Source organism: Buteo buteo, chromosome 3 (genome assembly GCF_964188355.1).
Source record: "Buteo buteo chromosome 3, bButBut1.hap1.1, whole genome shotgun sequence".
NCBI lineage: Eukaryota > Metazoa > Chordata > Aves > Accipitriformes > Accipitridae > Buteo > Buteo buteo.
Window position 1 is genome coordinate 69312621 of NC_134173.1, and position 105193 is coordinate 69417813.

At 37.8% G+C, this 105193-nt stretch overlaps 1 protein-coding gene across 7 annotated transcripts; it reads left to right on the plus strand.

The window, feature by feature from the left end:
- Nucleotides 1–12745: 12745 nt before the first annotated feature.
- EFR3A (EFR3 homolog A) lies at nucleotides 12746–100804 on the plus strand. 7 transcript variants are annotated; one of them, XM_075023974.1, is made up of 27 exons: nucleotides 12775–12840; nucleotides 15272–15345; nucleotides 17935–17988; nucleotides 23691–23780; nucleotides 34372–34448; nucleotides 36267–36394; nucleotides 38076–38226; nucleotides 49158–49279; nucleotides 52771–52920; nucleotides 58913–59050; nucleotides 64019–64097; nucleotides 65008–65143; nucleotides 66756–66920; nucleotides 72181–72295; nucleotides 74137–74188; nucleotides 77238–77410; nucleotides 77639–77714; nucleotides 80586–80747; nucleotides 81232–81363; nucleotides 81886–81953; nucleotides 83148–83275; nucleotides 90830–90918; nucleotides 94648–94696; nucleotides 95801–95904; nucleotides 96528–96577; nucleotides 97803–97897; nucleotides 99633–99768. In XM_075023974.1, the coding sequence occupies exons 4-27, from the start codon at nucleotides 23768–23770 to the stop codon at nucleotides 99635–99637; spliced, it is 2457 nt and encodes an 818-aa protein (XP_074880075.1). In that variant the 5' UTR covers nucleotides 12775–12840; nucleotides 15272–15345; nucleotides 17935–17988; nucleotides 23691–23767; the 3' UTR covers nucleotides 99638–99768. The 7 variants fall into 7 exon arrangements, with proteins under 7 accessions (XP_074880073.1, XP_074880072.1, XP_074880075.1 ...); XM_075023968.1 differs by having other exon boundaries at nucleotides 12776–12840; nucleotides 97803–100804; XM_075023973.1 differs by having other exon boundaries at nucleotides 12776–12840; nucleotides 58916–59050; nucleotides 97803–100804.
- Nucleotides 100805–105193: the final 4389 nt, after the last annotated feature.

The following is a 105193-nucleotide window of genomic DNA, read 5'->3' on the forward strand; positions in this document are numbered from 1 at the left end:
AGGGTTGAGAGGTTTATGCAAGTATGTTCCTCTAAAAAGGTCAAATAAGGTGACAAAGTCTTTCCTTCAAGATGGCTTTGATTATGTGACAGCAATGCTTTCTACCTACCCTTTGAAAGAGCATACAAGAATACAGAGAATATTGAAGTACCTCCTGGGCCAATAATAAGTAGATACAACATGAAAGTGACTGAGTAATCACATCAGAAGTTTGTAATCAATGACAAACATCTGTCTAAAGGTAGTAGGAGAAGATGCAGGACAGGTTAATCTTTCACATTTTATACAATACCGAAAAAAAAAAAAAAAGTATATCGTTTGCCTTTAATCTTGCCATTAAATGTTCAATTGTTAATACAATAAAATGTTTCACACTGTTGCCTTTCACTTAACAATCATGTACACAAGTACCAGTTGTAAACCAAGGACTGTTTTCTCTGCAAAAGAAAGCAACACCAAGGCCATAGAAGGATGATGCCTGAGACCACAGTCTACTTGCGTGGGATTGGAACACGTTTAGATTCCCTGACAGAAGTCAGATCAGACATTCAAAGCAGTGAATTCTTTGGACACTATCCAAAATAAGCTCCTGCATTTGGAGATAATAGTATTGCCAATGTAAATCATACTGAAGATGGCGTAAACTGTAAATGCTGTGTTAATAAATCTGGTGGGTTATACACATCAACTAGGAGCAGTAATGACCAACCACTTGATCCTACGCCTGTGGAGGCTAAACTTGGACTGATTTAATTGCAAGTGTATCTACAGTTGCAAGACATCTGAAGACAGCCAGAAAATGATCAAAACACATCTGAATTACATCACGGCACAGTATTTTTTGGTTGTAGCCATGGGTTTCTCTCCAGTACACATGTTGATAGTTGTGGTTTGTTCCAAATGACTGATTTTTTTTTTAATTATTATTTGCATATTATAACCAAAGCAAATTTTAGTATTAGGCCTAAGTGAGAAACATTCCCTATTAGCAATTTTCTCCCAGAATATAGATAACAAGACTGATAACCATAACATGAAAGGCCAGATAAGTGCAAGACAGAACTTCCATTCTGTCAAGCCTTATTCCTTGTGAAATCAGCTTTTCTGTTTTCAAAAAACATAAGGAGATAGCACTGTCATCCACGATTAGTCACACTGATGCAACATATGATGGACATATTTTCCAATTGCAGAGCGAATGTCATCACAGCTTCTGGAGAAGCTATCCTGATACACAGAAAAGAGAAGGAGGGAAGGAGTGAGGGAGGGAGGGAAAGAGGTGAATCTGACAGATCTGTCTACAGAACGGATTTGAAGTTCTGAAGATTTGATTAACATTTGTAAAAGGAAAACAAATGAAAAATCAGATGCATCTCACTTTGGCTTTATTATGCACAATCACCAAGGGAGTGATTATGTGGTAAATTAGAATCCTGCTCCTGTATCTTGATACCACAGAAGCATTTTAAACAGGCCATTTTGTAACATTACAAAAGTTTTTTATAAGGTCCTGAAGAAAAACCCTTAGCTCCAGATGACCTGCATTTTCTTCACAGACTTTTGCCACATCATATCTTTGTTATTAAAATCTATTTTGTCTTGAAACCACGCATTTTAATGATGCATACAAAACATTGCACACCTGTAGTAAAAATACAGCACACAGTAAAAGATTTCCCAGTTAGACACCATTTTCATCAGCCAGTTCTATCCAATTATCTGAACAATAAAACCATTTAAGTGGGAGAAAATAGATGACTGCTATTAGAATAACCCAGTTACCCTTCCATGAATTAGAAGTAAGAAAGCTACATATTGCAATCGTTACGACAGGATATAGTACTTCCAGGAGTCCTTTGAGATAAAAGTAGAGATGTTCACTTACTTGGTTCCATTCTTCTGAAGATTCAAAACATTACATGTAGATTAAAGTCTGTACTTAAAAAAAAAAAACAACAAACCTGCATTGAAAACCCATGCATGTGACAAACAAGGAATGGTGCTTCCAATTGCCACCTATTTGCTTTCCTCTCCATCTACCAGCACGTTGTAAACAATACTCTGTAAAGGAAGCAATGAATTCATCTTTTTCTGTTCTCCATGCAAAAACACCATGGTAACTTCTAAACCAGGCAACAAAAGATTCAGATACTTTAAGAGCATGATGCAACTACCTTTTACTCATAGACCCATTTACAATTTAAATAACTACATAACCATGTGCGAGGCACCCTAGGAATGATTGGAAGGCAAGTAGCTGGGAGAGATTCTTGCAGAGTCTATATTTGTAAAATCTGTCCAGCTACTTTGGATAAAAGGCATTAAATAAGGTACTCACAATTTACGCATGAATACAACCAATACTGTGTAGCATTTTTGCATCTTTTTTTGTGGTTCGTGAATGAAAGGCCATGAAGAAAATGCATGATTTCCTCTTGGAAAACTCAACAAGAAACAGAAATTAGCAAATGTAAGGACTGTGCTTAGTCCTATTCATATTTGTGCTGCAAATACTTGTGAATTAAATCATTGTTCTCCTAAATTCAAAGGAGTATCTTTCAGAAGGATCATGATTTCTTCCTATTTACAGTCTTAGATTATGGGAATAGCATCTCCAACACTGTGATATCAAGGATTAAAAAGATTAACTGCTGTTATTACTGCAGGAGCTGGGAATGAGGTTTGAGGATCAGGCACAGCAATTCCTTTCATCAATCACTTTTTGCTGGGAGAAAGGAGTCATATTATTATTTTAATTCAGATAGAATTTTTTGTTTGTTTGTTTTATTTTCTTCAATACTATCAGGATTTGAATTTAGAAGATTAAAAATACATGCAAGCTCTCTTGCTTCAAAAACTTTGAAGTGGAAACCAGTTCAAATATTGCCAAATAAATTTTTTATTCCTCAGAAACAACAACTTGTTGTTATTCCTGAAATGAAAGTAATTTCTTCTGCAGGCTATTTCAAAAAAATAAAGCAAATATCTCTTTCATGCTTTCTTTAGAAGGACATTCATAAAGCCAGCAGAAAATAGAAGCAATTGGAATACATAAGCAATTTAGAGACGCTTGTTTAATCTCAGTAATTACCTATTCAGTAGAGGCAGGACTGGTTAGAAAGGGCTATAGATATTTTTCTATTTAAAACTTTAAAGAGTTTCCCCAGATGTGCTAAACACAGTATAAATGTCATATCTGTTCTTGCGTCAAAATCATACCAAGATAAAGGACAGAATATGGTCAAGCAACAGATAATATTTTCTACATAGCGGTCACAGCAGATGAACAACTCTGAGCTATATTTTGTTCATTCATATGTATACAATCTTGCTTACTTCAGTGAACTTCCATAAGGCAAGGTGATGTCAGAAATCGACCCTGTCAGTGATTTTCTGAATAGCATTTCTTGAAGTGGTTTTAGGAGTCAGCAATGTCGAAAAGCTGCATTTGAACACTGTGTTCTCTTTCCATTTTCTGTGTGTTTTGGGTTCTTTTTTTAGTCAGATTACATACTATTTAAATACATGCTCACTCCTTCAGTGTCTCATTGGGCATCCCAATTAGCTTGAAAAATCCCACCTGCTCCCAGAGAGTAGAGAGAAGGTTCAGGGGATTAAAAAGTACGTGGCAGGACATGGCACTTTGGTGTGCGAGTCCTAGATAATTTGGGGCAAAATTAATAAATTCCAGTGCCCAAACAAAAATATTATGAATGAGGACAGCATCAGGCTACTTTACTGACAGCAGTAACCTAGCTTTGGAAATGCTGGAGTTACTGGCTGCCACCTTTTTGATCAGTTTTGGCCCTAAAGTACTTTGTCTTCAGTGTGACACCTCATGTGAATCCTTAATGAAGGACATGCGGCTCACAGAATCAGGCTTACAGCACGCAGGACCAGCTGGCATACTTGAGAGCAAATCTGAAACTAGTTTCAGGTTTTGGTAGTCACAGATGTCACATCAGAGCATGACCTCTTCCCAGGCTGCTGGATCCAACACAAACTGGATAAAGCAACACCTTTATCACGTTTTTCTGTTTATGAACTTGGCATATTGGTGTAACTAAATGCAGGAAAAAGGGAAAAAGGGAAAAAGGGAAAAAGGGAAAAAGGGAAGGGAAGGGAAGGGAAGGGAAGGGAAGGGAAGGGAAGGGAAGGGAAGGGAAGGGAAGGGAAGGGAAGGGAAGGGAAGGGAAGGGAAGGGAAGGGAAGGGAAAAAATAATGATGCTAAAATTGGGAAATACTGTCTACTGTATGTCATTGGGGATGGCAGTTTTTATTCAGCTTTTCGGCTCTGTAGGCAAAATTCAGCGTGGTGGCAGTGGCAATGTGGGCGGCAAATGGGTAAAAGGAAAGCTGGCAGGAGATGACTGAAGAAAAACATGAGAAATACATGCAGAGGCTGGGAAGACCAAGGGGCTGTGAGGCAAGCAGGTGAATTTGGGTGGGCATTTGGTGAGGGATACTGAGTGATGCCAGCATGGCTCTGGAAGACTCTGAGACAGAGAAGGGCACAGGGTCTTTGCTTCCACCTACCCTTCTTCTCTCCCACCATCTCCCATACTTAGTCTCCCTCCTCTTGCTCTAGTTCCCCTGAACTATGGGACTCCCCTCGTCTCCCATAACCCACAACCCTATCTTGCCCTTAGCCACTACTTACATTTCTTCACATTTTTCCAGGAAGAAGAAACAACATCCACTCCTCTGCACACATATTGCTGCAGAGGGATTAAGAAAGGAAAAGATGGACTTTAGACCTAGGAGACAGGACTTGAGCGGGAAGCCACTGGAGATACTGGAAGTGAATGGGCAATTATTGGCAGTGACTGCTTCTGCAAGGGGCCATTTTATATAGCAGAAGCAATTGCCCTTCAAGACAAATACTCCAGAAAAAAAACCCCAAGTTTTCTACATTGCAAACTCTATATCCCAACCCTTAATCTCTCTGTGCTTCAGTTCAAATGAGGTAAAAGTGTCTTATCTATTCATCTCAGAAAGGTGCTGTGTAAAGCAAATTAACACCTTACATTTTGTGAGGAACTCAGATAAGTATCGATGAGCACTAAGGCAAAAGTCCACAAGGAAATTAAGTTTCAAAAGCAAAATCTGAAGAGGTAACAAACGCTCCACTGGGACACGCATCGACCAGTGATGAGCAAACAAATTAGAGAATAGTTTCTCACTTGGTAAACACTAATTGGTATGTACCTAAAACGTGGCAGAAGTCCAAGTAGAAGCAAATGCATATGATCAGGCACCTGCAGTGCAAAAGTCTGTGCTTGAATCTGAGGAAGCAAATTAAGTAGGCACACGCCATCTCCTGGCATTTCTTAAATAGAGCATGGCGACTTATTTATGTGTTTCCCACATTGTAAATTTGCAGAAAAATGCAAATCTGACATATGTGTCAAATAATTATGACTGGGAAAAAAATAGGAAAAAATGTTGCATCTATATTGTTATTTTCAAAATGAAATCTATCTGGGGGTTTTGCTCCATATAGCATTATTTCAAAACTGACCTAAAAAAGACAGAAAGGGTTAAAACATTATAAACCAGCTGAACAAAAAGTTCTGGATTACCTACCATTGCGGAAGGGGGCGGGATTTATTTTGAAAAGAAATGAAATTATGTGAGTTGATCCAAGTAATTTCTTACCTGCCTCTAACCCAGTATTTCCAGTGAACCAGTACTTCTTACAAAGATCAGCTAAGAGCAGAGGGGCGCTGGCAATCCTGTGCCTTAGAGTCTGTTCCGAGCACAGGAGAGGGGATGCTGTAGTGAGCATTGATGACCCTGTGCATTTCAGCCAAGAGTGATTTCTAGGCTCCCGTCTCCTAATGCCACTCCGTGTTTCACCATGCCACTGACTCCTTCTCACAGTCCCGGTCTCCTCCTTTTACCCATTCTTCAGGCTTTTATCCCAGCCCAGGTCTTCTTGCCAAACTGATACTACTCACTGTAACAGGGTAAAGAAAACTGAGAAATGTTTTGGGATAGAAAGGGATGAATCTCCTACTTAGTTTTGATACTAGATCTTAAAATAGTTAGTATTTTACCTCCCTACCATTTCCTATTACAACGTAACAGCTTTTCATTTTCCCTAAACATATTTCTGCCTAACTTTTTTATTTTCTGTATTTGCTTGGAAGTATTTTTAACACCCTAAAACAGTAGGCCAATTGGCATTAAGTCAGCACAACTCAATTCATTTCAGATTAATCCTGCCAGTTCACACAAGCTGAGAATCTGGCCCACTGTGATAGGAAATTAAGTCTTTTTTTTTTCCTCAGCAGAGGCTTTCACCCACAGGCCTTTTAGAAACTTATTTAGTTATTTTAATGGATGTGACATGTCTTTCTCCAAAAGGTATTAACAGGAAAAACATAAATATTTTTTTTCTGTGATCAGTGGAACTGGTGAAACCTGATTTCCCATGGGTTTGCGTCCCACATACCTGTACCTCTATTGTAATAATCCCAATTCCTCACTGATTTTCATCATGACCTCATTCACCCCCTAATACTTTTAGTAGCCCCCCCCATTCCCTCACTGCCATCTGGGAAGAAAGAAGCACACATCAGGCCTGGCTTGGTGTTTTATCTGTGCTGTCTGCTGTTGATTGTGTTTGTAGCTCGTATGCACAGCATGCCTGAGCAGACCAGGCATAAAAAAGTTGAGTTCATGTGATGCTTTTTTCTCTCAGTGAGGTCACTAACTCAGTTCGCTTTTGCCTAACCTTTTACGGATTTTCATAAAACCCCCAGAACCGTTTTACCTGTGAGACTTCTATTTGTGTCTATCTGTGGCTGAAATTGGCCTGTTGGTTCCCAAGTTATTACGGACTGACCAGTGTGACTGCAAAAGCCCTAGAAACCAAGGAAAAAGAAACAAAAATAAATTGCATGGAACATAATGTGCATTATTTGTTATCAGTACTTTAAATGACAGACTAAATATTCTTTGCAGCAAAACTGGAGCACATTCATTCTTTTCTAGAGGGTTTTAATCAATTCTCAAAAAAAAATCTAGCTGAGACTGAAAATGGAAGAGAGTAATTAGATTCTATTTTTGGATGTTATGGTAATCAAAAATTTTGACATTACTCTCTTATTGTTTAGCAGAGGAAAGAGAACACTTCAAGTGAAGATAAACAGAACATGCTGAGGTACCTTAGCAGCTCAGTGGAATGGATTGGGAACTTGGCTAATACATAATGTCACTGATTTGGAGTATGGAAAATCTGTGGCATGACCAGTTGGGAACCTTACACATAGCCAGCTCTCTTTACAGATAACACTTCAGGAAATCTGAGTTTCACAAACAGCATTGGAGGCATCACATTGTCACCCATTCTGTACTGATGTAAGATCTGTACTTCATTCCCCTTCTGCCCCCAGTTTGACAAGTGAGTGAAATTTTAATAACACAGACCTCATTTAAATATGGTATTATAAACTCATTTACTTTATAGAAACACTACAAATCTTAAAAATAAAATCTATCAAAATTGCTCCAATCTGCTAGAAGAATTATAACTGTAGACATTCCTTATGCCAGAAGAAAGGATGAAAAGTATATAATCCAATAAAATAAGACTGTCTCTTTCTCTGAATAAACTTGTTGTAAAGTCTCTTTGGCTTTAGGACAATTAATGACTTAAAACCCAAGCATCTGTGAATAATTTATATTATAAACTATTATTTGTCTTCAAATACATACATGTATGTGTGTGTAGAAATATATCATACGAGAACTTTTCTTACACATGAGGATTCTGTAATATTGATACCTTTAATTTGCATATGGATTTTATTCTCCAAGTATATATGGCCATAGTTTTGAAAAGTACTTGGGGATTTTGGATGCAGTTTTAAGATTCTTGCTCTGAGACATCTGGAAGACACTAACGTTTCTGACAGTGGCTGCTCAGCACTTTCTGAGAATTTCTAAAAAAATGTAATCACTCCAATCTATTTTTGCTGTCCCCCTGACAGCTGTCTTCCTAGTGAGCATAGCTGTCACTGAGAACTCGCGCTTGAGAAGAGACTGGGGGAAAATATCTACCAGGAACTACTGGATGGTTTGAGGGGCTGCATTGGCATGAGCTCTCTTCTCTCCTTTCAGGGCTGGTTAATATTGTCAGTTTGCATCCACTATGCCTCCTGCCAAAATGAACAATGATAGAGTAAATGTCTTAACACAGGCCCTGAGGATCTGATCTCTGCAGTCTAACTGCACTAGGTACAAACATCTTCTATCATCAACTATGTCTGGATGGTCATAAAATATTGTAATTACCACCCATCTATAGAATCAACCATAAAAACAAGACGTTGGAAAAATACCACACCAAATAAGTATTAACAAAATGATTATTTATTGGCAACTGATTATATAGATAAAACATATTTAAATGAAATGCCTGTGAATGGTTTTCTTTACCAGTGGCTGAGCAAGCCATGGAGTCATTGCTATGAAAACTACTGTTTTCTCACTCTTGAAAGCTAAAATTAATTGCTATAGTGGATTTTTACAATGCAGTGGTGAGCAGCTGTAAATCACTCACTAGTCCAGCCTTTACTCATTTCTGTTGATGAGTGCTGTACATTTCCTTATCTATCTTTCTCTATCTACAATGTTTTAAACTTAACTGTATCTTTCCTACATAGGTATAAAAGTAACATTAACTTTCTGCCATTCCTGCATTATACTGTTGTTGGGGTACACTAATTCCTTTGGGATTTTTTACTTTTTTTTTTTTCTTTTTCTTTAAAACTCCTTGAAAAGAACTCATACTATACTCTTAGACCATCTAAGGCTAACTAATCATTCCTGTTACCCTTTTGAACCTCCACTAGCATTTCAAGCTAAGGTACTTTTTGCTGTTTGCTGCAGACAGTGAACCTTTGATTGCACTTTTATGTGAATTAGTAATCCAATTAGAAAACATAGAACTGCTACTGCCAAATTACTAATGCAATTCACATTTCATTATTGGCCACAGAACAGCACGTTTCTGTCTCACGCCTTAGATATTTCTAGAGTGAAAGCTCTAAAAGCTGTGCCTATGTTATGATTATCACTTAAAAAAATGTAAAGGAAGGTCACACGGGACACAGATTTTGTGCATGTGTGGATCAACACAGGTATGAACTATTGCTCCAGAAGATTTAGGAGATGTTCAAGCAAAACTGGCCAGTCTACTTAGATGGGCTTGGGATGAGGGGAAGTAAAACCAGACAGTTTGACTGCAAATTAGCCATGCAGCAATTTTGTATGTGTGTAATTAAACTTCTTCTTAATCTTACTGGGTAGTTTGATTGTCACCCTAGATGTGGTCAAAGGATCAGGTCCATCCTTCATTTACAGTAAATGAAAAATTGGTGTTCAACAGAAAGACAGCTGGATACTTTTCTGATGTCCTCACTAAAATGAAAAATTCTTGTACTCTACAACAGAATTTCTCACCCATTACATAACACATAAGGAAGCTCAAAGAGATCAACACATACATAATTCATAGACTACATCTGTTTGCTCTGGTTTGAAATTGAATTAGGAAAACAGTTGTTTTAAACAACAGCACTACAATTATGCTAAGGGCTTTACTGATTTTTATTGAATATTAGATACCACATGGTTTATGTAATAATGTCATACAAGAGGCCCCTAACAGCTCTCTTCAAACAAACCTCAATCCCCAAACTGTATTTAATCTATGATTTGAGCTTTGTTAAGTCTATTCCATATTCACATACATTTGTAAGACAATAAAAATGGAGGAAAACATTTAAAAAACCCTCAGAGAATGACAGGGATTCATCAGACACAGGAGCTGTAATGTTGGACAACTGAAACTTTGGTCTTAAACTGTTCTAGTGCTTCTTAAACCAAAAGAAAAATAGAGTAATCAGGACGTGTTATTCACAGTGTTACATTTAAATCTGTGAGTAGTGGCTGAATGAACACCAACCTGGCTTGCTGCTTGTCTCATTCAGACAACTAGTACGAACTAGTGACTGCACTATTTGCCAGCATTTTCCTAAAACCATATGGCACGACAAGCACGCTGGAGCCCGCGCTCCCTTATGCTCAGCTAATAGAAAAAGAGACAAATAGCTTGAATGAAACACTTCAATAAAGAGAGCAGACCGTCTTTAGCTGATTGTCAGAAGAATGATCTTTGAACTTGAATCTGCATCTGACACGATGAGCTGAGACCATGAAAATTCATTTGTATTTTTGGCTGATAAAAAATTTAAAACTTTCTTTTCATTTCAGAGAAGAACTATCAGCTATACTTAAAGGACAAAGGACAAATGTAGCTATACAGAATTTCTCAGTGCTGATCATTGTTGGCTGAAACATTAATAAAGTGCACTCTAATCCCAACAGGTTATGCTTTATAGGCAGTGACTCAATATGCGTATCTATGGAAGGCAGGCTGTTCACTTTTTGTTATCACTTTCATTATGTTTGGCCCCAAAAGTTCAAAAACATAAGCTGTATTTCAGAAATTATATAAACAAATAAGGACTTTAGTTTACTTTTTTAACTCCCTCAGTTGCACCCACATGTGATAGTCTTGCCAATTTTCCCAAATTAACATATGTTTTGGATACTGCTGAAAACTGCAAGACATGGAGACATCTCACTTCCCCACTTTCACATTTTTAGGGATTATCTTCAAAGTAACACGAGTCAGAAACACTGATCCTGCTTATCCTATTGTGAAAGTAAGGAAAATAGATTCAAACAGTGAAGAAGATGAAATGCTAGTTTTCCACCAGACATTACATAAGCAGGCCTGAAGTCAGCAAAATATGTAAACTCTTAATAAGGTTTTAGCTGATAACTAAACGTGGAGAATAACTTGGCCTCATGTGCCTATTTACAAACATATATATATAAATTATACATGCTTCTTTTCCGAGCTAAGTAAAGGTGGCCCGTCCACCTCAGTCAAAACCAGTAATTAATGTCCAATTTGGAGAAATAAATGACACATCATGACTCCCGAGTCCCATATTGTCCCTATGTACTATCATCCATACTCAAAAAAATCCTTCCAATTAATTACCCCACGGGACTAGCTCTAACCCTAAATCATTGTGAAACAGTTAGTTTTGCCCTAGATGATTTAAGATAGAGAAGAAAAATAGAAAAGACCATTTTATTGAAAAGTTCATTAATCAAAACAATTACAAGCACCATACAATTATACATTACGATCTTGCAATAGTTCACGTATGACTCGCAAATATATGCACAATATCTACTGAAGTAAATAATGCCTGATTTGATAAATGACGCACAACATTTTTTTGTCAGGAACTAAAGTCCTAAGTCAGTTAGTACTTTGTAATTGCCTTGATAGCATTTTCCATGTGCTCCCAAAGGAAATCCCTTAGATTTAATAATAGTGGAGTTCATCAGTTTTTTTATTTGATCCTTAAGATGCTGATATTTTTTTTACTTTCTCTGACGCTGCATCTGCCAGTGACGTTGTTTTACTCTCCTGTCCATGTTATAATATCTACGACTAAGACTTGTTCTCCCTTAACAAATACCAAATCTGGGTTTATATAATTCATTTTGTTTGTCTTTTAGCAATGGCTCTTGAAATACCATCCAATCTTTCTTTCTGGCCTCCCCTGCCAACGTTTCATGTAGTGGATTATGTCTCTTTGTCCTGGCATCTTGCACCTTCACAGTTGGACTGGCACTTCTTCCTTCATGAAGCAACTATGTACAACAAAAACCAAACTTTTCAGATTTCCCCTTGCCCGTCTAGAATATCAGGCATCGAATACATCAGATTTTGAAGCTGGTAGTATTATTTCAAGGGGAAGGGATTAAGAGCTTATGCTGCCTTAGATCAGTAGCTGTTTCACATGATTTCCATTTGGGTTATTCGTCACCATCTGCGTAGAAGCATTTGCACACTAGTCTCAGTTGAGCCACCAAGCACAGCTCGTCCGGCCTGGCCCCTTCCTTCAGTCCCTGGGTAACTGGAGCCGAGCACAACAGCAGCTCCCGCCTGCTGTCCGGTTCTGACTAAAAGCAGAAACAGCCAGGCCAAGGATCTTCCACCAACACTGTTTTGGGGCCCCACTTTGACTTCGCAACGTTTAAAGAAAGAAACGCCTTCTCCCCCTCGGGCACGCTACTCTCCTTCACAGAGGGCACCGCCTTTCCTCACACACACCACCCCTCAGGGCCGCCACCCCGAAGGTTTTAGGGGCAGCACAGCCGAACCTCCCTCCGGCAGAGCCTCCCCATCAAGGCTTCAGCTCATCCGGGCAAATCAGAGCAGGTGCACGGGCCTCCCGGACCGCCGTCGCCGAGAGACCGCCGTCGCCGAGAGGCCACCGCCATCGCGGCCGCCCGCGGGTCCCTCACGACCGCCCCGAGGCGGAGGGGCGCCGGGCACGTGACCCCGCGAGAGCGGGAAGGCGCCCGCCAGGCGGGGGCGGGGCTCGGGGGCGGGGCAGGGCGAGCCGCCCCGCCCCCGCCGCCGCCGGGGGGTGGGAGTCTGCGCCGCAAAGGATGCTGGGAGTTGTGTCCGCCCGCCGAGCCCTTCGCCCTCCCCGGCGGCGCTCCGCCCTGCCCAGGCGGCCCCTTGCCCCCCGGGCCGCCGCGCCGTGTCACGGGAGCTCCTTCTGCCGCCGTGGGCCCTCGTCGTGGCTCGTGTGTGGGGAGGGATGGGCGGAGAAAGGACGCGGCGCCGCTCCTCGCAGAACTACAGCTCCCGGCGTGCGTCGCGCCCCGGGCAACTTAAAGGGGGGTTGGGGGGAAGATGGCGGCCGCTAAAGCGAGTCGGAGAGGTGGCTGAGGTGAGTCTGGGGCAGGCAGGGAGCCCTCCCTTTGCTTGTCTTCACCTTCGCAGCCGTCTCCTTTCCCCGTCCTTCCGCTCCCTTCCCCGCTCTCCGCGTTTGGGGGCGAGGAGGACGCGCCAGATGGGCGGGCGCTGAGGGGGGAGCGGGCGGGCAGCGGGAGGCTCGGGCCGACCCGCCGCGGCGGGACCCCCTCAGGGCGGCGGGGGCGGCAGGCGGAGGCCGGCAGGAGAAGAAGCCGGAGGCCCATCGCCTCGCAACCCGGCGCCCCGCACGCTGTCAGCGGGGCAGCCGGCTGGAGGTGCCTCTGTGGGCGCTGCTGAGGGCTGCTCCCCGCGGGCGGGCTGTCCGTCCGTCCGTCCGTCCGGGCGGGCTGCTCACCGCAAAAGCTGTCCCGAGCGGGGATCCCCCCCTTGCCTTTCCCAGGAGGGGGCTTGAGGTCCTGCCACCGTTGAGGGGTGCCGGCGGGACGCTCCTCCGGAGGTGGAGGCCTTCCGTGAGGCAGTCATAAATCAAAACCTCGCTGTCAGTCGTGTCTGACGGGGTCAGACGTCCCCGTGGCATCAGTCTGAAAACAGCGAAGCAGTGGAGGACTGCGGCTTTGGGATTTCCCTAAGCTGGTTTGCCTCAAATGGACCATAACGCAGCGAGGTATTGCTAAGCATTAAGCGAACACAATGCAAACTTACAAAAGGACTACACTGCGAGCTTTCTTGAATAGCTTCATCTTTTACTTTAAAGTTAATTGTGCAGCAGGAGCCATACTTTAGGTAATTGAGGTGGAGGTTCACAAATCCTGTTACTGAGAACTAATTATAGTACAACTTCTTTTTCGTTAAGCTGAATACATCTAGGGAGGTATCCCGTGGTACTTTGAGCTGAGATACTAGGAAGAAAAAAGATCCTGGCGTCGATTGAGATCTCTGTGCTCTGTTGGAGAACTTGTGGAAGAGCCTGTAACTTAGAACCAGAGATTTAATTCCTATATCAAAATCAAGTTTATTAGCCCAAGTGTTAAACTTTGTAAAGCTACATCAGATGTTTGCTGTGCAAATCGAGTAGGTAAGCTAAAATCGAAGTAACAGCCAAGGCTTTGGGAAGATATAGGTAATCTTCCACTTCCTGAAGCCTTTGTAACACATTCAAAATAATTTGAAATGTTTTCTTGGGTAACTTTAGTATTCAGGGCATCTTGCTGGAAGACTCGGTATATGGATGCTCTTGAACATGTGCTAAAATTTCCCTGAGAAATTGGTGGTTTGGGGCTGAAATCTTGGTTGTAATGCCCTGATATGTGTAAAGGCTTATGCATAAGTTTTATTTAAGCCTTTTAATATTTGTCTAAAAAAAATGCTGCTAGAATGGGATTTATTTCTGATTCAGGGGAAAAAAAATCACAAAAATGAGTATTAGAATATAATTTGTAAACAAACAACTTTTAAATTTAAATATTTAAGTTTGGCATCGTGTTATGAAAATGTTTGCAGTTAATGATGAACGTTAACTTCTCTCTACTTCTGATCCAAACTTGTTCAGGAGAAAAGAATAAACAGATTTTATATTACATGCAAGTGGAAGGAGACATTAGAAAACTAATCAGACTTGGCAGCTGAACTTAAAGTATAATGAAAAGGGATTACACTTCTAATCATGAAATCTAAATTGTCAGATGTACAGGTTAGAAACAGCTTTGGTTGATATTAGTGGCTTTTAACTGCCCAACCTAATTGCAGTGAAGTAATTCTTGTAAAATTACTGTGTGATTTTAAAAAAAAAAAATTGAAGATTTTATTTTTTTCTTTTTAATACATAAAGTTTTCTGTAGTTGGAATAGAGCAAAAAGTATCTATCTGGATTTTTAACCCACCATTGGCCACATATATATCTAGGCATAGGAAAGTTGCTTTTAATTTTGCCAATGAAATGGATATTGGGTTAAACTAGCCTTTGAGATTGTAGGAAGGGTTGCTAAGGAACACTTATTTAATGTGCAGATTTTTTCTTGTCCTAAAACCATCTGCTCAGGACTGAATTCTCTAAGGTGAGGCAGGACAAATGTCCTTTTAGATGTGCCTGTTTACATGAACTCTTGGGTGAGAGAACAGGGTAGCCACATTAATATAGCCAGGCTTATGTGTGGCATTGCTTCTCTACCTGAGAAAGCTAATTCAAAATAAAATCAGGTACTTTCACAGAATTGCACTGTGTTATGTAAATCCATCTTGTATTGCATTTTTTGATTCTGGAAATTGTAGTTGGAGACTAACTGTCTATATTTAGGAGTGAGCCTGTGACTTATTAATCTTGCATTGCATTAGCCATTTGCCTACTTTCAAAACGAAAGGCATTGATTAATTTTTCAAATAGGATATATGAGTGGGGAACCAAGTGATGTAAAAAATTAATGTGCAGTGTGTTTTTAATTTTTCAGCTCTTGCCTGGCTGGCTGGGTTGCCTGGATTGTCTTAAACCTGTACTCTTCTTTGGCTTAGTTTGGAGGAATGGGTAGGTGCCCAGCTGGCAATTTCATTTTCCATACTCAAAATCAAGTTAATAATTTATAGTGTTGCATAATAGGATAACATAAAGATGGACTTATTAAAAGAAAATACAAGACCTCAGTTATGCTGACTTTCTGTTTCTTTACCTGTAGCACAAGGATATATACACTTTTCCATTTTAGATCTTTTGCAGAAATCTGTTGGTTTAGAGCAGACAGGAAAAAGATATCTACTCTTCTGTTTGGCTTTCAGTCCCATTTATAGAATCTTGTGATAATAAGAAATAGTTTCTGCTTATAAACTATCCATTAATTTCAGATCCCAGGTTATTTAAAGTAATGACAAAAAAGTCACACGTAAGCATATAACTGGAGGAAGATGATCAGAACCAATAACTAGAACAAAGTATATTTTTATTCCTGTATAGTGCTGCTTGAATCTGATAGAACAATAAATTGATCTTGGATTTCCTTATCCTAGCCAAATTGTGTAGAATCTCCTTAAAATTAAACTGAATTTTTTTGTTAAGAAAAAGGACCCTTATGTGTCATACAAGTGCTGATCTGCCTTTTCAGGTGCATACACTAGCATTGTCCTTTGCTTATACCTGTGTTTAGAATTACTGTTATATCCTTAGGAAAACAAAATTACTTTCAGTCCTCCACAGAAAAGTAGGCATGACTCTTACTTACCTCTTCAATATCCAGGAGTCAGTTGCTTTGGTGCAGGAGACATTGTACAGATACATAACATCCTTAACTTGCTTCTGGTGATCTGCCAAATATCTCAGAATGACAAGGAATATGTTAAATAGTAACTATTGGACTATTTACGAAAACTAAATTATATCTCATGGTTTGCCATGTCTCTTTTTTTAACTGTACCCAAGTTCTACTTCATCAAATTCTGGATTTTTTTTTTTCCCCCTCTTGATATGTAAAATTTAATTCAGTGACAAACAGCAGAGCAGACTCATGGTGGGAAGTTTCTTAGTTTAGTTTACTTCTGCTTTACCGTAACAGCATCTGTGGACTAAACTTTACCCTAGGCCTAATGAGCCAGTGATTGAACCTTTATGAAGTAGAAATTGTGTAGTTTGTTCTGCATATAGAAGCCAGGCCACCTTCATATTGAATTTTTGGTCCTGTTACAGGTCATAAAATGATTAGAAATCCAGTGAACTACTTAAAAACAAACCCAAGAATCTTCACTTTGAACACCTTAGTTGCTTATACAACTTTTCTAGTAATTTCTGCATTAATATCTTGTAAAGTTAGTTGATTTTGCTAGCAGCAACAGTGATAATGTTCTAATAAAATTTATTGATTTCCTGATTGCTAGTGTTGGTCAGTAAAACACTCTGAGTCTCTGGCACTTGACTCTCTTGAACCTCTCATCAGGCTCTTTTTATGTTCTAATATGTCAGTAAATCTGTCTTCTGTAATCTCTCAGCTAAATTCTTAACTACGCTCCGAATTAGATATTTCACTTTTCCATGTGTCTGTTGAACATCGCAATCCACAGCACATGGTTCCTTTTATAAAATTATGCTGCTTCTAACCCTGTCCTTGGAGAGGGACATAGAGCTTTCTGATAGGATAGGGTATTTTAAATAAATTACTTTGAAGCACTGTTTTTAATCACGGTTGCCTATTAGCAAATTGGAACCTTTGACTGAAATACGTACACAATGAGAATAAAGTTTATTTTTAGCAACTATGAACATATTTTGTGACCAAATAAAATATTTATTCTCACATTATTGCTGTCTGGAATTATAGGGTTTTGGTGTACATATATAAACAACTATTATCTGATTTTTTTTAAATTTTTTTATTTTATCATTGAAAACAGTAACACTCAATCTCTTTAACTGAGATTTTTTTCGTATTAGTGAAAAGGTACGTTTGCAGGGAGTTTGCATTTGGCAGTTAATAAAATCCCAATGTGCTGGTTTAGTATAGAAAAATCTTCAGATGATTTGCATTTTAATACTAATTAATTAGATGGTAGATTAGGCTATTTTTATCCCAGAATAGGTTGTTGTAACTTCAGTTGAGTTCATTGTATGAAAATACCTAATTGCATCAAAAATCCTTTGAGTAGCTATTGTTTGTAGTAGTTTGCTCTCTGATCTAAAATCTATATTTTTTGATACTGGGATAAAAATGTCCTAGAAAGTGCCACAGACAGATTTTTCAACATCGTTTTTCTTTTTATAGGACAGAAACCTTTCACGGGCATTTTCACAGAGAAGGGCTGTGATTTACGTTTGAAGTAGAAGTATCATGTAGGGCTATACGCCATTTAGCATTGTAAACAGTGGCAGTTTGAAAGGTCATACTAATAAAGACAGAGAAAAATGTTTACTCGGGCATCAAATGCAAGAACAGAATGACTAAATTTCAAGAACTGGAAAAACCTACATATAGTCTGGTCAGATAAAACGATATCTGGGTTTCTGTGGTAACAGCCTCTGTTATTGGAGCTGACGAATGTGACTTTGGCTCATTCTGCATAAGTTTCTATGTATATTTGGACATAAATTGCCTAAAACTATTGTCTTGACTTAATTTTTTTGTTTTCTTTATAGCTTACTGTATTTTTGCAAAATAGAAGACAGATTCCTGATTAACAATGCCTGGCAGTAAGTATTGTTATCTTAAGTACGTTAAGATGGTATGTAGGGGTGTTTACTATTACAGTATTTTCTTTGGAGGTTAAAAATTCTACCAAAATTAAAATGGAAAAAAACCCCAGATTATGATACTTGCTGTCATTTTTAAGATACTTAAGATCTCAGTATTATCCAGCCTCTGCCTTTGTAAATCTCTATATATTTTTCAAAGGAACCTAGTATGGGCTCTGCATTTTTCATTTCAGTAAGAAGTTCACAGTTTAACGTTGATAATTTAGTGATTTAAAGTATGTTCTGAAATAGTTGTATTTGGAAAATAAAAAGATTGTCTGATATAGCTGTAATCTTAGCTTTGGAAAATTACAAATACCGTTTATAGAAGATAGAATTACTATTTAGGATATAAAGTGATAAGACTTAAAATTTTTCACATTCAAAGTTAAATGAGATTTTTGAGGCAGATGTTTCCAAGAATCAAATTATTATTTACCTTTCAGAGTAGCAAACTTCTCTAACATAAAGGCTCAAGTTATGAAATGTGTTATAATAATATTAATTCCAACTAAATTTTTTTTTATTTTTCTATTTAGAAAGATCATGCATGGTGTCTAGTAAAATTACTAACATCAGTCTTTGGATAAAGCCATCTGCTTTATCCAGAGGATAAAGAAGTCTTCGTAAAGTTACAGTACCAATCATATTGGGTGCACTTTAATTATAGGTTTGTAATGAATTTCACAAATATTTAATTTCACGAGGAAATGTTTGAGTGGTTTTTTTTTTTTTTTTTTTTTTTTTTTTGGTGACTTAAGATTTGTAATAAGCTGTGACTACCGGGTACTTAAAAACGTCTTACAGTAATTCTGTGTTGTGTTGTTTGAACCACTGTTGTGTGAAATACCTTACTGTAAGTATTTGGGTGTTTTCTGCTTTTGTGGTAAATAGTTGAAATTATTCCCCTATATAGACATGAGTTTTTGTAACAAAATGGTGGCAAATATATATATGTATTATGTTTACATTAGAAGCAGCTGGCATAAATTGTTCCAGCTGCACTATGGTTCAACTTTTGTAATACAGTGAACTGCTGCTGTGTTTCAATTGCAGTGTTTTGTACTATTAAGGCCTGTATCATGATGCTCACTTTTGCTGTGGTGGAACGTGTGGGTTTTTTAAACAATTAAACTGGAAAAGTAAGATTTTTTTTCTTTTCGAAACCAAGTATGCTTATATTCAGAGTCATTATTAACACTATTTACCCTAATGCATGTAGAGTCTGCATTACTACAGAGTCAGATGGAACTTAAAGGAGACCAAAACAATGATTGCAGTATTTATCTGTAGTGAGACATTCAGAACTATGCAGACATTTATTTCTCTTCTGTGTATATTAATGAGTTTAAGTGTATGGGTGAAAAGAAGGTAACCTAGCATATGTGTGTGTATTGCAATTCTTAGAAAATAACAGTACTGTCTTAATATTTTTCTTCCAAAAATTGTGGTGATGAAGAAGTATGATTAGATTTTAATGCAAGCAAGCATCACATGGTGGCTAGTTGTGCTTTTTATCAACGTGCACGGAGATAGCCTTCAAGACTTCAACTTTGTTGCGTGTGAAAGGGAAAGCTTCTGCCTGCTAATTTAAGATTCTCTAGAGATTCCTCAGGATTCTTTTCAGAGCATATTGACGAAACAGGTTTCTACTATTTAGTATTACTTTGAAATCTTAAAAGTATTTGTCCTTGGAAAAACTCAGCTGTTTGTAAAGGCTGGGGTTTTTTGTTTGGTTGGTTGTTTTGTTTTGTTTTTTTTTACACGGAGTTCTTTCATCCCACACATCAAGAAGTATGTTGAGCACCTTTTGGAATAAAATGTGGAAAAGGCTGTTAGAGTAAATATTTTCCAAAAAACCCCCGATTTCTGTCATGCTAGAACAAGTTCTTTATAAATGAAGTAGAATAATAATATCTGGCATAAAGGAAAATTTGATGGAGTTTTTGGGTCATACTGACCACCTCCCTTTTACAGCGTTGTCCTGCTTGCTTTCTTGAGTCTCTGTATCAGTTTCTGGTAATATTTTTACCCCTTTTTTGCAGTACAGTAGCTACGGAATATCTAGGTCCAAAAGTGGTGGTTTGTAAGGTCAGGAGAGGCCAAGATACTGGTATTATGGAAAGACTAGACAAGGAGACTTAATTAGTCTCTCTGGGGACATTAGCTGTTTCTAGAGACATTTTAGAAATCAGTCTTTAAGTTATTGTACATGAAATGTTCACAGGACAATATACTTTTTGTCTCCCTCAATATTAACTGTCCAAAAAGTAGGCATGTAGTCAGAACTGGGGTGTGGTATTGAGAGGGAGAAAGATGAACACTGGCAGTTAACCAAAGGTAATGTTCTCATTTAACCTCATCTCAGTCATGGGTGCTGGTCTCTGCAGTAGTTGTTCGTTACATGTTGGATTATCAAATTTTCTATTGATGTTGCTGTTCAGTGATCCCATTTAAGAATATGGGGGTATAGCGTTGCATTGAGTCCTTAATGAAATAATGTTAAGGTTTTAGTTTCAATACAGTAATAGCCCATAAACAGAAAATTTTCAGTCTCCTCTCTTAAGATGTAAAAGTGCTTGGTTTTGCCTAGCCATGACATGGCATCTGTATTGACATCTAGTCTGTAGTGGAAGTGTAATGCTGTATAATTGTAGCAGCACTTGTAGCAACCTTGCCAAAGCATGGCTTTTCCCTATGTTCTTTGTAGCTATAACTTTGTATGTAAATCCTCTTGTGCAAATAACATGAGCATCGATGCAAGATTTGCTTACAAACATGGTGTCTTCATCTGAAGCTGAAATTCAAGTTCTGAAATGTTGAGAAAGCAAATGTATTTTCTCACTGCCTTTACAACATGAGTAGATTGATTTAAGCCACAGCTATTTTACTAACCAATTTAGCTATGCCTTATCACAAAGAAACCATGGATTAAAAGATTAATTAGTCCCTTTATTTAAAAACAAAACCAAAGAACTTGTAACCAGATAGCCTTTGCAGTACAGGCAGTATGTGTTTTTCATTTGTCACAAGTTTGGTATCAATTTCCCTATTCAATAATTTGTGCAGATACTTCAAGGAAAAAAGCATAGCTAAATCATATATCAAAACATTTGTTTAAGACTCTCTTCTTTTTGGACATTGTGTTCCAGATATTCACACAATCAGATGCTTGAAACACAGTTTGGTAGATAATGATTTTTTTAAGAAACAGCCAACATACTTACAGGCTGTATTCCCTGACTTCAATTAAATATTTTACTTAAAGGCAGATTTTATACTAAAATGAAATTGCTTGGATTAGAAAAATGATATGTGATACAGGTGAGAACACATGCTGACTATAAGAATGTATTTTACCTGTGGTAGCTATGTGTGTGATTCTTTTTTCTTTCCTTATTCTTTTCTCTTGTTGTTACTTATGCCATTACCATGCTTAATTATATCTCTGCTTTTCAAGGTTTTGTTAATAATGATTGTTACGTTAATCTGATTTTAGCTGCTGATTAGCAGTTCCTTGTATGGCTGACTATAACATGTAAATTAAGAGACCAAATAAATAAGAATAAGGATTTTGACAAATGTAATTTCCCCACATTCTTCCCTTGAATTACTGCTGTGAAATTTAGTAATATGAACATCTCCTATGGTATTCTGTCAAATACTTGCCAGTTAGAAAGAGACCACTCTGATTTAAGAGAGACATGCACCAGTTATGTGGAAGATCTTCCATGATTTGGCCTGTTCTTGGTTACAGTGAAGTGACTGTTCCAGTAACTTCAGAATGCTTCTCCAAGTGCCTTCAATGGGTTGATTGCTTCTCATTAAACTACCTAACATTTTGTTTCCTCAGCTTTCCAAACACCATGTGGCTTTTTGCCAGTTGTCTTTGCAGAGACTGCTAGTCTTCAGTTAGTGTGTACTGGTGGTTTCCCTAGTTTGTGTGAGATGAAAGTGAATAGAACAATTGAATAGTCTTTTTTATTTGTTCTTGGATGTTACTGCTTTCAGTTAAGTTGCTTCCTGTTAAACCGACAAACAAACCGCACCCCTCCCCCCCAAAAAAAAAAAACCCAACCCAAACCCAACAAACTTTAAAAATTATAATTTTCTTTTTGAATAGTGCTTCCTTGCCAAGTGTAGGAAGGAAACCAGCACTTGAAATGGAATTTGAAATGAGTGAATTCTTAACTTTTATTTAATGTTCTTAACTCATTTTAAGAGGCAGATAGTCTCCTCATTGGGTTTCTTCCCTCAAAACAGTTTTGGGAAATTGATTTATCTTTTGCTATTCTAGTTTTTATTCTGTATATAAGTAAGTAATAACAAGATTGTTAATGAGAAGGGAAGATTTCTTTCCCTATGAAATACATTTCTAAAATACCCATGGTAGCTGGAGATGTATTCCTAAATCTGTCTATATAAATATTTCATGGCTTATGGATTCTAGTGTTTTTAGTGAAAATTAAGGCATAGTTCCAATTAATAACTTTCTCTACTCTATCTAATGTACTTTTTTCCTTATCTGGAGTATGTTTCTCATGTACCCTTGATACTTTAAAACCCTAAATGGGACCTTCCACTTAATGAAGCATTTTTCATAATTGCTTTAATTTATTTTATATGCAGTAGAAACTCTATTAGTTTTCTGACAGTATTGTTGACTACTTAGAATACTGTTAAAATAAATACGCCATAATCCTATAAAATTTTCATATTTAGGCTATTACAGAACAGTTACATGGGGGTGTATCTCAAATCATTGTCGTCTGCTTGATTCTAGTACCTTAGCGGATGAGAAACACAAGCAGCCCTGTATCAAGCCCATCTTTCAACTGTGTTTCAGATTATCTGTAACTACTATAATACTATGGTCACAAAATATGTAATGGATTCTTTACATAATAATATACAATAAATGCTTTCAGTTTATAAACAATTCGATACAGATTTTTTTCAGCTGATTTTAGGTGATTGTCTTTTCTACACTGAACAGAAAAAGTAGTAACTTCTCTAAATGTATCCTTTGATTAAGCTAAGAAGAAACCCCAGGAACTTGTAGCTGGAAAACTGTAGCTCTTTATACATCTATTCATTTCATTCATGATACCCTAAGCAACTTTGTGTGCCAACAGGTTGGTTGCTTCCATATTCTTTAACGAATCTGCAGGGATTTCTTTAAGACTTGTTAATTTTGAATAAGTCTTCATTCTGTTCTTTTTTGTTAGCTGTTAATTCTCTCTTCATATGCATCATCCTAACTCCAGTTGGGAAGGTTAATGTTTAGGAGCAATTCCATAGAAAGTGAAAATCACTCATATTAACACATTGCAAATAATGTCTATTAGCATCATTAACATTGTTTCTCCTTTCATTCTTTCCATTTGTTTTGGAACACACTTTGGTATAGCCAAGAAATCAAGAACTTTGTTTCATCCATTCCTTGTCAAAACCTGAAGACTTTATTGCACACATTTATGTGTGGACAATCCAGGCATATAACATAGGAAATCAAATGCTTTAGAGATGAACTTAATTCTGCCCCCATCAAAGCCTTTATGTGCTTTTAAACTACACATGGACAGTTCACCAAATGTTAAAGTGTAGCTTAATAGTTTTTTCAGGTTTTATTAAAATATGGCTGTCGTTGTTATTTACAGAAATCACTTTGCAGCTGGTTTTCCTATCAGTCGATTAACCTTCATGTGCAGCATTGTTTGCTATTGATTTCTCAATCATGGGACGAAAGGGTAAGAAGGCTCATGCTGATTATGCATGCAAGTGCCCTATTTTTTTATGCATGAAAACAAAGAAAAATTGATTTTTGGGAGGGGGATAAGTTTTCTACTCTGTGATTAAATGCATGTCTCTGTGGAAAGACCAGGGTAAACTGCTTTTAAAAATATTTTGGCTTTCCTTTTACATTGTATATGGACTTTCTTTCCCATCATCAACCACTAGGATCCCCAGTGGCTCTCTAGAGAATCAGGCACCTTGTGAATTGATGAAGATGGAAGTTAGCTGTATACATGACTCTTGGCTTTCAAAGAGTGCTATTTCATTTCTAGAAAGTTACATCATTCAAGATTAATTCATGCAGGAATTAGACAGGAATGAGTAGAAAGTTGGGGTAGGTAGATGAATGAGACTCTTCCTCATCTATTAACTTGTAGATTTCAGCTAATGATCATGTTCAAAGGTGACAGTTCCAGATTTTGCTGTTTTGAAGGTGCTTAGCTGAACAGCCAAAGTTCTGCTTGATTCCATATTCTGGAGCTTGTGTCTATGAAAAATACTAGTAAATTCTGTTTGTAGCTGATGTGTTCAAGGGAATGACCTGTAACTTACTGCTAACCAGCTTGCTCAAAGAATACAAGTCTTTTGGTACCCACGTAGAGGTCAGTATGAAATTTTCTAACATAAGGGACATGCCATAATTGTTCACATTTGAAAAGTTAAAACAATTTTAGAATTCTTGTCTTGCACAGGAATATTTAAGAATCTTAAGACTAGCAAGTAATTTGTAAACTAGGAAACTTCTTAATTTGCCTAAGTGCAAAATACAAAACCCAAATTAGTTAAATCTATTTATGGAGTACTTGCGGTTTCCTTGAACAGAAGTTTAAATCAGTAAATGTATTTGTGTAGAGTGAATATTGCAGTAGTCTGACTTGCATTTAATTCAGAGCAAAAAAGATTTCATTGTATCTAAAGAACTGCCTAGCTTTTGATAATTTACATGTGCAAATAACTGAGCCCATGAAATTAACGCTACTGAAGTACTGGTATTTTGAGTTTGAGAACTTTGGCTTCTTTCAAATACTGTTTTTCTAAACTGGAAACATGGCAATAAGAATTAATCTTTTGTAAAGATGTGCAAAATCCCCAACGATTATGTGAGAAATGGTAAATATTTGATTTCAAAATAAATGTATTTTTAGTTTTTTAAATTCAGTGGCTTTTTAAAAAAGATTTATACCATGTAAAGTCTGAGTAGAATTCTAGACCCCAAGATTTTAAAAAATAGTTGGTTCCTGTGTAAGTCAGCTTTCCTTTTCATGTCCAAGTTGATATCTGTTAAAAGTCTCAGTCCTATCACTTGTCAAGAAGAGCAAAATTGTGATTCTAAATTGTACTTGGACACGTTACAGTATTTTGCTGATTAAGGGCTGTACTTTGGCTTGAAATGGGCACCCCGAGTCTTTAATTGTGGCTTGAGAATGCTTATTCATTCCTTAGTAAGAGAATGAGTAAGGAGTTTCAACCTAGCACTTAGCTATATCATTACACTAAATCAGTACTCCTTCCTTTTTTAAAGCTGTTAATATTAAGGAAATATGTGAAGAAAAATCTTCACAGATATTTCGTTGGTACACTTCTGTAGTTCTAACAAGTACAGAATAATTTATGCAATTAAAACAGATTTTTGCATTTTCATTAAACTAGAACGTAACTGTTTAATGATTAGAAAAGGACTTTAAGATGCTGGTACCCTACTTTTGAACTTCACAGTTTCTTTCGTTATTCTGACCTTAGAATCAAGACATTTGCTGAAAGTCAGAAGTGTTCATGGTGTTTTGGTGATCATTTTTGTTCTGAGATGTTAAGTAATCCATATGTGCTACTGCCCTAAGTCTGAGATTTTAAATGTACCATTAATTGTAACTTTACTGTATTTACAATGGGAGCTTGTATAATTTACAATATCTCTGCTAGATGGTTGGCTTTGCTTTAGCCCTTACTGAATAGACTATCAACATACCATGTCCTAATGCTCTGCCTAGAGTTGTGTCCAGACCCATGCTCTTGTCCTGGCTTTCTGTTGATGCCCTTTTCTTCCCCTCCTCTCTCATCCTCAAAATGCACACATACACAAGGGGTGTTGTTTTAAAGGCAATGACTTAATTCACATGAATTCCTGTAGCAAAAGAGAAGGGAGCAGCAAGTGTTCAAACAACAAAATAACTATTCCTTGCTGGGAATGAGGGCTGTGTCCAGTGATCTATGAAGAGATGCAATGGGAAAGGGAGTGTGGAAAATCTAGTTTAGAACTTCTAAAACTCAAACTGGGTGCGGGGGGAGTGGCATGGAGAAAGTCCCTGTCAGCTGTCTGCCTTGCTCTCTGAAGCTGGGACTGGGAAGAAAAGGTATGACCAGCTTGAGCATCTGGGAGGGATTCTGATAGCCTGGGCTTAAGTAGCAGTCACCAAAGCTTACTGAGGCATTTAACCAAGTAAATATATATTTTTACCTGTAGTTGGCCAACCTGCTGACCAGAAGTATGGTTTGAAGGCTCCAGAGGGAGACAGTGGCTGTTTTCAAATAGTTTTGCCCCTGGCACCTCTCAAGAACTGCTTGTTCTCAACCTCTGGAGATAGGCTAAGTGTTGCTGCTTGTCCTGTTAGCTTTCAACCATGCCTTCCGTAGTGTCTTTCCTCTCCTTCAAGCCCAACGTCCATCTCAATCCTGAGGTTGCTGCAGCATGTCTTGTAGAATGGTCTTCGGTGCTAGATGATGCTCCTTACCTGCAACAATGTGGGAACAAGGTGGTAGGGGAGGTGCAGGTGTTGCAGCCCCCGGTGGAGGAGTGTAAAGCAAGTCTGTTGGCCTTTGAGTGCCTACAGTGGTTACAGCATGCTTATCTGTCACCTGGAGCTATCCGCTGCAGCTCTGTAGCGTTCAAGGATGCAGTATTCTGAAAATTGCTCATCTGGGTTAGAGAATAGGTTAGGACCAAGGTGAAGTCAGGCTTTGAACAAGATTGACTGGTACTGGGAGTTTACTTCTATGCCAGGATCGTCACTGTGCCATTTTCCTGTACCCATTGATTTTGGGAGGAGCCAGGCATTTGGACAGGGAGAGACAGATCCAAGTATTCGTGTTAAGTAGTGAGAGTAGAAGTAGGCTGCTGTGATAGTGTCGATCCTTCATACTTTTTTATTCTGCATTAAATAGTAGGTAAAGGATATCCTCCTGGCTCTGTGTGTTACTGGATTAGGCCTTCAAGTACAGTGGATATTTTGTCATTGTTTATTATGAATCTGCTCCATGCTCTACTACTTGCCTGGATGGAGGAATAATGCCAGTTCATGTGCTTTGGAGATTACACAAAGCACTACGAATCTTCTTTTCCCTCCCCTTCTCCTTTAGTCCAGTAGTTTGTTTATGTCCCCATTTTTCACTGATTTATGAAACACCTTGCTATGAAATCAGTATTTATTTAGAAATAGGACCATCATGACACAAAAGCCCTTTTTTTTTTTTTCCTCCTCTAGGTTTATCACCTAGAACTCCTTTCCTGACTGCAAACCCAATATTGAAAGCAGGAATGAAAGTTGGACTTTACCTAATTTTTTACTGTGAACAGGTTATCAGTGCCAGCCATGATGGAGAGGGGTCAAGGAGATTTATGTAGATGTGTCTTTCCAGGTGTCTTCCAAAGTCAGAGTGACAAAATTTTCTTTTTGTATTACTTTAGTGATTAGAAGTAAATGACCTTGTTATGGCCAGCCTAATAGGAAGAGAAGTAAGGACAAGAACCAAGAAGCAAAATTCATAATAAACCATAGAACTTCTTTCACTGGAACTGGATTAAATTTAGATATTCTTAATGCTGTATTAAAAATAGAGAGTGCTCATACTATCTCAGAGTACGAAAGGAGGAGGCGGTGTTGAAGAGAACAGAAATGAGCAAGTAAAACAAAGTTACTGTGTGAAAACAACAAAGGTGGGAGAAAGAAGAGACAGTATGGAAACACGGCAGGCTGTGGAACTTGTGAAAGAGAATGCAACCTGAGAACTTGATGTAATGGAAAACTTCCTTTTAATGGTTTAGAAGTCTTTAAAAGGCACCAGCCCAAAGATAATACCTTCCCTGGGGATTTGTTTAAATTGCTAATGGTTCTGAAAAGAATACTTCATTGAAGAAGCTTAGTGGTAAGCCTTATTTGACTAGGTTGTTTTTGTTTGGGTTTTTTTTTCCCCTCTACTTCCTTCTTGTAGCTTCACATGCAGTCATTTCTTGTTTTCAGAAAAATCTTATATTCAAATTACTTTTGCATGCTTTTCACTGCAGCATGCTGTCCATCTCTTGATGTTGATTCAAGTATAGAAGAACATACCTTGAAGTCATATCGCATCAGAATTAGCTTTATAATTAGCTTTACAGCTCTACTTACTGTAAGAATAAATTCTTGTGAGAAAGTGGTTTTTTTGGTTTTTTTTCATTTGTTTCAAATTATCTGAGCACCAACATATTTTTAAAAATAAATGTAAAATTGCCAAACCTAGGTAGTGGATGGAATTTTCCACATTGGCTGTTACTGAAATTTTGCTGTCATAGCGGTCAGAAGTTGACATAAAGATGAATATTGTGTTCTCAAGACAGAAATTTAATCTGCACATTAGACATTTTCTTTGCTGTGTTTTGGTGGAGAGAGGCTAGAAACCAGCTGTTTAGAAGTCAAATAGCACTAGAGTGGGAGGTAGAGAAGAGGCTTATCTGGGGGATGGGACTTCATGCTGTCTAAATGATGAGTCCTCCGCTCTGGGAGTGTGTTACAGGGACATTGCAATGGCTGATGAGTGTGTCCTTATAGCAGTTGTTATTTTTATAGCAGGTTGAAGAATATTTTTAATTAACTCCCTTATATGGCCAGAATAATTTCCTTGTTCTAAAATATTTGATCTGTTTTTAATAGTGGAAAGAGAATGCCCTTGAAAATAATTTTAGTTCTGAATTAAATGCATCAACTGATATTAACAGTTGAAAACTAACCAGGTATAGTTAGCGTAGTGGTTGAAGTGTTATTTTATGTGCTTTCCTCTGGATATTTGAAACAAATTTCTTTTTGTTTATATTTCTCAGATATAGAAAAATAAATAAAATGAAAGTTTAATGTATAGAAGTGAAGTACTCAATTTTTACGTAGTTATATTTAAGTACATTGAGCAACCAAATGTAATTTCAATATTGCTCAGTTTCTTGATATTAGCAAAACATGCATTTATCTCTAGATTCAAACTTTTATGTTAATTGTACTGGTTTTTTATAGAAAAAGATACTGTGGGGTTGTTGGTTTGATTTTTTTTTTTTTAATGTTGGAAGGTAGACAATAAAGATACGGATGACCACATCCAAGATGGACATAAAAAAATATTCAGTGAGTGAACAGGAAAACTTGGTTCAGATTGTTAATGTTCTGCAAGCAGATGACAACAATATTAGCATTGTGAAATTTTGCAAGAAATTCTAGCATTAGATAAATAATACAATCCATTTGTTTTCTCTTTTGTGGGGTTTTGATAAAGAGGAAAATAATCTGTCAGTTTTAAACTTGATGGGCAGAACTTGGCGATTTATGTTTAAAGCCAGCTTGAAGGTTTTGTCTTTCTGTAGTTTTGTATGAGTAAGATGTAGTAGTGAATATTCAGACAAACTCATTTGAAGTAAAACTTTCTTGTAATGTGTATTTTTCTAATTTACACCGTAGGGTTTCTTTAGTAAAACATATTGTGGTGGCAGTTTCTGTGCAGCTCAGTGTTTTCTCTGAATTTATTTGCAGTAAACACTAGTTTTTTAGCACTAGTCTCTTAAACCTAGAATTGGTATGGAATTGTTATTTAGTGGAAATTATTAGTTGTGATTTTATTAAAAACAATACCTTATAACTTTCAGGGTTATAAAAATACCTATATGAAAATCCTGTTTTTGTGTTACCCAAGTGTATGTAATGTAGGAAGTAAAACGATAAAATGATGAGAAGTAATGGGAAGCCAGAAAGTATCTTCAGAATTGCTTAACTCAAAATTGATTTTCTACCTGATGTATCGTAATGTTTGTGAGTAAGCATGTTAAGGAATTAAATTCTGTAATCCTTGCTGCTTAAATTCTGAGGTATTATTAGAGATAATGTTAATTTCATTAACCTATTAATTTTTAAAGTGCTTCTCTAATCTTGAAGATAAACCCTTCTGTTTAAAAAGCCTTTTTGGTCAGCAGTCTGCCTTAAATAATTTTTCTCTGACCATTTTTCAGCAAGATCGAGGAAATATGTTTTGCTAAAATATTTATCACTCCACAGTGATATGTGGCTGCTGATTGAAAACAGTTTTTTTCTGAAACTATACTGATTTTTTCCTTCTAGTTACAGAAATAATGAACTGCATGTTCTGGGGAAGTTGAAATAATGAAAGTGGCTCTATCTGGTTTAATTTGATGAGCTGTGAATCACACATTGATGATCTATCTTTACTTTTATTCTTTTCTCTTTTCTTGTGCCCGGCCTTGTTAACAGAATTTGATACTGAAGTTTTTCACGTGTTTGGTGGCTTTATGTAGATGTCACAGGGCTAATCAGATAAGCTTACAGTATTGCAGAGCCCTCGTGTGAAGTAACTGCTTCTATGCTAGTGTGAGAGAGCAAATTTCTAGAAAAGGAGAGAGTACACAGGGAGTGAAATCACATCCAGGATGAGGCAGTATGTTCAAGTTCCAACTGTTGAGCAAGAAAAAGCCTATGATTATAATTCTGCTTTTGAACCAAGACCATGTATGTGTTTGGGTAGGTGAAATTATCATTTTCTGATAAGATAGACTGTTTCTTCTTACTGCTATTCTGTAGAATAAATGTGTTTAAAAAGAAGTACCTGTACAGCTGGGAAATATGTACAGTCTTAACACGTAAAATGCAGATTACAGGATTCCTTTAGCAGAAGAGAACATGCATGTTTAAACTTGGAAAATCCCACTATTGCAGAAGTAAATAATAAGTATTACTTAAACCTTTTACATTGACTATCATGTAACAGTGTGAACTTCTCTGTAGATATCACTTTAACCTTCATATTTAGTTGTATAAAATGACGTAAAGATGTCTTCAACAGGGAGACTATTAAAATGCAAATTTTGCTTGACACTGAAAGGGAATTGTCATAGGATTTTTTCAGCGATAAACCTGCATATAATGGAATGCGTTCTTTTTACTTGGCTTAGTGACTGTGTTCTGTAGACCTACAAAACAGCTTATTTGTGTGAAATGAATCTGTTTATTTGGATCAACGTTTATCCGGGTTAAATTTCTATCCAAGAAGTAGAGAATCTGTTTTCAATTGCTAAGCTTCTCTCCATCTTTGAAAACACTCGTCTTTTCTGGTCTACATAGTGAAATGTTCCTAGATTTTACTTTATTTTTTTAAGTTCAGTGTATTTTTAATGAACATTGTTAAGACTTGATTTTTGTGGTTTTTTTTATGGTCATGCTTCTTTTTTTAAACCTATTTCTAGTTTTTTATTAATCTTTCCTGGTTATATCAAAACACTGAGCAATGATAAATAATTTTCTCACAAAGTGTGTCTCATGACTGTTGTTTTGGTTTTTGCTTTTGGTTTTCTTTTTTCCTGTGTTCTTTGGAGAGCCTAGCACTTAATTTTTTTTCTGATGGTGTTCAGCTTAAATTTCTTTACTCAAAATATCTTTGAAGGCTGAAAGCTTTCATAGATAAGCTTTCTAATACTTGAATGTTCTATTTAATTTAGAAAATTCTTTTAATGACATTACCATTCATATTAATTTTAGTTTTATATTTTGATGATAGGTGGCTTTTTATGTAAACTATGCTATAATTAAATATATAGCAATGTAAATATACTACTGAAAATCCAAGATGTGGAGAAGAGAAAGTTTTCAAGTCTTATGTAATATACTTCTTGTTAGACCTTTTTTATGTCAAAATTCACTGTATGCCATAAATTTAAAGAGCAGTATTTGAACACTATTGAGTTACCATTAACTGAAACCATTTGGTAAGGCTGTCAGAATGGGTTGGTACTGTTATCTGATATTCATCCTTCTCAAAGGAGTGACTGTATCCAGGTTTTATGTGCAATTTATGTAATTACCACAGTTCTAAAACATCATTTGAAGACTTAAACTGTGCTTCTTTGCAAGGATTTTCTCTCCTGTCACTTAAAGAGGGAGAAACTAACCTAGCAGAATTTTTAATTGCCTCTGTCTTGCATGCAATATTTTACATTATTTTCCGTCCTTACTATGTTGTAGATAGCTACAGCAAAATATTTTACTACAGTTGTAAGAATATTTTGTTATAGTTAGGAGTAATCAAACATACTGTTTACTCTGGCCTGATGTTAGTGGTCCATAAGGTAGAAAATCAAGTAGGAAAACACAAATACAAAGAGTGTTGAGCCAGGTGCAGAGCTGCATACCTAACTAAAGAAATGTTTAACAGTATTAGGTAGATTTTAACAATATTCAGTGGATTTTGATGGTGTTACTTGGATTTCCAAATACTGAGTGATATACTAGACACTAATGAGGTACTGTTTTCTTATGATTGTATTTACTTTTAAAATGTAACTCAACATTGCTTTCAATAGAATCTAGTTGTCAACTATGAATTATTTCTGGTTTAAGTCAAGTAGGTTTTTAACCTCTCTTGATACTTACGTTTTCCAGTAGCATATGAAATAGCTTTGATTTTAGCTACTTAACACCTGCAGCTTTTATGTAAATGCAGATTTTTACATTGATTAGATTGTTAGATTGGTTTACATTCTGTGAGTAGGAGATGTCAACAGGAGTCATACGAAAAACTTAACAGTAGTCACAAAGTACTGTTTCACACAAAAAATCTTAATATTCCAGCTGTTTATTCTTGCATGTTTTTTTGTTTTCATAATTAAGTATTGAAGTTGTAAGTCTGTGTTCATCCTCCTGGTGATGTATGACTCTATAATTAATGAATTGAATTAAAAGACCACTGAGGAGAACTTTAAAGTGTGCTTTTAAAATCATAGCTCTCTCTTTAATAATTGTTTCTGATTAAATAAATTGCAAGAATTAAGTTGAAGGACTATGAGCACAATTCAGTTTTTTGTCCAAAAGACAAGTAGTATCAGAAAACAGGTGGAATAGAGGGACAATATCTACTTATGCAGAGTCTTGTAATAAAAACAAGTACAGCAAGGGAAGTCTTTGTCATGAATCTTCCAGATGTTCTGATAAATATGGTTATAAACAACTAAGGTTACTTGGATATCATAAGTAAAGAAATACAAATACTCATGTATTTGTCTAATGCTTCTTCACATACTGAAAAATTTGCAGATAAATTATAATCATCAAAGTTACTGCCGACGTATCCTTTATTCTTTTCCCTATTTTGACTTTCAGTAAAAGCTTTTGCTGCTTTAACTGTTTTTAGCAAAGTGTTTTATGATTTTTTGGAGTGCATATATTGATACCTTCAATAAGGTATTTGTAAGACATTTAGCTACTCTGAATGCTCTAGGTACTGAGATTTGAAAGACCAGACAGCCATGGATCTGTGTGCATACTTGCTATAGTATTATTCAGTACATTATTTCCAATTTAGTGACTCTTATGCCACTAATGCTGCTGCTTTATGTTAATCTGAGACCTGACCAGTGAGTTAATTGATAAGTCCACTAAAACATTTAAAACCTGATTTGTCAAAACATTTAAATTCCTTGGGAATAAATCTGCACTGATAAAACAATTGGACAGATATCTAGAAACATTTTTCAGGTTTTTTTTTTGTACTTAGTTTTTACTTCAAGTAAACTGGAATTATTCCAAAGTTCTAGTAGTCCTGAATGCTAGAAAAAACAAACCGTAGTTTGTAGGTTTCTATCTTGTTAGAGCAGGCATTATGACTCTTTTTAAATTAATAAAATTAAAAATTACATCTATTGTTCTGATTATCTTTATATGAGTACAGTATTAGTAGGAGAGTAGAAATGAGGTAAGAAAAATACCTTTCTTCACTTCAAGTGACTGTCTCTTGTTTGATGCCTAGTAAAATAGTGGGATAATGAAGGGAGAGCTTGTTTTGTATATTGTGCTTTCTATTGCTTTATATGGTTGCCTGAAAACAGAAGATTTTGTAGTTGACTTTTTTTTGTAGAAGAGTGAACATAATGCATGTTTAGATATGTTTTGAAATTATCATTCAGAATTAAGATAAAACAGCAAATGAAGTAGCCTTGGTTTTAACATTACTAAATTTTGAAATGTCTTGATTTTTCTGCATGTTTTTAAGTATGGCTGGATGACAGGTGCATTTCTAGTACCCAGGTTGCTTGCATATTTTCTCATGTGTTACATTATAATAGTAGTTTTGCTTATTTGACTTCTCAGTCATTTTCAATTACCTTAATTTGGCTTTATTGCTGATAGTAACAAGCAGCTGAGTTCACTGTATCTTCTTCCTCCTTGCCTGTCAGCTAGTCTCTTCAAATGAAAATACCGGAGTTCCTAAAACTTAATTCTAAATTCTGTTGGGTGAATCTCTCTGCAGGAGTGTGCTGTTGCTGTGCTGCTTTGAGACCTCGCTACAAGCGTCTGGTAGATAACATATTTCCTGAAGATCCAAAAGTGAGTGTTGACTTTAAAACTTTAAGGAATTGGCATTTGAAAAATTGTGGTTAGTAACTAATTTTAGCAATTTAGCAATTTTTTTTCTTTTCTGTTTTAACATTTTACAGTAAATTCTGCTTTAGCACTTCATAGCTTTAATAGAGGTTAGCAGAATAATTTAGCTGGAAAAGAACCTCTGCAGATCATCTGAGCTAATTCCCTTTTCAAAGCAGGGCTGTGCATATTGAAGAGTGAAGTTAGTGTGTTTTGTGCAGAGAAATAGAGATTTAATTAAACAGAGTATTCTGCAGCAGAGGTAGCACTTAACTTCATAACTGCTTAGAACCACAAATACGTGTTTTGTTATGGTTGCAGGTGTGAACATTTTCTATTTTTCTACAAGATTTTAATTTTCTTGACATACTCTTGACATATTGACTGTGTAAGTTTTTATAGTTCTGGTAGACTGTGATCCAAAATGTTTTTTTGTTGTTGTTTTTTAATTTCTCCAGTTATTCATACACAGTCTTTTCATTTCACTGGAACAGTCTTGGAGCTATATTAAGGCCTAGCTCTTAGTCTCTGTGAAAATAAATAACTTCTGTGTTATCATTTAGTAATGCCTATATCTATACATAATCATGTGATGGTTCAGACAGATCAGGAGCTTATGTTTCTGCTGCTGTATTTTTTTTCAATGTGTTGCCAGATTTTGTTATCTTCTTTATAGTAGAAGTAAGCAGAACAGTCGGCACAGCATTTGTATAATATTTGGTTTATTCTTAGAAAGTACGTGGGCTTTTCTTTAAAATGTGTTGTTACTGAGTGCTAGTTACTATGTAAATGTATGTTTCTGGCTTCAGAGGAAATGTTTTCTGTGTATACAGTATGTTGAAAGCATGGAACAGTATGGTTTTATAGATTCATTTGTTTTAATCTACTTGTGTGATGCAGGTGTAGAAACACCTGGGATTGCTACAGTTGTTGTTTTATAGCTTTAATCTCACTCAGTAGCTCTGAGCTGGCACTCCTTAGTTTCTGCTTTGTGAATATACATTGGCTCAGTGCAGGACACAAGCCAGTCCATGATGTTTCACTGAATTACAGGCCTTTTCTAAAGTTTGAGAAGACTTTCTTGATAAAATACATTAATTAATAATGAGTGTGTTAAAAGCTTCGAAGTTATTTATTTGAAAAAGATAATGTTTTTGTGAACAAGCAAAAAAAGACAAAAAGCCTTATCCTTCTTACCTAATAGTTCTAATTATAACCTCATCTGAGGAGATCCATATCACAGTTCATGTTGGAACTAATAAGTTAATCTTGTTCTAACAATTAGCCTTCAGGTATCCTGTATGTCAGCCTTGTCCAAGATGTGACACTGAAGAAATAAAATATTTAAACTACAATCTAAAACATTTAACCTACAAACTTGTTTGTATACAGTGTCAAAGTTATGCATCTAATATACTTTGGGGGGGAGGATGGGAAAAGAAAAAAAAAATTACATTGTACTGGTAGGGAAAAGGTGTCTTAGAACTGGTGACATATATCACTAAATACCCTCTTTTGAAATACCTGTTCCCCACCAAAAAAAAGATGGGGGAAGGTAGTTGCTTCCTTTCTTTAAAAAATATTTTACTTAGTTTTTTATGTTGCTGATTTTTGCAGCTAAGCTATGGAGTTTTGCTCAAAAGCTTGGTTTTTTTTTTTTTCCCAGTACCTTGTTCCCATCTTAATGGCTCAGATCTTTAAACGTTGAGGAGACAAAAGGAAAAACACCTCAAAAGCTTTATACCTTCAGTGAACTTTTATATTTTGTATGTCTGTTTTTAGGATGGTCTTGTTAAGGCTGATATGGAGAAGCTGACTTTCTATGCGGTTTCTGCACCAGAAAAGCTCGATCGAATTGGTGCTTACCTAGCAGAGAGACTGAGCAGAGATGTTGTCAGACATCGCTATGGGTAAGGAAATAAGTCACAGCATTAAAAATAGATGCTGACATGTAGCTGCATTTCGTCATGTTTGTTCTGATCACATTTTGGAGGCAAGACAGACCCGGTCTCTTTGTAGTGAGTTAACCTTGTCTGGCTGCCAGGTGCTCACGCAGCCACTCTTCTTGCTCCTCCTCCTCAGCCTGATGGAGGAGAAAATGAGATGAAAAGCTCATGGGTTGAGATGACAGGGTCATCGCTCAGCAATTACCATCATGGGCAAAAAAGACTCAACTTGGGAAAGATTAAATTTATTGCCAATTAATAACAGAGTGGGATAGTGAGAAATAAAAATAAAGCTAAAACCATCTTCCCTTCAGCCCCCCTTCTGCCCAGGCTCAACTTCACTCCTGACTCCCTTACCTCCTCCCCCTGGCAAAGCACAGGGGGATGGGGAATGGGGGTTGCAGTCAGCTCGTAACATCTTGTCTCTGCTGCTCGTTCCTCCTCATGCTCTTCCCCTGCTCCGGTGTTGGGTCCCTCCCACGGCAGACAGTCCTTCAAGAACTGCTCCAGGATGGGCCCTTTTTATGGGATGCAGTCCTTCAGGAATGGACTGCTGCAGCATGGATCCCTCACAGGTCCTGCCAGAAAAGCTGCTCCTGCATGGTGTCCTCTCCATACGGCTGCAGCTCCTGCCAGGAGCCTGCTCCAGCGGGGCCCTTCCAGCTTCCTTCAGGGCATATCCACCTGCTCCAGCGTGAGGTCCTCCTCGGTCTGCAGCGTGGATATCTGCTCCCCCGTGGTCCTCCATGGGCGCTACCAGTGTCGATGAGGGCTCGGCTTTGGGAAGCGGTGGGTCTGTCTTGGAGATGGCTGTGTCTGACGTGGGGACAGCTCCTGGTATCTTCTCACAGAAGCCACCCCTGCAGCCCCCCTTGCTACCAAAACCTTGCCATGTAAACCCAATACACCTTTGAATGTCATTCAGCATAGTGGGAATTGGGGATATCTTTCTTTTTAGCCCTTTTGGCTAAATTGTATTTAAATGGGAACTTTAAAACTGTCATACTCTAAGTCCTTTATGAGCTATAAATTTTAAAGAACGTAGAGTCAGAAGAGGGAGAAGATTTTAAAGAATGTGCAAGTGGAGTAGGAAAATACTGAGTCTAAGAAGTGGCAGGAGTTGGAAAGAAAGGCAGCATCCATCATTTTTGGCCTTCATGTTGTCAAAAGCTATTTTTATAACTTTATGGAATGTGTAAATGGCTGGTTTTTTGGGTAATTAATTTTGTTGACTGCTTTTCTTTACTCTTTTTCGTTTACTTCGCATGTTGCCTGACTGTGCAGGAGCATGGATAAGTTGCTGACTTTCCATGCTGAGGTTTGGATAGACAGAGATCTGTAGACTAGAAAGCTGGGATTTATAATTGAAAATAAAATGTGCTGGGAAAGATAATTGAACCATATTTACTCTTGTTACCAAGTATTATGACACCCCTTCTAAAAACACTCATTCCCCTCCCCCCCCGCAAAAAAAAAACAACCCAAAACAGGAAATACCAATAACTTCAATTTTTATACAGTGGGAAATACGTGCCTTCCATTCTTTCTTTTCTAACTTTTTTAGTAATAAGGACCTAAATTGAGCTAACTCAGGTAATGATAAATGTAGCACATCTTTATGTGAGTCTCTCTAATTAATTTTCAGGTATGTTTTAATTGCCATGGAGGCATTGGACCAACTTCTAATGGCTTGCCATTCTCAAAGCATAAAACCGTTTGTCGAAAGTTTCCTTCATATGGTGGCCAAGCTTCTGGAATCAGGCGAACCAAAGCTGCAAGTTCTTGGAACTAATTCTGTGAGTAAAGATACTAAATGAAATCAGAATAAAGTTCTGCTTATTTGCTATGGGAAAGTAGTTTCAGAAGTCGCAAAGTATCTGCCAGTTAACATGAATTGAGAAGATTCTGTATGTGGCAGGGTATACAGTTTGGGCCTAAACACAGACCAGATACCATCTGGAGGCAGAAAAGCTGTTGCCTTTCAGTCTCTAAAATTCCTTTGATGGCTGGGCTCATCTCCTGTAGAAATAACTCCTTTTAGAAGGAACAGGAAAGTTGTTCTGTGAGTTCATATTTTTGAATCTTTAAACACACCTCCTGGAGCCATTGTATAGGTAAGATGGTGTTTTCCTTGCTCTCCAGCAATGAGAGCCATGGTGTGAGAAGGAGGAAATCCCATCCTTCTCCACAGCACTGACACTACACAGAAAGATTCCTCTTAGCTGAAAAGTAGTCAGGAGGCGAAAGCCTTCAGTATTATAACCTCACCATCTTACTAGCTTAAATATTTCAGGATTCAGATCCAGGCTTAAAGGGCATAACTAAAAGTGTCAAAATGAAGACCTGGAGATCTAGTTTTCCAAATAGTGATGGGTGCAATCAGTATTATAGTTCTGTCATACTTCCTTTCTAAACATTGTATTTCCCAGCTAGTACAATAGGAATCTCATAAATTCCAGGATTGTGATGTAGACTGTTTTCACTTAGAGTGATTGCTTTTACATGGGTAAAGAAGTAATGCTTGCATTTCGTGTATGTTGCCATTGTTAGCAGTGGGAGGGTTCTTTGTGTATTCTGTAAAACTGTTGGGCTTTCCTTTCTTTGAGCATGATTTCCGGTTGATGGAATTAAATGGAGTTGCAGTTCAGAGAAACATGAAGGTGTAGTACAGTGGCACTACTCTGGAGTAGAATTTCTTATTATGGTGCAATGCAGAGAGTTCTTGCTCTGATGTAGGGGGTGAGTGTCCCCTTGTGCCCCAAACTAGCAGGGCAGCTTCACTGAGGGTAATAAGTTATTTATTTATTTTTAGATATCTTTGAGCCAGCCTACCCTGCTTCTTTTGATTTCTTTGTATAATAATGCCTGGGCAAGACCTTTTAGGGAAATAGTGTTGGAATTTATTTCCTGGGCTGCCAAATGGCAAGATGCACATCACTTTCCAGTTGTTTAAAATCCATGGTGGCAAACAGTTACTGCCAACCTCCACTTTGATTTACAAGGCACATGTCACTTCCAAACGAATGTTATTGAGCACAATTCCACCTTATGGTAATCTGTTTGATATCCCTGTCAGTTCCTAATGAAGTCTTTTATGAGCAAAGCAGATTAATGGACTTCCTAAATTAGGAGATAATTCGTGTTTGTCTGTTGTAAAACTCACTAACCAAAAATAATTACGTTTTCCTAAATAAGATGTCAAATTCTGTGAGGAGAGTGAATCTATACGGCTCTTCAACAGTATTCCAAAAGCTAATTTTAGCCTAATTATGCTAATTTCCCTAGGTGCCTTCTATAGTCAGTGGAGAGAAAAGACAGAGTCTTTTTGTGTCAAGAGGAGCAAGGTGTATTGGTACTGACAGCTTGTCTGTTACCAAGGACACTGACCTACTGTGTTCTTAAATAAATTTTGTTGGACATGGAGAAAGTTTATCATCACATTTAGCCTTTTTTAGTTTTTCCTCTCCTCCCGAGAGAAATAAATAAGTAAACAAACAAAAAAAAACCAAAAAGAGTAGAGATGGTAGAGTGACTGAATAATCTTTCATGTGCTTTAGTTATTCTAGTGTACCGCTTTGGAGTGGAAACTGGTATTGTCTGGAAGAGAATAATAAATTGCATGTGAAGTAAACATCTTTAAACTGGTGAAAAGTGAAGCAACCTTTGGAAAAGTTTCCATAATATTTTTAGGTTAAACTCAGTTTCAGGCCAGTACAAATTCATCGTCTGCTTACACTTAAAAAGATATGGGGTATGATTGTGGCTATAAGTAGATCTTGATTATTTTCCATCCCAAAACTGACTTTCAGAGCTTCACTGGGACACAAAGGCAGTGATATCTTTCAAGTAAGGTTCAACTGTCTTGAGTTGTAGGGGTGTTTTTCAGCCTCACAAGCAGATTTTGTTTCAGCTGTGGGGACTCTTGTGATTGCTCAGAAGTTAGGGTTTCAAAGGAAACATCTGTGTACTGAGTGACTCCGAGTAGTTTAAAGTCTCGGAAAGATCTGGAAGCTCCCACTGTCTTCCAAGGTTTTTTCCTTGAATTCCAAATATCTGGGTTTGGATGCAGAACTTACTCTACTTGGCGGTCTGTCTTACAAAAAAACCAAAGGTTTCATTCAGCTGTTTGACTTCTTAAATTCTTCTTGAAGTTAAACTTCATTTTTAAGTTGATTTACTTCTAAAAAGCAAATCTGAAGATTACTGTATTAGAAAAACAACTGTTTGTTTTTCATTTATGTACTTTTATGCTTGATCTTCAGGTTACATGTAATTATGTACATAATTATGACTTTTACATGTTACATTTGTAAATTATGTTAACTTATTTCCTACAGCAGCAATGATTTTTTTATAACATAATTGTAAATCTACTTATATAGGCAGATACTTGAAAACAGGTGAAATTTGATAGTGGATATGTTGAATCGTTTTCTGGGTTTTTTTTTTTAAGTAGACCAGATTTCAAATTGGCAGTGTCTATGAAGTTCAAAATGTCTTCTTCTATCATGGAAGATATTTTTATTAACCATGTGCTAGGATAGCATATGCTGGTGAGGAAACTGAAAAACTGTGGTGGGAAAGTGAGATTTCCCTGGCTTAAGTATTGCAGAATCTGGAGGCTGATTGCAGTAAGCTTTTACTTAGAAGCTTACGGCAATACTAAATTTCTCACCCTAACCATTTTGCAGAATTTCAGTAGCTGAATATCATGTAAAACATCTTTATCTCTTATGTACAAATGATTAAATGTTTTGCTTAGATCCATAGTAGTTATATTACTAGGATAGAATGAATTAATTATACTTGTTTTTCCTGTCATGGTGTGAACACCTTTAAAATCTTTGAACTTGTAAAAATTTTGGGGGATGGGATAATTTTTTAAAATATTTTTAATTTTCTGTCAATTTTTTTTAGAGAGGGTCCAGAAAAATTATTTAGTGAGCAGTTGATCAAAACCAATGAGATGCATAATTTAGTAAAACTTTCATCTTAAACTGTGATGACAAAACTCAGTTGAATACAACACGTTTTAAGGTAATACGGAATGTTGATGGGGTGAATTCTTCTTTGTATTTTGATCGTAAAACATTGGTTTTCCATCTGAAAAGAGCAGATACATGTAGAACCCAGTATTACCACGTTTTAAATTATTTGCCACAAATGCTTTCTTTAGTTGATAGGGTGCTTCATTTTAGAAGGGCAGTTTCTTCTTAGGAGCAGTGAAATAATGATACCATCATTGACAGTGTTGAGCTTCCCGTGCATGAGGGGGTGACTGTTATTGCTAGTTGTCCTCATTTGTTATTTAAAAGAAGACAAGCAGTATCCCAAGTGGAAAAGTGACCAGTCAGTGCTTGATATAACAAGATTTTTGCATCTGTTAGAGTTGGCTTATAAAAGCAGTTGTTATTGGCAGACTTGAAGTGCATGTATATGTAAAAATAGTATAAAATGTCAACACTGTCAAATTAAGGAATGTCAGAATTGATATTCCCAGTAGAGTACTCAATTTGTTTGTCTTGCTTGTTTGTAGCATGCTAATCTGGAAGTATGGGATGCAAACTTATCTTTATTACAAGATGCTTCTTTCATTCCATGTACCAATACAGAATTATGTACTAGTAGTGATTTAATATACAATGAAGTATTTAATCTCTAGGATCCCTGCTCTATCTTTTTTTATAGGAGTTAAATATACAAAGAGACAGAATTACACAAAACATTCTTTCTCATCCTGTAGGTTGTTAAATTATCTTCTACATTCTATGTCTGCCCTTACTAGAATTTGAGTGATCCTAGATAAATCTCTTTAGGCAGTCATTTTAGGGTCATTCTCAGTTAAATATTGCTTCCCCCACCTCATGCTCGTTATCTCTGGTCTTGCAGTTTCATAGCCACACTAATAAGGCCCTGTAAGCCAACATATCATTACTGACTTTATTACACAACTGCACATGTGGTATTCAGGATAATTTTCATCCAAGTGGCATGAAGTAAAATAGATTGTGAAGCTATCCATCCTACTCCAATAAAACTCAAAATGAGAAGTGCAAGATGACCTTAACTATTAATAACTGAACTAAATGATCAATTCCTATTGCTGAGAACCTTACCTTGTTATTATTTATTGTGATCATTTTAATACTGTGTTTGTGACATTAATGCATGAATCCAGTGTTTGAAACGTTTCTATTTAGAAAAGTTGAAGCGTTTGTCCTTTTTGCATTTGTTTGAAGTGCATACATACATTCATGCACTTCTGATTAATGCTGTATTGTGTAGTGTCTAAGTGTCTCATGTTTATAGGATATCATGTCTTCCTATGTGACAGTTTCCTGAAATACAGTAGCTTTGTCTATAAAAGATGTTAACGATCAGTATCAGCACCCCCTTTCCCCTATCCGAAACATGAGAAAGTTGCAGGCTGTAGAAGACAGACTGAGGAGCTCAAATATAAAAAAAAATTACTGCTCAGATCCAGCCTACAGTTTTTGCAGGGAGATACTTTAAATAACATAACTCAAACTTAAATACAATGCATGCTGATTGTCTGTTTTTGAATTGCTGCAAAAACCTGACCTTCTTTAAAGACATCCAGGGTGCATTAAAAATTATGATTTTTCTCCTACTGTACTGTCTACGTAAGAGTGATAAGGCAGCATAAATATATAAGAAATTATGTCCTTAGGAATTTAGTTTGAGAACTTGCATGATTTACAGCACTTGCACAGTCTCTGTCTCCCTGGTAATATGATCCAACTTCCTTGACTCAGTCTGGAACAAACATCTTCTGAATAGATAATATGTTCCTTCTTTATTTCATGATAGATTTATACATTTTGATACTGATTGAATTTTGTTGGTTTTAAAATAAGATATTACCAATATAAGTTCCTTTTTGTACCTTCTGTATTGTACAAATAGAGAAGATGCTTGTACTGGTAAAAATTCCATAAATTACCAGTGGGTGATTGCAAGCATTTATTATGACTGAGTGACATGTTTACATCTATAAAAGCTTTGTACGAGGCAAGTGTTTAGACTTTCATGAGTTTTGTCCTTTTTTAGGTTGAATAATTTTTATATGTGAAGTATGCTTGAATATACCTTAGGTGCTTAGGAGTAAAATATTCTTTATTTAACAACAACAACAGCTTAAGACCACCACTGCTAAGAAAGGAGAAAGTATAGACTGTGTACTGTAAAAACTTAAATTTTCTATAATGAGATAGAGTTGTATAACTTCCTGAATGACAGTGGAACTCAAGACACTGTTATTGCAGTGAGCTTTCCTGTGGCCTAAATGTTCAGTCATCTGAATGCTAATCCTGGAATATGCTTCAGAAATGCTTTATGTTCAGTGAGTGAAATTGTTTTGTTATACACATGACGAAATAAAAAGACCTCACCCTTTCTGGACATTTTACTGTGTGTGCCATTTTGAGAGGTTTAACTTTTGGGTACTTTCTTCTCTGCTGCAAAGCTACGTCGTGCTAATATTAAATGCTAGATGATTTAATATTATCACGGCCACTCCCATTGTATTTTATGTTCTTTAAATGTCTTGCTTCTTTTCTTTTACATGCTTTTATGGAAGTTTGCTGGGTAAATCAATTGTAGACTTGAACACTTGAATGTCTGGAAAATACTAAGTTCATATTGATTTTTTTATTTTTTTTAATCCCTGGACTTTATGCTTTATTAAATTGTAAGGACTAGTTAGGTTCCTGTCTTAAAAAAAAAATAAAAATCTATTTCTGTTTTGAAATTAACAATTCCATGAAACAAACCAGTAAGACTTAAGACTGCTCTTCCATGTGGGTGGCAATGAAGCTGCAACACGTAGTCCAAAGGCGATCAAAAGAGCCTTCAGGGCCTTGGGATGGTTGGTAAGGGAATCTGGAGCACAGGTTGTTTCTTCCTCTCTCCTTCCAGTTGCAGGCAGCAACATGGGAAGAAACAGATGGGGCCAGTCTATTAATACATGGCTCTGTGGCTGGTGTCACCACCACAGTTTTGTGAGTCAAAAGGACCCCCTGGGAAACTGCCCTCAGGGACAAGGGAGCAGAACAGAGCTGGCAGATCTTTAAGATGCTTTCCATAGAGCGCCAGAGCTCTCGATCCCCAAGTGTAAGAAATCAGGCAAGGAAGGCAAGAGACTGGCATGGCTGAGTTGAGACCTGCTGGTCAAACTAAAGGGCAAGAAGGAAATGCACAGGCAGTGAAAGCAGGGACAGGTCTCCTGGGAAGAGCAGAGGGACGCTGCCTGGTTCTGTAGGGATGGTGTCAGGAAGGCCAAGGTGCATCTGGAGCAGAACTTGGCAGGGGATGCAAGAATAATAGGAAGGGCTTCGACAGGTATATAGAGGCAGGAAAGGAAGGTCAAAGAAAGTGTACCCGCCCTGATGAGCAAGACTGGCAAACCAGTAAGAAGGGATGAGGAGAAGGCTGAGGTACTCACCAGCTTTTTTGCCTCAATATTCCCTGGCAACCTCTCTTTCCACACCTCTTGAGTAGATGGACCGCAAGGCACGGACTGGGGGAGGAAAGTCCCTCCCACTGTAAGAGAGGATCAGGTTTGTAACCCCCTGAGAGGAACCTGAATATACAGAATTCTGTGGGACCTGACGTGATGCATCCCAGAGTCCAGAGGGAATTGGCTGATGTAGTTACCAAGCCACTCTCCATGATATTTGGAAAGTTATGGTAGTCAGGTGAAGTTCCTGGTGACTGGAAAAAAGGAAAACACTGCACCCATTTTTAAACAGAGTAGAAAGGAAGACCCTGTGAACTACTGACCAATCGGCCTCACCTCTGTGCCTGGGAAGATCATGGAACAGATTCTTCTAGAAGCTCTGCCGAGGCGCATGGAGGACAGGGAAGTGACTTAAGACAGCCAGCATGGCTTCACCAAGGGCAAGTCTTGCCTGACCAACCTAGTAGCCTTCTATGGTGGAGTGACTACTCCATGGACAAGGGAAGAACTATGAATGTCGTCTATCTGGACTTCTGTAAGGCCTTTGACATGGTCCCCCACAACATCTTTCTCTCTAAATTGGAGAGATATGGGTTTGATGGGTGGACTGTTCAGTGGATGAGGAATTAGCTGTATGGTCACACCCAGAGGGTAGTGGTCAACGTCTCAATGTCCAGATGGAGATCTGTGACAAGTGGTGTCCCTCAGGAGTCCATATTGGGACCAGTACTGTTTAATATCTTCATCAATGACATAGTGGGATTGAGTGCACCCTCAGCAAGTTTGCAGATGACACCAAGCTGAGTGGTGCAGTTGACACATCTGAGGGAAGGGATGCCATCCAGAGGGACATGGAGAAGCTCAAGAAGTGGACCCATGTGAACCTCACGAGGTTCAACAAGGACAAGTGCCAAGGTCCTGCACCTGGGTTGGGGCAACCCCTGGTATCAGTACAGGCTGAGGGATGAAGGGATTGAGAGCAGCCCTGTGGAGAAGGACTTGGGGGTGCTGGTGGGTGAAAAGCTAGTTGTGAGCCAGCAATGTGTGCTCACAGTCCAGAAGGCCAACCGTATCCTGGGCTGCATTAGAAGAAGTGTGGCCAGCATGTCGAGGGTGGTGATTCTCCCCCTGTTCTCCACTCTGGTGAGAACCCACCTGCAGTACTGCATCCAGCTCTGGAGTCCTCAGCACAGGAAAGACATGGACCTGTTGGTGGGTCCAGAGGAGGGCCACAAAAATGATCAGAGGGCTGGAATACCTCTGCTACAAGGACAGGCTGAGAGAGTTGGGGTTGTTCAGCCTGGAGAAGAGAAGGCTCCAGGGAGACCTTATAGTGGCCTTGCAGTACTTTATTAAGGGGGCCTATAAGAAAGATGGAGAGACTTTTTAGCAGGGCCTGTTGCAATAGTACAAGGGGCAATGGTTTTAAACTGAAAGAGTGTAGATTCAGACGAGATATAAGGAAGAAAGTTTTTACTGTGAGGGTGGTGAAATACTGGAGCAGGCTGCCCAGAGAGGTGGTAGATTCCCCATCCCTGGAAACATTCAAGGTCAGGTTGGACAGAGCTCCGAGCAACCTGACCTAGTAGAGTGTGTCCCTGCTCATTGCTGGGGGGTTGGACTAGGTGACCTTTAAAGGTCCCTTCCAACCCAAACCATTCTATGATTTAAAGCACTTTCTAGGGTCTATTGGGAAGGAAATGATATTTTTTATAAGCCACTGTATTGAAAAGAAAGTATGGTTGCTGTTTGTGTATTGTCTTTCAAACTGTGGCAGTAGACTATACAGAAGTGGTTTTGACTGTATGTCACTTTCTTATTACCTAACTATACAGGATATTCTCTACACAAGGTCGTGTAAAATAGACTAGTATTATACAGTTTTCCTCCATTTTCAGTAATGGCTGAGAATATAGTTTGTATCACTTTCAGCTGTGTCTCTAGCTTCCAGTGGGTGAACTGGTAGTGCAGTTGAAAGGGATAAGTGTTCTAGATAAAACAGAGAAAGGACTAAGAATAGAGTAGAAAGTGGTGATTTTTTTCTGAAATAACAGCTTTCACTTTCAGCTTGAGAACTACCTCAAAACCTTCACAAATCAGTATGCTGTAGATTATGCTAAAGTGCTTCAGGCTTGTCTAGGTGTTTGTGAGTAACGTGCTGACAAGAGCAGGTTCTATATCTTGGAAAGTATACAAGAAATGCCTCAGCCTGTGCTTAGTAATTGGTAAGAATAATACTGGGATGGGAAAAAGCAGAGGGATCTTAATGGGACATCTCTCTGCTTCAGGGCAGAACCAGCACTGTGTTAAACCTTTCTTGACAGCCTTTCCTTTCCCTTTTTTCTTCCCTCAGTAGTCTGTTCTTAAAACTGTCAGTGACGGAGAATTCAAAAGGTCTTTAGGCAGTCTGCTAGCTTTAGAAAGGAGGGTTTTTTTAATGGCTAACTTAGTTAGCCTTTGCTTCAGTGTAAGCCCATTATTGCTTTTCCTATTACCATTGGACAGAGAAAACCATTTATTTCTCTTCTTTTTTTTAGCTGTCTTCTGTACATTGTAAGACTAATATCTTTTAGGCAGCTCTAAAGGAGATAATTTAATGTCTTTCAGTCATTTTTAACAGGTGTTTATCTAAAGCTTTGCTCATCCCTTGAATAATTGAAGGACTGTATCAGTTAATCACCATCTTCAGCTGCGATGCTTCAGCTGGATGTGTACTTCATCTAATGGCTTATTAGTGCCAATTAGATGGCAAAAATTTCTTCATAGGTGTCATGGGTAATACAGATGTATCACAATATATTGTCTTCTTTTTCATGCCAGTATAGCAGTGTTGACTTTTGTTCAATGTGCAGTTTATTATAAACATAAGTTTCTTTTCTGCATTCAGCTGTGTCTGGCTGGTATTTGTACAGCTGTCTTAAAGTGGTATTTTGCATTTGTCATTCCTAAATTACTTCCTTGATTTTGCAGGTCCTATTTCCAGTTTGTTAAGCACCAGGCATCAAGTGTGCCTACAGTTCTGGCCAGCTTAGTGTTCTTTGAAAATTTGATGAGCCCACTCTGTCATTTAAGCGTCTAGTGAAACTCAACGACTACTGTATTCCAGACAGGCCCCTTCAGAAGTTCACTCAATACATTATTGTAGTTTGATGATTTACAAGTCTTTCTATATTTTTCTCAAACCCTTTTGCATCTATCTTATAAGGAGTGTTCTTTTGACAGTGTGTTCCTAGCTTCACTTTGAGAATTTTGTGTATTTTTTTGTGAACAGTGTCACTGAAGTTAAGATATGACAGATGCTGCTTCATCTGGATTCACAAAATCTATTTCTTTGTCACAGGAATAATCTAGGCTGGGTTGATGTGATTTGTTTTTGACAAATCCATGTTGACTGTTACTTACCCCTTCATTACTTTGTAGATGTTTTCAAATTGGATTTTTTTTTTTTTTTCAGAGTGTCTTTCTGTGAATGGAATTAAAATTGACTGGGTTATAATTCCCTGACTCCTCCTTTTTCCCTTTTGTAAAGATAGAATTGACAGGATGCCTCCAAGTTTATCTCACTTGAATTTTGATAAGTCAGAATGTTGCTAGTTAACCTCTACGTGACAGTGTACCATTTGATTGCTTGGACAACTACCTGAAAGGAGATTGTAGTGAGGTGGGAGTCAGTCTCTTCTCCCAAGTAACAAGCGATGGGGTGAGAGGAAACAGCCTCAAGTTGTGCCAGGGGAGGTTTAGATTGGATATTTGGAAAAATTTCTTCACTGAAAGAGTTGTCAAGCGTTGGAACAGGCTGCCCAGGAAGTAGTGGAGTCACCATCCCTGGAGGTATTTAAAAGATGTGTAGACATGGCACTTAGGGACATGGTTTAGTGGTGCACTTGGCAGTGCTAGGTTAACTCCATGTTCTCAGAGGTCTTTTCCAACCTGAATTATTCTATGGTTCTATGAATTGATGACACTCACTATTCAAGTGTTGGATGCTTCCATATTGTGTAGTATGTTGTATTTCATGCAGTTGCACCCTTTCATAATGATCTAAGTGAAGTTCTGGTGGAAAAGCTTTAAAAAGAAAACTCTCCAGTATAACTTTTTCTTCTCTGAAGTGAAATATTTAAGTATTGTCAAATCTGGATTCTTTCCTAATGCAATGTTTTATGTTACTTCTTAAATGAAGCTTAGTATTGATTATTTTCTTTTCAGAAATTGGTATGAAAAGCTTTTTTAATGTATTTCATTTTCCAGTTTGTCAAATTTGCCAACATTGAGGAAGACACACCTTCATATCACAGACGCTATGACTTCTTTGTGTCTCGATTCAGTGCCATGTGTCATTCATGTGACCACGATGCAGAAATACAAACAGAGTAAGTGCCGTTCTGTCTGTATTACAGAAAACTGTCTTAACATGTTAATATAGTCTGTAATACAGCTTTTATTATGATATTTGGTGGAATAGTTCATTCCATAAGAAGAAAATGAAAGTCTGACTTTTTATATAGCATTGAATATTGCAAATCTTAGATGGCTAGAACTCCTAGAATATTTAAGTGGAATTTTACCTGCATAATGCTTGCCAGATTGCATGGATTCTCTCCAGAAAAGCACTACTTATTACTGTAAATGTGTGCGAGTTGCATAACTCATTTGAGAAATTAATGGGGCTTATATGAATAGAAGAGCAAAAGCATATTTTGAGTCTGCTATTTGAGAATTACTCATTAAAAATTGAATTTTCATAGATGTCTGCAGTATGATACTGTGTGTGAAACTGAAATGCCTTCATGAATTAGTATTGCAAATTTTTACATTATTATGTAAGCTCAATTTTTTTTTTACTTCAGCTCCCCCTAGCGAAGTGTTCTTTATATGAACTGTCAATTGGTATTTAACTCCTGAGCATTTTAGAAAACTTAGGGCTTTTTAGATTCTATGGTTTGCATCTCTGTTTTACTCACCTTTTCTATTTCCATGCATTAAATTGTTCAGCCAACTACGAAAAATTCATGTGCTGAACATTTATTCAACCCTTTGGGTGTACTGCTGTTATGTTAGCTGCAATGCGTAAGGATTTTTCTTAGAAGTTTGCAGTTTCAAAAATCTGTGAACTGTATTTTCAAAAGAGTGAATACTGTGTACATCGCTTAGGGAAAAAAAGAAAACAAAACAAGGAATTCACTCCTCCTTTAGTTTTCTGGTTCATTCCTCCTTATTTTTCATAATTTGCTCCCATCTTATTTGTTGTACTATTGCTGTACATAGGGTTCTGCTCAAAAATTTGTCTCTAAAAAGGTTAGGATTAAATCTGCCTCCTGCTCCTGTACTTTTCCTCATGCTCCACCCTCTTTCCCTTTAGGAAGATTATTCCAGTGAATGGTTTTACACGATGAACCCCCATGAATTGGTTGGGGAAGGACTGAAGGGATGGTAAATAATACTTGGGGACGAAAGGGCAAAGGGGATGGAAACTTCTTAGGCAGGTGTCACTAATTAAGCTGGTGTATCCTGCAACTACCTCAGAACTTAGGCTTGTGTCAGGTACAGTGTATTTACCTGAAGCTGATGGTTGCAAATAGTATTCATAAATGTTTTAGTGAGCTTTTTGAGATTTTTGCCTTTTTGGCTTAGGGAAACTAAACCAGAAATGTTAAACTGATTACTTACTGTAAAATATTCCATAAGAGGTTAGGATATGAAGCTCAGCTCAGGATTTTTAGTACTACTTTCACTTCCATCGCTGCTTGCAAATGAGAGGTATCTTTAGTAATAAACTAGAACTTAGAATGAATTAAGAGAATAGTACATCCCCCATTCATCTATCAAGTACGATCTACCACTCATAAGGACACCCCAAAGTAAAATACTTCAAAGCTGTGATTGCTGTAGGAGTAAAAGAACTGTGCTAATCTTTTGCTCTTCAGATTGTCAGCCCATACCATTACCTGTGCTTCAGTTTGCAATGTTGATGTGCCCTTAGACAGGGAGGAATTTCATCCTATTGACATAAGACTGTACATGACCTTGATTTAAATGTAATCTTTGCTTTAATACCTATCTGAGACTTCCTTAGAGAAATGAAACATTTCCTGTATGTGATGAAATTTGATGCTGCCCCTTCCTCAGTACTTCAACCCTCATTTTTCAACCTCCTATACAACAGTAAATTAGGTGAAATTAGTGCTAGTGGCACTCCAGCACACAAAAGTGTGACCTTTTTTTCCCCCATGTGAATCCGTTTTTCACTCAGGTTGACCAAAAGTAGCAATATGACTTTTTTCCACATCATCGTAGACAGTTTAAATGTGTCTCTTTTGATTGCTGTTCATAAAGATCTCTTTCATTCTTGGAGTTGGCATACCAGATTTGCTGTAGGTACTGAGGTAATTCAACAAAACAGATGAGCTGTGACTACAGATTACAATTCTAAAAGCAGATATCACATGTAGTCGATACCGTTGATGGGCGCTACGGAGTAATTCATCTGGTCCTAAACCAGACAGAACTAATAATTTAAAAGGAAAAAAAAAGGTGTCCGTGATGGAATTTTGGAAGCTCTGTGCCTTAAATGTCAATCTTAGATCCTTAATATTGGAAACTTAATATTGAATACTGCGCTGTAGTTGTAGTACAGCAATAGCAAGTGCTTTTCTAGCTGTTCGTGCATCCATCTTCCCTGTTTGGTATGTAGCCCTATTAAAAGTGTCTTGAAAGGTTTGGAGTGGTATCACATCCATATTGAATGCCCATGGCTTTGTTCAGAAATAGCTGAAAATCAGGGGGCTACAGATAGAAGTATTTACAAATGGAAATCTAAACAAAAATACTAATTATAGAGTTCGGTTAGGTCTGTAGTTCATCTAGCAAATGTTTTAATGTAGTGAATTTGACTGAACAAAGGCTAGTTATGTGTTGTCCATACTGAAATCAAGATTTAAAAAATGAGGGATGGATTTTAATAGAAGTAATTTCAAATTTTAGTGAAGCTTGTCCTTATTTCCCTTGATTGCTATATCACCTTTTCTTCTACTCATTTTCAGTAAGTAAAATTCTATTCCCACCATTTATTATAATGGCATAAGTAGCTATTACCACTTCAAAAAAGAATATTTTGCCATTCATTTCACTGTACAGATTCTCCTGCAAACTATTTTTGTTCAACAAAACAAAATAGCTAACAGCTAGACTAAGTCTTTTTTAGAACTTATATTAATTTTTCCTTTTTATTGTTTTATTGTTGTGGTTGATCAGTTCTTAGTTAATTTGTTTCAAATGGTTTTAGGATAAAAGTGGTGGTTCCTTTTGTGCATCAGGCTTAAGTTGATAGAATTATCCTTTGCTTTCCATCTTGTGAATCTTGCACAAATCTTTAAAGATTTGTTGTGATTAATCCACAGCGTTAATTACAACTTTTAAGGACATGATCACATGGCTCTGGTAGCTATTGCTTCAGCTTTGCTGTGATAACTTCACAATATTTTTCTTCAGCACTGGAATAGGTTGAGATTGCGCACATTTCAACTGATGGATAGTAAATTGCATAGAGTTGGTGGGGTTTTACCCATGTGACTTTCTTTTGGAGGTTGTAAACACAGTTTGAGTATTCATTGATCAGTGTCAGCATTATCCTTACAGATCACCTTCTGTTCAGTTGTTTTGTCAGCTTCTTTACGATAAAGGCTATAAAGGCGTTTAAAGGCAATATGGGCAACCTTAATGAATTGGCCAAATTTCCAAATTACTGCTTTTGAGAACTTAATGGAATTCTACACTACATAATTAGTACTGTCTAATAGGTAAACAGCCATACTGGGAGGTGCTGTGTTTCTCCTTTTTAGTAATTCCTTTTCTCCTTCCTTAGGATCCGAATTGCTGGAATCAGGGGCATTCAGGGAGTGGTTCGAAAAACAGTTAATGATGAACTTCGAGCAACTATATGGGAACCGCAGCACATGGACAAGATAGTACCATCATTGCTGTTTAATATGCAGAAAATAGAAGATATTGACAGGTATTTTTATTCCTGGTCACTGGCATGTTTTTTAAACAATCTTTAGGTTTAGTTTTTATGATAGATACCTTTTTCTTTTTAGTAGAAATAACGACTGACATTTACTAGTTGAGTCTCCTTGAAACTGAATAGCGCAGCTCTGCTTAACTGCTCTTAATGTTTCTTCTCTTAAAGTCTTTTCAACCGCCTTTGTTTCACTTGTTCCAGATTCTATTGGCCTAAAAATTTCTCCAGAAATTGTATAACCATGTTTAGACTTATTGAAAATTGTAAACTCTGTGTTTTGTAATGTCAGAGATTAGTAAGCACAGTCTTTTTGGTGACTCAAATGATTTTGTTAGTTATATTTGTTAACAATTGAGGGTTTAATTCCCATTTAGCCATTACTAACAACTGTCTGTCCTGTCTGCAACAGTACTTAAAGTGGGGATTTAAAATGTATTAATATGTAGACACCCTTCTCTTTTTTTGGCTTTCAGTGACTCCTAGGCATATTACCTGCCAGGTATGCCTTCAGAAAAGATCTCTGATAATTGATGTTGAGGATATACCAGTCACCTTACTGACTGAAATAGGATTTGGATCAACCACTTAAAGCAGATCAGTTTATATGTACTGCAGGACTAATTTTTATCATTTGTCGAGCAATTCAGTAGAGTGGTGAAAAACAAATCTGTCAAAAGGCAACTGTTAATTAAACATCTGAACTGGCTGCTTGAAACTTTTTCTACACTGCACATTCTACAGGAAAAAAACCTAATGATTTTCCAAGTTGCAAGTAGGGACCTTGTATTATGTGCATATGACAGAAAAACTGAAAACAGTATTTATAAATTGTTCATCTGTTGGCTTTAAATGATGTTACAGAGAATTTCTCATCTTGTTTTACATGTGGCTTCATATTTGTGGAGCACAAACAGAGGCATCTTGAAGAGTAAGAGTAAGAAGCATTTAGTTCTGGCAGATGGAATCAAAGCATTATTTGAGAAAGAGCAGAAATTCCAGAAAATAGCCCCAACTTAAGTCCATAGAAAATAATGATTTTCATTTAAAGCTGAAGGACACGTAGGTAACACCTTAAAGATCAGTGTAATTTTTACTTGTGGAACCTTAATAGCTTAATTCAAGATTCTTCTGAGTACATGTCAGATAAGGCACTTTTGGGGGTTAAGAATTTAATATTTAAACAATATTTTAAAAAGATAATCATATGCGGATGTTGTTATTTGTCTGTATATCTGAATGCACATTCTAGTTATGTGACTGTCAGAAAAATTTGCAAGTGTAACATATTCTAAAAATCAGATTGGGTTTTTTTTTAGTTGTACTTCACGACGATTCTGTACTACAAAATAATTGCCATGCATACTTCAGTATAGTATAAGGCATTGCCTGAAAGACTCTCCCTCCCTCCTTCAAGTTCCCTAGAAGAAAATTCAGAAGAGTCAGTCATGTATGTCAATTTATGTGTATCTCTAAAATGGGGATATATGAAATTGGAAATTCACTTAGTTTGTACAATATTTTTCATGATTACTGCAAAGCTAAACGTGCCAGCCTTGTTTAAGGCAGAAGGACACTCTAAGCACTTGTAGACTTGACTTCAAATCCTTCTAATATATCTATAATGTTCACATAAATTCTGTTTTAGAGGTAGATTAGAATATATTTCTTTCTTGGGGTGAGTTAATCATAGTCAAACATTCCTGTAGCTACTCCACTCAAAAGTAGCAGTTAAGTCTTACTTCACATGTCACATCATATTTTTTTGGCCAGTCCTGGTTTTGTGGTGTTACGGAAGTCTCATGCATGGGATGCTGAGTTGCTGTGAGCCAGTTTAAGCCTGTGATTAGATGTTTGCTATGGAAACTGCTGTACTTCAAAACATCCTTCCTTCCAGTTCCTTGTTGCCACCTTTTCTGATAGAGATTACTCACAAGAAAGCTGGTAGACAGTTAAAGGGAGTAGTTCTTGCCCATTTCATTGCAAAATACATTTCATGTTTCATTCCTCTGGACTTGTGGTAGTACAGAAAGTCTGGATGCGGAGGAATAGTAGTAATTTTTTTTAAGTGTTGCAGTTGGATTTGTCAGATCTTTGTTTAAAAACCAAGTCAGTGAAACAAAATGAGTGCAAGTTGCTCATTTGAATTTAGAAACTTGAGGGTCTGTACAAAGTTTTATATTCATTGTCTGTCAACTAATAATGCTAAGGAGCACTTACTGAGAAATACTTATAGGTAGATGCTGTTAAAGTTCAAAATAAAACTGTGATTCCTACAGACAACGGGAGATAATTTTGAACATTGTGATGCAGTCTAACGTTTTAGAGTAGGAAGACTGGATTGCAATATCTTCCTTTAACCTATTCTAAAATAAGACTCCAAGCAATGCTGAGAAGTCACTTTCTATAGGATTGCATATACAAACATTTAAAAGATAACTTATTTTTACTGCTTTTTAACTAGAATTCTTCCAGACAGACTAGCTCCGTGTGTTCTGCAGCTTGCTTTCTTCCCCCCCCCCCCGCCCCCAGCCGCCTTTGTAATCCTGCTGAGTTCTAGGGAATCTGTGTCAAAACAGCAATGGGAATGACAGTCCTGCCCTGTTGTTTGTACCTTCTGTGCTGAGAAGGATGCCCATCTGTCTAGATCAGAGTCTAGGCAGTACAGGAAAAAAAAAATAAATACGGAGATTGAGGGGCACAGCAGTTGGATAAAGCTGCAGTTTAGTGGTACTCATGGTGGATTATATACAAATTATCATGCCTTTTAGAATTCTAATCATTGTGCATTTGTAAAACTATTTCTCTCCTTACTTATCTAACAGGGTGCCTGGGGCTTTTTTATTATTAAAATCTGACAAGCTAGCAATGTTACAGTAGCTTCTGAAACACTGATGTTACCAGAGGCAACAGGATTTTTATATTGCAACTTTTAGATTGCAGTAGTCTTGAAACACTAGAATATCTTTTGCTATCAGAAGATATTACAACTTTGATGTTAATGTGTTTATCTGACTCGTGGTATTTCAGTATTTGACTTTTTATAATGCTCTAAAGCTATGTTTTTATGATGCTGAAGAGTGAACATTAACTAAAGCTGATGCTCTCAGTGAACACTTTTAAACATATTTAATGCACAAGCTTGTACTGCAGAACTGGAAGTATGATTAAGGTTTTAGCGTACTGATTTCTGCAGTCTAAAATACATCTAATGCATAGTTGCATAATGTTAATGTAGGTAGATGAATCCTCACTTAAGTTTCTATAATGTGTTCTGTGCAAAAAAAATACTTGCCACCTGTAGGTACCATACTTCTCAATAAGTAATATTGCACCTTAGGTGGAACTGTTTTATTTCTTTCTTCCTCAGTCTCCCACCTCTCAACTGCTCAGTTTAAATGAAGTATTAGTAACAGCTTAATGGTATGATGTGTGAAGCACTTAAATTCAGAAATACATTTCAAATGCCTTTCATTTGTTCTAGTAATTCAGGTCTCTGTGTGCTGAGGAGGAGGTGACTTTGGACAAAGGGAAAAAAAAAAACCAAAACCAAACAACTAAAAGACCCACAACCAACCTACAAGCCAAAAAACGAACCAAAAAACATTACCAAGGCCTGCATCAAAAATGAGAACTGGGAAACTGGAAACTCTTCTAGAAAGGCTCTACCTTTCACTGTTTACAGTGCAGGTGCTGTTTTTAGTTACTCCATGGTGAGGACAGGAAAGCTTAGTGGTAGAATTCAGGCCTTTGTAGGTTTTGGGTTGTCCAAACCTGTGAGATTTCTGTAGTTTTGCTTCTCTTGTGTCTGGATTCTGTCTTTAATTCGGTATTCTTACTCTCTTTTTGTGCCATGTTGATTTTAAACAGTTGGCCTAATTCCCAGTCACAAAGAAAAAAAAAAAATGAAAATGACAGTATTTGAACTTTACAAAAGTTTGGTCATTAGTATAAAACACTAAAGCCTTGCTTTGCACTGCATAAGTTTAAATTTCCATATGAAATGAATTTAGTCTTTCACTGGCGTATTTTAGCACCTGAAGAAATAGTAGTTGTAGTAATAAATTCTCCCCTGCCATTGCTTTTTTCCTCTCCCTCCCATTGTGTCATTTTTTATTATCATTTACTATCAGTAGTACATTTCTATGATTGCAATAACTAGTCTTCTTGTTAAAGGACAAATTTCTCAGCAAAACTTAGGCAGTTTAGCACTCTTCATGGTGTATTTATCTGATGCAAAGTTTGACAATCTGTATTTTTTTGTTGTTATGTTGCTTTGTTTCTTTTTCAGAGCAATGCTTTTAGGGAAAGAAGAACCGTCCTTCAACAAGGGCCACCTTTATAAATATAGTATGGGGAAATTAACATCAATATCTACATCTTAAAAATATATTTCCGAATGTGAAAGGTGTTTGATGTTTGTTTTTTTTTTTTCCCCCTCCAAGTTATTAGTAACATACTATGTGGTGAATATGGGAGTCCAGTTGCCCAATGGTATCATAGAGGTGAAGAATACTGCATGGCAAAAAGCAACTTGGCAAGGTGTTATGTTTTAATAAGGTTAAAAGTTAGAGGTTTGTAGGTACTGATCCAGATGTTCTAATAGATACTATGCTTATCTTTTCATTCCTTGTGGTGGGTTAGCCCTGGCTAAAAGCCAAACTCCCACCCAGCCATTCTTTCTCTACCCTCCCCCGCAACAGGACAGGGAGAAAATAGGATGGAAAAGCTCATGGGTCGAGATGAAGTCGGGGAGATCACTAACCAGTTACCATTGCAGGCAAAACAGGCTTGACTCAGGGAAAATTAATGTAATTCATTGCCATTTAAAACAGAGTTGGATAGTGAGAAACAAAGACAACAACTAAAACACCTGCCCCCCACCCTGACTCTTTCCCATTCCCAGCTTCACCCCTTCCCTCCCAACTCGTGTCCCCCCGAGGGGCGGCGCAGGGGCTGGGGCCGGGGGTTGCGGTGGGTCCCCCCCAGCCCCTCTGGGCCGCTCCTCCCTCCTCCCACGTCTCCCTGCTCCAGCGCGGGCCCTTCCCCGGGCTGCAGTCCTTCAGGGACAACCTGCTCCCGCCCGGGCTCTCCACGGCCGCAGCTCCTGCAGGAAATATCCCCCTGCTGCGGCCCCTGTGGGGCCCTCCCCGGGCTGCAGGGGGGGTCTCTGCTCCAGCGGGGTCTCTCCAGGGCTGCAGGGGATGGATCCCTGCTGCGGGCCTGCACCGCCTCCCGCCCTCCTCCTCCTCCTCCTCCTCCTCCTCCTCCTCCTCCTCCTCCTCTGCCTGTGCCGCCTTGGGCCCTTTCTGGAACCTGTTTTCCCCATCTTGGCTGAGGGGCTCAGCTGTGTCCTGCGGTGGGGCCGTTGGAGCCGGCTGGGACGGGCTGACGGTCCTCTCCATAGTAATGTTCGGAGACAGTCAGTTAGAAGGTGACTAACTTGTGCGCTATCTAGTTAGAGGTGAGTGTGTGGGTGATAATGTTCTAATTGGTTCAATCAGACTTTTTGTCAACTCACAAGCCATCTGTTTCTGCAGAAGTATTGGAGTTTTATTTAACACTCACCCACACAGTGTGGATTCAGTAGTGGGCAGGTGAATGAGATCATTAGTCTGAACAAAATGACTAAGATTCTGCCTAACTTTTTGTGCATGGTTTCATAGCCTTCATTCATTGTTAGCAGTGGGTAATAGTTTGTCAAAATGCAGTGGGTAACAGGTTAAATCAGTATTAACAGCCATTGTTTTTGCCATATAAGTATTTACTAATATAGTGGTCAGTACTGAGAGAACAGATGATGATCTGTAGTCCTCCCATAGGATAATAAAATGTTTTATTCAGAATTCTGGTTTGATGCATATTGAGATAACAGTTCTTGCCTAGATCAAGAGCGTGACTCATGAACATTGTAGAACCAAGGGTGGATGCAGTAAGGAAGATGAATATTAATCAGTAATCAAATCAATGTGGTTTTGTCTTATTTCAGCAGAATAGGCCCTCCATCCTCTCCTACAGGAGGAGAGAAAGAGGAAAATCCTGCTCTGCTGGCCGAGAATTGTTTCAGGGAACTACTAGGACGAGCAACCTATGGAAATATGAATAATGCTGTCAGACCAGTTTTCGCGTAAGTCAAAAATTCATAGAAGGTCTTTCTTAAAGAGATTTTTTTAATTTCATCCTCTAATTATGTTGCATTAAATTCCTTCCTCCTTTTCAACCCCAAGGATTCCATTCATGTTTCTTCAAATAATTGCCCCTCTTTTAATCTCACCTCTTTGTTGCCTGTCTGCTAACTTGAAGATAGTTATGGAGAAATATGTATCCCATTTCACTGATTTTAGAAGTGCGATATAATGATTTGGATGGGTTATTGGCTCAGCTGGCCTTTCTTTTGAACGTGAAACTGTTATTTCAAGATATTAATGTCCCATAGATGACTGTTGCAGTCAGTGAAGAGACAAGCCGAGTAAAATACAAGTAGCTGAAAGGAATACTGTGCCCAGATTAATACATAAAGTTAAGATTTATACTTTCTTGCAGATTTCTTCCAAGACCTGTTTTGATACTCTGTGAGGAATATCTTTAACAGCTCATTAAGTAGTGAATGGCAGATGTGCACACAGTACACACATTATGCACAAATGCATACAGTACAAATTATAGCTGATGTATTAACTCTCAAGTCCAGCATTGTTTAGTTCTCTGCATTGCCCCAGTTGCTTCCTTAAAAAAATATGATGTGAAAAAAGCTATAAGCATTGAGATAACTTAAATCTGCTTCTTTCACCTCTGCTAGTGTCTACAAAGTAGGCACGTTCTCAGGAGAAACCTCTGCAGGAAGCAGTAGACTCGGTGATACTGCTTTCAAACTCTGGCTTTTCCTGCTGATCAGGAGACCTGCTTGCTCTTTGTAGATTTTCAAGATACCCACCTGTTATGGGAATATCTTATCTTAGATGGCCTAGTTCCTCCCACAAAGACTAAGTATTCCATTCATATACTGAAAGACTTTTCAAGCTCCATAAAGCCATTTTCAAGTTACTACTGTTAAGTACGAACAGAAATGCAAAAGGAAGATAGGGTAGGTATTGAAGGCAGAAAACTTTTGTAGCCCCCCTTTTTTTTTTTTCCACATTAAATGCAAAGAACTGTGCTATTATCTCACTTTCCATGTGTACCTATTATACCAATCTGATAGGAGTTTAACTGTTGCAAAATTGAGTGTTTTATTAAAAAATTCTCATTCTTTCCGACATATAAAATTTGCATTCCTCCAAAATAACTGCCACTAGAGTAACGTTTAAGTACTAAACAGTCTGGATGGACTATTTTGAACTATATTGCAGCTGCTTTCTTGCCACTTTTAAGTTCCTTTTATGAGTTTATCTCGAAACTTTATCAGCACGTGCGTTACTTCAGTCTTCTGAATCATTTCAGTATCAGGGAAGTTTCCCACAAATAATTCCTGATTCCCTAGACTAGAGTTAGTGCTTGGTTTGGTGTTCGAGAAGATGTCATACAAAGCTTTGGAAGTGTTCTTTCCAGCTTAATTTCTTTTCTTGCTTGCTGTGATCCTAAGGAACTGCTTGAGTCTTTGTGCATCTCTACATGCCACATGCTGCATTTGTGCGCTGAAATCAGTAGATAATGACCAGTTACTGAGAATATATTATCTCTTCTATGAATAGAAGGTCCTTGTGGTCACCATTTTTGTGTTCCATTTTGAGGAAGAATTGCCAAATAAATTTATCTTTTTATAAATAACTGCTGTAAAAGTTTAGTATTTTTTAAGAACAAGAGATTCAGAAAATGCAATTTCCAAAGTGTTTTTCCTAAATAAAAAGGGAGTGCTCTATCTAATCAGTTTCACTTTGTGAATGAGCAGAACTGGTAGAATGAAAGTTTGAGATAGTGAGTCCATTGCACTTTATCTGTTTGAAAAACCTAAATTAGTTTATGTATACTTGATTAGAAAACAGTTTCTCCTAACAGTTTTCAACAATTTCACAGCTTTTAAGAAAGCTCTGGAAATAAAGATAAGGCCGCTTATTACAGTGCTAACACTGAAGATGCAAGTTCAGTTCCCCGCTTGAAGGCTTGTTTCATGTGGCATTGGAATATCAGTCAACATGCTATCACTTCCTTGCAAAACTGAGAGAATAGTGCTGCTTGCATCATGAGGCTGAGTACATTCAATGATTGAGGGCTTTAAATATAATGAAGATAGTTGAAATCTGAATTTGGTCTCCTGGTATGGGTTTGGATTGACCTTAATTCTCCTTGCCTTTGGCAGAAAATCTCCATGGTTATAACTGTCTACATTTAGCAGCTAGAAACTCTCAAATTCTCATTTTTAATGAAATCTGACAAATCAATCTGGCAAACTGGTTAATGAAAGTAAAAAAAAAATTAATATGATATGAAAAAAAATTTTATTTTGTGTCAACAGTCACAAGCTATTTAGACTTACTTAACATGAATTTGCAGTGGTGAATAGATGAGGCAGATCCAGAGGGATACAGAAACCTAGTGAATATAAACAACTTCCCAAGTATAACAAGTTACACCCTATTCATCTCACTGTATTTCCATTATTGTGAATTATCACATCATCTGTGCAAGGGGTTTGAATATCAAAAGACTGGTGTTTAATATTCTTTCAGAAAATGTAATGCATGAGAAAATTATTTTATGTATTCCCATACATGCCTCAGTTCTGCTTTCTAAACTTCTGTATCAATTTATCATTTTGTACTAGAAGGATTGCTTGAATGCGTGACAATGTGAGTGAATTCAGGGACTGTTAGTGTCTTTCACTCCATAATGTAGTAACTTATACCATTGGTTCTGCTGTTCCTTTTAATTTGAGAAACCTAATTGTGCACATTTGCTACATACATGCAGCAGATCTTAATGGAAGGCGGATTATGGCATTTGTTAATCCAGCAATAAATTATATTCTTTATTAAAAGAAATGTAATTGGAAAAAAAAATGGGCAAGATGTGACTTGATTTTAATTAAACTAAATCCACCATGTTGAAAATACCATTTACTGTCTTTTACAAAAACAAAACTACATTGAATACACTGCCTGCATTATGATGAGTAAAATATATCACCTACAGTAATCTAATACCTCTTTTCTTAGGAGGAAAATTCCAGTATAGGAAGTATGCTGCCCGTTGAGCTATTATACAAAACATTAACCTAGGCTGTCATCTTCCCCTTGCTGTCTTCCCATCAGTTCAGCTACCTGAAGCAGCTAATACTTTGCCTTTCTGGAAAAAGAAAACTGTATGTCTTGCTTTGAGAAGAAAGGTTTTTAAGATGTAGTTGACCATAATCTGCCTGAATGGATCTTTGGGGCAGATAAAGAGGAACTGTCAAGGGTAACAGAGAACACATGCTACCCTGAAAGATTAAAGGATCAGTTCCAATCAGGAGAAGATAGTGAAGAGTATGATTTTGTATTTGATGGACCATACTGGAATGATATTAGGGTGAAAGAAGACAGGATTAAATATATTATGAGCTGCTAAGCCTTGAAGGATTTAAAGAGGTAATTTTGTTTGTCTTTCTACCCTAAGTCAGGATTAAATATACCTGTGTGTTTGGAATGCGCATAAGAAAGACAGCTATCCCCAACAGGTAGTCCAGTTTAATGTTTAGTAATGCAAATATGCTGTTGACAGACAAACACCTCTAAAATTCCTGAAATTCTTTCCTGTAGAGATTTCTATTAAAGGCATGTCATGTGTCAAAATGGCAGTATGTTTTTTTTAAGCTCTGCAATGCACTGCAAGATAATTTAGGGCACAGGAAAAGGTAGCTTTATGCCAGCTGGTTTAATCAACCTTGAAGGAGACCTGTGTACTCAGCTAGGTCACTAGGCTGGTAGCAGCTGGCCAGTGAGTTAATTGAGACCTCCAGATTCCAGGCAAAGTAAGTTAAAGCATCCAGTCAGTCCTTCTGTGTCCAGAGTACTGACTTCTTTCACCTGTATGCTTTCAAGTTTGTTATTTGAAGCATCTTTATATGTTTATTACGTTCTTTGGGAAAGGGCAGACCAATAGTGATTCTGTAGCTGAGATACCTACTTAGAAACTCTACCTAAATTCAGTTTCTGTAGAAGTTTTTTGTTAGTTTTTTGTTAGTTTTGGCAGGGGGAGGTGTTGTTTGTTTGGATGGGGGGGGTGTTTGTTGTTGGTGTGGTTTTTTTTTTTAACCAACCTAAGTCATACCAATGTAAAGGCATCCGAAATTACTTTCTTCGGTCTTCTAGATTTAAAAATGCATTTATTTTTGTCATGCTTTTCCAGGTACTCAGATCTCCTTTTTGGAAAATTTGATGTGTGCCCTATTCACAGCTTTCAGCATAGTGCTTAAGCAGAATTTCTTGTCTTTGCTTGAAACTCTGACAATGTTTTTCATTGGTGGTTCCTATCCCATTTAAAGAGAAACTGATGCATTTATTGTTCTGGTTCTGTTTTGATATTTCTTGCAGAAAGTGTTGAAATGCTTCAGTAATATGAGAGTATATACACAAATAGTAGCTCTTTTTTGTTTTCCATATATATTATTCATGAAGCCACTGTGAAAACAAAAATAGTTCTTAAGAGTCTCTATTCTGGATGTAATATTCAGCCATAATTATTTTGTAGCTCCTCATTCAAAACAAATTATTCATCTTATTTAGAGTAGAAGTTTGTCAAGGTATTATAACCATCCTCTCCAGTGTGTCTCTTTCATGAAAATAAGCATATAATGCCACCGCCACTTTTATGCATGCACTTTGTATGGAAACAGTATATTGTTAACTGTATATCCTTGGTATGACTAGTTTCCTTAAATTCCTGAAACTGGAAAATTGGGAATTTCTGTTGCAGCCAAATGTTTTGTGATCGCATCCTAAACCTTGAAAACAAATGCTTTTCTGAAGTTCTAGTTTTCTCACCTAGTTAATAAGTCATTGTTTAGAACCTTTATGTAAGGAAATAATCCCTTTGGGGTGAATTTTGAGAAAACTTTAAGATGCTATTTATTATATGTGTGGTATGTCATTATTTTCGGTCCCTTAATTTTTGGTTACAGGCATTTAGACCATCATAGACTATGGGATCCCAATGAATTTGCTGTTTCCTGCTTCAAAATCATCATGTATTCTATACAGGTAGGATTTTCTCTAGTGTTTTTTTTCCTTGCATACATATTTCAAGCACATGAGACAGGTTTAAATGTTCACCTCACCACAATAGTGATAGACAGTAGATGAAGTCAAAGAACCCACAAGATCCCATTTCATAACTCCTTAGGCTTATTCTTCAAACTTTTCAAATAATAACCTAATCATAGTTTGTGATCAGAAGTTATCTGATTTACTTTCAATTGAAGAAAAAAAGATATTCAGGAATTCTCAATGGAAGCTAGTGCGGAGGTCTTTCAGCAAGTTCAACAAGGAGCAGGATAGCCATACTGATCGGACATTGTGCTTGATAAAAATAATCTCTCAAGTTAGTAATTTCTCCATGCCAATACAGCTGTACTGCTTTTACAACCCAAGAAACCAACTTCACATGGAACTGTGTTTTGCTAATTGATTTTTACTAGTGGGCAACCTCTGTTGCCTGTTGTAAACATGATCAAAGTCTGATTCTTGGATTGCATCAAGCAGAGACACCCAAAAGATAAAGTCATAGAATTCCAGGTTTGTGGAAGAAAGCTGAGTTTTCTTAGCGTTTGTATCAGTTACGCTTTTTTGTAAGGCCAGTGGAAGTCCTTGAACTGCAGTTAGCTGAATGAAGTACCACTTCATGCTTCCTCTGTGCTTGTAGATATTCCTGGATATTTTAATGTTGTAAGCTTTTGTATATGGTGCTGCATGGACCTGTGTGGCTTCGTCTGTCATGGTAGTTTTTAAAATCCATATTTAATCATTAATTGATTGAAATTTAATTGAATTTGTGTAGTAAGAATGTTGCAGAATAGGAACATGGTCATGACTATAGCTGTGTGGTGTATGAAGTCATTCTTATTAACGTCACAGATGAAGCTTTTCTTTCTGTTTGTTTGGATTTCAATAGGCACAATATTCCCATCATGTAATACAAGAAATTCTAGGACACCTTGATGTTCGCAAAAGAGACTCACCACGAGTTCGTGCTGGTATTATTCAGGTTCTTTTGGAAGCGGTTGCAATCGCAGCTAAAGGATCAATAGGTAAGTCATCTTTAATTAAAGGCATCAGGTCAAAGGATAGATTTGAAGGGTGGTGTTCATTTTTGCTTTGTTTTCAGACTGAATGAAAGCATATATTTTGAGAAGATTTTGTATTTATTATTTTTTTTTCTCCTTTGTGCTGATAAAATGCTTGAAATGTTACTTGGTTTACAATTACTCAAATGTACTTACTTAGTCATTTGACTTTTATAATCCTTTGCATTGAAAAAATGAGTAGATGCATTTTTACAGCCTTGTGAAAGGCAGGAATTCCTCTTTGGTAAGAAGTCACAAAATCTGAGAGAACTGTGTGTGTCTCTACAAAATGTAAAGAGCACTGTCGCTTTGTGATACAGCTGCTGTGAGATGAGTGATAATATGGGAGTCAAGAGCAGAATGATCTTTGAGGAATTTTACCTTAGTAACTATGAAGCAGCTGAAATAAGGTGAATTATGTCATTTACGGTAGCATAGTTCCTTGAAATAAGAGTAGTTATGAAGATGTGTACACACATGTGCTCTGCTGCTGTTTTGCTTTGGTCTCTTGCTGAAACATTATTGCTTTGCTTCATTAGCTTGAGTCTGTGCCTGTCCTTTCTCTTTAGGCAAGACAGTTGCATGCACAGACTTGTGAAGTCTTCTACCATATTATGAAAAGAGCTCATTATTTGATCCAATATATAGAACTGGATTTTAGTAGCAGGTTTTGAAATAAGTTTGGGTGCAAGTACCTGCAGTTTAGCCTATTGTTGTTGCTTCATTTCAGCAACCGCTCATTTTCTATATAAAACTTGCATGGTGGGTTGACTGCGGCCAACAACCATTTGCTCACTCCCCTTTCCCACAGGTCAGGGAGAAGGTAGAAAGAAGGTGAGAAGTCTCATGGATCAAGATAAAGACAAATTAATGGGTGAAGCAAAAGCTCATGCACAAGGAAAGCAAAGGAATTTATTCAGTACTTCCCATTGACAGGCAGATGTTTAGCCACTTCCTGGAAAGCAGGACCTCAGCATGCATAATGGTTACCTGGAAGACAAATGCCATATGAACAAATGTTCACCTGATTCCTCCTCCTTTCCTTGAGCTTTTATTGCTGAGCATGACATTATATGGTATGGAATAGCCCTTTGGTCAGTTTGGGTCAGCTGGCCCTGTCTGTGTCTCCTCCCAGTTTCTTGCACACCCCAGCCTACTCTCTGTAGGGATAAAGTGGGAAAAAGAAAAAGCCTTGACACTTGCTAGCACTGTTCAGCAACAGCCAAAACACTGGTGTGTTGTCAACACTATTTTAGTCACAGATTCAAAGCACAGCACTGCTGAGGCTGCTAGGAAGAAAGTTAACTCCATCCCAGCCAGACCCACTACAATTTGGTAGTAAAGGATTATGCATATATACCTGATTGCATTTCCTGATTCCAAAATAATCTCTAAAATGTCAAGGTATAGGCACATTTCAAAAGTTTATCCCTAGGCCATATCCCTCAAACAGTGAATTTTATTTGTTCTTTTCAGCTTAATCTGATTTCTCCTGAAAAGGGATTGAAAAGGTTAGTTTACATTTTAAGGCATCTTTCCATTGACAGGTGCAGTCATTGTTATGTGTTCTTTCCAGGTCCAACAGTTCTGGAGGTTTTTAATACCTTGTTGAAGCACTTGCGCATCAGTGTTGACTTTGAGCTGGGTGATAGGCGCAGTTCAGCAGGAAGTGCCACTATCAGCACAAGCTCCAAGGAGAGTGATGAGAGGATTGTCCAGAATGCTATTATTCAAACAATCGGTGAGTAATGACAGTAACATAGCCTCACTTAAAATTCCTTCCCTTCTCTCCCTTCCTCAATGAAATGGTATTAAAATAGCTTGAATCAAAAAGCAGTAATGGCAAGTGTGGTATCTCTGATTGTACTTGCCTCTAAATCTCAGGCTCACTTTATGTATTTGACTTCTGAAAGACTGTTCTCTTAATTGTTAACTGAACAGATCTCCAGGAAGCTCAATGAAAATTAAAAATGCTGGTGGACTTACAGTAAATTTGTTGGTTATATTATTGTATGGCCCTTGAAATATAGACATCATTCTATGCCTTTGGTACAGAACTAATACTAGTCCTTTTATGAAAAATCATATTGCAAGCAATCATATGCAGTAATATATTTTAGTAGGTACTACTTGAAACTTTGTAGAAACCAATCTTAAACATAGTGGCAACAATGACATCTAATGGCCGGTTGTGCTACCACAACTTAACTGAAGTACTTCTAAGCACAGCACTGAAAATGAGAGCAGCAGTTTCTGTAAATGATTTTGTTAAAATAGCCTCTCCCCTTTTTTTCAGATTTTCTTTTTATGGTACTGATATTATATATTGTAGTTCATTTATGATGTGTATTCCTTACTTGAAGAACAAGGGGGAATGCAACTTAAATGTTGTTCACTAATCTGTACTTTTGCTTATGCCCTGAAGCTTTCTAGAGCAGTAGCAACTATGTAGTAGATTACTTCTTGCCATTCCAGTAAAACTCCAAGTTAAAAAGTTCCCCCCCACCAAAAACAAAACAAAACACAACTTTTTAAAGTAAAGCTTATTTCTATCAATGTTACGTTTATACTATTGCACAGCTATAGAATAGAATAGAATATCTCAAGCTGGAAGGGACCCATCAGGATCATCAAATCTGACTCTCTGCTCCTCGATGGACTACCTAACACTAAACCATATGACGAAGAGCGTCATCCAGACAATCCCTGAACTCTGACAGGCTTGGTGCCATGACCACTTGCCTGGGGAGCCTGTTGCAGTGACTGACCACCCTCTCAGTGAAGAATGTTTTCCTAAGGTCCAGCCTGAACTTCCCCTGATACAGCTTCATTCCATTTCCCTGTGTCCTATCGCTGGTCACCAGAGAGAGGAGATCAGCACGTCCCCCTCCGCTGCCCCCCTTGAGGAAGTTGCAGACTGCAATGAGGTCACCCCTCAGCCTTCTCTTCTCCAAGATGAACAAACCAAGTGACCTCAGCTGCTCCTCATAAGTCTTGTCCTCGAGACCTTTCACCATCTTGGTCACCCTGCTCTGGACACGCTCTAATAGTTCGGCTGCCAGAGCATGCTGTTGACTCATATTCAACTTGCTATCAACCCAGACCCCCAGATCTCTTTCTGCGGGGCTGCTCTCCATCCTCTCATCCCCCAGTTTGTATGTATAACCAGGATTACCCTGTCCCAGGTGGAGAATCTGGCACTTGCTCTTGTTAAATTTCATATGGTTGGCGATTGCCCAGCTCTCTAGTCTTTCCAGATCTCTCTGTAAGGCCTCTCTACCCTTGAGGGGGTCCACAGCTCCTCCTAGTTTAAGTATTGTCAGCAAACTTACTTAATGTACATTCGATTCTTGTGTCCAGTTCATTTATAAAAACATTAAAGAGCACTGGCCCTAAAATCGAGCCCTGGGAAACCCCACTGGTGACTGGCCACCAGCCTGATATAAACCCATTTACTAAAACTCTTTGAGCCCGACCCATCAGCCAGTTGCTCACCCAACGTGTTATGGACTTGTCTAGCCGTGTGCTGGACATTTTGTCCAGCAGGATACTGTGAGAGACTGTATTAAAAGCTTTGCTAAAATCCAAAACTACCACATCCACTGGCTTCCCTTGGTCAACTAGATGAGTGACCTTGTCATAACAGGACATTAAGTTGGTTAAGCAGGACTTTCCCCTCATGAACCCATGCTGGCTATGACCAATGACTACATTGACTCTCAAGTGTTTTTCAGTAACTGGCAGGATAACCTTCTCTATAATTTTGCCAGGCACTGAATTGAGACTGACAGGCCTGTGATTACTAGGGTCTTCCTTCTTACCCTTCTTGAAATTGGGACAACATTTGCCAGCTTCCAGTCGACTGGGACCTCTCCAGACTCCCAAGACCATTGAAAAATAATGGAGAGAGGTCCCTCAATGACATTGGCCAGCTTTTTCAGTACCCTTGGATGAATCCCATTGGGCCCCAGAGACTTCTGCACATCCAACTGGAGCAGCAAGTCTTGAACAAGTTCAGGGTCAGCTGGTAGTTTATCATAACCCCTTAGTCTGGGAGTCTCAGAGCCCATTACTGGTGTTAAAGACAGAGGCGGAGAAGGCATGAAATGTCTCCACTTTGTCTACATTGTTATTTGTGAGGTGACTGACCTCATCAAGCAATGGACCAATGTTATCTCTGATACTCCTTTTGCTGTTAACATACTTTTTAAAGCCCTTTTTGTTGTCCATCACAGTGCTAGCCAGCTTGAACTGCTGAACCAAGTTTCAGCTGCACAAATTTTCTCCCTACAGTGGCGAACAGCATCTGTGTGGTCTTCTTGTGTCGCCTGTTATTGCTTCCAATGTCCATACATTTTCCTTTTCCCCCTAAGTTCTAGAATATGATCCCTGCTCAGCCAAGCCGGCCTTCTGCCCCACTTGCTTGACTTTGGACACTTTGGTATTGCCAGCTTCTGTGCTCCTAAGAGATGGCTTTTAAAAAGTGACCAGCATTCATGGACCCCAATACCTTCAAAAGCAGATTTCCAGGGGACCTTACTAACTGGCTCCTTCAGCAGCCCAAAGTCTGTTCTCCCCGTGTGCAGGGTTGAAGTTTTGCTGGCAGTTTTTCTCCTATCACCAACAATTCGAAACTCAAATACTTTGTGGTTACTGTGACCAAGACAGCCACTGATCAACGCTTTGCCCACGAGTCCCTCTTTGTTTACAAACAAAAAAATCTAGGAGGGCACATTTCCTAGCTGGCTCCCTTAGTACCTACACCAGGAAGTTATATTCAATGTGCTTCATATATTTCCTGGACCTGTTTGTGCCTACTGTATGATATTCCCAGTTGATGCTTGGGAAGTTAAAATCACTCATAAAGACAAAGGCAGTTGATCTAGAGGTATCCCTTAATTCCTTGTAGAACAATTCATCGGTGTCATTGTCCTGGCTGGGTGGTCGATAGTAGACTCCCACAACAACCGCTTTATTTGCTTTCCCCTTCATCCTTACCCAGGGGATCTCAACTGTGTCACTGCCAACTGTAAGCACCATAGAATCCAACCCCACCCTTACATACAGCAGTACCCCCTGCCTTGCTTATCCCTCCGGAAGAGCCTATAACCGTCCATCACAGCACACCAGTCGCAGGACACATCCCACCAGGTTTTGCTTATGCCAATGATGTCGTAGCCCTGGGACTGAGCCAAAGCTTCTAGCTCCTCTTGTTTATTCCTCGTGCTGTGTGCATTAATATAGAGACGTTTCAGGTGTGCTCTAGTGTACCCAGGACAGCATGGAGCAGACTGAAGGACCTCACTAGCACACCATCCCTCAAAAATTGGCATGCTGCCCACAGTCTTATCTCTAGCAAGCCTTGTTTTATCCCTTTCCCCCTTCAAATCTAGTTTAAAGGTCTTTTGATGAGCCCTGCTAGCTCTTGCACAAAGATCCTTTCGCCCCTTTGAGACAGGTGTACCCTGTCTGTTGCCAGCTGGCCTGGTGTCATGTAGACTGTCTCATGATCAAAAAACAAAAAAATCTGCTGGAGATACCAGGCTCGGAGCCAGGTATTGATCTGCTGGCTCTTTCTGTTTCTTCCCTCATCATTCCCTGCAACTGGAAGGATAGAGGAGAACACTACTTGTGCTCCTGATCCCTTAACCAGTCATCCCAAGGTCCTGAAGTCTCTCTTGATCTCCATTCTACTTCTTATTGCAAGTTCATCACTGCCTACATGAAAAAGCAGGAACAGGTAATAATCTGAGGGCCGTACCATGGTCAGAAGTTCCCTCGTCACATCTTTAGCCCAGGCCCCAGGGAGGCAGCAGACTTCCCTAAGAAGTGGGTCTGGTCGGCGTATTGGGCCTTCTGTTCCCCACAGAAGAGCGTCTCCTATGACAATGACCCATCTTTTTTTCTTTATGGAAGCAGTTTTGATGCAGGGCGTAGGCCGACTTAACCTTGGCAATACCTCCAAGCGAGATGAACCGTCGTCCTCGTCCTTGTTTGGTTCCACTTGCAGAGCCTCGTACCTGTTGTGCAAGGGCACCTGGGAAGGTGGGGGAGTCATGGAGGAGACGTGCCTCCTGTGCCGGGCAGGAACTTGTCGCCATTGCCCCCTATCCCTTCAGTCACCGCCTTCTGCCGGGTGGGGGGAGGACAGGGAATCCTCCATACCTTGTGTCCTGTCTGCCTGACACCCGGATGGCAGCACGTTCCCACCGGAGCTCTGCCTGGGAAGCGGCGTCAGTGGCGGCGGGTGCGGAGTTTAGAGAGGACGTGGCCTTCTGCCGGCTGGATCCCGTTGCTCCCTGGTCGAGCCGGCAGAGCCACAGCACCCTTCTTGGGCACCATCTGCCGCACCGCTCCTGGTCGGCAGCGCTCCCCAGGGGCTTCTTTTATAGGTGTGGGGGCTTGGCCACCATTGCTCCAGGTCCGTCCAGGTCTTGTCAGCTGCTGTCGTGTGAGCTGTGGGCTCCTGGTGGGTCTCTCTGCTCCCCTGGGGTTCCCCCAGTTGGGGAAACCCCTCTGTGCACGGTGCTAGAGAGCTCCGCTGCCCATCCTGCTGGCACCTGAGCTGTTTGTCTCAGTGATTTCAAAGTAATAATCTTGTCATACTTATATATCTCTGAGATTTCTTTTCATACGCGTGTAATATTTAATGGTGACTTAAGAACAGACAACAGGAACACTGTGTTCCATGAGAAACATTTCCAATTCCTCATTAGTTACAAATTAACAGATTTCACATATTTAACTCTTAAATGATATATTTAAAGAAGACTAATATTAGAAAGTTTTAGGATTCAAAGAAGAAAGTGAGGGTCATGAAAAGACTCTGTAAAGCCATTCAGCAGAAATGAAGATGTGAGTGTTATGCCCTAAAACAAATAGTTTTATTCTTCATCTATTTTGACCTTGTTAATATATTCCTTGTATTTGTAAGGCATTTCTTTTAAAGAGAAGGGCCCTGTATCTCTTTCCTTCTGTGATTTCATTCAATTTTTATTTAGGTTTTTTTGGAAGCAATCTCCCAGATTACCAGAGATCAGAGATTATGATGTTCATTATGGGAAAAGTACCTGTTTTGGGGACAAATTCACAATCACTGGATACCAGTCACCTTGGGTTTGTATATTCTACGTTTTTTAATTTTTAATTAAAAATTTAGATTTTAGAATCCTGGTAAATTAAGAAGTGAAAAACATTAAGAAAAGTGAAATGTAAATTCTCACTCATTAGGGGCTGTGTTAAGTACTATGCAGAATCAAGACAAGCACAGTGTCAGTGGTATGAAATCAGTCTCCAAACACGTTACTGATAGAAAATGCCTGATTTGAATGCAACTTACTTTGCACTAAAACATTTCTTCTCTCCACATCTGTACAAATGTTTCTGAAATCATCTACTTAATGGTGGTTAATTCCATAACTTCTTATATGTGTGTTTTGTGAATGAGGGAAATCAAACTATGACTAAATTTTTTCAAATAGCTGCATAATTTACAAGTTATTTTTGTTTTTTCTTCATTTCATACAAGCTGACTTCAGATTAAGAAATAAACTGCAGAAATTCCAGTGAATTTGTTTTGGTTTAGATTTTCCCTGTTTATTTAGAAATAGGAAAAAGCTACAGGTGGGCAGACTCCTGTAATAAACCCACAGTTAAAAAGCCGCCATATGCTGGATTAATATTTTTCCCTGTAACATGAATAATTATGTTTAAAGACTGCTTTTCCTCAGTATGGGGAAAATCACTGAAAAGGTTACAGCTATTCTTTCCAGGTATGTGTGGATACTTTGTACCACATATGTCTGTTCCCCTGCTAGCTTAAGTAGGAAGTCATTGTTTTTCTCCTGGCTTCTTGGTAGCTTTTCATATAGTATTGTGTCCCTGCAGCATGGGACACTATTCCATGGAAGATAGAAATCTGTCTGTGTCAGGCAGTTATTACTCATTAAGAAGGTATTTGAAATATGAATCCATTTAGAATTCTGTACTTGGATTACCAGTTGGTGTGGGGTGTTTTTTGTTTAACTATACAATTTTCCTTTATGGGATTCTGTGTAAACATGGGGCTGAGTAGTATGTTAGTATGATGCACATATGTCATTCTGAATAAAGCAGGCTTTCTGACTGTTGGTACAGTCTTGCATTGCTTACCAGAAAATTTGGTCACTGTTACACAAGACATTTGAATGATACTGCCAACTGGATGTAGTCAGGTTTATAGCCCATGAAGGTAGAAGTTTCCACTGTTATGTAGGGGTCAACTTTTATGAAGAGGCTTGCTCTTCCCTTACGCTATTTGATGGACAAAAGGGTTTGTACCTTTTTTACTTTCTTGAAAGAGTGTCTTTGAATGGAGCAATTTATTCCAAGTGCACCGTTGTAAGATCTTGCAAGAACAGTGCACATGTGACTATATACTAATAGGTATTTAACTTCTTTTAGTACCAGCAGATGGAATATGAGAACAGATGAAGAACAGGTTAAGTGGTGTTCCGTATAACTTCCTGTAATCTGAAAACAGAGGGTTTTGGGGTCTGACTTGAACAAGAAGTGTCCTGGTTTCTTAAAAGAGTCAATTACATTTTAATTCAGAAGAAATTCTGAGCGCTAATGCTTGTGAAAATTAAGTCAAGCGTGTAGTGGTTGAACATTTCAGATACGAAGAGATTTCTGAATGAAACATGAAGATTTAGATCTGCTTCACATATTTCATTTATTGTTTTTTCAATTGTATGTGCTTTGCTTTTTAAGCCTGCCTATAAATGTCACTTTCAAAAACATTTAGTTACTACACCTCGTTTGGAGATACTTGCCCCTTATTTGCGGTCATCCAGCATCCCTTCCAATACTGCTGTATTTGCTTGTCAAAAATGCAGTGGTTAGAATGATGTCTGGAGTAGAATAATATTTTGAAGATATGCAAAGAAACTAATTTTCAACTTCTTTTCCTGTTGTAGAGATTTGGGAACTAGGAGGATTCAAATCATGTTATTGAGATCTTTACTTATGGTAAGCCTTCTGTGTTCAGTATATTATGTTATAAGCACAGGTTTCACTTTGTGTATATGTTTATACATAGAAGTATAGTATTACAACTGTAATTACAATTACAAAATTAAACATACCTCATATGAAAGAACCATACTTATTACTGTTACAAAACTACAGATCTCTAGTTCTACTGGGTAAAATTGTGACAGTGTTTTCCCAATTTACATTAGAAGCAGCTCAAGAAATACTCCTCAATCTCTTTAGAGCACTTCAGTGAATATCAGTTATAATTGGATCTGCAGATCCAAAAGAACATCGTAGACTAGGTTGAGTTGACTAGTTCTGCCAGTGATGCTGGCAACATCAGTGTGAAATCACTTTTGTCTCTGACACCACAAAACCTGTAATTAGTAGACTGGCTGATATTTTTAAAACTGTAGTAGTGGATGCTTATCTCCAAGCCTTTAGAACCTCAGGCACCATTGTTCTTTCCTTCCTAGTATTTCCCAAGTTTCTTGTAAGCGATGATTAAATGTTTTATCACAAATGCATTTTTGAACTGTAAGCCTTCAGAGACTATTTCTGGAAATACATCCTGATGGTAAGAATCAGAAGTGGGTAATAAAGGAGGCACTTTCCTGTAGAATCCTGGCCTGTGTTGTTGCAGAAGCTGAAAACTGTTTAGTGCCTGAAATAGGGGAGATAGCATAAAGAATGATTTCATGACTAAAGCAGAAGAATGTCTTCCTGGAAAATGAGTTTCTATCCCTGCTTTGACATGAAATTTGTGTGTGGTATTAGGCAAATCAGTTAAACTGTTCTTTGTTTGTCAGAATATGAAGTCCTAGATTCTGGCTTGCGGAAGACCTGAGCTTTCACAGTTGCAATTTAAAGATAGAAAACACGTTAGAAAGGACTTCAGGTGGTCATTTTGTACTTTGTCTTCATTAAAGATAGATTCAGCTATGCCTAAACTGTTCCAGTCTTAAAAATTGCCAATGAAGTTAGTAAGAATTGTTCTAATTATTTGGGGTGCTGCATAGCCTGTAAGTATGTGTTAAGCGATTGGAATTGTGTATGTGGAAGGAATTTAACATTTTTTACACTGAAGTTTGTTTTGGATCCTCTTTTAGAACATGGAAGTACAATCCCAACATGGCACAAAGATGTGAAAGTGAACGTTTTGATGCTTAATGAATTACTTAGATGTTGATAAATATTGTAGAAAAATGTGGGAAGGAATTTGTGTTCAGAGCAAAGCTTTTGTGGTATATAAGGTTTAGTCTGCATACATAATAAAGAACTAGAAACTACTGAACCCTGCCTGTTCTGTGTACTGAACTGAGCATTATACATCATGTATTCTTTACAAAAGAATAATACTTCATAACATAATTAGTCTTGTTGTGCATACACACAGGCAGACAACTTAGTGTTGTATAGGCAATTAAAATCTGGCACTGCATTAAAAGTATCCACTTTCATTTGCAGCCTTACTGCTTGTAATATTAGTGACTTTCCATTTTCAAAATGATTGATTAGATACTTTCACGTACCTGCATGCTCCTCTGCCAACCAGTTTCCCTTCAACCTATTCAGTTATGCTGTGGAATAGTGCTTGCTCACATGTTGTGGTTTAACCCCAGCAGACAGCAGAGCATCACCTAGTCACTTGCTTATTCTTCCCCAGTGGGACTGGGGAGAGAATTGGTAAGGGTACAAATGAGAAAAGTGGGTTGAGACGAAGACAGTGTAGTAAGTAAAAAAAGGAAAACATGATAAAAAATAGAAATGAACAAAAACCTCACCCAAACAAACCACAAAAAACCCCACCCAAAACCCAATTGCTCACCAGCCAACCAGTCCCCAAGCAACAGCAGCCTTTGCGGACTGTCCCATTTTGTTGCTGAGCATGATGTCATATGGTCTGGAATATCCCTTGGGTCAGTTGGGGTCAGCTGTCCCAGCTGTGTCCCCTCCCAACTTCTTGTGCACTCCCAGCCTACTCACTGGCAGGGCAGTGTGAGAAGCAGAAGAGGCCTTGACACTGTGTAAGCACTGCTCAGCAACAACTAAAACATCCCTGTGCTATCAACACTGTTTTGGTCACGAATCCAAAACACAGCAATGTGTGTGCTACTATTAAGAAAAATAACTGTCCCAGCCAAATTCAGTACAACACAGTTCACATGTAAAAGCTGTAATGGTATGCATAATGAAGATATAATTATTATGTAAAGCCTTAAATAAAAATATGAGTACTTTTATTATAATTAAATCTTGGATAATTTTGCTTCCCTCATCCTCAACAGTTCATGCTTGTCAGTTTCTGGATCCTGTTTTGGTTTTGAGATTGTGATATTCTGGTAACCTCCATTTTAAGGGACAGTAAATTTTAAACATTTCTGACTGCTGTAAATGTTCAGCTGATTAATATTTAAATTGTCAGATAGAAGTTCACTTTTCCTTATGTATCTACAGAGCTTGCTTTAAATAAAAGTAATCAAATGAGGCAAGTCAGAGGTAGTATTAAAAAAAAACCAACATCATGGTACCAGATTTCTAAGGAAATGGTTTGCTGCTTGCTGGGTTTTTTTGCAATAAAATAGTATCCATAAATGCTTAAGATGTACATATATGCCCTGATTTCTCTTCTTTTCTTCACGTGAGCATACTCGGTACGAAATATGAGCAGCTCAGAGCCTGAAATGGAAAAATCTCTATTGGCATTATTACCATCTTCATTTTATGCCCTGCAACTTTTCATAGGCCATTTTTCAAAAAAAATTCATAAATGATACCTTTATTTTTCTTTTGGGTGTGTTGATAGAGGAAGGATCCTGAGAAATACCACTTTAAAACAGATGAGGAAGTTCATTGGAACATAAGTATTAAAGTCCTTCCAAATTCATAGTGAGGTTAGGAATTTTCAAAACTACTACAGTACTTCAATTTGAATCCACCTTTCAGATGCTAAAGCAAGCCCACTAAAAATTGAGTGAGAGCTGCAAGTAATTCTTACAGTGCAATAATGACACACATTAATCTTACTTCCGACAATGAACAGGTGACTTCAGGATACAAAGCAACAACGATAACTAACGCACTTCCTCCCCCGTTTCTGGACCCGTTATTGTCTCCTTCGCTCATGGAAGACTCTGAGCTAAGGCAGCTGGTCTTGGAAATACTGCATAATCTCATTGATCGGCATGACAACAGAGCAAAGCTCAGAGGGATACGGTAGTTCTTTTTGTTTGCTTTGGCCTACTTGAAATTCTAGTTTAATATCTGAATGATCAGTACTGTTGATTTTTAAATATTTTTCCTAATATGAAACATTAATGTACTGTTTTGATAAATGCACAGTGTTCAGTGTCATTTATTGATGGCAAGAGTTTTACAGGTAAGCTTCATCCTCTTCCCTTTCAACTTCTTTTTGCTAAAATGACATTTTTGTTTCCTTTTTAGAATAATACCAGATGTTTCTGATCTAAAGATAAAACGAGACAAAATTTCAAGGCAAGACGTGAGCTTCATGAAAAAGGTAATAGAATGAAAAATTTAACTTTTCTACCTAGAAAGAAGGTAAAGTAACTGAACCAGTTGCTTTTCTTCTAAAACTGTGTTTTTGCAACAACTTACAAAGATCAGTATCAAGTGATTTTAATTCAAATTACAGTGGTTTCAGTGTTGAGGTGCTCTAGATATTTGAGAGGTGGTCCCATTGAATAAAATTTTCATTTATGTCTTCAGTGAAAACCCTTGCATGCATGAAATTAGAACAGTGTATATCTAAGCCATGATTCTGAAAAGACCTCCCTATAGTTAGATCCCTGTGCAGCATTTCATTTATGCTCAGTAGTAGTTTTTTATTTGTATGGCTTTTATTTTGTTGCATTTTCAGATAATTTTTTATTTAAGAATCTTTTTTAAAAGCCTTGGTACAGGGACCTGTGTCTTATGTTTTAGGTAAAGATGTCAAAGAAAGTTAACTTTGAAGAAAAAAATGCACCTTCTTACAAGATTGCTTTTACAGGACATTGTGCTGGTTGACTTCTGAGTATGTTTGCTTCTAAAGAAAAACATATTTTTTTTTAGGTGATGCTTATGTGGAGTGAAATTACTTCTTTACAATAAACACCTAATTTTCTATGTGGGGAAGAATGCAGATAGATAGTAGTGTGCTCTGTCATTCCTGATTATGGTTTATCTGTATAGGTATGTTTGTAAACAAATAAGTACAAATTACTTGAAGTCATCTCAAGCAGGCTTTAGAACATTTATGACTGTTATCTGCCTGAGAAAATATATTCATTTCTCACAGCTATCCCATGCTGCTTTGGTTTTGTTTCCTATTAACTGCGAAATAAAAATGTGTGTTTTCAGAGTACTGACCTAATTTAATATTCTAATCATAAAAACCAGAAGAATTGCAGTTTAACTTGTCCAGAGGCAAAAATACTACATATGTAATAATATGCATACTAGAGTTGTGCGATTTTCAAGTAACGTTGCAAGATAAATGTTCTTGCTAAGTTAATACAGTTGATATTCCTTGCAGTTTATTTACACCTGTTTTGATTAATACTGAAATAATACAAATATAAAGAATACTCCAACATTGGCCATTATTAGTAATGTATCTTTGTAAAAGTGAATTAAATTTTAATTCTTCAATTTAATATCTAGGATTTAAAACAGTTTGGGTAAGTTGTATTTACTGATTTTGCTAGATGAAAATTTTAATTGTCAAACTATATATTTGAATTGTTAACACTCTCATCTGAAAAAGAGGGCAGGATAGGAAAAGAGATTCTCATCAGGTCAAGAAAAGATTATACAGTCTTGCAAAAAAAAAAAAAGCATTAACCCTGGGGAATAAAGTCATTCAATAATTATGTATGTGATACTGTTTCAGATGCATATCATAAACCTAATGTTACCTAGTGTAGATGTGTAAGTTAGCAGCCTACTCTTCCAAGAACCCTTGCATAATCAAACAAGACGGGTGAAGCATCTCAGAAGTCCATTAAGATCTGAATGACCATCTAGGCTTGTTTGATGTTAGATGGGGATCCTAAGGCAATTGTGTATCATACTTAGGATTCTCAGTACCTAAAATTAGGTGGAATTAAACCAGACATATATACAACACTCTTTTCATCTGAGTCCACTTTCTCAAAGCCAGGAGGTTTATTTCTTTCCTTTTTTTAAAGGGAAATACTGAACTTCTTGCATTTTGCAATCTTCTAGAAAGATACTATGTGTCAAGAAAATCCACATAATTTATTTTCATATCTAAGTGCAATTCTTTATCAGTGGGATGAATCATTTCGTTACTTTTGTTTTCCAAATATACTGTGTCTTTAAACAGCTAACCTTTAGCGTGCTTATTTCATAATAGCTTCTGTGCTTTGCTAATAGCTCTTTCACTCTTTTCTAAATAAAACATATATTTGAACAACTATATATTTGATTTTAGAAGTAATAAAAAGACCAACAACATCTTTATTATTTCTTAAGTGATTATGTCCTGCGTCAAAAACAGATGTTAAAATGAGTTTTCTTTTTCCTTCTAAAATTGATCTAGTACTTCCATGAAGCATCAGTCCTTAGATCTTGAAAATTAACTGTGTCAACTGATAAAGACCTGTATCCTCTACAGATTAAGAATGCTGGGGTGGTTGCATGCAGAACCTGCTTCTTATCCTGCCTTTCTGTGTTTTCATTTCTTTTTTTGTGTTGAGATAATAGTTTATTTACAAAAATTTGGTTAAGCACAGTGTTACAAGGAAAGTCACTTTGAAAGTTGAGGGTCTTTAATTAGATAACCTATGTTCTTCACTAGAGCTAGAGCCTCCCTATGCACATTGATAAATAAGTCCTACTCATGTTCTGAAACACCGTCTAGCAGAACTTTTTCTTGGTTTGCTATTCAAGGAGCCTTGCTTAATGAACAACTTTTTGATGTCTTCACAAGGATAACCCTTGAAGCTCCTCAGTTACTTGAATGTTCTTGAGAATGTTTCAAGATCTACTTTTTGTTTTCTTCTTTTCATAAATCGGCAATTTTTTTTCTGAATAGGAAATGAATGCCAATGTCTGACACACAGTGCAGTATTCAAGTGCAATTCACTTTATCATCTTCCCTATCTGTACACTTCTACATAAAATAGAACAGTGCTGTATTTATAAAGAAGCTGCTGTTATAAAGTAGTAGTCTTCTTAATCGTGTACTTGTTTGTGTATGTGTATACATGTATTCTATTTTTTAATTCTCTATTTAAAATGATCTAACATCAAAGTTGGCCCTGCTTGGAGTAGGGGGTTGGACTAGAGGACCTTTATATTATCATTTCTAACCTAAATTATTTTGTGATTTTAATACTTATTTTTCCTTTTTTATCTTTTATAGCATGGTCAGCAGTTGTACAGACACATCTACTTAGGCTGTAAAGAAGAAGACAATGTCCAAAAAAACTTTGAACTACTGTTTACATCTCTAGCTCTTACCACAATTGAACTAGCCAATGAAGAAGTGGTTATTGACCTCATTCGATTAGCTATTGCTTTGCAGGTATGAGTCTGAATCAGTCTTGGGTTCATTGATTGACAGTTTATATTTGTTATTGGAGATGTGGATAACTGGTTTTTGTTTTCATATTGATCTTAAAATTGGAAATCATATCATTCAGTCTGAATTTGATTGATCTATTAAGGAAGTGCACTTCATACATACCACTTATTAATAGGGAAGCTTCAGCTAATCAGATTTGTTACAAACTTCTACAGCATGTTCTCTTTGGGAAATATAGCAGCTGTGGAAATTTGTTGAAACATTCCCTAGATTGACAGGGTGTTCTTAAAACCTGTGATCTTGCGTCAGTGTTTCGCATAAAATATACGGACTGTCCTCACCTTCAAAGAAAGCTTTTGGTTAATTGATTTGTTGGAAATATTTGCCAAACCAGTCTATTTAATCTTACCTTAGAGTAAAATTCTATCAGTGTGTTGACAACCTGTTAACTTTGGAAAGTATAATGTTATCGTTTATATTTCAGGACCTTGCCATCATCAATGAGGATAATCTGCCAATGTTTAATCGTTGTGGTGTCATGGCATTGGTTGCAGCATATCTAAACTTTCTCAGTCAGATGATTGCAGTTCCTGCCTTTTGTCAGCATGTCAGCAAGGTAACACATAATGAAGTAATTTAAGTAATTTAGAACAGTAGACATTCTATTGTAAAACGGGTAAATAACTTCTGTCAAGTAATTGCTTGTGGTGTTCCTCTACTGTATTTGTGTCCACCAACATTGCTCTTTGTCTTTGGTCTCCAATGGCATTTCTTGCTGACTCTTAAAATTATGCACAGAATATTCTTCTCTCAAGGTATAGCATTTTTATTTTGCTTGTGGTACCATATATAACGGGCTAAATCCGCATGTAGTATAAGACTTTACAGCCTCATTGGCTTTGGTAAAACAGTACTGACATGCACAAGACCATGAGAACCAGATTTTTCATCTAAAGGGTGAGTGCCACAATCTCTTTCTCTGGTTAAAAGACATTTTAAAGGTCTCATTTGTGCTGAGGTAGGTGTTAGTGAAGGATTGGTAATCTGCTACAGTAGAACTGCTTTAAGCAACTTAGTCATTGGAGAAAATAGCTATGGAACTACTCTGTTTGTACTGTTTGTCTTGGTTTTTTTTCAGGTCATCGAAACTAGAAGTCTGGAAGCATCTTATTTTCTACCAGAAACAATTTTCAAAGACAAATGCAAGTAAGTAGATATAGAATGCGAACTAATGAAGAGTGAAGTACCTATTTTACTATTAAAAATCACGTCATTGAAATATGTTGCATATGTGAAAAATAATTTAGAGGTTTAATAATGTACAGGATAGGCAGAAGAAAACCAAGCATTAAAAGCATATATGCGTATATGAAAAAAATCTGGTTTTCAGACTTGTTTTTTATTGTAGTCATAGGCACTTATATATGCAAAATTCGATGCTTGGTGTAAGTGCTAACACAGCAAAATGCATTTTCACTGAATCACAGAACAGGTGGGGTTGGAAGGGACCTCTGGAGGTCATCTGGTCCAACCCCCCTACTCAAGCAGGGTCACCTAGCGCAGGCTGTCCAGGACCACATCCAGATGGCTTCGGAATATCTCCAAGGATGGAGACTCCACAATCTCTCTGGGCAACCTGTGCCACTGCCTGGTCACCCTCACAGTAAAGAAGTGTTTCCTGATGTTCAAACAGAACCTTCTGTGTTTGTCTGTGCCTATTGCTTCTGCTCCTGTCAGTGGGCACCACTGAAAAGAGCCTAGCTCTGTTGTCTTTCCACCATCTCTCCCTTAAGGTAGTTGTACACATTGATAAGATCCACCTTCTTTTCTCCATGCTGAACTGTCCCAGCTCTCTCTGTCTTTCTTCATTGGAGAGATGCTCCAGTCCCTTAATCCACCTTAGTGGCCCTTTTGTTGGAATCTCTAAAGTCCATGTCTCTCCTGTCCTGGAGAGCCCAGCACTTGACACAGTGCTTACCAGTGCTGAGTAGAGGGAAAGGATGTCCTCCCTTGACCTGCTGGCAGTACTTCTAATGCAGCCCAGGATACCCTTAGCCTTTTTTTGCTACAAGGGCACATTGCTGGCAAATGGCAAATACTATTACTCTGCAGTTTTTCCTAATTAACAAATACCATATTCTCGCAAGATGTAGCAGAATAGATGAGGAACGTATTGCAGATAACCAAGTGTTAAGGTAATTTAAAATATTGCTGAGGTATTCAGTGGACTAATTCTGGGGTGTATATTCATTCCTAAAAAACTGAGCAAGTTTTATTTCCATCAAATCATTGCCATTGATCATACCAGCTTTTTGGTTGCTTGCAGACATTGGAAAAATATTTTACTTAATGAACAAATCTCTATTGGTAGATAATAAGTTCACATATATATTTTTACAGTCTTCCAAAATCCTTAGAGAAGGATGAAAAAAATTTATTTTTCCTGACGAACAAGATTGCAGAATCATTAGGAGGCAGTGGATACAGTGTGGAAAGATTGTCAGTTCCGTATGTACCCCAGGTAACAGGTAAGTGGTGATTAGTGGCAAAACTGCTAAGTACCAGTTAAGAATGCTTTCTTAATGTATTATGTGCCAATGAAATGTAATGTGACTGCTTGTCAAGAAAACTTAATCATAGTATAATTTTGTTTTCTCAAGATGTTTGGGTTCTTTTCGCATTAGCTACAGCATTATTGCGAAGAAGTTTCAACTTTGTTTCCTTTTAAGATTTATTTTTCCTTAAATTCAGGATGTGGGGCAGAAAATTCTTGAACCCACTTCAGCTTTTTTTAATGAAGTCTTTGCTTTTGAAAGAATACCTATGACGATAGTAGTGATTATTACTGGTTTTCTGTATTAATTTGAGTTAGCAGGAGAGGAAGGGTTATACAAGTCAGCATACTTCATCCTTTTTATATAAACACTAGATGAAACATATCCCATCTTTTTGCCATCTGGCCTTATGCTGACTTGAGTTATTGGCCTTAGCCAAATTCTCAATGATCAGATGTTAATTTAATCAAAAGTGTTATGTTTTTCTCTATTACATACCTATGCTAGCTTAATGTCAGATAACACGATGAAAATAAAGTATGCCTGAGGCAGATTTGTGAGAGTCCATGCTACCCAGGATGCCTGAATAGTGATTGAATGACTAGCTTAGTATGTGACACAGTGTCTTCTGCTTTTAATATATTTTCAACAGCCAATTGAGCAACTCACTGAAGAAAATTGTTTGAAGCATTTGTTTTACTAACTGTGTGTGTTTTGTGGCTGTACATAACTGGTTATTATTGTAATAGACTATGGGACATCCCAGTCTGAATCATGACATTTTTGAGAAGTAAAAGTTCCTAGCAGGAAAATTATTCCTATGTTTTGTAGCTTATGCACAGAAAGAAACATAGTACATATGGACAGTGAGTGCCAGATCTGTCACACTTGGCAGCATGATTCAGAGACATTGCCGCCCGCTCTTGAATAAGACTTTTTGGATAGCTGCTATGGGAGGGAATGAGTTCTCCAGAACAACAGATGTGGTTTTGTCCCATGTGCTAGCAGGCGAACTAGTGATATATTCTGAGACACAGCTGCAGTGTCTGTGTTTTCTGTTGCTCGTTGTCATCTCCTAAAAAGGACAATGTTGCTATACTTGACAGATGATTTCTCTGGCATCCAAAAAACAGTTAACGTTATATTTTAGTATTGGCGGAAGAGTAAAGTAGCAAGTAAGGAAATGTTACTTTTTCAATTTTTACTGTCTTTGAGTGAGTGAATGAGAATGGAATAAAAAAGATAGCCTGGCTGGAAAATGAGAGGTATTTATATCCAAATGACCATGCCAGGTTTTTCTTGGGTACTTTCATAAAAATGCATTCCTACACAGGAAGATATGCAAGTTCTGACAAGGTTAAGCGAGTTTAGCTGCAAGTACGTGCTTAATTGTCTCCTCAAGTGATGAGAAATGGCCATATTTAATGCTAAATCTTAGAGTATGTCAATCAGATGGGTGGGGTTCATGTCTGTTACCATATCTGATTAGGATCATTAATCTCTGATCCTCTGACATTGAGCTTCCAAGATTTTCATTTAATTAAATCAGGACCAAAGTGAGTATTTTGGAATTCTGAAACTTTTCATTTTGACTTAAATGTTTAATTTCTACTATTATATTATGCTAGAATAGTGTTTCAAAATATATCAATAATTTTAGTAAAAGACGGACACTTTTTTTTTATATATTCCTGTGAAAGCTATGGTTGAACCCAAAAAGCCAGTAAAGATTTCATCCTAATTATATCTAGTGTTTCTGCATAGTAATGATGTAATGCTTAACAATTACTTATAGACATAGAATATTCATCCTGTTTCTCCTCCAGTTTTTGGTACTTCTTACCAGTTTGAAAGCCATTCATACTTGCAACATTTTGTACCTTGTACTCTTCCTTATTTGGGGGAGGGGGGAAGCTGATACTTAAATGTACATTTAATAACTTTTTTTCTGTACATATATAATTTTTTTTTAATTTAGCCCTATTTCCGTCAGGTAAAAAACCTCATAAATGCAGACACAAGTCAAAAGGTAACAATGAGTTGTAGGTCAGCCTGCTCTCCTGGTAGCTGTAGTGTGTCTGTATAGGATGTGCACAGTCCAAAAAAAAAATGCTTTTAGAAGGCCTTTAGACCTTTAGGCCAGAAATTGTGTTGTATTTAGTGTACTTAGTGTTTCCTTTCGGGTTTTTTTTGTTTGTTTATCTCCTTGACATACCTGTAGAAATGTTAGCTGCTGCAAGGTTTCTCTTTGTGTTTATTCTTGATTTGGAACTATACAACATGGTAGCTTCCTATTTTCTTTGCAGGTAGTAGAGCTATGGGTATCATTTTTGTGATAGTACTAATTATGTCTTTGTGTCAAATTACAAGAACTTGGTAGTAAGTTGGAAGAAGCTCTCAGCTGTTCATGGAATGATGATTCATCTTACTTGCTGGCTGTTCAGGATAAAGGCTCATTAGTGGGACATGTATATGTGCATAAGTTCTGTGTGCATCCCACTGGTAGCTGGGCTTAGACACTATCTACCCACGAGCTGTCTCCTGGTTCCCAGCCTTCCCACTGGCATCTGAGCATGTGAGTCCCCAAGGCCCACAGCCCCAGTCCAGCTGCTGGTACAGATACTCCTTGTGCACAGTTGTGCTGATTTTGACTGGGATAGAGTTAATTTTTTCCATAGTAGCTTGTATGGGACTATGTTTTCACTTTGTGCTGAAAAGAGCGTTGATAATACAGGGATATTTTTGTTATTGCTGAGCAGTGCTTACACAGTGTCAAGGCCTTTTCTGCTTCTCACCCCATCCCACCAGCAAGTAGGCTGGGGGGGCACAAGAAGTTGGGAGATGACACAGCTACCGAAAGGACTGTCGTGGTTTAACCCCAGCCGGCAACCAAGCACTGCGCAGCCACTTGCTCACTCCCCACCAGTGGGATGAGGAAGAGAATCAGAAGGGTAAAAGTGAGAAAACTCTTGGCTTGAGATAAAAACAGTTTAATGGGTAAAGCAAAAGCTGTGCATGCAAGCAAAGCAAAACAAGGAATTAATTCACCAGTTCCCATCGGCAGGCAGGTGTTCAGCCATCTCCAGGAAAGCAGGGCTCTGTCACACATAACAGTTACTTGGGAAGACAAATGCCATCACTCCGAACGTTCCATGAGCATGATGCCATATGGTCTGGAATATCCCTTTGGATAGTTGGGGTCAGCTGTCCCAGCTGTGTCCCCTCCCAGCTTCTTGTGTACCCCCAGCCTACTCGCTGGTGGGGCTATGTGAGAAGCAGAAGAGGCCTTGAGTCTGTGTAAGCAGTGCTCAGCACTAATGAAAATGTCCATGTGTTATGAACACTGTTTCGGTCACAAATCCAAAACATAGTCCCATAGTAGCTACTGTGAAGAAAATTAACTCTATCCCAGCCAAAACCAGCACATTCTCCACCTCTTATTCCATACCATTTATATCATGCTCCAGTCCCACGTTATCCAATACATCCTCATTAACCCCCACTCCCCTTGCCATCCTTTGATATAATACACAGATGTCATTCCCTTATTCTGTGGACCACCCCTGTGAAATGCCCATAAAATGTCCACAAAATGTCCATTGAGTTCATTTAGTCCACAACTTTGGGCTCCATCTGTTATGGTGGTCAGTCAGGACAGGAGAGGCGGTGTGTTGTCTGGAGTTATTGGGCACCAAAGCCAGCTCAGGTCCGGTCACTGCTGCACTTGCACTGCTTCTTGTAAGGCTTGTCCTCCGTGGTTCAGGTAGTTCCTGCTATAGTAGCTCCTATAACCAGCAACTCAAATCATGGGTTACAACAATATAAAGGTATTTCTATTACAGTCTCCACCCCTCGTCCCTTTGGGGCCAGACTATAGGGTTTAGTATTGCAAAGAACCCCTCCCCTTGCCCCTGCTCCAGCTTGGAGTTATCCACAGACTGCAGTCCCTTAGGGGTGTACCTGCTCCAAGTGGTGCCTTATCTATGAGCCACAGTCTCTCCAGGGGTATACCTGCTGCAGCACAGACATAACCACAGCCACAGATGCTTCGCGATGTCCCTGCTCTGGTGTGGACTTATCCACAGCCACAGCTGCTTTGGGGTATCCTGCTCCCACGTGGATTGATCCAGAGGTCACAGTCCCTTCGACTCAAGTTCACGCTGGAGTTCCAGCCTGTCTGGTACAGCAGCACAGAAACAGCACCAATGCCCTGGCTATCTGCCAGCCCAGGAGCATCAACATTGCTGTTACCAAAATTTTCCCAGGCACAGCAGAGTAAGATGACAAGCAGTACAGCAAGCAGTAAAAGCAAAAAGCAGCCACTAATGAGCACGAGACTCCAATATACAGCAAAGCAAGCCCACCGCATGGCAAGCACAGGACCTTGTCAATTAATAGCTAAACACCAATAACAGCTATAAATTCAATCTGCCACATTCCAATCAAATGTGTTGTTATCTCAAACCCTTCGAGCCCCACGTTGGGCACCAGAAAGGGCTGTCTTTGTCTAACCCCAGCTGGTAACTAAGCACCACACCGCCACTCGCTCTTTCTTCCCCTCAACAGGATGGGGGAAGAGAATTGGAAGGGTAAAAGTGAGAAAACATGTGGGTTAAGGTAAGAACAGTGTAATAATTGAACTAAATGATACTAATAATGGCAATAGCAATATTAAATTGTAGTGAAAAGGAAAATAACACAGAGAGGAATAAAACCCAAGAAAGACAAGTGATGCAAATGAAAATGGTTGCTTACCACCAACCTACCAATTCCCAGCCATTGCCTGAGCAGTGGCCCCCGTCCCAGCCAACCTCCCTCCTAGTTTTATTGCTGAGCCTGGAGTCCTATGGTCTGGAATATCCCTTTGGTCAGTTGGGATCAGCTGTGTCCCCTCCCAATTTCTTGTGCACCCCCAGCCTACTCAGTGGCAGGGCAGTGTGAGGAGCAGAAAAGGCCTTGACTCTGTGTAAGCGCTGCTCAGCAACAGCTAGAACATCCCTGTATTATCAGCACTGTTTCCAGCACAAATCCAACACATAGTCCCATAGTAGCTACTGTGAAGAAAATTAACTCTGTTCCAGCCAAAACCAGCCCAACAGTACTGCACATGTGTGTGTACACATGGGTCTCGGTTAACCCCTCAGGCTCCATGGTCTTTCTGACAGTTGTCCTGGCCTCCTGGTCCTTCCAGGTGCCTCCCCTTCAGAGATGCGCAGAAAGCCAGACACACGGACACCCACCGTTCCCAGGCCACTTCACTTACTCGCCTGCTGGTCCAGCTTGATATTGCCTCGTGATCACGCACGGATGCTGCGCACCTTTGCTCACTTCAGACACACAGGCCTTCTGCCCTGTGCTCTGACTCCAGTTGCTGTGCTCAGACCCCCGTGCACACACCTGCACAAAGAATAGAGTCCCTCACCCAGGAAAAGAGAAATGGAATTTAATCAGAAGGTGGGACAGGCTGCACTGATGAGGCTCAGGGCATAGCCAGATGTGTGTACTGATCAGCAGCTGGTTTACAAGGGACTGATGCCTTTATCCCCTTACTCCTCTGCTTTTGTTGCTTGCTCCTTCTCAAGCATCTCAAACCATCTCAATCCTCCTTTTCCCTGCCCTTGCTCCTCCCCTAAGCATCCCATAGTAAGCCTCGTGCAATCCCAAAATGCTGTTCCCCTGCATCCCACAACGTGTCCCGTACCCCAGTCACGGATGCCACCTCTGTCAGTGAGGTGACCCAGAGAGCTGCTCCTGTTGCCCCATGGGGTGGATGCCACTGCTGGACCATGGGGCCAAGGCTCCTGGGACAGCCCTGGCAGGGACGGGGCAGTGGGTACTGGGGCTCCACCACTGCCCTCATGCCTCTGGGCTCCTTTGCGCGTGTGGAGGTGAGCTTTATATCGTATAACAGAAAAAAAAATTGCAATTTTCACGATTTTTTTACCCACTGAATATGTTGAAATTAGAAATAAATGGGCATTTTTATTAGGCAAGTATAGCGAGGCACCCATTACAAAAATGAATTTTATCCAAAGTAGTCCCAGAAATGTATCTTCTGGTGGTTGCATGTCAATTATAGAGAGAGCAGCAAGATGGCAGCAAAGATGTAGTTTTGTCTTGTGTTTACTCTTGAGGGCTAAAGTGATTTCCTCAGACTCTGTATGTATTGGGTTGTGTACCAGTGAGCCAGGGATTAAAAATTAAGTAAATCATTCAAAATGCCACTTCAAATGCTCAGGGTCTCTGAGAACCTGGCAAAGATAGCTAGAATTCAGGTGGTTTTCACTAATCTTGTTCTTTCACTGCCTCTTGATCTTAAAATGGCATTTCATTTATAAGACTTCTGAAAGTTATTTCTTTGTTTTTAAAAGCTAAGTATATTCAGCTCTGCTGGAATGAATTCTCTTTGTTCATGCTCAATATTTGCGCTGCAAAAGCGCGTTGCTAGAAGTGGTTTAAACAAAGGTTGTAAAGAACCAGCATAAATTACCTTGTGGTACAGGAGTTTTACAGTCATTCTCTTCATCTTAGTATCAAGTGCCTGTGGGTGCTTCTAACTGTGTGCAGTGCAAGTTATCAAGTAATAATGACCAGGTCCAAATGGCTTGATCTTGGCTAAAATTGAAAATGTGACATTGCAATGCATGGTTTTGTAAATAAGATACATGGAAGTCAGGCCACTCAAGTCTCCATTTGTTAGAGGAACCTCATGACAGCTCTGTAAATGTATTTTTACTGTTTTTTTTAATCCTATGTTAATATATTAAACGTCAAAAGTGAGGAAAGATTATTGATGTGTTGTCTCAGGAATGCAGTCACAAAAGGAAAATCCATTGACTAATGGATCATTTGATCATAATCTGCTTAAGCATTAATGAAATTGTTGTGCTCCTTTTAGTATCAGCACAGTTGGTGTTACTCTGACAACTTTTTAGGCCAGCTGGACTTGCTAAAATGTTTGTAGGAAGTTAGAAACGGAGAGAATTTTTTTCACCAAGTAGATTTTTAGACTCACTGAATATGGTACTTGTAGTAACAAGTATAAGGAAGGATTGTTCATTTCCATTCAGAAATCTTTATTTTTTCGGTCAATGAGTCATCTTCCAAGAAGCCCTTTCCTGTTTCAGAATACCTTCAATTTGAGACCTTAATATTTCAGTTTCACAAAAAAAAAAATAAGTTCAGGCTTTTGTAAATTACTCTGCAGCAATATATCATCATGTGCTATGTTATTTATTATGTATTTGAATAAGATCTCATCTCATTTTTTTTAAATTCTGGGCTTTCAAGGGAAAGTTGGCAAGATCTGGGGTAAGAGGGGGAAAGGGACAATAAAGAGGTCATTTTCCTTCATATTTAATAATTTAGAGTAGTAATTGATTGTTTTTCACAACAATCCAAATGATAAAATAGATGATCTTGGGTTAAATACGCATATAGAAACAAATCTGCATCTGATGTGTAGAAATTTGATTGATCATGTTTCAACTGCTACACAGAAAGTGAGATAAGTTGTTTTTCTTCTAGATGAGGACAGACTCTCCAGGAGGAAGAGCATTGTGGACACGGTATCTATTCAGGTGGATATTCTGCCTGGCAACAACACAGAGGATAAGGTATGAAAATAATGGGATATTTTAAAGCAGCATCTTGGGGGGGGGGGGGGGGGTGGAATGCAAATGAAGTTGTCCCAGAAAGTCTGATGTCTAGTTGTTCTAGTAATGTTAAATGCTTTGGTGTTTTGGTTTTTTTAACTGCTGTGTTTGCAGAAATGTGTTGTCAAAGATACTGATACTGATCTCACTGTATAAAAATATAAAGTATTTTGTCACTATAGTTTTTACAGATAGTACTACAGAATATGGGGTAGCAATACACATATATGCAAAACAACTAATATTTTATGAGTAAATATTCTAAAATATTTTCTTTGCATTTTGAGGGATCAGATAAATTCCTGCGTCTGTATCCCTGCATCATTTGAAGAATCCGAGAGTCTTGTTCACCCACATGGGGCTGACAGATGTAAGACTAGTGGAAGACCTCCTGTCTTTGAGAGGGTCAGGCTACCTACACCACTGTGTTACAGTATCACTTTTCCCTTCCAGAAGAGTTTAGCATACAGTGCTTTAAAGTCACAGGAAGGATAAAGTAGCAACAAAAAGTTCATATGTAGGGTACAGGAGCTGGTGCTTATTATCCCATAGGAAGACTGTATTATAATCAAAATTACCCCACAACTTTTGACAATTCATTTGAAGTATTTCTTAAAATAAATTTCTATTTCTACTGAACTTTTTCCAAAATTCTGATTTTTATTAATGAGATTTCTGCTGGCTGGGATGGAAATTAGATGTTGAAATTGAGTATTTGTACCTGCAAATGAATCCTACCTTTAATGTCTTCAAGCACAAACTGGCTAGGGACATGAAACAGAATGTGTGGACAGAGTCAAGCTGAATGTTAGTTAAAAAAGCAGTATTAAGCTATTGCAAAGGAACAAGCTTCATTTTGGAACTTACTGACAGAAATGATTTATGTTTTGCATCGTTGTTATTATTATTGCTTTCTGCTTTGTGCTGATGGTACCTCAGGTGATATTTTGTGTTCACTTCTTGCTATTGTGCTTTAGCAAGCATAACTAGATAAAAGTTAAGGAGAAAGAAGAAAAAAGTGTTTGAAAAATAAGCCAGATTATCATAATCTTTAGCTTTCTGAAGAAAGTAAATGCTCCTAACAGGAATGGTGGTGTTTGCCATTAGTATCCTTTTTTAAAATCATGTATTATATATGATTATATGTGATTGAACACCTCTCTTGAAAGTAGAATTAAATGAGAGATGTTTCCATTTCAGATTCAAATGATTATGCTGATATTATGTTAAGCATTCATATATAGACGTTTTTGAAGAGGATACAGCAGTTGTAGATAAATAAAAACCTTTGTATGGGTTCTCAGTTCAATGTGGTACAGTGTCTTGGTTAATGAATTACTGTTTGTCTCTCTTAAAAACAAGAATTTTATTAATTAGAAACACATGAAACAAAGTATTCCTCCTTTAGTTGCTTTACAATGTTTGTTTACAATGCAAAGGGAAAACCAATATTTTCCAATTTGCTGACTGCACCTTGATTGTGAACAACTGAAAAACTGGTAGGTAGACCAGAATGAACTTCTCGGTCATGGTGAGGCTCCAGTATTATGATCATGCAATTGGTTATTCATAGAATCATGGAATTATTTAGGTTGGAAAAGACCATTAAGATCATCGAGTCCGACCATTAACCTAGCATTAGCAAGTCTGCCACTAAACTATGTCCCTCCTAAGTGCCACATCTACATGTTTTTCAAACACCTCCAGGGATGGTGACTCAACCACTTCTCTGGGCAGCCTGTTCCTTCAATATTGATGCTCCATAATTTTTGCTAATTCTTATTCCCTCATAATGCATGTTTTTGGCCAGCTGCAACATAAGATGATACACTGGATGTAACTGAAGAGGAGAAAAAAAAAAGAAAAAAGTCCACAAGGATATTAAATCAGGTTCTCTTGCTATGTAGATTAGTAAGTATAACATTATGCATAACTGTCAGCAGAATTAAACTGCAAAAAAAAGGAGCGTAAGGCTTTATGATTGAGAGGGTAAACTACCTAATTAATTGAAGTTTTAGGATTAATGATATATGGTATCATTTCTACGCTGTCTTAGGTAGAAGACTGTTTATCCATGAAATATCTATCGTAGTATTATTGTATACAATATTATTGTATTTAACCTAATATTATTGTGTACAATAATCTAATATTATTGTATACAATACGAATACAATTCTTTTGTCAGCACGATCAAAGCTTTTTGTTGTGGCAAGTCTGTTAGTGAATCCTGTTCAGGAAAATGTTTTATTCCATAGTTATCTCCATTTATAAGATGAAAGCAGTTGTAAAAGCAGCTAGTGCTTCTATGATATTAATAACCAAGTATAATGCTGGCTAATATCAGCAACTGCTGTGGAAGTTAATTAGAAATTTGAAAGGCTGCCATAAAGAAGTAATAGTTACCAAATATGAATTGTATAAAAGGTGATTATTTCAAAACCTGAATACTCTTTATCTCTAGCCATATCCACAAATATTTGACATAAAGGGTGTTTTGCTGTTTATTTATTAACCTTTTATATATTCTGAGGTAGAGAATACAATGCTAATGTAGTAAAATCTGTTATAAAAGTATCATTTATAGCTCCATCTCCTGAAATAACACTGATGTAAAAAGGAAACAGCTAATTCTGGCTTTTCCATTTACAGTAGGTAAAGTCAATTAATTAAAAAATTGAAAGAATTCAGAGTTCTGAATTGGGTGAAATAATTTTTTGCTACCTTACAGATCTTTTATCTGAAATCATTAGACCATTGTAAACAATTTGTGTTGATAAGGAAAGCTAAGTGCTGCCTGTTTACATGTAGTTAGTTTTGAAAGATTAAAGGAAGGCAGTCCAAGCTAAGAAACCATGCTGTATTCAGATGAACACTGTTCTGCCATCTCAGCACTCTCCCCTAATACTATCACAGTGGTTTCACTGTAAATATACTTACTGGTATAGAAACTCTAGGTCTGTTAAGAACTGAAACAGGAAGATCCATGAGCTGGAGCTCTTCAGAGAAATGTTCATGTATCTTTCCTTTGGGCTGCAAAATTGCCAACTCCTAATGAAGTACACCTGCAGCAGAAAATGGATATTCATATTGCTAAATGAACAAATTTTCTCAGTGCATCAGATATAGCTTGTTATGAAGAGCCCTTTAGCTTCAACGTTTATGACATAAGCACCAAATTATTTGGAGCCCATACTGGTATGAAATTAGCTTAAAGCAATAACCATTTTCCACTCTACCCTCCACTACCATCTCTTTCTTTAGTATGACATTGCTGGTAACTCAACTAGTCTTAGGAAGCCCTTACTATTATGCGCAACACCTGTCTTAATAACCAGTACTGAAGCTTAGCAGTACAGAAACACCACAGCATACTCCTGACCCAAAGGAGTGTTCTGTCAAAATTCAAGTCCTTTTCCAAAGTATTGTTGCCATAGACATCTTGACTAGAATTTGGAAAATTTTCCTTGATCTCATCTGATAATAATTTCCTCACTAATTGCAGTGGCTTAAAAATGTGAATTAGCAATCTGTTGGCTGTTATAGAAACTCCAAATAAAGCTATTAGAAACTTGTAAGGCAGAAAAGTTCTGTGGCAGTTTCATCCTTCTGTATTTATCACATTCCTTATTTTTTAGAAGCCTGTATGTTGTATGTGAAGTTTAATGGGTTTTGTTTCTTTGTGTTTAGGTTGATAATACTGAAGAAATCACCTTTGAAGCTTTGAAGAAAGCAATTGGTAAGATTTATTGCGATCGTGTTTATGCTGCATAGTTCCAGATTACTGTGGAATTCCTAGAGAAAAAGTTGTGACCAGAATAACATAATTAAAGTATTACATTTGTTTCTGTTCAGCTAGTAAATTTATTTAAAAATTTAGTTATTTCTGAATTTCTGAAATGATACCCTGGTAATTTTAGTGAATTCATTTTCTGAAGCTAATGTAACTGAATGAAAAGCATCTGGAAATGCCTGTCATTATTAAATTTGCCCTTATAGGCCAAGCTGTAAATAACGTGAGATTTTCAAGTTACATTGAGTGATTATTTATAAAGCAACTTAAATATTTTTTATGGATTAAGATTTTCAGGTCTTCAGTACATTCAGAAAATAGATTGTAAGGTACACATTGTGGACTTCAGAAACACTCAATTTTTTAAAAGAACATTTTTCTCGCAATGACCCAGCTACCAGAACTCAAAATTATCCAGTTTCCTTATTTCATGTCACTATAAGTAATTGCTAAGTAATGCTGTCTAGTCCACCAAAATCCTATCCAAATTGTGGACTAGACATTGATGTTTTAAACAATACAACACTGATATTTTAAACAATAATTCAATCTGACAGTTTTCCAAACCTGCCTAATCACTGAGGTACTTAAATTCATTAGATGCTGGAAAGTTCCAGCTGGTTATAGGTTCACTCAGCCTATGGAGGTTGAACTTGCTTTTCCCAAATTCGAATAGAAAATTCTGCTGACCAGTCTGCATGATACTGGGAGGGAGGAAACTCCCTCCTTTTCTCATGAAGCTGAACTTGTGTGCAGCAAGTGAGAAGTGCAGTCTTGAGTCCAGATAATTAAGCAAAAGGAAGCCTGGCTGTACTCATAATGAAAGCACACAGTTAAGAAAGGGGCAAAACTGGGCTCCTCAAACCAGCTCCCTAAAATTGTATCTGCATTTTGCTTTAGAGGCAATGACAGATGACAGCTCACTTGAATATGGATGCATCACTTAAAATACAGTGCTTGTTTGCTTCTGCAGTGCACATTTGAAAGTTTATATCACTTATATTTGATAGCCAAAGATTACATTTATCTTTTTTTTTTTTTTTTTTAAAGATAACAATGGACTTGAAGAACAGGAAAAAGAAAAAAGGCGTCTTGTGATTGAAAAGTTCCAAAAAGCACCATTTGAAGAAATTGCAGCACAATGTGAAACCAAAGTGAGTTTCTGAAAAATGTTATACAGCATTGAAGATACTAGTATAAGCATTAATGGGGATGTGTTGGCTAAAGATGATTTATGTTATCATGTCACTGCTGCTGTTACTTCTAAAGAAGTTCAGTTCTTTGTCTTCAGTTTTTTTCTCTACTATTGTCAATGTTGGAAGATTCCAGCTATTTCAAGTGTGCTTTTGATTGTTCCTAGACCATTTGAAAAGGAATAGAAATCTCATACACTCTTCATCTTAATGTCTTCCTTGCTATCTTTGAAATCTAGATTCACAGTCCGTTCCTTTTTCATCCTGGGATAACTGGAGCAATATATACCCCATTATATATTTTGAATAACTAAATGTAATTCAGGTTCGTTAAACTCCTAACTGCAACAGCAAAATCTGCTATATAATTCCTTGCATTCCAAGGGAGGCCCACTTAATTTCACATGCCTTTTCAGGGGTCAGAATCCTTGCAGCAGCAAGAAAAGAAGTTGAGACAGGAAATGCTGCCTAGGTTTGCCATGTGGTGATGTGGAACACACTCACTGAGTATGGCCTAGCACATTCATTTTAGCTCGGTTCAATATATAGTAGTTAATAATTCAATTTTAATTTTTTTTCTGTAGGCAAACTTGCTTCATGATAGACTTGCACAGATACTGGAACTCACCATACGGTAAGGCTTTATGCAAGAAGAATATAATGAATAAAAAATGAATTATAAAGCAATTGTGACTACTTTCAAATGGTCGTGTCATAGTATTCTTAAACACATGTAATCGACAGAAAATAATTGACTTAACTGAATGTTGTGGTTTAAGCCTGGTAGGCATTTCAGACCCACATAGCCGCTGGCTTACTCCCCCTCAATGGAATGGGGAAGAGAATCGGAAGGGTAAAAGTGAGAAAACTCATGGGTTGAGATAAAGGCAGTTTAATAAGTAAAGCAAAAGCTGTGCACACAAGGAAAGCAAAACAAGGAATTCATTCACCACTTCCCATTGACAGGCAGGTGTTTAGCCATTTCCAGGAAAGCGGGGCTTCATTGTGCATAATAGTTACTTGGGAAGACAAATGCCATAACTCCAAACATCCCCCACTTCCTACTTCTTCCCTTAAAACTATTATCGCTGAGCATGACGTCATATGGTTTGGAACATCCCTTTGGTCAGTTGGGGTCAGCTGTCCAGGCTGGGTCCCCTCCCAACTTCTTGTGCACTCCCAGCCTACTCGCTGGTGGGGTGGGGTGAGAAGCAGAAAAGGCCTTGAGGCTGTGTAAGCACTGCTCAGCAGTAACGGAAACATCCCTGTATTATCGACACCGTTTTGGTCACAAATCCAAAACATAGCCCCATACAAGCTACTGCAAATAAAATTAACTCTATCCCAGCCAAAACCAGTACACTGAAAAAGAGTATTCATCATCTAAAACAGTGACTTTGATTTTCTTGTTAGTATTTTGAACCTTTTGGATAGTGAAGAATATCCAGAAACCATGTCATAGTGTACTTATATTTCTGTGTATATCAGTACTATTGAAGAATTGTTCTCCCGTTGCTGTATCTGTTTTAGAAAGTTATTAGATATCGAACACCCAAAATAGTACATGACATTATTACAGAGAGTTGTGCACATCTGTTGTGCAGTATAAATGGTATTGTTAGTAATAAAATGTGTTTTCATAGTTCCATAAGATCATTGAAGTTGATGATTTGGGCAAGAGTACAAAAAAAAACCCAAGGCATGATAATTTCATTAGAATTTCAGGAATAGGATAAAATACTGATGATTGGGTGGGGGTAGTTTACTCTTGTTTCTCAGCTATTAGTGTATAAAGTTATAAAAAAGAAAGCAATCCATATAATTATAAATTATATATATTGATTGTTCTTCTCACACAGTCCTCCACCTAGCCCCTCAGGAACGATGACCATTACTGCTGGACATGCTCATTACCAGTCTGTTCCAGTCTATGAGATGAAGTTTCCAGATCTTTGTGTGTATTAAGTGTCTTCTGAAGTCTGCTGGACATTATTTAGAGTAGAGTACAATAGAAAGAACAAGATGAGTTTTCAAATTTTATTGTTTATTTCATCTAAGCTAACTTTAAAGTAATGATGGACATGAGCCAAATACAGATTACTCTAGCCAAACTCATGAGACTGTCTTGAGTTGTTTTCTTCTGTAATATATCTGAAGTTAGGTTTTCCATATATCGTGTTTTTTCATTTTCATATTTGAGTACATGTAAAAGTCAGATTTAAAACTTGTCTTGCCATGTAGGTGAATATTTCAGTTACTCTAGGAATTTGTATTTCTGTAAATTCCTCTAATTTGAGGCAATGTAACTGAAGAATCTGTTAAAGCTTTTTTCTTTTTTTTTTTTTGTTTGGTTGGTTTTTTTTCTCCTCTCCACCTCAATTATCTATCTAAATAGAATGCTTTTGGCTTGCTTCATCTTATTAAATGTAACCAGTGGAGCACTACCTTAGCTCCCTTTTGTTCATGCTTTCATAGCTAGTCAACTTGTTTATTTTGGAATATATGGAAAAAGACAATACCTTACATGTGTTCAAGTACAGTAAATGAATTAATGGACACTTGTTAAGTATTTTTTTGATGCATCATATAACATGCTTTTTAGATATATACGCCCAGTATATGTCCTGTGTTTCTTGCTAAAAGTTAACTGCTTTGCATAAGAGAGGAGAAACCTCCTGAAGCACTGAATTGTGCAATATTTTTCATGTCTTAAGGTCTATGGTTTACAGACTGTACTTTTGAAAATGCAGTAGTATTTTACTGTCTACTTTAGTATAAATACACGAGAGATATATTTAGTATAGCAGAAAATAAACTGAGGGCATTTTGAATCATAAATACAGAAATTACAAATATATTCTATGAGGTATTTCTCTGTAGTTTATTACAGCTTTTTAATGATATTTTAGAAATTGAAAGAAAACTGGATGAAACCATTTAAAGACCAAGAATTTATTACTTATGTTTTCAAGCAAAAGCATTTTTAGAGATGCATCTCTGTGTTCGTTTTTGTTTCATTTCTCAAACCTTTCTAGAAATAAGGAAAATATGGTAACTTTCATAGGTTTATGTATCTGAGTATACTATTCAAATGTAAATAAAGTAAAACTGATGCAGTAAATCATGACCTTTTGATGATAATTGTCAAGGCTGTCTTTATGACTCACTAAATTCTGCAGGCAAAAAGAAAAAACAGCCTTTGTTGATGCTATGAACAGTAAGGTTTAAGTCCCTTAATCTATCTGAATCTGACTGAAGCAGCACAAACATGAATGAATGTTCTCAAATATCTATAATAAATGTAAGACATTTAAGTTAGCCAGCAGTTTAGATAAACAGTGATCAGGCCATGAACAAAGTGATTAACTTCAGTTAGCCCTGCTTTGAGCAGGAGCTTGGTTTAGATGACCTTCAGAAATCCCAACCTAAATTAATCTATGATTGCATAATTCTAAGATCTGAATGGTTATCAGACCAGCTAATTTTCTGTTTTAAGCATTTGCAAACCCACTGTAAAAAGGATTTCAAGTTTTCTGAACTGTACTGCAGTATTCCACTGGACTACTTTTAAAAGCCTGATGTGACGTAACATCAGAGAAATATCAGCTACTTAAACCTATGAGATAACTTGCTGAGACTTTCAGAAAGCATTCACAAAACTCAAAAGGTAATTGAGACCTTTTTTTCAGTTTAACAGTGCAATCACAGCTGTTAGTGGATGACGAAACAGCCCCTTATCTACAGCATTCCGTTGTGATTTTTACTGCTGCAGCGTATCAGCCTGATCAGACCACAGTCTACACATAAATAGGACTCTAGCTTTTAGTTTTCACTTTTTGATTTTTTTAAGGTAAGATATAATAGTTTTTGGGCCTATATAAAGAGTGTAATTTTTTAAATAGTAAATCTAACCTAGGGATACAATGTAAAACACTTATCCACTCTGTCATTTTTTAAAAATAACACTCTGCACTTTTGTACAGAAAGAAAATAAGGAGTCTAAGAAATAAAGAATGTATTTCTGTTTGCACTCTTGCAGTATGGAGACTGTGCTGTAAATACAGGATTGTTTCTGTGATTGAATTCTGTTGCATGAATGCTGCATGTGAAAATAACTAGATTCAGCATTTCATTTTCTGTTCTGTTTATGAAGTATTTTTCATTTATGCTAATGGCAGGTTTCCATGTTTTCAATCTTCAAATGAGCTTTGTTTGGGAAATGCAGGTGTTGTGCAGGTATTGTGCAGGGAATGAAGAGCTTGTAACACTCTGTGTTCACATGATACTTAATTTCTTCCTTTCTGGAAATTCAGGGAGTCTGTAAGTTGATAATTGGTTCACTCTGGCCTTTCTAGACAGCTGGGAGATGGGAGTGACTGTAAAATGTATTGTTTTGGTAGCTGTTGTTATATGTAGCTAATGAATGAAACCAAATGAATTCAGAATGCTGTTGTACAATGTAAAGCTGCTTTGTTTCACTTACCTCTTTATGTTCTTGAGACAAGTTGCAGAACTTAAAAGCTCCATATGCATCTGGCCCTGTGCTAGCTGCAACACATTGAGTACTGTCACAATGTTTATAAATTGGTATCCAGCTGTTTATATGTATTCCAGCTTTTGCTTTGGGTTCTCTTTCCCATTATGTCGTTTTGAAAAATTACAGCTTTTGGTAGTGGGTCACTTTAAACTAAATTAAATCCTTGTTAATTTCAAAAGATAGAAATAGCCTGTTGTCCAAAATCAGAGTAGGGCTAATTTGTCTGTTGTTCTGATGGTCATATATTATGTACTGTATGTAATGAACCAGTTTCAATAAATGTAAGAATACACTGTGCAATCTACATTTAAGCAATAAAATAAACCAAAATTTAAAATTAATCTTTTCTAAGGTGTCAGTTAATTTTTATTGCTCACAATTAAAATGTCAATGACATAATTTTTTGGCATGTAAAACAGAAATCATTTTACACTTTTTTTTTTTTCAAATGTGATACCATTATTAAACTACTACTTTTATTTATGGTTAAACCGATTAAACCATTACTATTACTAAGACCACCAAAGTCCGAGAATGCAACAATACAAATATCATTTCCTAATAGCAAATAAGTTTCAAGAAGATAAATAAGCTATGCTTTTCAGGCTTGCCTCCCTGGTTAGGAAATGTATTGGATTTGTAGTATCGATTTCAAGGAATAAAATTATCAGTGTGTGTGAAGATCTGTATACAGCTCACCCACAGGTCATGTCTTTCAAACAGTGATTCTGTCTAATGGGGTTGAGTAGTATACTGTTGTTTGTTACTCTCTTTGTTTGGTAGCATTCATTTATTTAAATAGTTTTAATAGTGCACCCTGAAAGAAGTAGGAAGAACAATTCTTTTTTTCTATTTTAAGGAAGTTGGGACATTCTCTAGCTCACATGAGAAATATCCTAACATATAGAGTATTATATTGTCATCTTTTTTTCCCTTGCTCCTCTGTTCCTAATCTTTGCAGAAATTAATTAAAACTTTGTGTATATTTAAGAAATTTTAGAGAGTGGGTGTCGTCTTTCTCTAATCTGGTTTTCAGAGTTCATGTCTTCCTAAATTATATTAAGTTTTTTATGAAATCATGTTCCCAAATCTTTAATACTTTATCAGTTTACAGCCAAAGAATAAGTGCTTAAAAAGTTGAAATAAGTAAAACAGTATCTAATGAAGTAGGAAATCTTTTTAGATTAGTAATGAACAGATTAGTTGTTCACTTTGGGGAAACAGCTAGGTTTTGGCCAGCTATGCCCCAAATCTTTGAAAAATATAGTGTAGAGCTACTGTGAGAATGAGAGAAGAAGGAAAACTCTGTGCTAAATGTCTCATCTTGTTCTGCTTATCATTTTTTTATTATTTTAGCACTGATCTCTAAGAATGAATAAATATAGCCAATCATAGCTACATTATTTAAGACTTCTCTTTATCAACACAATTCATGTGGTAGCAATTACTCTACGGAACAGCTCTGGTGTTAAATTCTTCCTGAAATAAGAGATACTGGAAAAAAGCCTGAAGGAAGTAATGACAACATTGCCTGAATAATAGCATATTTATTTTCTAACTTCTCTGTTACTTGATTTTCTGCAATCAGAAGATTCAGCTTCTCTGAGTGAGCATATGCATGTGTTATTTGCATAACCATGAATATAATACAGTTTCTAATAATTAGGAGAAACGGATGTTTTTTTTATCTAAAGCATGTATTTTAAATGCAGGCTTCAGAGCAGCAGCACTGCTATCGTCAGTCAGAGAAATGAGCTTGTCTTACCATTAAGCAGCAATGCACTTAATTCACTTGTTTAAAGGCCGGGTTTTCTCATTTCAGCTAATTAGCTATCTGACCTTTTCATTATCATTTTTATTTATAAATGTTGTGAGATATGAAATAGCTTTTCATCACTGTGATAAAACGCTGATGAAAGTTCCAATTCTGAAACAAGTAAACATACCAGCGTAATGCAGATCTCATCCTCAGCACTGGACAAAAATGGGTATTTTGCAGAGTTTTAGCATTTTGCTTAAGTACTGAAATGCCCTCTTTCCATACACCATAATGGGGGGGGTGGGGGTGGTAAAGTTAATTAAAATCTTGTCTGCAGATAAGATTGCCATGGCTTTTCAAATATGGAGAGCGGCTTGCTAACCACATCAGGCAATTCCCTCTGGACTCTGGGATGCATCACATCAGGTCCCACAGAATTCTGTATATTCAGGTTCCTCAGGGGGTTACAAACCTGATCCTCTCTTACAGTGGGAGGGACTTTTCTCCCCCCGTCCCTGCCTTGCGGTCCATCTACTCAAGAGGTGTGGAAAGAGAGGTTGCCAGGGAATATTGAGGCAAAAAAAGCTGGTGAGTACCTCAGCCTTCTCCTCATCCCTTCTTACTGGTTTGCCAGTCTTGCTCATCAGAGCGGGTACACTTTCTTTGACCTTCCTTTCCTGCCTCTATATACCTGTCAAAGCCCTTCCTATTATTCTTTGCATCCCCTGCCAAGTTCTGCTCCAGATGCACCTTGGCCTTCCTGACACCATCCCTACAGAACCAGGCAGCGTCCCTCTGCTCTTCCCAGGAGACCTGTCCCTGCTTCCACTGCCTGTGCATTTCCTTCTTGCCCTTCAGTTTGACCAGCAGGTCTCCTCCTGGGAGGGTGATGACCACCAACTAACTCACCTTTTGAGCTGACAAGGTGACGACACCTTTCCTGCGCAAACCGCCACGCTGGCTGATGCCCACGCGCCGTTTGCCCGCTTTGTTGGGCAAACACTTTGTTGGGCAAAAACAGCACTCCTGGTCACTGCCGCCCCCCGGCTGCTCTTCATAGGTGCGGGGATGGCCGCAGATGCTCCGGCAATGCCCAGGCCTCGTCAGCTTCTCTCAGAGGAGCTGTTGGCTCCTGGCAGGTCTCTCCGCTGCCCTGGCATTTCCCTGCCTCAGGAAACCAAGATCTGCCGCTCCGCTGCGGGCTGGTCCAACTCCAGAGCAGCTCCTCTCGGCAACTGACTGCTAGCTTCAGTTACACTGCGTTTAAATCTTTTGTTCTAAGAGAAGGTTAAAAAGCAAGGGAAATTTGGAATCTTTTTCATAAAAATATTTTGTAAAATGATTAGTTCGCTTTTTCATTATTATTTTTTTTCCGGTCAATAGTAACAAATAAAAGTATGCTGTTGTTAAGCAAGCTGAAGCATTAAGTGTGAGAATTCTTGGAGACCTTTCTAATTCCAAGAGAAAGTAAGGCAGGTATGACTTGATCCTCAAATCAATTACTGATTTGCTTCTGGCTGTCCAGGATCACACAAACCAACCTGACTCCTTGACAGTTGAACTTACTAAGAACAATACGTAAACTAGGCAAGCTTTGACACCAGTGTTAACCTTTTTTTAAATCCTGCTGCAGGTTTGCAAGCTCAGAATTGTATAACTCAGAATCCGAGTGTCTCAGGTAATGTCATACCTGAGCTTTGCATTCTGTCATGGTTAACATCTGAAGACGCCTCAAGTGGGAAGTGAAACTACCTTGTTTTGCTTTCTGATTCCAGTTTCTGAGATGCCTGGGAAGTTATGCTGGGACATAATGCAGAACTGAACCCAAACTCTGAACTCAGAATTGTAGGGTGGGGGGGAATTGGGGGTGTTGCTGGGCTTTGTTTCGCTCTGTGTTCAGCACTGGGGAAGCTGCTGGTGAGAGTGAGGTGCTGTTACAGCCTCCTAGGGAGGGAGATATGGCACCAGGGATCAAGGATGCGGTTGAAAAGTGTAAGACAAAGGAACTGAATGAAAGAGTGGCGATCATCAACCTAACTTTTAAAAGATCTCACAAGTGATGCAAACACAGCACCAAGTCAGCTCTGGCAGGTCAACAGGTGAATGGTCAATGAAGTTAAAATGATACGGATTGCTTTTGATCAAGAATTCAAGCCTTCAGTCTTACAGTTAGATGTGCTTAGAGGAAGTACCTTACCAGTACAGTTTTGATTTTACAAATACGTTCTCAGAAAAAATGCAGAAATATCAGTAATCCCATTGAGTAAGATGTTATATGTCATTTGGGGCAGGTCACCTTCTGGGTTTAAGCTGTGTATTTGCACTGTTGTGAGCTATACAACTGAAATCTAATGAGAGAGACATATAAAGATTATACCTTTGTGCGCATCTTTCGTATCAAAGTAACAAGATTGCTCGTGATTTGACCCCTAGCTGGGGGTTTTTGTTGTTTAGCTTTGTTATTAGTAGCCAAGTTCTAGTAATTTTATTTCTTGTGGCAATATTTTATGATCAAAGCATAGTCTAAATTAGCACCTTATCAAGTAAAAGGATGTACATATCCTTTTATACTGCTGTAGTCTGATAACTGGTGAATCTTATGAGTGGTGAATTTTGAAAAAAAACAAAAGCAGACAAACTTGGGTTCAGTAAAAAGCAAAAAGCATTATTCCAGCTTTACATTACGTACTTCAGAATACATTAGTTTTAGTTGATCCCAGGAAGCAGAATCTTTCAATTTATTCCCTTTAGCATCCTGAAATCTCTCAAAACTGGAGATAACTGTGCATAGTACACAGCTTTGGGGCAAGGAACGTGCCTTCTACTGTCACAATCTGATTGACCAGCAGAAACTCTGCGAGTTGAAAATTGCAATTAGATAGGAAGGGAAGAAGGAACTAATTTTCATGTAATTACCTTAGCTTTTCTTCTGGGTGTTTCCTGCTAAGCTCAGT

Bases quoted from the DNA above. Each gene is read 5' to 3' on its own strand.
- EFR3A (XM_075023968.1), top strand. The intron at 65,144-66,755 runs GTAAGTCATCTT...TGTTCTTTCCAG, and splicing joins CGCAGCTAAAGGATCAATAG to GTCCAACAGTTCTGGAGGTT. The intron at 81,954-83,147 runs GTAAGTAGATAT...ATATTTTTACAG, and splicing joins ATTTTCAAAGACAAATGCAA to TCTTCCAAAATCCTTAGAGA.